At 35.1% G+C, this 144179-nt stretch overlaps 2 protein-coding genes across 4 annotated transcripts; both read left to right on the forward strand.

Moving 5' to 3' along the window:
• Nucleotides 1–11806: 11806 nt before the first annotated feature.
• Nucleotides 11807–76685, forward strand: LOC111043490 (inosine-5'-monophosphate dehydrogenase). The gene is made up of 12 exons (XM_022328451.2): nt 11807–12107; nt 12276–12374; nt 12882–12930; nt 18281–18382; nt 20130–20258; nt 20803–20958; nt 21584–21871; nt 53987–54077; nt 56020–56259; nt 57580–57736; nt 64968–65111; nt 75287–76685. Exons 2-12 carry the CDS (start codon nt 12277–12279, stop codon nt 75390–75392), a joined length of 1560 nt encoding a protein of 519 aa, XP_022184143.1. The 5' UTR covers nt 11807–12107; nt 12276; the 3' UTR covers nt 75393–76685.
• Nucleotides 76686–83348: 6663 nt separating this feature from the next.
• On the forward strand, nt 83349–135823 carry LOC111043491 (alpha-tocopherol transfer protein-like). 3 transcript variants are annotated; one of them, XM_022328452.2, is made up of 7 exons: nt 83349–83506; nt 101114–101257; nt 116633–116792; nt 122084–122351; nt 124349–124459; nt 125310–125412; nt 135397–135821. In XM_022328452.2, the coding sequence occupies exons 2-7, from the start codon at nt 101119–101121 to the stop codon at nt 135546–135548; spliced, it is 933 nt and encodes a 310-aa protein (XP_022184144.1). In that variant the 5' UTR covers nt 83349–83506; nt 101114–101118; the 3' UTR covers nt 135549–135821. The 3 variants fall into 3 exon arrangements, with proteins under 3 accessions (XP_022184144.1, XP_022184146.1, XP_022184145.1); XM_022328454.2 differs by lacking the exon at nt 83349–83506 and adding an exon at nt 99712–99856 and having other exon boundaries at nt 135397–135823; XM_022328453.2 differs by lacking the exon at nt 83349–83506 and adding an exon at nt 99713–99872 and having other exon boundaries at nt 135397–135823.
• Nucleotides 135824–144179: the final 8356 nt, after the last annotated feature.

Below are 144179 nucleotides of genomic sequence, written 5' to 3' on the forward strand. Positions count from 1 at the left end.
AGTCAACCCTAATGAGATAGTAGAATTGAGTGAAGAAGTAGGTAGGGAGTTGTCTTCACTGAAAGTCAACTATCATGAAAGTAATATTGCTACATTGAAGGTTAGGAAAACTATAAACAAAGTGAATGATTACATGAGACAGGTTTCTGTGGAGGTTAGGAACAATGTAAACAAAATGAATGTTGCTTTGAGTCAAGTTGATGAGTTCAACTTTCAACTGAGAATTGAAAAGGTGTATGCAATGCATTCTCAAGTGAACATGACTAACTTTTGTAAGCAAAATGGCTTTGTTGGAACAAATGAACTCATGAATAAAATCATGTTCTTGAAGAAAACAAAGCACAAAGTTACCATTGATGTGTTAGTATTCAAAGGTTGTTTCAAGTTGCTTATTTACAAGATGATGACTGTGAATCACATGATGAAAGGGTATTCCCCAGCACACAATGATTAGGAATCCTGTGTTATGCCGGGATTCAGAATAGCATAATCGCTACGCAATGTATGGTAAGAGTCCATAATTGTGTCTTTTTTCTTTCCTGTAGCCTATTTTTCTTGGCTCTTAATCTTTTCAAATTTCGATTCTTTCCTGTCTTTGTGTAATGTTCAGTAAATTTCTTCTATGATGCATATCCTAACCAATCTTGTCCATAGTCATTTAAATTTGTATTCTTCTGAAATAATATTAAAAGTTAAAATAGTAGCTTATTTTCCTAATCTTTAAATTGTTGATAAAACTTAACTTTTCTAAAATCTATCCATTGTAGTGTAAATAATTGTTTGCTTGTGGTATATTTTTTCATCATGTATTACTTATTTTAATCATGTCTATTTTTTTTCAGGTATTATATTAGGTATTTAGGTTTTTCAGAGCAAATTTTGTCCCATGTTCTCATCTTTCATTGCATATCGTGCCATAAGCCATATGTAATTAGGTTATAGTTTTCTTCTGGGCTTTTAACCCATTTTGCATTTTATTTTTTTTGCTGTCCAATACTTTGGATTTTTGGTAGACAAGTAGGTGTGATTCTTTTAGAGGTGTGGGCGTGAACCACATATGGCTGGACTCGATTATCTGACCTACTTGTTTGCGATATAAAAACCTTAAGACTGCAACATCAAATGTTTGTAAAAAACTTTTGCATACTTTTGTTTTTGTGGTCCGATACTAGAGTCTGCTATCACATTGCCTTACAGACATCTAGGAACTATCCACCCAGTCACAATAGTCAACATTTTTTTTTCCTTCACCAGTTGTTTTTGTGGGAGTGATAGCTCACAATTATAACAAATTAGAGTCATACTTGGAATTTACAAAATTCCATAGTAGTATATTTTTTTAAATATACTTCCTCATGAAAGTTCAGTACTGACATGTAGGATAGGCTCTAATTAATCTTTCTCTTCTTTGTATTATTTAGGAAATTTATTTACCCAGTTTTCTTTTCCTCTTGTTTGTATTTTTTTAGGGAACTTATTTACCCATTATTCATCTTGATCATCTTTGTACTGTAATCTTGAAATGTTTGTATTTATTATACAGTCTTCAAATTATAAAATTATTTAAAAATAAATGGTTCAATTAAGAACATGCTGAAATCTTTTCTTATGTATAAATTCTTTTGTTATAATAAATAAACTTCAAAATTTGAAAGTATTAATGAATTGTGTAGCCATATATATGTGATGTATTAATGAAAGTTAACTTGAATAATAATGTTTTCTTTGAATAAAAACGTTGTGTTATATTATCAATTGAAATGAGTTGAAGGTTAAAATTTTTCTAAAGTTTTTGTAATTGATATCTTTTTCAAAATTTTAAAACTGTTTGTTCTATAAATTTTGATATGATTGATTATCGTTTGAAATGGATGCTGGAGTGTATGTAGAATTTTTAGTGGGGTTTGTTGATTAGAATTTTGCTGGTATGTGATTGTTTTTTGAGATGGAAACCCATTATTGCCTAAAGAAGGAATAACAGAGGTTATGACTTAGAGAGGCAGTAATGAGATAATATTTTTTGTGTTGATTAATAATGTTGATTGCCATAGATGCAAAATAATGATTAATAATGTTGATTGCCATAGATGCAGATTAATTATGAATATTGATTGCCTTTGAAGCAAAATATTATTGATGTTTTGAATGATTTCTTGTTTAATGATTGATAGTAAAGTTTTGTCATGAAATGTAGTTTGTGTTTAGAACATTGAAAAGTCAAAATAAACTATAGTATCCAACAAACGATGATTAATAATATTGAGTAATTTGCTTTTTATAAAATATTTGAACAGTGAATAAATGAAAATGAAATTATTTTTTTTATATTGAAATTTATAATTGATATCTTCATATTTCAAAATTTATGTATTGCTGACTGTATAATAAGATGTTAACAGATTTCATTTTATATTGATTATATACTTAGAAATAATTTTCATGTGTATTAGATTGTATTGATAGCCTAATCAAAATTTTCTTTTTAGTTTATAAGCATTTTAAGATAACAGGTACAGCACAGACATCAACATTGAAATAATTATCATGTGAATCTCGGAATCGGCAACAAGTGAACGCCATGAAGAGTGTTAAGAACATTTGGGTGATTTTCGAACTAGTGTGACTCAACTACGCCAAAATCTACGCTGATGCCTACACTAATAACTACACCAATGTCAACGCCAATATCAACGCCAATATCTATACTAATATCTACACCAATAACTACGTCAATATCTATGCTGATGCCTACACTAATAACTACGCCAATGTCAACACCAATATCAACACCGATAACTACGCCAAAATCTATGCCAATGCCTGTGCTGATGCCAACGCCAAAATCTACGCCGATGCCTGTGCTGATGCCAACGCCAATATCTACGCCAATGCCTGCGTCGATGCCAATGCCAATAGCTATGCCAATGCCTGCGCCAATGCCTGCGCCAATGTCAATGCCTGCGCCAATGCTGATGCCAATGCCAATAGCTATGCCAATGCCTGCGCCAATGCTGATGCCAACGCCAAAATCTACGCCGATGCCTGTGCTGATGCCAACGCCAATATCTACGCCGATGCCTGCGCCAATGCCAATGCCTGCGCCGATGCCAATGCATGCGCCAATGCTGATGCCAATGCCTGCGCCAATGCTGATGCCAATGCCAAAATCTACGCCAATGCCTGCGCCAATGCCAATGCCTGCGCCAATGCTGATGCCAATGCCAAAATCTACGCCAATGCCTGCGCCAATGCCAATGCCTGCGCCAATGCTGATGCCAATGCCAATATCAATGCCGATGCCAATGCCGACACCAAAGCATATGCCAATAACAATGCCAACGCTTATTGCTGACTTTGTATCTCAAACTTCAACACTACTACATTGCCTGGAGGTAATTGCCATCCATGTTCACATTCGCAACTTTGAATTCAGAATAACAGTCACAGTATCATGAAAGAATTGATTCAAAAAATCCTCTCCTAAATTATTCCTGTATGCAGAACTCTAAACCTTGAACAGCTGAAAATATCAAATAACCAAACCTTACCTAAATTAATCCTCACCTAAATTAATCCTGTATGCAGCGTCTATCTCTTTTCCAAAAAACGAATTACATTGTCATTTCAAGCCTGAAATGTACATTGTATAATTACAAATATGATACAAAATTTACGTGACTCTGTATCGAGTTTGGAATGCAGCCGTCTACTACAAGCATGAAGCAATGCTAACTGAGATGTCACCTGTATCGAGTTTGGTATGCAGCCGTCTACTACAAGCATGAGGCAATGCTAACTGAGATGTCACCTGTATTGAGTTTGATATGCATCAGTCGACTACAAGTATCAGCCCAACACTATGTGCATCCAGATCAGCCCAACACTACGAGTATTCGGATCAGCCCAACACTAACATTATCACATTGGAGTCACACTTAACTGAAAATCATACTGAGTGCCTTAACGGACTGTTTTCCAAAATGTGCATCAATAAAATCAACCGCGTCAATAGTGAAAGAAATGAACATTTTTTGATTTATTGAAATTTTATGTGAAAATTAAATGTAACAATTCATCAATTCATTTAAAAAAAAAAAAAAAATAATAATAATAATAAATTTTTATTCAACATACTAAATTTCTTTTATGCAATAAAAATTGAATTTTTCTATCTATTAAATTTATTTGCAATTTCAAAAAACTATTCTTTACATATTAAATTTCTGTTGAGATATTTTCCTTTAAATTATAAAGCTAAATCAAAAGTAATTTTGATACTTTGAAATATTGTTTGGAAACATATAACAAATGTTATTGATGAATTTTTATAATAATTTTCAATTATAGTTGACATGTAATGTTTTTATAGAAAAAATTGTTACTGTTCTCAAATTTAATTTCAACAATTTTCAAACAGTAAAATTTTTTTAATGTCAAGAGGGGGGTATTTGTAATATTACATTTTTTCTCACATTGGAATCGAATCTTCAATTCGAGATCTATGAAACTTTATAGTAAATATCAGAGTCATCGATATACAGACAAACTTTTTGACTGAGAATTTTTTATCGTAAATGATTGTTGCATTGTTCCATGGTGTCACCGAGGCTGGGTTGATAGAACTAATATATAAATAGTTTATTTAAATGGAGATGATATATAAAAATTTAAAATAACAGTTTCAAAATAAAGTTTTATTGAGAACAAATATAAAATGTGAATTCTAAACTTGTAATTTATAATTTTTTGGTGACGTGTCCGTAACGTTGAGGTGTCTAGAAGCTTTGCTCTCTTCCTGGTAGAGGTTTTTTCCTGTGCTTTCTTCTCTCTACTCTAGAAAAATGGCTGGCTGTGTGCGTTGTAATTTTGTGCTCTTTAAATAATTTTCGTTTAAGTGAATTTATTAATGTTTTAAATTGAGTTTTGAACAGTTTATAGTGTTCTATTTTGTCCGTATATTGTTCATTGTGTATACAAGCCAATAGCCACTGTTTTTCAACTATAAACTGGATAAGTACTTAGTTCGTAGTTACTTTAGATGCTTAGGCTTGTAAGATATTGTTCTTTGTGTATTTATGTAGTATATTGCCAAAATTCATCTGAAGATTATAAGTTCATTTACTCTGAAAATTGGATTTCTCATTCATAGGCGATAGATCCATTCATAGTTTATCAAGAATCTATTACATTGGAGCCGACAACTATCCTTAGGTTAATAGGTGTGAAATGCTATCCAGCCGATTTAGGAAGAATTGGTAGCACGGCACAGCGTTGATAAATAAATGAAACAAACTTCATGCTCTTCTACACTACAAGCTGACGGTAAACGTGAAAATACATCAGCATGAGGAATCAAAACTCCTTTCTTATGTACAATTTGATAATTATATGCTGATAAAATAACAGCCCATCTCATCAGTCTGGATGAAGCCATTACTGGAATTTTCTTATTTTCTCCAAATAGAGTTTTCAATGGTAAGTGATCGCTACAAATAGTAAATTTCCTACCCCACAAATATTTATGAAACTTTTTCACTCCAAAAATAATAGCAAGCGCTTCCTTATCCAACTGTGAATAATTTCTTTGTGGCTGGCGATAATGTCGCCGATTCAAAAGAAATCGGACGCTCCTCCCCATCAATAATTTGACTCGAAACAGCACCAACGCCAAACGAACTGGAATCTACAGATAACACTAATTCTTTACTTAGATCGTAAATCGTGAGAAGTGAAGCTTCTGACAATGCAGTTTTACACTTTGAAAATGCAACCATACAGTCTGAATTCCAAAACCATGGTTCATCTTTGCGCATTAACTTATGAAATGGTTCTAAGATATCAGGACACATATGTACAAAATTACTATAATAATTGAACATGGAAACAAAAGCTTTCAACTGTGTTAAATTCTCAGGTTGCGGCATTGCCAAAATCTTTTCAATCTTAGAAGTAGACGGTACTCTACCGTTAGCTGACAATTCAAAACCTAAAAATACTAAAGATTTGACAAAAAACTCAGACTTTTGAATATTTAACTTGACATTGTATTCTTCAAGGCGACTCAGTACCTTGTTCAAAGTTTCTTTACACGAATCAAGATCTTTACCCCCTATCAAAATATCATCCAAATAGGGAGAAACGTTATCGATTCCCACTAAAATTGATTCAATTACAGACTGAACTATTGCGCAAGCAGACGACAATCCAAACATAAACGATTGAAGCGATACAGACCCTTTATTGTATTTACAACTAATAAATCTCTGCTGATTCATAAACTTCTAACTATAAATAAGCTTCAGTTAAATCCAAACGACAAAATACACTACAACCGGTAAAATTATTGAAAATATCATCAGAAACCGGCATTGGATGTTGATCTACTTTTAAATATGTATTGAGTGTTACCTTAAAATCAGTGCACATACGGATTTTTCCATTCGGTTTAGGGACTATTACCATGGGACTGGCCCAATCAGATGTTTTCACCTTATTAATTATTCCCTTTGACTCCAATCTATCCAATTCATTACCAATTTCGTCCTGCAGTGCATATGGTACAGTGTATGATCTGTGAAAAATAGGCTGGACGTTGTCGTCCTTCAAATTCAGACTAACCTTAAATTTCGATATGGGTTTTTCATTATCTTTGTTTGAAAACACTCTTGGATATGACTTGGCTAGCGTTTCCACAGTTTCATTTTTTGCAATAGACAAACAAAAATTATCATTTTCATTAGACTTTACAATGCAAACGTTGCCAAGCATACAGCCACACTCAAAAATATTGTAACAAGGAGCCTAGATGTGTTAAATGTGCAGGTAAACACCAAACAAAGGAATGTTCGAAACCCAACGATGCTCTACCAAAATGTATTCATTGCGGTGAAGCACATCCAGCCAGCTATCGAGGTTGCACTGTTGCAATCGAATTGCAAAAAATCAGGAACTCTACTAAAACAAAACCTATTGCAGATTCAGGAAAGAAAATCATTCAAAATATCCCACCAAAAATCACGGAAAATACAGAAGCTCACAATCTAAACAATGGTAGTGCAGTTAAGAAATTGACTTTCGCCCAGATTGTCTCAAAAGAAAATAGATCGAAATTGGAAGAGCCAAAAAGTGAAGTAGAAGAAGGCACCAATAATATTTTGCAGCTAATCTTGGCAAAACTGTATAGACAAGAGCAAATAATCACCTCACTACAATCTAAATTTCAGCAGTTAGAACATAGTAGACTACTGAAATTCAAATGATTCATTCACTAGAAATAATGGAGTGGAACGCGAATGGATTGTTACAACGGCAACAGGAGTTAGAAGCAGTTCTAGACATAGAAAAAATAGATATATGTCTTATATCTGAAACTCACTTTACAAATCAATCGTTTATCAAATTCAAAGGCTTCAAGATCTATCATGCTTTACATCCCAGAAATGTCGCGATGGGTGGGAGTGCCATCATTATCAGAGACAATCTACAACATCATGAAGAAGTGAAACATGAAAGTGATAGAATTCAATTGATAGGTGTAGCAGTTCAAGCAGTAAATTATAACTTTGTTGTTGCAGCTATTTACTGTCCTCCCAGATATTCCATCAGAAGAGAGGAGTATTCGACATTGCTTGATATGTTAGGAGAAAAATTCATTCTTGGTGGTGATTTCAATGCAAAGCACGTGCATTGGGGATCGCGCTTAACAACTCACAAGGGAAGACAGCTCTTCGAAGCAATGAAAGAGATGAGGTGCGAAGCTTTTTCAACTGGTAAACCAACTACTGGCCCACCGATACGAGGAAAATCCCAGATCTCATAGATTTCTTCCTGACAAAAAATATATCAGTTAATTATTTGCATTTAGAGGATAGTTTCGACCTTAATTCCGACCACTCACCCATCATTATGACTCTGAGTGATTCAATTCTACGAAAGGAAAATACTTGTCCAGCGTTAGCCAATAGCCGCACTGATTGGGATGGCTTCCAACAGATGCTGGAGGAAAGAATAGAATTGAACTCACCATTAAGGAACGAAGAACATATTGATCGGGAGTTGGAGAAGTTTGTGACTGATATCCAACAGGCAGCATGGTGTAATACCCCACAAATCAGAAGAAGAACCACTGGAAATAATTACCCTGCGGAAATCAGAGAATTGATTGTTGAAAAACGAAGAGCTAGAAGGAGATGGCAGCAATCACGTTCTCCCCAAGACAAAAGAGTTTTGAACAATTTAACTCAAGAACTAAGGAGAGAGATTCAATGTATCAAGGAAGAATCAATTAATAGTTACTTGAGAAACTTGACAGCAGAATGCAGCACATGGACTACTCACTCTGGAAGGCAGCTAAAAAATAAAATGAACCATTCAACAATCTCCTCCTCTCAGAAAGCAGGACAGACAATGGGCAAGGAGTAGTGATGAAAAGGCACAGACATTTGCGGATCATCTTGTAAATGTTTTCCAGCCAATCAACTCAGGTGAAGACGAAAACTTTTGAAGCGGATGAGAATATCTTACAGCCGAATCAAGAAATAATGCGTGTCACAGTAGAAGAAGTGAAAAGAGAAATAAGAAATCTGAATAACAAAACATCCCCTGGATTTGACATGATAACCGGCTCAGTCCTCAAACACCTACCAAGGAAAGCAATAGTGAAATTAACAAACATTTTGAATGCTTCTTTCAGACTAAGATTCGTACCAGGAATATGGAAAGTAGCAGAGGTTATAATGCCACTGAAGCCAGGTAAAGAGCCACATGAAGTATCATCATATAGGCCAATATCATTGTTACCGGTCCTATCCAAGTTGTTTGGAAGGATTTTACTTAGTAGGCTAAAACCAATAATTGAGAGACAGCACATAATTCCAAATCACCAATTTGGCTTCAGAGTAAAACACTCAACAATAGATCAAGTGCATTGGATTATAAATGTAATAGAGAAGTGCTTAGAAGAGAAAAAAGTTTGTTCAGCAGCTTTCCTTAATATACGGCAAGCTTTTGATAAAGTATGGCATGAAGGTCTCATTTTCAAGCTCAAAAAAGTGCTACCAAAGCAATATACAGATATATTACAATCCTATCTCACTGACAGATACTTTAGGGTCAGGCATGAAAGTTCATATTCTGATTTGAACGAAATTAAAGCAGGAGTTCCTCAAGGCAGTGTTCTGGGACCAGTTCTTTACCTACTCTATACCAGCGATATTCCCAGCCTTGATGAGAATACTACAGCAACATTTGCAGACGACACAGCCATATTATCAGTAGACAGTAATATTCATATTGCAACAGAGAAACTACAGAGATCCATCAACAAAATTCAAGATTGGACTAGAAAGTGGAGAATGAAATTGAATGAAACAAAGTCGATTCACATCAATTTTACCAATAAGAAAGACCTGCCCATACCAATAACTATCAACAACCAAGTTGTACCATATGCTAATGATGCCAAGTATCTAGGTATGACCTTGGACGCAAAGCTTTGCTGGAAGGCCCATGTCAAGACGAAGAGAGAAGAGCTTGGAATCAAATATAAGAAGCTGTATTGGCTGATTGGAAGAAACTCCGTCCTTTCAATCCGAAACATAAAGTACTTCTGTACAAACATATATTAAAGCCAGTATGGACGTATGGTATACAACTTTGGGGGTGTACCAAAGACAGCAACATCAATGTCATTCAACGTTTTCAAAACAAAGTGCTAAGGAACATTGTGGATGCTCCTTGGTATGTCAGGAACAGCAATCTTCATAGAGAGCTTCACGTCGATCTGGTGTCCACCGTGATCCAGAGGCATGCGGAGAGGCACGAGGGGCGACTGCACCAACATGACAACGTCGAGGCGATCCAGCTGCTAGACAATGGAGGGTTGGTGCGGAGGCTCAAAAGGAGGAAACCGTTTGAACTAGTGTAGTGCTTGTTCAAGTAGTGTCCAGTGAAAGAGCAGAGCAGTGATTGAGTGAATCTAGCTTCTATAGTGCAGTCAATAAGTGTACATATTAATTAAACAATAGCAGTAAGAGTTTCTAATGAGAAATTCACTGTTCAATTTTCCAAGTAGTAATTTAGGATAAAAAAAATTAGCTCATTAGTCTTTAGACTATATGGCTATAGTATTGACCAATAGAAAAAAAATTTCAAGTTTGTATAAAAATAAAAATCCAATCTCAGTTATAAAAGCAAATTTTCGAATAAAATTATGGAAAAAAAATTTCTTGATTAAATTGATTATTTAATCAAGGAAATGATGATTATTATCATATCAAATTTAATGGGATGAATTGAGTAACAGCTGTGTATACTCAGTGGCAAATGGAGAGACTTGGCAAAGTTTTTCTCCTATCTTTCCTCACTGCCATTATAACGTGGACCTCACTATAGGCCTGTCTGGAATTTTAAATGGCCATGTTTTTATCCATCGGTTAGTGTTTGCAGTGAACCATTGGATTGGAATTCACAGTGAAGTTAACCACACTACTACTTATCAAGTTCTATAAATACAGTACCTTGCTACTTATAGAACCAAGGTGTTTATAAACCTTGCTACTTCTTGACCATCTTCGAAGAAGTGAAAAACTATTCATTTTGAAATCGAGCAATTTATTTTAATAGCAGGGATCTTTTTGTGACTGGGTTCCGCCTGGCATTAACGATATTCATAACGATAACAATCATTCTTCCTTTCTTGTTCTCGTCACAAACCACTGTCTGTCTTAGACAGCACCGTATCGCGCATGCGTTAGCAACGGGTTTTTCCCGTTCCATTCAGTCAGTTCTTTGAATGTAACGTTCTTTGTGATGATGGTTACCGAGCACTGTAACTGGAGCCAATCGTCATTCTATTTGATGAAGATATTATTATCCAATGATGATTTATCATCAAATTCAATATAATAATCAATATATTATAAATTTATTTAATAAAAGAAAGAGTACTTTTGAAAAATATAATTAATAAAATATAACAGTTGTTATTTAACTGATGTTGAACAACACTATAACCAAGTCAGCATAATTATTGTCATTTCAAAACAAAAACCGAACCCTCAACCTCCCCTTCTACATTTAAAACATCAATAAACATAACTATTTGAAAACCCTCTAATCCCTTCCAGCATATTGCAATATTTCAAAGCAAAATTCTAAGCTATCTTTCCACCTTTGAAATATCAAAAAGCATCATTCTACCTGGACCCTAGCTCTTTCTAGCATATTGCAATTTTAAAGCAAATACCTAACCTAACCTTATGGAACATTATTAGATATAATACAAAAAAAAACTAACCCCTAACCCCTTCACATTTAATAATTTAGATTTCAAAGCAAAATCCTAACCCCCTAACCTATCCTTTCACATTTGAAACATCAAAAAACATAACTCTAACTACACCCTAGCCCCATCTAGCATATTGCAATTTCAAAGCAAAACCCTAACCTATCCTAATAACACATTATTAAATATAACCTAAATAAAACCTAACCTCTAACCCTTTCACATTTAATACTTTAGATCTATTCGTCATCTTTAGAACCAAACATGAACATGTGGTTCATTTCATGAACATGTTCATAAACATGTGGTTCATTTCATGAACATGTTCACAAACATGTGGTTCAAAGCAAAATCCTAACCCCCTAACCTATCCTTTTACCTTTGATACATCAAAAAACATAACTCTACCTAGACCCTAGCCCCTTCTAGCATATTGCAGTTTTAAAGCAAAAACCTAACCTATCCTAATAAAACATTATTAAGTATAACCTAAATAAAACCTAACCCCTAACTCTTTCACATTTGTTGAACTATAGACAAGGATAGCAACACCATTGCAAATCGAACACTACCATTATAACGTGACCTCACTATAGATACTCAAAGAATACTTTTAAATAACTATGTTATAACTGTGACTGTTGCTGGCCGTTACTCTGTTTCTGAGACAAAGAGAAGTTGCTGTTCTAGTCCAGTTTTCAGTCTTTAGTCTGTGTCTGTGATCTGTGTAGTTTGTATTTTCGTTTTGTAATGGGAGGCATTTTTGTTTCTTGATTTTCCACGTGTGTTTATGTACAGGCTTCATTAACAACAGGCTTATTACGTAAGTTATTCTCAAAATCAATCCTTCCACCTCACAGTTCTCTGTAAGTTCACGAATAAGGGTCGTGAAAATTTTTGCTTCAGAATAATTTGATTCACTCTTGATAAGAGTACGGTAATAATTGTTGAGAATTCTTAAAACTAACCTCTTAACGTTTCATTGTTTTAGAATGGCAGATCATTTTATTAGTGCTGGTGTGGCTTACGTTCCTGAAGATGGACTCAGCGGAGCAAGTCTTTTTGGAAACGGCGATGGATTAACGTACAAGTAAGTTATTAGTTACGAATAATTTAGGCTACATGTTTCACTCATAGGTCATAAGGTTTCATCTCTTCCTGCCTCTCTCTCACCACTATACCTTTAATTCTTTTGTATCTCAATTTATGAGGACAGTATTCAGTATTCCAATTGGTCGATTATGTTGAAAGCGATATTTTTATCATAGCCGCTTTAAGTCTAGGCCTATACATCTCTCATTACATTTTCAATTGCAATCATGAGATACCGTACATACTTACCGAATTCAAAGAGAAAATAATGTGTCTGGTGGGTGAAGAAAGCATTTACTGCTTTGAAAAAGTGCTGTGCCGATTATATGGATCCTGAAATATCAGTAATTATTTATTAGTTAGGCCTAAGTCATTGTAGTCAAAGACATAGGCTAAGCTTCAACACTTGAACGCTTGAATCATTGATCAATGCTATTTAATTTTAGGCCTAGGCTATAGTTTTGTTGTATTAAATAACTTAGTAATTTATTCTGTTCATTTCCAGTGACTTCATCATTTTGCCTGGATTCATTGATTTCACTGCCGATGAAGTGGTGAGTATAATGTTATTTTAAGCATTCATTAGTCTATAGTGATGGCATTATTATAATGGCAGTGTTTGATTAGCAATGGTATTTCTATCCTTGTCTATCATTCAACAAAGAGGATAGCGTTATCTCTTTCTCGCTTTGCTTTGTTGCCGGATCGTCTTTTAACAATGTAGAATTAATCAATTATCAAAATATTTCATCTTAATTATGAAAATTCATTATCAAATTATTGAAAAATAAAATTTCTTGCTTAATTAAATATAATTGATTATTTTTAACGAGAATGAACAGTTAAGTTACTATTACATCGATAAACCTGTATTAGCTACTGTACCGTCTATAGAAGGCATTGACAAGACAGACGATCGGCAACGTTGTTCTCCTATCTTTCTCCACTGCCATTATAACGTGGACCTTATAACGTTAGGCCATGATTGAGTTTTCATTTCAATCCAACACTTGATTTCCATAAAGTTAAAAACATAATTTGAAAAAATAATATTTTTCAAAGTGAAGCGGAGACCCATATGGGGTGTTTCTTATAGTGTAATAGTTGGAGGTATTTATATAACCAATACCCCACCCCTGTCATTGTTGTAACGGGTGGGAGGCCAGGGACTTTGTTAGCACCCTATTTTGTAACAAAAAAAGATGAAGAAAAAGAATTGCTTTTAAAATTTCTTCTTAACTATAAACTTGTTCAAATTATTTGAATCCACGGTTGGGAGCTTTGGATGGATTCGTTCATGCAAATGCCAAGATCTTCACTATTAACAATACCTGTTTTAGCAACTAAGTAACTTATCACGAGCCAGGAACGTAAAATAAAAGATTTTGTAGAAATGCTACTGATATTAATTTATTAGTTGAATTATACAATTATCTTTGAAATTCTGTTACATCGAATTATAATATTCACTGTAATCAATCCGGTTATTTATTCAATTACTTGTTTCAATATTACAACATTAAAAAATTTAATTTCAAATAATATTTCTCAAATTACTAATTTATCGCAATTATTCATAATTGATATTTAGTCAAGAATTTGCTAACTCAGTATACAATAAATTTAGGGCCTCGGTCAATTTATGTGGTCAATCTATTTGAGCTTAATAAAATAATTTTGGCACTCACCATTAAATTGAAAATTTAACAAATAAATCGGCACTTACAATCACTCACGCTTACATTTTCAACTATGGTACAATATTTCAGACTACATGCTTTTAATTTATACAAAATAAAATAATAAGGAGATTTTTCATCTAATTAGGCCGAAGCCTAAATTAGAGACCGAGACTTGTTCTGCGACTACTCACTTCTTCTCGCGGTGACGACTCGATTAGAACTGCCGCTCTTCCACTCAAATTTTCCGATTTGCAAGAAAACACGTGGAGCACCCGGCCTAATAATTTCAGGTTAAAACGTCGTGGGGTCACACAGTTAAAATACATTTCTAAATACGTTTGCATTAATTTCATTACGAAATTCAAGCCAGTACTATGGAAATTCTAGAAGACTACGATAATTTGGATGGATAAGGAGCAAGTTAGCAAATCTTTTATGGCAACACAAAATTTAGGTGCTTACTTTGTGCATGAATAAATTATTCAATTATCAAGAACAAGGTTAACGTGAGTTCATATTGGAAAAATTTAGTCCAATTTTGATCAGTTCAACAACCTGAAAGAAAGGCACAAAAAAACTACAATACAAACCTCTCAATATTCCCCATATTATAATAGTGAGGTCCACGTTATAATGGCAGTGAAGAAAGATAGGAGAAAAACGTTGCCAAGTCTCTCCATTTTGCCACTGACTGTACACAGTTGTTATTCAATTCATCCCATTAAATTTAATCTAATAATAATTATAATTTCCTTGATAAAATAATTAATTTAATGTCAAATTAATCAAAGAAATATATTTTTTCATAATTTGATTCAAAAATTTGCTTTCATAACTGAGATAAGATTTTTATTTTTTATACAAACCTGAAATGGCGGCTAATTTAAAAAGCTGTGACACAACAATCTGAATTTCAAAACAACAGAAATTGAGTTATTTGGTGGATATTCTACTCCAATTTCTTTTAAAAATAATAGAAAAATAGAAATCCTGTTCAAAAATAAGTAATTTCAATGGATTAATTCTCAAATAACTTTTCAATATTATTTATACCGGTAGGAGTAGGTCTAACCTATACGGGTAGTCTAACTGAATCATGGATGAAGTCTAGGATGGTTAGTTATCAACTTTTAAAATTCCATTTCAGGTATTTCAATTTGTGTTTCTCATACGGTAATGTTTAAAAATTATTTCATTGTTTTAAAAATACATTTATACATTCATACAATTATACGACTTGTGTACTCAAGTATTTTGATAGAATGAAAAAAATGGCGGCTGAGAATTTTTGGTCAGTTTTGTACAGTCACTGTCAAAAGTGAATATAAAATATTCTGGCAAATAGACAACATTGCAAAGCGAGAGAGAGATAGTGCTGTCTGTTTTGTTGTATGATAGAAAAGGACAGCCACAGTATTGTCAATCGTACACTGCCATTATAATGTGGACCTCACTATAGCTGCGTTATAACACAGGTAGGTAGGTATAGCTGGGGTATTCAATATAGAAGTAAATTCTCCGCTACTATCAAATCCAATCTGATACCCGGCTTCATATCTTTATTCAAAAATCAAGAATTTTATTAGCTGTAAAACTTGACAAAAATCAATAACCGTCATCAACAATTGAATATTTTAAAACAGCTAACTTATAGTGTCGTATAGTGTCGTACCGTTGTAGAAACACTACAACATTATCCATTCAAACATGGAGTAATCGTATACTGATTCATGTATGCTACTTCTATGGTTAACGCAGATAAAGTAACTTCACGCATTTCTATTTGGATATAACTTTAATGTTAATCATTGAAAATTTCCTGATGAATTATATGACACAAAGAACCTTCATGAAAGTGCCTTTCCAGATCAGTTCATAACTTATATTTATAATTTATTCATTAACAAAATTATGAAGTAGGCTACTATTTTTATTTAAAACTTTAAAACATTTCAACAAGTAGTTTCGGCCTACTTTGGCCATTTCCAAGTTTAAATGCAAAAATAAACAAGATGATACTAGATAATATATGTACATAGGCTTATTTTCATATGATTTATCTATTTATTATGTATTATTTTTTTGGTTGTAATGATCTAATTTTAATCATATTTACTTTTAATTTTATCAAAAATAGGATGATTATTCAAGTCGAATTATATTTATTAAATTATTCCTATTTAATTTTGCAGTTTCATAGATATAAAATTCTTCTTTTATATTCAATTTATTACTTTTGCTAACAAATCTTAATATTTTCATATTAGAATTTAGATCGATATAATTATGATTAGTTTCAATTAAATGTTCGGCAAACGCCGATTTTTGAGTAGTATTTTTTATTTATTTTAAAGCCTGAATATGTTCGACTTGAATAATCTTATTTTTGATAGAATTAAAAGTAGATATGATTAAAATTAGATCATTTCAACCAAAAAAATGAATAAGAAGTAAATAAATAATATGAAAATAAGTATAGAGGCCCTATGAACATATTATCTAGTATCATCTTGTTTATTTTTGCAATTAAACTTGAAAATTGCCAAAGTAGGCCGAAACTAGTTGTTGAAATGTTTTAAAGTTTTAAATTTTTTTAATTAAAAAGGGCAATCCATGTTTTTATATTGTTCTTATTGATTTTAATAAAGTAGCCCATACAAGTGAAGTGATTTTATATATTCATATATATATATATATATATAATATATATATATATATATATATTATATATATATATATATATATATCACAATAATTATTAAATGGCAAACTAACTAGGTAGGCTTGTTGACCTTGCTACCATCGTGAGAAGATATAAACCAGTCCGCAGAATAGTAAGGATTCTTCTCCTTCATTACATAACTGTACATTGATTGGTTATGTAATTCTTGGCTGCACCTAGTTATGTAATCCTCTCCCTAATTCTCGCATTAAAGAAGAGTATCAATACTTCCAATAATATCAATATCAAGTATCCGAACAATATATATTGCACTGAAGAATTTATTAAATTTAAATCTGATACAGTTATTTTCAACTAGCTTTCCTATTTTAGCTATCACTACTCGAAAATTTTTTCAAGATCCAATTCTCTGTTTCAATTTTAGAGTCTCACGAAATGACATACTATTTATGATATGATCTTAATCTATGAACTGGTTATTTCCAGTTTAACAAACACCATTATTCTTCTAGGACGCCCTTCTCGTGGTTTGAAAATAAAAAAAGTGATGAATATACTAAGTAGGCTTATGCATAAAAATAAATCCAGCAAATACTTATGGTGTTATATTTTCAATACTTGGCAGTTACATCTAGCTTCAATTTTTATTTGATTGATAATGAAGTATTTGAGTGTATATATTATTGTAGGATTTCACTTCATTTAATGAAGTGACTACTAGACGAACATTTACTTATTTTTTCAGAGCACCAGAATCTAATGAGGTTTTGTTTGCTACTTGTGTCCAGAATATTTTTATGCTTTGCTGATTGAATTGAAACAATGATGTCATTAATTTGAATTGAAAAAGGTTGGAATTATGGGACTATGAGGAATTGAGGATTTCATTCAAGGTTTCAAAATAAATTCAACGAAGTAAAAATTGTTTTGTTCATGTCCGTATAACCCATTCTGGAAATAAACAATTCAAAACAAGATTAAAATTAAATCAAATACTATGGAGGAGATCAAGTTGTAATATTCATATGTAATTTTCTCTACTTATTTTATTTTTATCTATTTAGTGCGGTTAATTGTTTTATTGTAAATAAAACTTTGAATTGATTAGTATTGTTTTCTTATTCTTGTATTGTGGTTGAAACAGCCTTAAAATTAGATACATATGTGTCCAGTTTGGAGTGCTACAGTCCTCTTGCATTTATTTTGAACAGTGTTATTGAAAAATAACTAAGATTCTAATTACTTATAAGCTTTACCAAAATGCGTGTATGTATTTTTTTGCAAGCATATTTTTAACACCTGTGCTTGTTCTGATTTTTTTCTCTTTTATAATTACTTTTTTTGAGTACTGTACTCAATATTTTTGACGTGTCATATACTACCAAGCTTTGCTTGATTTTTGTAGTGTTATATGACGAAAATAAACAAAACTAAAACCTTACAGTACAAATTCTTGAATGTTTAAAAAACATGGAATCCTTCTTTGCCAGATCTTCAATTGTTTAATTTCATGACTAACTTATAGAATAATGTTTGCAGGACTTGACATCGGCATTGACCAGAAAGATTTCTCTACAAACTCCTTTGGTTTCTAGTCCCATGGATACAGTCACCGAATCCAACATGGCTATTGCAATGGCGGTAAGTGTTTAACAGAAACTGTTGAACATTTCAATTGTAATTAAATATCTTGTCAACTACAGCCCAACTTTCTGATGAGAATGTTTTTAATTAATTTTGGAAATTTAATATTTCATGTTTTTTCATCACTTTTCTTCTATTACAAAATTATAGTGCTTTTAACTTTTCTCCTACAACTTTTCTTGAACACACAAAAAGCGTGTACATCATGTTTACATGAATATCATACATGATTTAACAACTGATTTTTGAGGATCCATCGAGAATCTAAGGCGTAATTATGTATTTTGTCATGTGTCATTTCTTGAACAAAACGTATATTCTGTTTAGCAAAAAGCATTGTTCAGTTGTATTGGTGCAGTGGATTTTATTGAAGAAACCTAAGATTTTAAATTGATGAAATATTCCAGATTTAATAAATTAATCAATACATACTAATATCCTGAATTATCTTCATGTAAGCATTTCTTTGGGTAAGAACAGATTGGGTACGGTCAGGTTGATATGCAGATTTCAGCTCGCCTTCGAACTTCTATATATCTATATAGATATTAATCTACTTTGTTGAACTATTCAAGGACTGAACATTTTGTAAGGTGAAGAACTACAAGTCTTAAACTTTTTCGGACTATGTATGACCTTATCTAAATTTGGGAGAGGAATAGTACAAGGTTACCTCATTTCCCCTCACCCTATATGAATAAGTAAAGAAAATAGTTTATCTATATCAATGCTCCAAATATTATTATAATTGCAAAAATGTTTAGTGGCATCGATATTCAATCCGACTTACTCGTACTGTCCAAACATCTATGCTCTGAATTGAATAATGTGTTATTAGTGCACTAAACGCTATCATTTAGTGCATTAAAAACGTAAAAAGTATATTCTGCTTTTTTCAACAAGATACAGTAGTGATAAACTCCAACAATATGTTAGTATATTATGTTATACGATAATTATATGTTAGACGATGTTAGTATCCTACTAAAAACAACAGTCAGTGCGATGCAGAAGAAGAGAGCAAAGCAACAATTATTAAATTGAGAATAGCCATCTGCTAACATTTTAATTTCGAATAAAGATAAAACAAAAGAAATACATTTCCGGACAACAAAAGCAGGTAGCTTGAAAGTCAATGACCAAAATATAGAATCGGTAAATGAGATAAGAGTGCTAGGAGTGGTGATTGATTCTAGCCTCACATGGAGACCTCATCTGGAATGCCTAAAAACAATCTTAACTCTGCAATTTTTGTTCTGAGAAACCTAAAAGCTACCTTGGATTCGACTGCTCTTAGAAGTGTTTATTTCTCTCTGTTCCACTCACTCCTATTCTACGGAATTGTTTTCTGGGGGAAATTGTAGTGGTGTGGTGGAGGTGTTCAGATTACAGAAGTGAGCCGTGAGGGAAATCAATTCGAACAAGTTGTCGGCCCTTCTCCAGAGATCTTGAAGTTCTTCCACTCCCAAGCATATTAGGAAGTAAATTTAGAATTCAATTGAGAGGGAAGCTGCTGGCAATTGGTGCATATTCAGTCGAGGAGTTCAATGAATATTACAAACCTCAAGATGGAGGTTTATGAGGATAGCACACATTTTCTTGTAGTATAAATTTTACAAATCCATACACTTTTGTAGGAGGTCAGTGGTTGAAATGAAATGAATAAATAAATCTGACAAGTATTCTGTTGAACTTTTTGTGTAATGTTTTGATTTTTTTTACTAATTGAGATGAATTTATCCAGCTTTGCGGAGGGATTGGTATCATCCATCATAATTGCACTCCAGCTTACCAGGCAAATGAAGTACACAAAGTGAAGAAATACAAGCATGGATTCATCAGAGACCCGGTTGTCATTAGTCCCGATAACACAGTATGTATATATATATATATATATTCACCTCTTTTCTGTATAGAGCTACTTTTATAGAAATAGAAAGAAAAATAAAAATCTCAGTACCCTTTTTGAAATATTCAATCACAACATGGTGACTTGGAAATGGCATCAATGTCCGAAACATGTTGTGATTAAATATTTCAAAAAGGGTACCGTACTAAGATTTTTATTTTTCTTTCTATTTATGTAGGCCTATATTCACTTATATTACTCATTCATTCTTCGAGTGCAGGTGCATTTTCTAAATGTTTGGCAATATGCCATTACATAATTCAATAACAATGTAATACACTTCAAAAGATATTAATTTAGGCTACATTATTGTTTTAAGGTATCAAAATTATAAAATTAATTTGCTTATGAGTTTACTCATGAAAAGGCTCTCTGCAATAATAATTGATAATAATCACTACATGGCGACTCGATTTTGAATGGGGTGACCCAAGGTTAATAGATAGAACGATCACTCTTATGGCACATGGAATTTGTCACAATCATTAATGTTTGTATCCTTTTCCAGCTATTGGATGTATTTAATCTAAAGAAAGAGCACGGTTTCTGTGGATTTCCTGTTACACATAATGGCAAACTAGGAGGTCGTTTGGTTGGAATTGTCACATCTCGAGACATTGATTTTCTAGAGGATAAGCAGGATAAGAATGTAAAATTGGACACTGTAAGTTGTTTTCCGCCATGCTATTACTCAATTACTAATATATTTTCTTCAGTGTATCACTTATCAGTAGGCCTACATCAATATAATCATGTATCTAGATGAAGGCTGATTTAAAGGTCGTTCAACTCAAACTTCAAAGCTTAATATTGAACTAACTCATAACAAAATTTATATAAAAGTTTAATAAAGTTGAGTATACAGGTGTTTTTGAACTCCCTATCAATATTCTAGGTCATTGTTCCTGGGTACGAAACATATCTAAATATAATTTCAAAATGTCCGAAAGTCCTTAATTACTCACTCAGCTGCCATTTTATTTTCACTAACCATTTTTTCTAAAAATAATGTCTGAGCATACGGAAGTGAAACCTTGCACAAACATTAATTATGCTAAGACAACTTGACAAAACTAAATTTTTAAAATTCATAAAACCTTATGGCGGCCGGTTAAATGTATTTCTTATATAACATAAAAACCGTTTATTTAAAAAAAACTTACAAGAATACCTTTTTTAGTAAATTTTATTACAAATCAATTGACAATTATTTCCTATGCCTTATGATTTATTACGCATTAATTCATCAATGACATACAATGTTTCTGACTCTACTAATTTTGTTCCAGATTATGACCAAAGTAGAAGATATTGTTTCAGCAAATTTGGGAGTAACATTGGAGGAAGCCAACAGTATTTTAGAAAAGTCGAAAAAGGGAAAACTACCCATTATTAATGACGATGGAGAATTGGTGGCATTGATTGCTCGCACCGATTTAAAAAAGTCTAGAAACTATCCAAATGCTTCCAAAGATGAAAATAAACAGTTGCTTGTTGGAGCTGCGATTGGAACACGAGCTGATGATAAAGAAAGGCTCAAACTCCTTGCTGCCGCTGGAGTCGATGTCGTTGTTTTGGTAAATATTATAGTGCAATTCTCCTCTAATATATTTTTCAAATTCCGTTCAAAATTCAATATTTCACAATGATCAATAATTAATCTTAGTTATAAAGTCTGGATACCCCCTTCTAACATAATATAATCAAACTAAACAACTACGATTGCTGTTCGTGACTAAGTTAGGTGGTTGGAAATCACTGTAAAGCCAGTTGCAGACACATTGATTTTTTGACGTACGATATTTTGCGTTCCTTATGAATTCAACGAGATTGAATGGAACTTGGAAAACACATGATGTGTTCAGATACACATCAAATGTTTGCCAAGTTATGCTCAATCTAATAGAATTTAAAGGACGGCAAAAAATCGATGTGTGTGTAATTAGACTAACTATTCATAATGGCGTCAACCCGAATTGCTGGAGTAGAATAAAATCATAGAGGAAGCTTATGCAAGTAGATTTCTCATGAGATAAAAGAATTAGTTCAAACCAGTCGTCCACGTAGCTCTGTTATTTCAAGTCATGGAGCGCTAGATTCTTGCCGTATAACACTAAAGGGGAAATTCAAGCGGTTCCACAGATAGCGCTGACAGAGGTTGAAAATTCTGTCTCTAAGACTGTGCAAAGTCTAAAAATAAACTTTCTACTGGTGATATTTTTCGATTTGCATATTATCAAGCTATCAAAGTGAACAAGTTTTTTCAGGAAACGAATTTTTCCGATCATTACTTTTTGAGATATGAGCGCCTAAAGTTTAAATTTTTGGGACAGAAGATTTCAAATTCGGTAAGAGATAAATCCATGAGATTCAGAGGATAAATTCTTCATGGTATTGTTGATAAATTATAACAACATTTTTCTAAAAAATATCAATTTTTGAGAAAGTTATTAAATTTACAAAAAATGAGTAAAAATAACAACTGAAAGTTTTTTTGTCATTTTTAGTAAATTGAATACTTTCTCGAAAATTTATATTTTCAGAAAATGTTTGTTTTATTCAATTAAACAATACCATGAAGAATTTATCCTCTGAATCTCGTGGATTTATCTCTTACCGAATTTGAAATGTTCTGTCCCAAAAAAAATAAACTTTAAGCGCTCATATCCCAAAAAGTAATGATCGGAAAAATGTTTTCCTGAGAAAACCTTTTCATTTTGATAGCTTGATGATATACTAATCGAAAAAATTTGAAAAATATCACCAGTAGAAAGTTTATTTTTAGCCTTTGCACAGCCTTAACATGGCGACAAACGTTCAATTTCTGTATTCTTATTCTATGATAGCTAAATTGCTAAATTCATAATGCTGATTGACACCTTGGAAAAGCACACGTATTGTGTATTGGAAAAATGTTGGTTCCTACTTATTAAGCCAGTGTTATTCATCTAAGGGCCGTTTGCACAGTATAGATTGCTAAACTCCATTAAGTTAATCGAGTTTAAGTTAATCGGAAAGTTTAAACTAGAATCGGTCTTCTCAGTGCATTTACTAATCTAGTTTAAGTTAAACTAGTTTAGCGTTAAGTTGGTAATGGAATTGCAACGTTTATAATATCAAGATGGCTGAATTCTACAGTTTTCAATTGTTTTCAATTTCAATTGTGATGGAAGAGAAGAAACGTTCTAAGAATTTCTCAAATGATGAGATACAATTATTATTAAATTTAGTTAGTGCTAAAAAAAATATTTTAGAATCTAAGAAAAGTGATGTTGTAACACATAAAGAGAAAATGATGGCATGGAAGGAAGTAGAAAACGATTTTAACAATTTGAGTGGAGAAGTGTTTCGTGATGTAAAAATATTGAAAGTATGAAAACATTAAAGGTTTCAAAAAAGAAGTTTTCTGAAGAAAGAGGAACTGGCAGTGGAACAAGTAAGCCTTCAACAATAACAAATACGGACATACAAATCAAAGATATTCTGGGTGATCATCAGATTGAGGGATTGCCGTCAGAGTTTGATTCTGATTGTACAGAAATTTTACAGAACAACATAGAAGAGACAAGAAATATTGATTTTGCCCAAAATGGGTATGAACAAGTCCTGGATCTACCTGCTATAATAATCGAACAAGAATGCAGTAATACAAATTTTGATTCGGATTTCCAAGGTAATTACACAAATAATTGAAATTGAAATTGAAATTTATTCACAACACTGACATATTTTACAAATATTTTTACAATGCAATCATTATAAAGAAACAGTATCATGATGGAAAAAAGTAAAGAACTTCAGTAGCTTAACAGCTGTGATTGAAGTTCTACACTATTGTTATTGTACATTATAATATGAACGAGACAGTCACTTGATTTTGGTAACTAAAATAAAAAAAGAAGTCTTTTTGCAATTTCACACAAACAGAATTAGTGCAATAGTAAAAAACAAAAAAGAAATAATAATAAAACCTGAAAAAACAAATAAAATATAATTTCCTGAAGTACCCAAACATCTATACAATAAATATTTAACATAAAAAGAATAAATAAAAAAATGAATAAATAAATAAACCTCTGTCACCAGTCAAATTTTTAACAATTGAGTCTGAAACCAGTCAAATTGAGCATCAGTAAAGTAACAAATAAAGGCAAAAGTTAAATTTAGTACAAAATTGTTTAAAATACTACAAGGAAATACTGAGGGAGAAATACTATTAATTCAATAAAACCGGTTTACGCGGGAAAAAAATGAAGAAAGTCTAAGTAAAATCAAAAACATAGACAAGCGTCTTGAAAAGATGGGAAAAAAGAGCAACGAGAAATGTATGATATTCTAAATAAAGGATTAGTTGGCCTCTAGAATATTTCCTCCTCAATGTCAATCCCACATATCCACTCCTCAATTTCATTCCTGAGCTTTCTGCTACCACTCATATTTTCTATGAATTTAGTCGGGATTAAATTTATCAGCCTCTTAGAGACGTAAGAAAATTGTCTTCTACTCACATTTAAGTCCATTCTATTTTGCTGAAATATGTCTCTAGTAGGGCGTAAGTTCAAGTTGGAACCTGTTACACGCTTATTAAATTTATGTTTATTGTTTTTTATGTAAAATATTAGGTTTTTATATAGAGCTGTCGTACGGTTAACACTTTAAAATCATTGAATAGATCACAGGTGGGATAACGTCTGGGCTTGCCTAGCATAGTTTTAATTATATATTTTTGAATTATAAATAGCTTTTTGAAATGTGTATCCAAAGCCCCACCCCAAGCCCGTATACCATATTGTATAACCGATTGTGCATATGAGAAGTAAATTAATTTTGTAATTTCCAAGTTATTCAGTTGTCTAATTTGATAAAATTTATATATTAGGTATTTAAGTATTAAGCACATATTATTTATATGAGTGTCCCACCTGTGATGAGGATCTATTAGAATCCCTAGATATTTTACTTGCTCTTTTTTATGGATCTCTGGACAAGGACAAAAGTCTTTAAGACTCTGATTATTACAGTCAATTCTGTGTATTTTAATGCTTTCCAATGCCTGAGGTTGTGTTGCGGCAGTAGGTGAAAAAGTCATAAAGACGCTTTTGTCAGTATTTAAAGTTAACAGGTGTTCATTAATCCACGATTTTGCTACCTTCAGACCACTCTCTGCCACTTGTTTTACCTCTTCCCAAGAATGGCCAGTAAAAGTTAACGCGGTATCATCAGCAAATGATATAATATTACAATGATCAATATCCAGTTTGAGCAGGTCATTTATATAGATCTGAAATAGAATCGGAGAAAGAACTGTTCCCTGTGGCAAGCCATATTCTGTGAGTTTTTTATTACTAGTAACGTTATTTAGAGTTAGCAGTTGATGACGATCCGATAGGTAGCTGTTGAACAATGTAAGTGGTGAGCCTCTAATTCCTAGGTGTTTCATCTTTTTATTTATCTCAGATAAATATCTAGAAAATATTTATCTATCTCAGATTATTTATCAAGCTTATTGGGCGATAGTTTGTTGGATTTGTTGAATCACCTGACTTATGAAGAGGCACTACTTTGGCCACTTTAAATTGTTTTGGAAAATGACCTATGAGAAAACATTTATTTATGATAATTCTAAGAGGATTCAAGATGTGAGTAGCCACTCTTTTCAGGCATACTGGACTCAAATTATCAACTCCAGGAGAAGAATTACTTTTCAGAGACATTATTGTGTCCAATATTTCATTATTATCCGTCTCAGTCAAATAAAAGGAATTATGTAGAGGGATTATCGAATCAATATGAGTTCGTGCCCTAGGATTTTCATTCATTATTTTATCTGCATACAATTGACCTACATTCGAAAAATGATGGTTTAAAACTTCTGCGTCTATGCTGGGTATTTTTTAACTTTTTTAGCATTTAACAGGACATTAATACATTCCCATGTTTTTTTAGAGTTTCCTCTACATTGACGCAATTTATTATTGTAGTAGTCATATTTTTTTTTCTTAGGAGGTTATTCAAAAGGTTTCTATAATTTGCGTATTGAGATTTAAGAACAGAGTTTAAAGGTTGTTTTTTCAGTGTTCGATGCATTGTATCGCGCTTTCTTATTGATTTAATGAGTCCGGTCGTTATGCAGGGCTTGAGTGGTTTGAGTCTATTTGCTACTGTTTTCATCTGAGTCGCCCTATCTATCTCTTTGATTAATGTATTGACAAAGATATCAACCGCATCATCGACATTTGATTCAAGCTGTGAGTATAAGTCAGTCCAGTTATAATTCTTAAGATTCCTTATTAATTCAATGAAATTTATAGATTTTTTTAAATGTACACTTGGATTTGTTTCTTTTCTATTCTCGTCAAGACAGAGATTAATGCATGTTAAGTAGTGGTCGGTAATACTTGTTTTCATTATCGACCCGATAATGTATTTATGATTAAAAGATGTTTTTTTTGTAGAAAATATGATCAATGCAAGAATTGGATCCGTTTGACTCACGAGTGGGTTTGTTGATAAAAGATTTGAATCCATTCGATAAAAGAATATCGAAATACTCACTTACAGTGTTCGTGTTTTGGTTTATATCAAGATTTATATCACCTGTAATTATTACATTAATTATTATATTCTGGCAATTTATATGATTCAAAAAAGCAATACGATCCCTGATGCTATCTAGGAAAATCTGCAAGTTTGAAGAGGGAGATCGGTAAATAGCAACAATAGTGAAACTTATATTTGTATCGGACATTATTATACTCAATATTAAAGAATTTGACTCAAGTATATCGAAAATTATGGTCTCTACTTGAAGAATATTTTTAGTAAAAATGCAAATCCTATCACATCTATTTAGTTTACCTGGTGCATTATGAATTGTATAACCACTCAAATTATAGTTCGGGGCACTATTTACAATCCAGGTCTCACTGAGAGCAATTATATCAAAGTTCGTCTCATAGTTTTGCAGAATATAAGCTAGGTCGTCAAAATTCCTATTCATACTCCTTATATTCATGTGACAAATGTTTAAAAAATCTTACATGCTTCATCTGTATGATTCTGTGGATTAAAAGTAAAGATATCATCCACCTCAATAGTGTTGTAGGACTCACTTGCTATTTCATCTTCGAAACTATTTATCAGATCATTCATCATAGTAATAATGGAAAGAAAAGTTTAAATAATAGAATGAATATTTAATGCTCAAAGTAGACCCAAGACACTCTCTTCTAGTGTAATATAAAAGAACATTTGGGATGACCAAGAGACTGAAAATTGAACAATTTTTAACACAATGACAAAATATAAACATGAGAGGATGAAGATTGATTACAAGGAAACGAATCATCGTATAAGTAGATTTCAAAAACGTTGGCAGTGACAGTAGGCCTACTGCAAAATCGGATTTCAAAAAGGATAATATAAAGGTAGTCATTAGTATTTCCTGGTTGAAAGGCACTACTATAGAACAAGAAAGTCACAATTTTTCAAGATCACTCAACGAAGAAATTTTCACACATGGTTTGCCCTGCTCTTTCCTCATGAAGATCCTCCCCTTGTCCACCCATAGATAAGTGTAGTTCTTACTCTTCTTTGCGTCCCTGGCAGCAGCGTATATCTTTCTCCTTCCTGGACTGAGACTCTCATTGATGTAGACCGGAGCCGGGGGTTTCTGTTGGAAACCGAGGTCCTGAGTAGACAAGTTCCGCTTAATCTTCCTTTTTCCTATTACTGCAAATTTGTCCTCTCTTCTGACAAACTTCACAATAATTCCTGCGGGACGTTTCTCGTCTCTCTGCTTCCCCAGTCAATGACACACATCAATCCTATCTCGCGAGATATTAACGTCGAGCGCGGAACACACCTTTCGAACCGTCTCATATACATCCTCGTTTGCAGCCTCAGGTACCCCATGAATCTCTAACGAGTTGGACCGTGAATACTGCTCTACATCCTCGAGCCTTACCTCGAGAAAACGAACTTCTCGTTTGAGTTTAGCGTTTTCCCTTTTCAAATCCTCAATCAATCTGAGACACTCATTTAGTTTTATTGTCTGATTTGTAATAGTGCTTGTTTGGTCATCTATTTTACTGTTAAGTCCTTCTCCATCCGATCCCTATCCCGCTTTGCCTCGTCTAGCATAAAGATTATCTGCGATAGGGTAGGGTTGCCGTCTTCAGCTGCAGACACGGCTTTCATGCTCTGTCTCCTCAACTTGGAGCATGGAGGACATCTCCATTATAAATCACCTTCGGCAATGATAAAATCCACATCCGCCTTCGTCATGTTGACACAATTTGGATGGCAACGTTTTTTGCAATCATTGCAAGCAATAAATAAATAAATAAATATAATTTTATTGCCGCTCAACATTACAATAGTTATGGACAACGTCAGAAATTATTGTTTAGCAAACATAGTCAACCTATATTATAACATGGAGGGTTAATGTAAGAAACACCAGTCAAAATAACATACACGTAAAATATTACATAGAAGAAATAACATGAATACTAGAAACAATAGTATAAAATAGTTCATCTTAAAGAATAATTTGTTGAAATTCGAAAAACTCTTTCACATTATAAAAAGGATTTCTAATTAACCAGCTATGTAGCCTATTTCTGAATAATTGAAATGGAGCTTCTATCCACTCATGAGGTAATTTATTAAACATTCTCATTCCAACAACTTCATAGCTATCCTGAGATTTAGTCAGCCTACAGAAAGGTATTTCTATATTTCCGTTACTCCTAGTGTTGTGGGAATGTATATTTCTCCTTAGCAGATTATTAGGCAAGTTATTTTTCGTATATAGGAGACAAGTAAAAATATACAGGTTTATTACTGTCAGTATACCTATTTGAGCGAATAACGGTTTACAATGAGCCAATCTTTCAGAATTTGTGATTATTCTTATAACTTTTTTTTGAATTATCAATATATCTTGAACATGTGGACTATTCCCCCAGAGTAAAAGCCCATACGCGATTATACTCTGGAAAAAAGCAAAGTATGCTGATCTGACATAAGACGTGGGGACACAGCCTATCAAATTTCTCAGCAAGTATACCACTCTGGATAATTTGGAAGTAATATATTTAATGTGAGGCTCCCATGAAAGTTTGCTGTCAATAAAAACACCTAGAAATTTGACATTACCCAAACGGCTCTCCATAGGTAAACTCTTCAAGCTAAAAATATTTTCTTGAGTTTTATCCTCATTGAGTGAAAAACCATTGGCTCTGAACCACTTTGAAGCCTTAGACAAACTGTTCTTAGCTTCATTCTGGAGGATTTCGAAATTTGAGCTAACATTAATAAAAGTTGTATCATCCGCATAAATTATAGTATCAGCATTGTTTGTACAGAGTGGCAGATCATTAATCATCAATATGAACAATAATGGTCCCAAGACCGATCCCTGCGGAACCCCACTTTTTATCTCATTCACTTGAGATTTTTCCTTTCCTATGCAAACAATTTGTTTTCGGTCACTGAGGAAAGAGGCGAAAATGTTATTGAATTTGCTACCAACAATGCCATAATGAACCAGTTTACTCAGAAGCACATCGCGATCCACGCAATCAAATCCTTTACTGAGATCGCAAAATGTGGCCAGAGCATATTTTTTATCCTCATAAGCCCTGAGCACCTTTTTAATCATGGAGTCAATAGCATTGATGGTAGACTTGCTCTTTCTAAATCCAAATTGTACATCTGACAGTATGTCATGTTTACTCAAGTAATCACACAATTGAAGATGGATGATAGTTTCTAAAACTTTTGATAGGATCGGTGTGAGAGATATTGGGCGGTAACTTGATGGACACTCTTTCTCACCCTTCTTATAGATGGGCACCACTCTAGATAGTTTTAGCATTTCTGGAAATACCCCTTCTATTAAACATTTATTAATACAATAGGTAAGAGGAATTATTATACAATTTATAATTTTTTTGAGCATATTACTTGAAAAGTCATAAATATCTATGCTATCGGAAGATTTCAAACTTTTAACGATATTCAAAACAAGCTCCGGTGTTACTTCAGTGAAAGAAAACTTATCCCTTAGTGTTTCATTCCTACTATGCAAAGTTATAAGCTCTATTGCCGTTTCAGAAGGTCTTACAATACTGTCACAGATCTCATTCACAGATTGAACACAAAAATTATTGAAAACATCTGGAGATATTTTCACAGGCTCCTTCTGTTTGCTTTTTGCAACTGAATTAATCACATTCCAAGCTTTTTTGCATTTATTATTGGAAGATTGGATACTAGAAACGTTATACTCTTTCTTAGCCTCATTTAAAGCAACCCTATAATTTCTCCTGGCTGTAAAGTACCTTGATTTCATCTCATCTGTTTTACACAGTCTATACATTCCTGAATGAAGTTCCAATTCATTTTTCATATTCGATAGATGAGGAGTGTACCAGGCTTTTTTCTTATTATATTTCTTGCAATTGTATGTATTGGGATTAATCTTGAACTTATGCTTAGGAATATAAGTTTCAAATATATTCAAGAATGTATTGAAAAATTTATTGAAAACTACATTTGCTGTTTGATGTGTATTATCAATGAGCAGCCTTTCCCAATTGAAGTTATTGAGTGCATTTACGAAATTCTGAAATTTATTCTGCGTTATCGGTCTCGTGATGACCACCTTAGGCCCTTTGTTATTTTGATTTGATAACTCCGAACATGACCCATTAATCTTCAACCAAACCGAATCATGATCAGAAAATGCAAAAGGTGTCACATCAGAACAAATTACATCTCTATTTAAATTCGTAAATATATTATCCAGACAGGCAGTCTCTCTTGTGGGCTTACAGTTTGTAAAAATATAGTTGAATTGTCTCAATAGATTTTTAAACTCCTTCACACTGCGAATATCTTTTGTTACATCAAAAGCCGCATTGATGTCGCCACCCATTACTATACCAAATCTCTTCCACTGAGGATTGAGAAAGAAGTGGAACAAATCCTCCAATTTTTCTAAGAAGATTTGAGGATCACCATTGGGTGATCTGTAAAGAGCTACGACAACAATTTTCAAATCTTTGAAATAAACACCCGTTGCTTCAAAATGTATCTCACTGCACAAAAATGCTAAATCTAATTTAATACTAGTGGCAGTCAATGCTCTCTTAGTATAGATTGCTACTCCACCATGGATATGTTGCTCCCTATTGAAACTATTTACAAGCTGAAAGTCATCTAATACATTAAAAGGAATTTCGTCATTGCTGCACCAGTGCTCACTCAAGCACAGCAAATCAAACAAGTTATCATTAGCAAATTCATTCAGAACAACATGTTTTCCAACAATACCCTGAATATTAAGATAGCCCACTTTGAATGCTGAGGTTTGCCTAATAATAGTATGGCAATGATTAATCCCATTCATAGGCTCACTAACATAATTATCAAGAGGTCGATCATTAAATGCAGGCTGACTATCAACATAATCATTCTTAACACATTCAGAACTACGCTTACGTTTCGTCAATTCTCCAATGCATGACTGGTAATCTACTGACAAATTTCTAAAAAAAAGTCCGTATGATACTCAACAGGAATTGGTTGAGATGAATTTTCGTTCTTACAAGCTATTTTTTGAACAAATTCTAAGATTTTATCACAAACATATTTTTTTCCCAAGGAATTAAGATGTAGACCATTGGAAGTGTGAAATCTTCTTCCTACGTTCGTGATATTTACAAAGGAGACATTTCTAAAATGTTTACATAAATTATAGGTCTCTCTGTTAGCATACTCTATTTCTTTATTTATAGCGGACCAGTCTGGTAAGTCATATCTGTGAGGTACCGAGAAAACTATCACATTACGCGCACGACGGTTCTGTAGATCTCGTAGTTTATCGCGAAGAGAAGAGTTGAATTGCTTCCTTTCATTACAGGCGATATCGTTCGTACCGGCTAAGAACACAAGTACATCGTCGTCGTCCAGTTGACTGCTCTCTTCTGCTACATCCTTGAAGCGAGCTCCAGGTTTAACCATACTGGAGAACGTATGGCTATCGTCATTGAAGCTCTTGTAGATATCCCTTCCTTGGCTGTCTGCATACAGTCTGATCTTCATTGGCCGTTTTTTAGAAGCTCTAGGATTTGCAGATGTAGGCCTATTTGACTGTGGTGAAGTTGCTGACTCTCTATCCTTGAAAAGAGATATTTGATTTGACATTTCCCGAACACTCTGTTGAAGAGATCTGTTAATTTCCTCAGCACTGCAAAGCTGTTTACGGTGGTTTGAGATGTCTTCTTGAAGATCAAGTATTTCCTTTTGAAGCCTTTCATTATTCATCGTAAAAAATTCAATGGCTTTTTTGTGCATAATCGATAAAGTGTTAATAGTTGAAGAGTCGTCAAATTCGGTTTGAGTATGTTTTTCCATGAAACAATCTAACTGCTTCGATTTACTTTTGTCTGAATCTATATTTTGGGAGTTTTTACTTCGTTTTAAATTCACTATTTCCATTCTCAAAGTTTTGATCTCGTTTTCTGCTATTTCCTCACATTGTAATGAATTTTCAAAATCCATTTTACGGTTAGTTTTTTCTGTCTCCAATGACTTTATCAGCAACAGATTTTCTTCATACATATTATTGAGACCTAACTTCAAGTCATTATTCACTTTGATAGCAGCATCGAATTTATTTAATAGTGATGTGACTTCAGGAACTAAATCGATTATGGCATCACTTGAGTACTTATTGCTGATAACGGAAAGGATGCCATGAAAATTAACCGCTATTTCAGCTACTTCTAGGTTGATTAAATCATTCTTAATATTATCTAGAAGATGCTGTGCATTTTCAGTAGCCTCTCCTTGTTTACTTCTTGTTCTCGTCATCCTTATCCCTCAAAAGAATAGAAAAGAAAAAGTTATAGGAAAGAGACAGAAAGGTTTTAGAAAATGCCTAGAGAGCTGTCATGGCAGGAAAAGGGAAGCTCCTGCAGTGAGGAAAAGTGGGTTTAAAGAAGGAATTGGACAGGAATTGACATCAATATGATGACAGAAATTACTTCTCCGTTAGCGTAAGTCTTTCAAAAACATAACATACGAAAAATTATTTGAAATTGAGCGCTCTCTAACTGGCTTTGATCGGTGGGTGCGAGCAGAATAACAAGCCTATAGTACGGAATGCGTAGGTCAGTTTCACTTTTAGCATGCGATAACCAGTACAACAGCAACCCTTGTCTACGCTCAATTTTCAAGGTTGAATCATGGAAATGACTGTTCTTGATTGGTTGCTATAGCAACGAAAAGACGCGCACTATAAGAGCTGTCAAAAACAGGTGTGTAACAGCTGACACGGATTCCCGCCGAAATAGTTCTAGGTTATTCGACAATCGGCACCGGCACAACAGTTCCAATTCTGATGTCTATAAATATGTTATCAATATCAATAGCAAGCGATAAGCGTGAATCGACAAACTACAGTCAAAAATCCAAGAAGAAACAACTAACCAAATCTTAGGTTATGGTCAAATATGAATAAGAACTGAGAGTTAGCGGAGTTATTTCACATTGCACAAAGAATTCAGTCGAATCAAATAGTAAAACATCACTATTGTTATGCAATATCACTGAATATCACTTGAAACTATTTATGTAAACTATTCAAAAACTATTAAAATACAGAGCTACACTTACAATGAATTGCCAGAACCAGCGCATGCGCTGTCAGAGTGTATAATATTGGAGAATATTGCTCCTTGTCGCTGTTATCGGAGCCTGACACACCGTGCATACCGACTTATCACCCATACTTTAAAGCTCTCAACTCAAAAAAACAACAGGATTTTTTTGGTCTATCCCTTTCTTCGAATAAATCGCAATAACAATGAAAAACACGAAAGAGGATGGTAAGGAAAAATAGATTTGCGTCAAGAGGGCTATCGTGACGACTTGTGAAAAGGAAGCCCCTGAAATGAAGAAAAAAGAAAGGTGCAAAATTTTGTGCTCAGAAAAACTCGCGTTACCAATATACAAGTAGCAGTTATTGTAGAAGCAAGCCTGCTGTATTTCGTAGAGTTGCAGATAGTGTAATCAAATCACAAGATAGTCACAGCACTACTGTCTCGCTCGGCTGCCCGAGAACGACTAAATAATAATATGACTGTTGATTGGGGGGACATAAAAAATTTGAAGAAGAAAGTGACGGCACCTCTTCAAGTGAAAAAAGCTACGGGAAAAAATGTTACAAGAGAAGACACTAACTCTTGACAGGGCAGTAGATATTTGTAGAGCCAGTCAGATAACTACAGCAAGAATGAAGAATTTGATGAAAACAGATGATAACAGACTAAGAGAAGTTGATAAGATTCAAGTCAAAGGTAGGCCTAACCAAGAACGACGTTTGATAACAGATTGTAACTTCTATGGTAATACTCATAACGTGAAACAGTGTCCCGCATATGGAAAAAATTGCTCAATGTGTGGGAAGTTGAACCATTTTGCCAAAAAATGCAAATCAAAACAGCCAGGATCTGGATATCGGCGACAGCTAGTGGGGCAGGTGGCGGCAGAAGTTCAACAAAGTAACAACAGTGGACAAGTTGGAGGCATCAATAAGGATTCGTATAATATTTGCCATTGCCTGTTTGTGGGGAATATTTTTCACAGTGGAGGAGGTGAGGAATGGACAGAAAAAGTGTACATTGATGAGAAGAAAAATAGGTATTTAAACTTTAAACTTGATACAGGAGCGGCTGAGTCTTGTATACCAAAAACATTGTTTAAAAATTGAACAAGCTTTTAATATCAAGTAAGACAAAACTTTCTGGTTATAACAATACTTCAATCGAGGCGATTGGTAAGTGTTTCTTGAATTGTATACATAAAAAAAAGACTTAGAATATATATATATATGCATTTAGAATGATGAGCAATGTACTGGATAAGAGAGAGATTAGAATGGCATACTTTGCATATGTCCAGTCCCTTTTGGAGTTTGGTATAGTTGCATGGGGTGGTGCTTGCAAGACGGTACTTCAGCCACTCTTTATTGTCCAGAAAGCCATTTTGAAAGTAGCTCTAAAAAAAAATCCTCGTTTCTCAACTAACATTCTCTTTGAGGAGAGTGAGGTCCTGACTGTAAGACAGCTCTTCATTAAAAACATTTTAATACATTTATTCTCCAACATGAACATTCTTGGGCCCATTACACATATGCATCAAACGCGGTATGCTGTTAACACTGGTATTACAGCTATACCCCTCCAGAGATCCCTTACACAAACAAATTCCTTCTATATTTCACATGTTCTGTACCGTAACTTGGCTCGTCACTTCCCACACCACATAGTATTTCAGGACGTCTCAAAATCCTTATTTAAATTGAAATTGAAGAAATTTTTAATACAGCTGGGAGTGGACAATTCAGAAAACATCATCACAACAAATTATACCTACCTTAATTGATAAATTCGCTGGTGGTGACAACCTGACTACTGTTCTTGGAATCTGTATGCATCATTACAATAATTAACCTTTTTATTATTTTTTTGAGCTATCCAATAATCCTCTGTACGTAATAATAATATTAAATAGGATTCTGATTGCAGCAAAATTAGTGTTTCCTTTCTTTCTAACAAACTTATAATATGCAACTCTGGTTTGCGCACAGGCATTTTTTGCCCATGCAGACCATTTTCTAAAGATTTACTTGGCTTACTGTATTCATGAGGTTGATTTTATTCTTTGTTGTTGTTTTATATTGATAATGAGTACATAAGATTATTACTTTGTATGTAAAGTGCATTTTTTTGAAATAAATATCTTTTGTCTGTCTGTCTGTCTGTAGTACTAAGGTTAATGCTAAAAGAGCTGTACTGGAATTTCAGGTGGTTAATGAGTCAGCTCCACCAGTACTAGGTCTCAAAGAGATACAAACTTGGAATTTGCTCAAGAAAGTCTCAGTTATCAGTAATAATGTAATTGAAAAATATTATCATTTGTTTGAAGGGTTAGGCTGTATTAAGGTTGAACCTTATAAACTTAGAACCAACCCTGAGGTGCCTCCTTCAGTTTGTATCAATAGAAGAATACCTATGCATTTAAAAGAGTATGTAAAGTTAGAACTAGATAGATTGGTAAGGTTAGGAGTAATTAAAGAAGATGATGAACCAACAGTCTGGGTCAACCCAATAGTGTGTGCTAGAAAGCCAGATGGCAAAATCAGACTATGTTTAGATCCACAACAACTTAATAAAGCTATACTTAGAGAACATTACATTCTACCAACCTTTGAGGAAATTTCAGCAAAATTGAAGGATGCAAAATATTTTAGTGTGATAGATGCCAGTCAGGGGTTTTATAAAATACCCTTGGAAGAAGATTCATCAAAATTGACTACTTTTCAAACGGAATAGGAGAGGTATCGTTTTCTTAGATTACCTTTTGGTATTTCATGCAGCCCAGAAATTTTTCATAAAGTATACAGTAAAATATTTGAAAATGTTGAGGGTACTTGTTTATTTATTGATGATTTGATTGTATGGGGTTCAAATAAAACAGAGCATGATGATAGACTAGAAAAAGTTCTCAAACTGGCTGATACTAAAATGAACATACGATTCAATAAGGATAAGTGTTATCACGTAAACCCTGAGTACCTTCAGAGGTAGGTGATTGATACCCAGTTGTTGCTCCTGGATGACTTAGCTCAGAAAGGAGGCTTAGCTCAGAAAGGAGGCATGTCGAAGTTCCTCTTCTTCCTTATTTGTACCTTTGCTGGTGGGGACAGCACATCCTGGTGCTTCTGACGGCGTGAAGGTCGCTCTCTACCCTGATGACACCACTTCGAGGTAATTTTGTATTGGCCTTACGGCCTCGGTTCCGCTCCAGTATAGTAGGGAGAGGAAGGATAGATGGGAGGGATGGCAGCCAACGGGCCGCTGTGACCGGAGAGGATGGAGGGGAAAGGACGGCAGCCAATGGGCCGCTGTGCCCTGGGAGGATGGAAGGATAGGGACGGCAGCCAACGGGCCGCTGTGCCCTGGGAGGATGGAAGGATAGGGACGGCAGCCAACGGGCCGCTGTGCCCTGGGAAGATGGATGGATAGGGACAGCAGCCAACGGGCCGCTGTGCCCTGGGAGGATGGAAGGATAGGGACGGCAGCCAACGGGCCGCTGTGCCCTGGGAGGATGGAAGGATAGGGACGGCAGCCAACGTGCCGATGTGCCCTGGGAGAATGAAAGGATAGGGACGGCAGCCAATGGGCCGCTGTGCACTGGAGGATAGGTAGAAAGGGACGGCAGCCAACGGGCCGCTGTGCCCTGGGAGGATGAGAGGAGAGGGACGTATGGCAGCCAATGGGCCGCTGTATCAGGAGAGGAGGACAGGGACGTACAGCAGCCAACGGGCCGCTGCTCCAGGAAGGAGGACAGGGACGGACGGCAGCCAACGGGCCACTGTACCAGGACAGGAGGACAGGGACGGACGGCAGCCAACGGGCCGCTGTACAAGGAGCAGGAAGGTTGGGAGCAGAATGCTGTGGTCTGGGGCTCGTCCGGCGTTTAAATACTCCCCCAAAGTAGAGGGGATGAAGATGCGCCGCCACCAAAGGCGGTAAGAATCGTCTTGATGCGCGGAAGATGGTGCACCATCGGTACCCTCCTTATCTCTGCGGTCAGCTAGCTTTGCTGATAGCCAAGTGTCTTTCAATAATATTATTATTTTCTCTTCACAATTTTACTTTGTGACACCCCTCTCCTATTTGGGGGGGGGATTGGAACCCTCTATGGCACCAACCATTAAAAGATGTGAGCCATCTAGGCATCACCTTAATAGGTGTACACCTCTCAGGCATCACCTTGAGAGGTGTATGCCACTCACTATGAGCATCATCTATGCCTGGTCCACTAGCACATATTTACACTGTCCATCTGGTAATTGGACTTTTATATGTGGTCGACCTGCTCGTCTGCGCTTGCCTGGTGTTGTGTTGCGGTGGCACAGCACCAGATCCATATTTTTAGACGGGCCTGGTCTGGGATCCTGTGGGACTATCTCTTTGACAGTCTCTTTTTCTACCTCCATGTCAGTCAATGGTGGAATTGAATCTCTCCTTACCACCTTCCTGTTGGGCGTGGCGGGAGTGTTGTATTGTCTTCAGAGAATGATTTCCTACCTTTGGTTATCCTCTTTGTGTTGACCATGAGGCTAACATCTGACTTGCCATGAGATGGCATTCGTTCCATCCTAACTTCCACAACTTTCTCGGAGTTCGAAGTCTTTGCTCTGACAGTTGAAGCATAAATCGTGGCCTGTTGTTCAGTGTCGTTCATTCCATCACAGTGATCCATCACTATGTTGCCCCAGGATGCTTGCCTTGGAATATATGACAACTCCACCTTGCTATCAATCAAGGCATCAAGTTTCACTCCATTCAAACTAACCTGCATGAACATCCTCCTGTTGCGACTCTTGTTGTCCTGAGAATCGGAATCTACAGCTGATATTGTTGGGACTGCTGTTGTCTTAGTCCCCAATAAGAGAGATCTCGACATAATCAGCAGACTTGAAGGATTCAGTTGGGGAGGATCCCACTCCACCTCTCTCGTGAATGTGTGAATATTCACTTTGTTATCACACATGTGTTGTTTTGACGGCGTGAAGGTCACTCTCTACCCTGATGACACCACTTCCAGGTAATTTTTTATTGGCCTTACAGCCTCAATTCCACTCCAGTATAGTAGGGAGAGGAAGGATAGACGGGAGGGACGGCAGCCAATGGGCCGCTGTGCCCAGAGAGGATGGAGGGTAAGGGATGGCAGCCAACGGGCCACTGTGCCCTGGGAGGATGGAAGGATAGGGACGGCAGTCAACGGGCCGCTGTGCCCTGGGAGGATGGGTGGAAATGACGGCAGCCAATGGGCCACTGTGCCCTGGGAGGATGGAAGGATAGGGACGGCAGCCAACGGGCCACTGTGCCCTGGGAGAATGAAAGGCTGTGAAACCTCCTTGATGCCTCATGAGTGTCAGTACATCTTCGAGAAATTCGTCAAACGACTCACCTTCCTTTTGCTTCCTCGTCTGGATTAGATTCTCGAGGCCCTCCTCATAGGTAAGTGGATAGTAGCGTGATCTGAAATCTGTCACAAAATTGTCCCACAATTTCCACTGGTCATGACGATTACACATCCATAGGGTAGCTTTACATACTAGTAATTCAGGAAGGGCAACTAGTAGTTGGTTGCCAGTAAGCCCATAGGCTTGTTGTAGTTCGTCTAGCCTTTCTAGGAAGCTGGGAGCATCTGATTGGCCATCAAAAGACAGTCCCCAGCTTCTTACTTTGTCACATACCGCCCCTGGGTCCATGAGGGGGTTTGTGTGAATATTGGTTCTAACCTCAGTATGAGTACCCGTCACTGAGTGTTTAGTTTCCCCCACTGCTTCCGCTCATTATGCCGGGTCTTGGGCTGGGATAACGTGCTGCCATCTTCTTATGTTGTTCCACTAACAACCTTCTCAGCTCGGCATGTGTTCCAGATGACACTATGCCCCAATCTTGTAGAAGATTGAATGCTTCATCCTCTTTCAATCTATAGATCCAGGAAACTCTGGGGTTGGCTATCACCTCGGGGTTTATGTCCTCGACTGACTGACCCTCTATCAGCTCCTGGTGCTGAGCATCCAAATCAGCCTCGCCTTGTTCACTCATGATGATTCTTACTTCATTGCCTCATGCCCCAAGTGCGGGCGCCAATCTATCACGTACACCCTGAGTACCTTCAGAGGTAGGTGATTGATACCCAGGTGTTGCTCCTGGCCGACTTAGCTCAGACGTAATGTGGGCGGGGAAAGGAGGCAAGTCAAAGTTCCTCTTCTTCCTTCTTTGTACCTTAGCTGGTGGGGACAGCACATCCTGGTGCTTCTGATGGCGTGAAGGTCACTCTCTACCCTGATGACACCACTTCGAGGTAATTTTTTATTGGCCTTACGGCCTCGGTTCTGCTCCAGTATAGTAGGGAGAGGAAGGATAGACGGGAGGGACGGCAGCCAACGGGCCGCTGTGCCCAGAGAGGATGGAGGGTAAGGGACGGCAGCCAACAGGCCGCTGTGCCCTGGGAGGATGGAAGGATAGGGACGGCAGCCAACGGGCCGCTGTGCCCTGGGAGGATGGATGGATAAGTATGGCAGCCAACGGGCTGCTGTGCCCTGGGAGGATGGAAGGATAGGGATGGCAGCCAATGGGCCGCTGTGCCCTGGGAGAATGAAAGGATAGGGACAGCAGCCATTGGGCCGCTGTGCCCTGGGAGGATGAGAGGAGAGGGACGGATGGCAGCCAACGGGCCCCTGTTCCAGGAGAGGAGGACAGGGACGGACAGCAGCAAACGGGCGGCTGTACCAGGAGAAGAGGACAGGGACGGACGGCAGCCAACGGGCTGCTGTTCCAGGATAGGAGGACAGGGACGGACGGCAGCCAATGGGCCGCTGTACCAGGAGAGGAGGACAGGGACGGACAGCAGCCAATGGGCTGCTGTTCCAGGAGAGGAGGACAGGGATGGACGGCAGCCAACGGGCCGCTATACCAGGAGAGGAGGACAGGGACAGACGGCAGCCAACAGGCCGCTGTTCCAGGAAAGGAGGACAGGGACGGACGGCAGCCAACAGGCCACTGTACAAGGAGCAGGAAGTATGGGAGCGGAATGCTGTGGTCTGGGGCTCGTCCGGCATTTAAATACTCTCCCAAAGTAGAAGGGATGAAGATGCGCTGCCGCCAGAGGCGGTAAGAATCGTCTTGATGCGCGGAAGATGGTGCACCACAACCGGGAGCCCTATTGTTACTTTGCCTCCTAACGGCCTGCTCCACTTCCTCTAGAGTTGGACTTTCCACTTCAATTTCAGCAGTTTGGTACTTTGGTGCCCACTCCTCATTCACCTCGTAATCTCCACGAAGAATCTCTTCAAAGCACTCAGCCCATCTGTTCAGAACCTCACCTTCCTCTGTCAGAAGAGAGCCATTCTCACCCTTGCATATATTGATTCTTGGCTGGAATCCCTTACTCAACTTTCTTACTGCTTCGTAGAATTTTCTAACCTCATTTTGTCTTTTCAGCCTCTCTATTTTCTCCATATCCTTCTTCAGAAAATCCCTTTTCTTTCCTTTGATGAGTTTCTTTGCTTCTCTTTTGCTTTCTTTATACTTTTCATGGGCAAGTCTTGTTTTTCTTTGCATTGCAACCAGTCTGTCTTGATTTCTAATTTCCACTGCTTGTAGACATTCATCATCAAACCATTCAGCATTTTTGACCTTTTTCTTTTTTCCGATTACTTTTTCTGCCGCATCTTTGATTACATTACCCATTTCAGACCATGTCATATCTATATCCATATCCATTCTTTCATTGTTTTCAAAATGTCTCTTCAATTCTTGTTGGTATTCATTCCTTTTCCCTTCATCTTCCAGCTTTTCCAGGTCCCATTTCTCTCTTCTAGGTCCACTCTGATTCCCTACTAGCGATATCCTCTCCAGTATCATAGCTCTGACCATAAAGTGGTCCGACTCAGTGGGCTAAAGCTTGGGCCTCTCAGTGTTCTCACATCCAGTAGAGATGTAGTTTGCCTTTTAGACACCAGAATGTGGTCGATCTGGTTAGTATTTTGGGTTCCAGGCACTTTCCATGTTCCTTTATGTATTTCTTTGTGCTGGAACTTGGTACTTGCAATGAAAAGATCTTGTTCTGCTGCAAACTGTTGTCACCAAGTGAATTTTTGTGACGGATGGAGAGCCGTTGTCTAGTGTAAAATTTAGCGAATTTATTCTTTTTTAGAATAAGAATAGGCTCGACTGCCAGATATATTTTGTTGGACTTGTAGTTGTGTATATGCATCATCACCATCGCCGTCAACCCCTATAAATCATCAGCAACAGATTCATCATAACCAGAAATTTCCAGATCTTGTTTGCCATTCTGAGCGTTCTTGTATCTGGTATTGCATTAGCACATTAGCAGCACCCGTATCATCAAAACGATAAGCGGTTACCGAGTTGGGTCGGTATCGTTCTTCATGAAATTTCTGGAATAGAAAGATTGTTTACCGGCCTAATTTAGTACAGTAATTAGTAGCATTGTCATCATTAGCTGCACCCTTAACATCAGGAGCAACTGAGTCAAACCCTGTCACATGACCAGTGGCGTGATCGTCTTTTCAGACTCCCATTGGTTGGCCATCTCTTTTCCCCCGGCCTCCTAATTTTCAGCGACCCGGTGCTGCTTCAGGGAAACCTGGGAGAGAGTCAGTTGTTCGGTGGTTGAGCGTGAGATCGGGTCGCGAATCTCCTCTCCTTACGACGTTCCCGGTACTAGTTATTTCTAGGGGAATTATTCTATTTTGTGTTAATATAGAATATTGTAGGTCGAGTTCCGGACAACTCGAAGTTAGAACTTCCTTGTGGGATTTTCTTTCTTGTCGGCTATTTTTCCTAGATTCGTATCACTGGGGGTGAACAAGTTATCCTTGGTTTTGAAACCTGTAAGGGATCTCAAGTTTGTGCTACAAATAGTTGAGTGGGAAATTTAACTAGGCTCTTGTAGCGGATCATTTTTTTGAGTGCTTAATTTATAAGTCTCAACTCTGTCGCTTCACGACGTTTAAGTTTAGTGCGGGAATTTGTTCGCTATTCTCTGTATTTGGTTCTGCAGTGGTTCAGGTAACTGTATGTTGGGACTGGTCACTTGTGTGCATTTCCTCTTCTGTAATAAGGTAATCTCAATTTTAAAGGGTGAATTTTCCTTATTTAATTTTCATATCATTAAGTGGCCCTGTATTTTAACTTATTTAGCAAATTCAGACTCGCTGTAATTCCAAGTAGGAAAAGCCCAATCCTTTTCCTAGAGAACTCAGGTGCAGCTTGAGTTCGTCCTTGTCGAAGTCACCAGACTGCGACGTCCTTTCTCTTTCTCTTAATTCTCTCTATTCTAAAATCCTTCTAGCTCTCAGGTACAGCTTGAGGACTCCCTTGCCGAAGTTCCAAGACTGCGGCATCCTCTCTCTTTCTTCCTCTTAATTTTTCCTACCCTGTTTAGCACGAGATCTCAGTTCCAGACTAGAGATCGTTCCCGTCGCGGTCCTCAGACCAGCGAGAGGTGTAGGAAACCTTGTGTAGAGCAGGAGCTCAGTCACAGATTAGAGATCGTTCCAGTCGCGGTTCTCAGACCACGCTTAGGAGAATCCTTGTAAACCCTTTCCTATCCTCTCATAATAGTCGACATACTGACTATTAATTTAAAAGCGTTTCGGACGATTGAGAGTGATTCCCATACCCTTAAGGGCAGTCACAGATTGGCCCTTAATAACCGGCGCGCAGTCACCAGATTAGCGCGGAAATCCTGTTTAGCAGTTTCAGAATTGCTGAAAATCCTTTCGTAGCTGCAGGCTCGCGATTCAGAAATCCGACACCCGAAACCTCATCCTCTAAACTTTGATTATCATAAAATTGAAATAGATATACTATGTTTAGCTAGCAGGTTCAGCTTGCTGAGAACTATATCGCGATTCACAGATTGCGAGTTATTGAACAAACCCCCATTAGTTACAGGGAAGAACAATTCTATTAACAAATCTCCATTCCCCAGGCCCGATAAAATATTCTCTATACCTCAAACTCGATATACCATATCCTGTACCTTATACCGCTTACGCCTCTCCAATCACATTAATTTAATACCGGGTGCGCAGGTTCAGTCTGCACACCGACAGCTCGCAGTCACAAATTGCGAAAACCTTAACAAAATTCCATATCATTCCTTGTTGGACTCCACCCCGAATTCCTTCACCTACAACCTTTATTCCGGGCTTGCAGGTACAGCTTTGCTCGCCGTCAATTCGCAGTTGGTTCAGATTGCGTACTACCTTTACAAATATAATTATTTGTGGGGATCTGATATCCGAATCCGTACCCTTGGTAAAAGTTACCTCAATACTCCCTAACACCCAACCTGAATTCCAAGAGCCGAGGGCCGAATCGGCCAGCAACGGCACAGGCACACACTCTTCCCTTCAAGCTAATTACCTCCCGACAAAGACAGAGAGTAAAGAATCAGGATAGGGAGAGAAGTGTATGTCCGGTGTCTCCGCCTTCGAGACCGTTGGCCGGTTTGCTAGTTTTGGTCCGCCCCGGCTATTTGATTTTACCGGTACCACCCATATCTGGGAGGCATTCCCCTATCCGCCACCTGGGGAGGCGATTCTTAGGAATGATGACTTATATTTCAAAATTTGTTCCCAACTTGTCTCAACATACTAATCGGTTAAGAGAGTTGGTAAAAAAATGTACATTTTGTTTGGCGTGAATATCATCAGACTGATTTTGAAATGTTGAAGGAATTCATTAGTAGGCCACCAGTATTGCAATATTTTAATGCTAAAGATGATATTGTTTTGTCAGTTGACAGTTCTAAAGATGGGTTAGGTGCAGTAATTATGCAAAACAATTTGCCAGTTGCATATAGCAGTAAATCTTTGACTGGGGCTCAAATCAATTATGCTCAAATTGAAAAAGAGTGTCTTGCCATACTATTTGGCTGTGAAAGATTTTCACAGTACTTGTTTGGAAAGCTTATTATTGTAGAGTCTGATCATAAACCATTGGAGGCTATATTTAAGAAACCACTTGGTCAGTGTCCAGCAAGGTTACAGAAAATGAGAATTAAGTTAAAAATTTTTGATATTGAAGTTCGATATAAACCAGGTAAATAATTGTTTTTAGCAGATACATTGTCTAGAGCTAAGGTAAAGGAAAGTGAAGAAGAATTGGTGGAAACCTCAATTGAGGAGATTGAAGCACAAGTTAGATTAGTTTCTGTTAATTACAATACATAAAAGATGAGATTCAAAAGAACAGTGAGATGAAAAAACTAGTTAGTTATGTGTTACTAAGCTGGCCAAAAGAAAAAGCCAAAGTAGACCCAGAATGTAGGCCATATTTTTGTGTTAGAGAGGATCTTACTGTCATTGATGACTTGCTGTTCAAAGGTAATAGGCTACTTGTCCCTCCAGTTTTAAGAAAAGAGATGCTTCAAAGACTACATTACAGTCATATAGGTATGGAAAGGACAAAACTGAGAGCTAGAGATTCAGTATACTGGCCAGGTATAAGTAGTCAGATTGAACAAATGATTTCAGAATGTAGCATTTGTGTAGGAACTCAAAGAAAAAATAGTAAAGAATCTTCAATCAATAGGGAATTACCAAGTAGACCTTGGGAAATAGTATCGATTTTTGCTATACATGGTATTCCATGGGTATAGTGATAACGTTTCTCAATTTTCAAGTTCAAAATTCAAAGAGTTTGCGAAATTATGGAATTTTGAATCCAAAACATCAAGCCCTTTGTATGCTCAGTCAAATGGGCTTGTAGAACGACATGTTCAGACACTTAAACGGTTGCTAAGCAAGTCTAGGAGTGATGGGAAAGATACATATTTGGCTTTGTTAGAATACAGGAATAGTCCATTGGGACATAATGGAACCATCCCCAGCTCAGCTCTTATTCAGCAGAAAATTGAATGGTGTCCTGCCATTCACTGGTATTTCATTAGTTCCCAAAGTAGAGTTAGATTTTCAGAGTGCTTTGAAAACCAGACAGTACAAACAAAAACGTTACTATGATAAGGGGTCTAGGGATGAAAGTAAGTTAGGAATAGGGGACCATGTTTTGAGAAGGGTAACACAAGAGAGAGTGAGAGGGGGGTGATAGAAGGGTTAGCCAATAGACCGAGATCATATAATGTTAAGCTGCAGTCTGGTAACATAGTAGATAGAAACCGGCGACATTTGATGCCATTTAGGGTGCAAGAGCCAGTACAGAAGGAGAACATGAATGAATTACCCAATAAGGACATCAATGAATCAGATGGTCAGAATAGTGGAACTGGAGAAGGTAGGGAACAAGGGGAATATGATGGGGAGGCCAAGAAGAGAGGTCAGACCACCCTTATATTTGAAAGATTATGTAACCTAACTTGAAAGTGGGGCAGAAAATTTAGAATTTTATGTATTGAATATTCTATTATGTGTTATTTCTTCATATTAAGAGTATTTTCATGTTATGCTTATTATAAGTAAGTTACTTATACTTTAATGTAAGCTAATGGTGTAGTAGTTGTATTATGAAATAATAAAAAGGGGAGATGTGATGAGTTGATAGTTTATCATAATCGATAGTGGATAATTGAGAGTCGATCATATTTGTATGGGGTGCCAGTCAAGATGGCGGACTCAAACAAGTGTGGAATTGTGAATTTATGTGGCCAAAAAAATGGGCCAGATAAATTCTGAGGAATTTATGTGGAATTGCTTATGGTTTCTTTGTATTGATTTGAATAAATTGTGTTATTAAAGTGCATTATAATGAAACTACTGTTTTATTGCAAACATAACAAAGCAGAAGCAAATTGACATTGAGCTAAAACAAAAATTATTGTAAATATTTTCTTTTTTGAAAGATTGTATATTAATTTTGTTATAATATTAAATTTGTTTTAATTTGTCTCTTCCAATTCTTCTCTTGGAATCAGTGTTTATTCAATGTTATCCATAACAAAATATTTGAATTATGTCCATTATGAGAACGTACATGTATCAACTATTCATTGGAATTGTTTATAATGCTGTTCGCGACGGTTTTGGCGAAGTAGTTTTTTGTTTTGCCAACAGAGAGCAGAGGCTGCTCGGTTCGGTGAGTTTACAATAAAGTGATTATTAATTTTTATCTTCTTCTGACCATTTTGGTGCAGTTGCAATTGAGAAAGAATGGAAGGAGCATATCATCGTTTAGTGACAGTTCTTCTATAATATTGAGCATTTTGAATCAATTTAGGAACTCCTATTCGTTTTATTATAGGAAATTCGGCCTATTTATTTATTCGTGTAAATTTGTAAATAAATTGCATTTTCGTTCTACGTGAAAAGTTACTCACGTTTCGTATTAATTAGTGAAAAGTGAATGTTAGAACTCAATTTGAGTTTTGTTTTTATCAATAGTCAAGTCATAGTGTTATATATCCAGACAGTAAACTCCATCTTAGAACGGGAAAATAGTAAGGAACCAACTTTCGGATAAATCGGTTTGCATAAATTTACCTGTAGTTTCTTCCTCTCATCTAGGCTATCCTATCCGACTATTCACATTTTCACCTCAAATAAGGCAAAACAATTCTATTTACTACATATTTGGATTTGGTGAGTACCTTTTCTGACTTTCTATGTTCTATGTATGTAGTTATTCTGAATGGATATTTTTCAACTCAAAGATTTGATTTCGTTTTATACAGTCCACATAAGAGCATTTGAAGCTTGAATTTCGAGCTGCTTAAATCTAAAGAACCAGCCTTCAAGTATCATATGAACATTATTGTTTGAATGTTCACAGAAATATAAGTGGAAACTATGGTAGGCAGATAATAAAGGGATGAGTACCTACCTAGTTAATTAAAACAGTTTTTCATCGATAAATAATTCAAATCATAGGATAAAACTAATAAAAACATCATAGAAAAGTAAGAGAAAATTGAAATTTTATTTGTAGTTTTAAGACAATATTATCAAAGATCCTTCCAAATCTGTTGGTTTTTTGGCGGTTACCGTACCCAATCACACAATTAATGCAGATTTCTATTATCAATAAGACTTTGAAAGTACTGTATTACTTGGTTACGCCGAAAATTATTTAGATGTACTCTACGTATTGGTCACAGCTGTTGCTACAACGACACTCTCAACTCTGTCCAGCTTTAACGAACAGTTTTAAATGATATTCAGATTTGGTTGTTGAAATGATTATTAACATGTATATTTTATTTTATCTTGTTCATTTTGAAGGAGAGATCAAAGTGAAACATATTGCAAAAATGTTTCAGTCTTTCAAATTGTTCTACTCAAGTAGGCGACCATACTAACTTTAGTTGTGAGCGAATAATTTAATCTATGAAAACAACTTGAATTGGCTATCACTATCTGAAAGTATGATATCTTATTGCTTAGATCTATAAAAAAACTTCAAATTGGAAAATACCCACATTTATTTATTTTTTTCAGTGTATATTGTTTTGCTTCTAACTTAGTAAAGTCTTGTCTTGAAACTTGATACATCAATAGCGCACCTCTTGATAGATCTCATACTTTTTTTCCTTTCTTTTTTTTCTTTCTTAATCAAGGAGAGAACTTGTCTTTGCATTGATACTCTTTCCTTTCAATCTAAAGTCGAACTTACACATTAATGAAAACTTTTTAATCATCAACAAAGCTATCGGCCTCTTATAATTCTATTTATATTTTTTAGCAGCTTTCCGAAAGCGGATACATTCGAATTGATTTTTATGATTGAACAGAATCTAATTTTTGATTACCAGTTAGTAGAGTGCTTATACTGTGAAGATACAGGTAGTTTATCAGGCTAGACAGGAAGATAGATAGATAATACTCAATCGTTCAAAATTATCCACCAGAATATCCGGAGCTATAATCGCAATTTCGACGAATTCTTAGTATTGATTGAAGATCTCAAAGTAAAATTCAACTTCATTATTCTAACTGAAGCATGGCTTAATTACGATACGGATTTAATACACATCGATGGTTTCAATGTGTTTAGATCATTCAATAGTATCAATAATAATGATGGTATTGTTATCTACATTGATAGTGCCCTGTCTGTTACGTGTACTGAGCTGTGTCTGGGAGGGGTTGCCACCTGCCTGAATCTTGTTTTCGACTGGTTTGGTCTGCCTTGCAATCTCCTAGCTATTTATCGCAGTCCAAATTCTAATCAGTTGCTGTTCACAAATGCCTTGAATGATTTTTGTGGCAAGAACTTTGATAACGCTGGCCTTTCGGCAGTGATTGGCGACATTAACTGTGACATACTTAATCCAACCCCAAATATGCAATTAGATCGCTACATGGAGGTGATGTATGCAAACGGCTTAATTTCATGTATTGATAAAGTAACCCGGCCTGATAGTAATACTTGTATTGATCATATTTTTGCAAAAATACCCAACAGAACAAAATTATCATCTTTTATCTTAAAATCCGAAAAAACCGATCACTATCCTATCTGCTTAAACATAATTTATAATACCGGTAGTAGTAATTGTAATAATAATAACAATAACAATAGTAATCAATTTCATTCAAAAGTATGTTGGAGCAGAGTTAAACATTGTTTGCAATTTCAGTGCTGGGATGAAGTTTTAAATACAAATGATGTTGACAAAGCTACAGATTAATTTCTCAGTATCTTGAAAACAACTTTAGAGTCTAATTCAAGCAGTACCCCGATAACTTCAAAGAATAAAAAGATAAAACCATGGATTACGTCAGGATTAGTAATATCTATTAGAATGCGCGATAAACTTAGCAAAAACGTGCGGGCCCAACCTTTTAATCTCGATCTAAAACAAAGATATATTAGGTATAGGAACTCGCTTCACTCTTTAATAGAAAATGCTAAAAATAACTTTTATAAAAAGAAAATAGATTCCGCAGCTGGCGATCCAAGAAAATTCTGTAAAATCGTCAATGAGATTTCAGGGCGTCCAGTTGGCAAGGAGGTATTTCCAGTCAGGGCTTTTGGGCACAAAACTTGTGATTCGGCTGCCACAGCGCTCGAAACTTCAAGCGACTCTTTTAACGAATATTTCTCCTCTGTGGGAAAACAACTGACGGAGGCTCTGAACCCAGTAGGACCTGCCGAGATGGATGATGCTGATCATGCTACTCAGTCTGTATTCAACCTACAGCCGATCAGTCCAGAAGAACTTTATGGTGTTATAAACAGTATTAGGGGAAACTCATCACCCGGGCTAGATAGTATACCTACTAAAATGATTAAAAAACTTTAATGAATTACAACAACCCTTAATGCACATCATAAACCTGAGTATCAATACAGGAAAATTTCTAACATCATTAAAAACAGCAAAAATTATCCCTATCTACAAAGCAGGTCCAAAGTCAATAATAAGCAATTATAGGCCAATCTCTCTTCTTACAGTTGTTAGTAAAATAATAGAAAAATGTGTTAAAGTTCAGCTCACAAGATACCTTGTTAGGGAAAATATTATTGCAGACGAACAATATGGATTCATTACCAACAAAAGCACCTCAGATGCTTTGTTTGACCTAACCAAAGAGATAGCTACAAAATTAGGAAATAAGAAGAAGGTTTTGATTACATTTTTAGATATAGCAAAAGCTTTTGATGCGATTGATAGGACAAAGCTTTACAAAAAACTAGAAACAATAGGAGTGAGGAATAGAGAATTGGAGTGGTTCACTAGTTATCTAGGGAATCGCTCACAAATTGTATCAATCAATGGATCTCTTAGCAAACTATTAATGTGTTAAAGTTCAGCTCACAAGATACCTTGTTAGGGAAAATATTATTGCAGACGAACAATATGGATTCATTACCAACAAAAGTACCTCAGATGCTTTGTTTGACCTAACCAAAGAGATAGCTACAAAATTAGGAAATAAGAAGAAGGTTTTGATTACATTTTTAGATATAGCAAAAGCTTTTGATGCGATTGATAGGACAAAGCTTTACAAAAAACTAGAAACAATAGGAGTGAGGAATAGAGAATTGGAGTGGTTCACTAGTTATCTAGGGAATCGCTCACAAATTGTCCCAATCAATGGATCTCTTAGCAAACTATTACCAATAGAGTACGGAGTAGTCCAGGGCAGTACATTGGGCCCTCTATTGTTCTTGATTTATATTAATAATATAAGCAAATTGAAAATTAAAGGGAAACTGTTCTTGTTTGCGGATGATACGGCTGTGGTATCTGTGGGCTGCACCTTGCCAAAATTAGAAATTGGTTTGACCATAACTCTCTTACAGTTAATATTGAAAAAACCAAACATCTTCCATTTATTGGTCGACAAGATATTGACTGTGATCGCTATGTGTTAAGGATGCACACCTGTGACGATCCTCAGTCGGAGGCCTGCGGCTGTGGCATAATTGAACGGGTTGCTCATTATAAATATTTAGGAGTCATCCTGGATAGTAAATTAAGCTGGGTTCCTCATGTACAAGGGCTGAAGAACCGTTTGAGAAAATTAATCTATGCCTTCTTGGCTGGGCCAAGTGCTTACTGTGGATCGCTGCAGGACAGTGTACTTTGCGTATGTGCAGTCTTTGCTGCAGTATGGCATTCTGGCGTGGGGAGGTGCGTCATTGGCGGTCTTGAAGCCTCTGTCGGTCGCCCAGAGGTTGATAATTAAAACCATATTACAAAAAAACCAGCGTTTTCCCACCAATCTACTATTCAATATATTTCCAGTAATGAATGTTAGGCAGATTTTCATAAAAAACTTTAGTAATTTACATTTTCAATAATAAGGACACTTTTTTCAGAGAGATTCAACACAGTCATCTAACCAGAAACCAAACAATGTCACGTTTATTTAATCCTACTATTAGTATCAGTTTGCAAAGGTACAATTCATTTTACATTTCGCAATGGCTGTATAGAAACCTTCCTCCAGATATAGTTGAGGCTGGGGCGGGCCGAGTCACTGTAGTGTTAAAGCACAGAATTTCTGAATGGTTAATGTATGTTGGATGGCAGGATGCAGAGAATTTAATCAAATCATCTTATGTTTGAAATTCAAATTTTAATCTGTTTTTCTTACCAAATACATTTTGCAAAAAGCGATTCCGGCTGTTAATAATACTATTAACTATAACTAATAACTATTAATAATAATTATTAATAAATTATAAAAATAGGTATTATTACAAGCCGATTGTCTAATTTTCTTCCAATGGATCTATCTTTTCTTTCTTCTCAAATTCAAATTGATTTTTTTTATATAATTAATCCTAAAAAAATATTAAATATAATCTATTTTTATTTCATTTACCGTATGTATCTTATACTTATAGCCCAATATTTTTTATTGAACACAACTAATCTTAAGAACTGCTCCCACACACGGACGTATAGTCTATGTGGGCTCTAATATTCATTTTATAATTGTAATTGTGTTGTTAAAATTGTATGATACGTGAATAAAAAATAAATTGAATTGAATTGAGCTTCAGCCTTATTCCTGTAGCTAACACAGGAAACCTCCTTTTCCACACGCCATAGGCACGCTCAACGGGCTTTCTGGTTCTAGCTTGAGACTCTTGATATAGAACCTCTCCAGGAGTTTGAGGATTTGGAAGAGGTGTTAACAAATATCTCTTTACCGCATATCCACTGTCAGCAACAATAACACTGTTTCTAAGCTCGCCTCTTTCCAAACGTGCGTGTATATTCGAGTTGTGGAATATATGGGAGTCATGGGCCGATCCATGCCATCTACAAACAATATCTCTTATTTTCAAAGAAGCGTCACAGACGGTTTGAACATCCAAGGAGAAAAGGCCCTTTCTGTTGCGGAATGTTTCTGCATTATTACCACCAGAAGTTATTTTTTACATGGGTGCAGTCCAAGGCACCAATGCAATTAGGAAACTGCCTTTTTGAAAAAATCTCTTTTCAAAGAATTAAGTTCATTTTCAGTGCTATGAAGATGAATATACTTTGGAGCTAATCTTGCTATGGCCCTAGAAACTTTATTCACCACTCTGCTAACCGTACTCATATGTACTCCACTATGATCTCCCACGTTTATAAGAAAACTGCCAGAAGCTTAAAACCTCAGCGTTATAAAAAACATGTCTTCTGCTGAAAGAGCACAGTTCAAAGTTGTTTTATTCTCTATAGAGTCTTTTATCTGGTCCAATACTAGATTAGCAGTTTCTTTACTTATGCGAAAACGTTTGAAAAATTCTTCTTCATCCCAGAAATTGAAATGATTGGATCTTTGCCTAATATTAATCACTTTTCTCACTATCACAATTTCGTCGTAATCATCTTCGTCAATCTCATTGAAAACTTCTATTAATTCCTCTATAACTATTTTTACGTTCAACTAATAATATAATCTACCATAACCTAAAAAAACAATCACATAGCCTATATTGAAAGTAATGTGTAATCATATGTTTTCGAATCAAATCTTTTCAGATGTAAAGTTAATCCAAATTATTTGGATTAAACCTCCTGCTCTGGAGGTTTAAACTTTCCAAGAGTTTAAACTCAATACAGAGCTTAAACTGATACTGTGCAAACGGAATTTTAGTTTAAACCAAAAAAATCCAGATTTGGTTTAAGCTTTAGCTGTGCAAACGGCCCTTAGTGTTAGTTTCATTCGCATCAACGTATCTCTATGTAAATCGGCCTAGATGATGAAGTAGTGTTTGTGTGTGGATTGTGTATTTTTGCGTGAGTGATTGTGAATTTATTCTTCCGATATCAAGAATTTCCCATTTTTCTCTTACATAGTTTCATAAGATTTATTCTATTCTACACTTTCTAAATTATTATCTTCCTTTCAAGTTTTCAATTCCATTTCATAAAAAAATGAGAAAACCTTCTATGAAGTTGACATAAACTCTGTTAATCTATTCTAGTTTGTAGAGCTAAATTACTGTGAAATTATGAAAATGAATACTATACCGTCAAATTACTTTCTTTTATTCCAATTGAATTGTATATTTCGTTTTTTCTATTATGTTATATTCTTTTTAATGTCGAATTTAATTTAATTCTGTTTAATGTTCGAACTGTGTTATTTTTAGGATTCTTCTCAAGGAAATTCAATCTATCAAATAGAAATGATTAAACATATCAAGAGTACCTACCCGAATCTGCAAGTGATAGGTGGTAATGGTAAGTTATCCATTTCCATCAGTTCTCAGCTTTTATTCAAAAGCTCCTATAGGCATATATAGATATGTTCGAACTATAGATATCACAATATCAAGGGATTAAATGCAATTTTCCCATTCATGTAAATAACAATATATGCTAGATTAGATTTTAAGATTAATAGTAGTAATCAAATATATAGCTTATTTTTAAGTAAGTATTGATAAAAGAGTATCAGTATTTTATTGTGTTGTATCTACATAAATCGGAGAAGTTAGAAAATGTAATGTTCATCTTTGAAAAGTATATGTAATAATCCTTCTACTTCAAATTAAAAGTAACGGTTCTTATTTTTCTAATGACACATAAAAAAGGCTATGTATGATAAGAAAGTCTGGGAAGAAATAGAATGTCTAGCTTTCAAAAGCATGGATGACAGTCTCACCTGTAAGACTTAGCTCAGTGTCTCATCCAACAGGTGAACTCCCCACTTTTACACTCCAAGATGATCCGGTTTCCAGGACGCCAATTAAATAGAATGTACCATTGAACCTTTAGATTTAATAGCTTATCAAATTTAATGAATGTCACAGGAACCGGGCCTAAATAATTTAATCGATATTGCAGGACTCACGTAGAACGCTACTGCATATAATATAAAGAGAATGGAGCATGGTAAACGCTTTCTAAATGTTGAATGTTTAGCCGGCGGGCCAGGTTAGTTGAGTTGCACGATTCAGTCAGCGTTGCCTAGTCGTGGATACGTATCCCGCCAAAAGACATGCATGTTTGATCATTTAATCATAATCTCCATTATACCCACGCTCTGGCAAAAGCTTGTGGACACCATCCACGAAGAATCCATTCTTCACTGCTGGTTGAAAATTAGTTATTTTTAATTAGCAAGTCAGCTATGCTGAATATACGAGTTGTGTTTTTATGACTAGAAATTTTGCAGAATAAGTCAGAAATTTTCATATTGATGATTAAATTGAAGCTTTCATTTATTTTTTTCAACTATCAAAATTTGAAATTACCAGTTTATAAATTTTCGAGTGTAATTTGGACTTGCATTAATGAAAATAAAACATAACCTAACTGTAGAAATAAGGTTATTTGTAAAATATCATTGATACAAATTGGGGAGAAATACAGTTGCTGCCTCAGCGTGTTCTCTTCTTCCAGTAAATTAAGTATTTTTTAGTTTGTTACATTCTTTTTTTAGTGATTGTTGTATAAAATCTTGATAGCATTAAATATTTTATGAAGATGACGATACTAGAGTAATAGTGTAGAATCATTGGTAATAGAGTATTCACAAAATAATTATCAAAGAAAACATAGACTAAAGAAAACGTAGCACTCGAAACAATTTATTAATCTATGATTGTTTGTAAAAAATTCAATCGTTTTATTTCATGGATGTCTACCACATCACCTCCACAAGAGCACACAAAGTTGAACAAAAAATTTATGCGATACTTTTGGATTTTCCAGAAGTTTTGTGACGCAAACAGTCGTACGATTTCGACATTCTCGACACATATTTTGAACGCATCTGTGATCAGAGATATGATACCTTGGAGGCTCAAATTATGTATAGTTATTGTACTATGCAAGAAAAGTGATCGAGGAATACAAAGCCGTTAATATGTTGTGAAAATACAAAACTGAATGTGTTGATGGAATAAAAGTTGTGTGTGATTATATTTTTTTATTTACAATTTTCAATGGAAGCAACAAGTAAACCCCAAATGTGCCTCCTCAACTTGAACAAAAATTACAAATGCATTGCATACTCAAACTAAAAAAGTTTCTTAGTCTAAGAATAAAAATGCAATTCGATGATGAAGTCTATAACTGATGATAGGAATTCTATATAGGACTTGGAGTCGATAATAGGAAGTCTATAACTGATAATAGATTGAGTAAAACATGAAGTGAATGTGTGTTTGCTTTGTAGTTGTGACAGCGACACAAGCCAAGAGCCTGATAGACGCGGGAGCGGACGGACTGCGTGTGGGCATGGGAAGTGGGTCAATATGCATCACCCAGGAGGTGATGGCAGTGGGTCGACCCCAGGCCACAGCAGTCTACAAGGTGGCTGAGTATGCGCGCCGATTCAATGTGCCCTGTATAGCAGATGGCGGCATTCAGTCTGTTGGACATATCGTCAAAGCTCTCGCACTTGGTGCCTCAACAGGTTCGAACAATTCAATACACGTACAGTGTGGCCGAGGCGAATCTTGTTTTCTATTGGCTGATCGCTTTCACAACCACTCTGGGTCTTCATATGAAACTTTTCCCTATGCTGCTATAGCATTACAGCAAAATTTATTCTATTCATACATTTTTTAACTCGATATTATTATTATTATTTTTAACTGAAATATTCTCTATCAATTTCTCCTCTCAATCAAGTATTACTCTTGAATTAAATCAATGAATTTACTTTCCACAATACACAAAGTTGAAAGTGTTCTTCATAGTGAGGACTAAGGCTGGCCACTAACGGTAAAAAATGGATGATAGGATACACATGACGACATACATTGCTGCATCATCACAGGGAAAGGCTTCGAACAAAATTGTTTGAGGTTAGGTTTTTGTATCTCTCACTTTTTGTTGTTTATTTTTTCTTTGCTGCTCTATTTCAGGTTAAATTATTTTTCTATTATTATAATTTTCTTTTCCAGTGGTTTATTCATTGTTATTGGTTGTTTATTCTATGTTAGAAGCCTCTCACTGAAGATGAACATGTTTGTTTTACTGTTAGTGGCCAGCCTAAAACACAAACTACACGAGTGGACTAGACGTACGGAAATTGTCCGCTCGTTTACAGGATGCATGACCTCTTAAGGCGAACACTATATGAGCGCACTTTCTCGCTAGGCTAGAGAGTGTCAGTTTGGTGTGAGGGTGAGCATACCTGGCTAATTGGGAGGTACTGGGTTCTCGAGCTAGCAAATATTTTTTGGATATTAGGTCACGCATTCTGTAGACATGCGGAATTTGCGGAATAAATTCCGCGCGTATAGTTTCGGCTGAAATGATGATGGCACAAGAGTTTCTCCAATTTCTGCCTGAATCTTCGATTGCTCAGTGTATGTACGCAGCTACTGTAAAAGACTAATATTTTCATGATCTTTCAAAGACAGTTAGGCGTTTCATAGATAGTAAAACAAAATATACTCATCAACTGCTCCTACTTCCTCCTCAATTCATAATACCTTCACATTACACTATACAAACATTTTAATGAAATTCCAATTACATCATTCTTTTCTTTAAAATTTTGTAATTATGCCCTTGTACTTTCAAGCGAACTTCGTTCTCCTGTATTTTATTAATTTATCAGACGTAAAGTTCAATTTGAAAGAAACAAAAACCGGGCATTAGAAACTCGTCCTTTCAAGAAATGATTTTCATACTAGTCAATAAATAGTAGCAAGAAATAAAGGCTCTGTAGTTTTTGCTCAATATTTCGTTCTTTCATTAGTGTTTGATTTGTATTGTTTGACAGTAATGATGGGCTCAATGTTGGCGGGCACTTCAGAAGCTCCAGGAGACTACTTCTTCTCGGATGGTGTCAGGCTCAAGAAGTACAGAGGCATGGGAAGTCTAGACGCTATGAATAGGAAAGATGCTAAGGGATCTGCTATGGATAGATATTTTCATAAGTGAGTATAAGCATTTCCTACTCAAGTTTTTCTCCTTGAAAGTCGGTTTAACGAAATTCGAGTATGGTGACCATAACGTGGGAATTTAACCACTGGCTCTTATGGGAGTGGGAGTATTTATGCATTGTTGTGCTATTTTAAAATATCCGTTTGAATCACAGGTGAATTATATGTTCTTGTCATTCATTCAGTTGTTCTATGGAAGTGTATTGAAACAAATTATCATTTCCAACAACATTATGAACTATTCCAATAACATCAATAAATGAATAGCAAAATCGTATAAATAGTCATGAACGATAATTGAGTTCTTACTTGAAGGCCAAAATCGGTGTCCGTCTGTTTGTATGTTCTACATTATCTTTCGAAAGATTTGATCAATCAGCTACACATATTCTTAGAACCTTTTTACATATTAAGTTCGTCGACAACAAAATTTACCGACTCCTTCTTCCTTTCCCAGACAAAAATGGTAGGCTCTTAATATGGCGACAGCAGTTGAATGAAACGGTCGCTTCTTCTTATCGTTCCGTTACGGATGCAATGAGATTACATTGAATCAGATAGGAGCTTTATAAGAATAAGAATACTTTTATTCCATCAAAGTAATAACAATGCAATAGGAAACGTTAATAGAAATATAACAAATCTAGCGGGATTGAACATTAATGTCAGATTAGTAACATGGTATACTTTTCGGAGGTAGTAGACTGATAAGCAGATAGGCTGCAGTTCATAGCTGATAGGCTGATAAGAGTCCAATGAAGTATTATATGGATTAGAGAGAGTTTGCTTCCACCTAACACACTCATATGACCTATATATTTTCTTTTCTCATCCATTTTTTTATCGACTGCTCCAGTAGAATATTATATTTTATTGTCATTGTTGAATTAAACCTAATGTAGGCGTTTCTATCCTAGCTAATGTATCAAGAGCTATGTTGAGAAAGTGCTATGAGCATTCCTTCATTTTGTAGTGCCAAGTAGACTGTCAAACTATGGAAATGATAATGATTATTATCTGGACTATTATCACAACCGTTCGTTGTCAACAGAAATTACTGGTGTTTGATGTTAAAATTTTAAACATCGATGCACCTTCAGAAAATCAAATCACATTTTTTGTTTTGTATTGTTTTGTTTTTGTTTTGGTTGTTGTGGGTTAGGCTGTGTGGTTGGAGGCTTAGGCTGTTGGTGGTCCCGGGTGGGATATTTTCTTCCATCTCATTCAGCTTTCTCTCTGTTATTTTATCTTGAAAGCATTCACTTATTGCTCTTTGGATTAATTAATAAGTTTATTTTGTAAAATCATCTTCTCTTCCTTATTTGCTCAACTCCAACGCATTCTAAACATTTTTTATCGTTATTCAAATCAATATATTCGCTTACTGCTCTTTGGATTAATTAATTCTTCTCTATCATCAGCTCCTTTCTTTTCAGCTTCTTTTTCTCTTCCATTTTTATCTTGAGAGTTTTCGTGATTGCTCTTCAATTAATTATTTAGTTCTAAGTTTCCATTTTTCTATTGTTAAATCATCTTTTCATCCTCATTTGCTTACATTCAGAACTCTTTATCTAATTCTAAACATTTTTAATCGTTAATCAATTGGTTATATTACTTGCACTTATTTGTGTATCATTTGCATGATGCTTGATTAGGAATGTTTGTTGAGTTTAGGGGTGGGCTGTAATTGATTATTAGTTGCTATGGCTTCTAGGGAATTGAGCGTTTATTATCAAAATGTGAGAGGTTTAAGGACCAAAACTCATGTGTTATTACAATTTTTAATTGCTTCTGAGTATGACTTGATCTTGTTGACTGAAACATGGCTGAATTCTGGTTTTTCTGATAATGAGGTCTTCGATGAAAGATATGTCGTCTATCGCCGGGATCGCCCCGGAAGTGACTCATGTCGGGGAGGGGGAGTTCTGATAGCAGTTCGTAAGCAAATCCGTTCTGGAGAGTGTGTCAACATCAACTCATCTTTCGATTGTCGGAGTTTTGAGAGCTTGATGATTAAAATATTTGATAGGGATGGTCCTATATATGTTAATGTTGTTTACTTCCTCGACTCTGCCAATTCTGAAAGCTATGGAAAGTACTTTGACTGTATTGAAGGATATGTACACTTGATTGGAGATCGACTGCTTATTGCTGGTGACTTTAATTTGCCTGTAGTAACAGATTGTAATTATGATCTTCACAATGGTTCGGTAGCAGCTAAGATGTTAGGACATTTTCTAAATTTCTTTGACTTGAAGTCAATCAATGGAATAAAAAACTCTAACCTACGCACTCTAGATCTGGTTCTCTGTGGTTTACCCGTTATAAACGTTGAGCATGACTCTAATGCACTGGTACCAGAGGATATTGAGCACCATCCAGCCCTGAATATAAGTTTGATAACTGGAATTTCTGTGAAACGGCGATCGCCCATTAATGCTCCTCCTGTCTATGATTTCCATAGAGCAGATTATTTCGCACTGTATAATTTGCTCAGAGATTATAACTGGAATGATTTGTTCAGTATTGATGATGTTGATGAGGCCGTTGACTGGTTCTACAGTGTCATTTATGAGTGTTTTAATGCCACGATCGCCCTTAAAAGCATCTCAAGTGAGAGGTCTAAGTATCCGCCTTGTTTCACTCGCCAAATAATTGACTTGGTTAATAGGAAGAATAAATGTGCACGTAAACAGCGATCTTCAGTTCGTTACAAAGATGAATTTTTGAGTTGGTTTCTCATGCTTATTTCATTACGTCTGGTGTCCCCCAGGGTAGCAATCTGGGGCCCCTTTTGTTCTTGCTATTAATAAATGAGTTACCACTTCAGATACCCAACTCCAAGTGCTTGATATTCGCTGACGATATGAAGATCTACAAAGAGGTGAGAGGATTGGATGATTGCTATTCCTTGCAGGCTGATGTTGACAGAGTTGCATTGTGGTGCCATGTGAATAAGCTTGATATCAATGTAAAAAAATGTAAATGTATGACTTTCTCCAGAAAGGTTAATCCAGCTCGTTATCCCTACTCAATCAATGGTGTGTGCTTGGAGAGGGTAACAATGTGTAAGGATCTTGGTATTGTATTCAGTTGTACATTGTCCTTTTCAGCACATGTTGATCACATCATTGGCAGAGCGAATAGGCTATTGGGTTTTGTTCTGAGAAACTCTACTGGCTTCAATAATGTTGAGACTGTTGTAACTCTGTATCAGTCGCTAGTCAGAAGTGTCCTTGAGTACGGATCTATTGTCTGGAGTCCCTCTACTCACCAGGATACATTAAGAGTCCAACAAGTACACAATAAGCTTCTTCGCTTCTTATTTTATATGCAATTTAGAAGAGCTTGTTCCTTGGGTCTCCCTTCTGGACGTTTGAGATCCCTTTTCAATATGGACTCTTAAGGGCTAGACGTGACAGGTTTTCATTGATGTTTGTGGTGTCACTTTTGAAAAATTACAATAATTCACCCGCTCTCCTCTCTAGGATTGGTTTCCAGGTACCCACGTTCAATGTCAGAAGAGTTAGGACCTTTCATGTGCCAAGATCAAGGACCCTTCATAACTTCTGCTCTCCACTTAATAGAGTTCTGAGGCTATTCAATAGCGTTTGTGAAGGTGTTGATGTGCATGGCCCTGTTAGTGAGGTTAGAAGGCGCATTATTGAGGCTATTCATCATTGAATTTGAATTCAGTTTCTGAATTGATTCAATTAATATGATGTCCGTGATTCTTATTAGTTTTATAGAGTTAATCAAAAACCTGCAGTTTAAATCCCTTAACTTTTATACTTGAATATTTGTTGTTGTTAAAACTTTTTCTTTTTCCTTCTCTGCTTTCATCAATTTTCTTCCCACAGTGGCACATGTTTTCCCTTAACCTTTTTCTATGCTCAATTGTAGACCTACTCTTTTTATATCTTAGATAAGTTTAGATAAGTTAGATTAGTATTTATTCTGTATTTATTACTTATGCTTTCCTCATACTTATCAACTTTCTTATGTATTTGTGAATTGCATGTACTATATCTCTTATTTTTATTTATTTTAGTTACTCACTTTATTCGATTGTAAATGGTAGTGAAGACTGTTTTGGGCTTAATGCCTGTAGTCTTTTTTTTTTGTTCTGTAATAAATAAATAAATAACAAGTCGATAAACGTCATTAAAACTATTACAAAAAACAAAATAACGAACATTACAAAAAATTAAATAAGAAATTAATAGAAGCAGATCTAACACAAGAGAAATGACATAACAAACAAACTTTAGTCTAAAAATAATCTGAAACAGGCAGATGAAGGAACTTATAAAAAGAATAAATTGGATTCTTTAAAAGGAGATTCTCCAATCTTTTTCTGAATAGAATAATTGTTAGTTCCCTAACTGTAATAGGGAGGATATTGAAAAGTTTTGAAGATAATTGGCCAGGACTAGTCAAAATCTTACTCAATCTTGTAAAAGGCACGTCTATTCTCATCCTATTCCTTGTATTGTAGCTGTGAATGTCTTCTCTACAATGATGAGTGTCAATGTTCTTCCTTACATTCATAAGGAGAGGGTGGAAGCCACCATCCCATGAATAGTCATAATATTTTCATTTATGAATAGTGGCTTACAGTTCTCTAGATAAGCTGCTTCAGAGATGATACACAATGCCTTCTTTTGTAATTGTAGCACCCTTTGAACTTCTGGAGCACAACCCCACAAGATCAATCCATAAGTATAGACGCTCTGGAAGAATGCAAAGTAATACATTCTCAAATAGTGCTTAGGTACACAATCTTTCAAATTCCGAAGCAGGTAAAAATCACTCTTCTGAGCTTGGAATAAACATTTTCACATGTGGGGGATCCAAGTAAGTTTCTGATCAAGAGTGATACCTAGAAGCTTTGCATTCTTTGCTCTCTGTCACTAACCTGCCTCAGGCTATGCACCAACATTTGAGTCTTATTTGTGTTCAGGAAAAGGTGGTTTGTCCTGAACCAAGCTGCTGCCTTATCCTGATGTCTGAACATTTTCTGCTTGACAGCACTGAGATCATCATCAACAGCAACTATAGATGAATCATCAGCATGTATTTTTTTATCATCAGCACATTTATAATTGTGATTAACAGTAACACATAACCTAAAAGTGATTTGAACTTATATTGAGTGAATTTATATAATATTGTTCAGTTTTAACGTTATTGACGGTATTATAAATGAATTATTTATTTAGTAATTTCATGAACAAAAATGGGGAGTATGTCTTTGTGCGTGATTTTCCAATTGAGCGTAGTTAGAGCTGAAAAAGACAAAATTAATGCAAAAAGTGTGTCAATTTCTTTCACGGGAAGTGTGTCAACTTAACAGCAACAGAGATTGATTTGCTGAGTGATAAATCTTGGATGTGTGGGGCAGTGGATGGGGAGTTCCGTTTATCACGTGGTAGTGTATGCTAGACTCCGGTTCGAATAAATAATGATAGTGTGAAGAGTTCACTTCATTAAGGTTGGTGCTATTCACTTTACTGCTGCCCATTTGAATAAGATGTTAGCTGAGTCCAAAAAGGATATCATTGCTAGTCAAAAACAAAACTATGAATACCTTTTATGATTAGTGGGTGAGTGTAAAGATAAACTGACTAACCACAATGACATTTCAGGTAGACAGGATGAACTTGCAAAATTAAATTATCCATCAACTACGAAAAGAAAACGAACTTTTGAAAAATGAATTAGCAGAGCTTGATGCTCGTATCGAGGACTAAGAATCATCCAATATTCAAGGTTTAACACAATATTGAAGTTTTTGGCATTCCGGAGTGTCAGGGGGAAAATGCGGAGAATTTTATTTTGAATGTTTGTAAGGTTACAAACATACTGAAGGCGGAGCGTAGCGTGGCGTTCCAGAGCGGGGCGTGGCGTGGGGTGGTCAGAGCGTTCATGATACACACAAGAAGCGTCTGAGCGTCAAGTGTCAAGGGCCTAGAAAATGGCATTGTCCAAGTTTGCACGGACATTACTTTGTGAGAATAATTACTTAAAGTATTGGATATTAGCTAAGACTCAATGAGTTCAGCACGGGGAAAAAATATGAACGAAATTTTCCTCACAAAATCTACTAGATGGTGAGAGAATTGATGATTTTTTAAAAAATTTCATAGAAATATTAATGAAATTGATTAGAATAGCCTTAATTTTGATTTGAAAGTGCAATAAATAAATTTTATCTTTTGAATACTCAAATAATACACATTACAGGGGAATTTGGGCAAACATTAAATATACTAGTGTACTAGATGGTGGGAAAATGTAGTAGAACAAGTACATTATCATGTAAAGAGTAGACCAGACTGTCAGTCCCACTTTGATGCTCCGCTTGTAGACGCTCCAAAAAACAAACCAGCTTGTTCCAAAGTTTGACGCCACGCTCCGCTCCCCTCCGCTCTGTGAGTAGACGCTTCCAGTGTGTTGCATCTTATCACTTAATATGATATTGATCACGACGCTCCACAACACCTCGCTCCGCTCCGTTTTCAGTGTGTTTGTACCCTAAGGAGCTGGGAGTCAAAATCAGTGCTGACTCGATCAGCGTTGCTCATTGAGAAAAATTTCGTCTCTTGCATATAACTCAAAAACTAGGCTATGCTTCTTGGACGGACATGACTATTCTATACGATATTACTCACGATAAGCACATTTTTACAATGCATTGTTGGATAGTATAAGCCCTGAAAGAGCAAACAATTGGATGAAAACCTGTTATTTTAACAATTTCATAGTTTCAAGAGCGATTATCTCAAAATCTCACTCCTTCGTCTTTTTTATGAAATTTAGCTGAATTATCAATTGCATGCAATTGATAACTCAATACAACTTTTCTTGGCTTTCCGTCTCTTTCAATAGCCTGACAGAATATCAGAGTCATTTTGAGCGAGTTCTTCAGCCAGGGGCTCACTAGTTAATTATTCTGTTCTGATGAAACATTTTGATAATATTCATATTAAGTGCTTTTAACGTGTATCCGCCCTGTTTTTTTTTTCAAACGGTAATGTCGTGTTATGATTCATATAATATAGAAAGTTAATTTATTTGATATCTTTAGTTTGGGTTTGTAATTACTTGATGTAATAAATTCTTTGTAACAGACTGAATTTACTTATGTATTTTCCCATTCCATTTTTTCCATTCTAATAAGAATATTCTTGAAGATTTTTAATAATTAATCGATTGTTTCTAGTGAGGCTGATAAACTGAAAGTAGCTCAAGGTGTGAGCGGTTCGATTGTAGACAAAGGCTCGGTTCTGCGATTTCTGCCTTACCTTCAGTGTGGACTCCAGCATAGCTGTCAAGATATCGGCTCTCGTTGCTTATCAAATCTACGGTAAGTTATTTTAATCTAATAATACTCGTGATATTAGATTTCATTTTCAGAGTTTTAAAATTGTTTTATATGAAAAGCGGAAATAGTGGTAAGGAAAATCTTTATTAACGTATGATAAGCGTTAACCAGCTACTTTGTAGTACAAAAAAACTAAATAGGGAGATTTTTAGTAATTCATTCTTGTACTTAGGGCCTATTTACAACAAATTACCAATTGAATTAAAGCCTCGACCACGATAGGGAGCTACAGAGAGTTTTTGCGTGCGCTATCTAGACTGTTATGATGCGAGCGTCACATGAGCTGTTGCTTATGTCAGTCGTAACTCACCAAGACAATGGATCCATTAGAATGTTGATTTTCACTGAGAATCCCCTTATTTGAAAGACGGTTTTAGGTGGTAAAAGAAGGAGACGATGGGCAGCTCATCCAATTAATTCGAAACGATCGGTTTATGGTGAATTTCATTATAATTTATTTATATAATCAATTGAGAATGGAAATTTTTCGAATATACGCGAATGTCGATTACTTTATGTAATTTAAAATGTAATCATTATATTTTTTTTCATTTACATTTAATCATGTAATTACATTTTAATCGTGTAATCACATTACCACCACATCACATTTACCACCAACCGTGATCATTCCGAAAAATATATGAAGTTCAATAACACTGGCTTTACCGGCTGGTTTTTCCAGCTCGTACTCCCTCATCATCAATGACAAACCCAGCCTTGCCTCACTCTTGAACCTACCACCACCCAGCCACATTCCCCCCTCACTACCCAAACTTTTGCCCCAACAATCTACGCCATCTTCAATCCATCAAGAAAATATTGAAAATCCCACTGTCCTCAATCTATCCTCAAGAAACCTTTCAATCAGTCCTACAAATCAATCAGTCCTCAACAAGGGTCTCTCTTTTGTCCCAACTCCCAAACTCAATGCCATAAACTGTTCACTTCACCAGATATCTCAGATGGCAAGTATATTTCAGTGGCAACAACACTTCTGACCCTTCTTGCCCTGCCCCCTCGACTACTTCTGACCAAATCAACAAAAAGTTTGCCCCAAAGTCTAATTGTGAACCCAAGTCACTCCCAGCCAACCAACCTGTTGAAATCTTCTGCAATTTACTCCTCAACAAAATCAGCTCTAGAAAATTCATTGAATCCCTCACTTCAACCCCCAACCTCACGCCCCAAGAGTTCAAATCTATCAGAGACCTTCGCTCTGACCCCAGTTTTTTCATCGCCAAAGCTGACAAAAGCTCAACTGTAGTGTTACTGAACACCACAGATTACATCTATGAAGCCAACTGGCAACTCACCAAACCTGAACAGTATCAACTCCTGCCTTCTGAACCTACTCCATAAATCCAAAAGAAAGTCTTCAAATTTCTGATGCAATATGGTCCATCTGAAGGCCTCTCGGACTCGGCCATCAACATCATTTCAAATCACCAATCATCATTTCAAATCATCATTTCACATAACCCTTCAAATCTTCAAATCACCAATCACCCTGCAGAGTTTTGTCACACAATTTTGAAAAAATCACCCTCAGAGGAGGATTCATCAAAGCTGTTTGTTCCCGCTATAAGAACAATTGTGTCTTCCTTTTTGATTCCACCTTGCTTGAAAGACGATACAATGCCATCCAAAATAACAGCAATTGGTGTGCTAGCGGCAATAAACTCCCATCTCTGCTCAAGATGACAAAGTTCTACCCAAAACACAAAAAGGAGTCAAAATCTGAAATGAAGAATTATCGTCCAATATGTTTGGTATCCACATCCTCAAAAATATTAAAAAGATTGTCTTACACAGATTACTGATGTACTTGAACACCCAATCTCTGATAACCACCAGACAGCATGGCTTCCAAAAAGGGAAATCAACAACATCCGCAATCTTCAGCCTTATTGAACCCATTATTGATGAAATAGATAATGAAAAGTTTATATCAGCACTTCTACTGGATTACAGCAAAGCATTCGACTGCTTGGGACATGACATAATTGAGAAAAAACTAAAACTACTAGGAGTTAATGGAACAGCACACAAATGGTTAATGAGTTACCTGTCATGCAGAACACAACTGGTTGAGATCAAGGGCATAATTCATGGATTAACAAGGATACCAATCCAAACCACTACCTGTTGCAAGAGGAGTCCCACAAGGGTCAGTTCTTGGACCAGTTGTCTTCATTCTCTTTGTCAATGACTTCCCTGCACTCATAGAGGATCAAAACACAAAATGCATAATGTATGCCGATGATACAACACTTTTAGTCTCAAGCAACACGGCTGAGGGATTGAACACAAATGCTGCCAACTCTCTACAGAAAACACAAGAATACTGTAATGTCAACGATCTTTTTATGAATGCCTCAAAAACAATTGAAGTTAATTTCAGTAGAAGAGGGGTCCAATTAACAAACTAATGCAGCATAGATAAGGGCAAGGTTGAATTTTTGGGCATTACAATAGACAGGGGCCTATCATGGAACGCACATGTAAATTCAGTTTGCAAGAAAGTAGGCTCAGGAATCTATGTGTTGAGAAGAGTGAATTGTATTGCAACACTGGAAGTGACAAAAGCAGCATACCATGCCCTGGTAGAGTCCCACCTGAGATATGGGCTTATTGTGTGGGGGGGGGGATCATCTGCGGGCAATCTAAAGAGGGTATTGTGTGGGGGGCATCATTAGCGGGCAATCTAAAGCGGGTTCTCACACATCAGAAAAGGGCTATAAGAGTGCTGACAAGTCTCAAACAAAGAGAGACATGTCGAGATGCCTTCCGTCACCTGGGCATGATGACGGTGACCAACATCTACATCATGGAAGTCATCACCCATGCTAGCCGACTAAATCTCCAGAGAGGAACATATGTTCATAAACACGTCCCTCGGCAGGCAGACAACTATGTACTCCCAAGGCACAGGACTGCAATCTTCGAAGAGAAACCTTCATACGTGGGCAGAAAACTGTGGAATCACCTACCGGAGAAGATAAAGAGGCTGGATTGTGTGACATTGAAAAGAAGACTAAGTGAGTTTCTGAAAGGAAGGCCCATGTACGAACTATGTGAATTTCTTGAAACAGGAGACACAGACTGGCAATAAAAAAATATAATTGTAAATACAAACAATTCATATACATATATATATATATATATATATATATGTATATATAATATAATATGTATATATATATATACATTATATATATATATATATAATATAAATATAAACAGGATACACACGACACAGATAGATTAAAAACACTTAAAAACTTATATTTAAAAGAGAATTTTCGGGGAGCTGGGTCCCCTTTGTCAATCAACCAGAAAGTGAAGTGGTGAGATTTGAACATTCTAACGGTCGTGACCACAAAGACGTGGTCCTCCTTGTTACCATTGATGTGGCCTCCCTCTACACATCCATCCCCCATTCTGAAGGCTTAAAATCCCTTGAGCATTTCCTGTCCTCACGTCCCACACCCTCCACCCCTTCAACCACCTTCCTAGTAAACCTTGCAAAACTGATGCTCACAAGCAATGCCTTCAGGTTTGAAGATAAATTTTATCTTCAGACTCAAGGTACAGCCATGGGCACCAGGATGGCACCATCCTATGCAAACTTGTTCATGGGCCTCCTTTAACAGGATTTCCTTTCTAAACAAACCCTATCCCCCCTGATATGGCTCCGTTTCATTGACGACATATTCCTCATATGGCCTCATGGACATGATACCCTCTCCCACTTCCTCAATCAACTCAACTCCAACTACTCTGTCTTCTTTACCTGGAATATCTCTGAATCCTCCATCAACTTCCTAGATGTCAACGTAATCCTTTCCAACTCCAATGCCTTATCCAGCAATACTTTCACCAAATCCACCCACACTCAACAGTTCCTACACTTTGAGAGCTGCCATCCCTACCACATCAAAAGATCCTTCCCACTTTCCCTCTCAATCCGAGGCCAAAAAATTTGCAGTGATCCCCACCACCTTGACCAGTACCTCAAAAAACTCCACCAATCCCTCCTGAAATGTAACTATCCTGAAAGGTTGTTACAGAAACAAATCTCCTCCAAAACAGACACTAATCCAACCACAAAAAATTCCCAAATCCCACAAACTCCAAAGCTCAGCACTACCTACTTCCTTGGAATCGAAAACCTCAAGCCTGTCCTTAAAGATCTGTTTCATGTCGTCTCCTCCAATCCCTCTACCAAACACCTTTTCCAGCAACCACCCACCCTCATTTACAAGCAGCCTCCCAACCTCAAAAGAATTTTTAATAAAAACCAATCACTCACCTCTGATGAAATCCCAACTCCACCTGGTACCCTACCCTGCAAACGCCCCCGCTGTAAAACCTGCCCTATCACTGATCCTTCCATTTCCTTCACCAGTCCTATCACCAACTAAACCCATCAAATCCATCAATCCAGTAATTGCATCTCCAAAAATTGCATCTACCTTGTTTCCGGCAACTTCTGCCCTCCCTTCTACATAGGTGGATCCACCACTGCCTTATCCTCCAGATCAACAATCACAGGGCTTCCTTTAAAAATAATACTTATCTACCTATCCCCACCCATGGCTCTGAGCACAACAAAAACTTTGACCAATGCTTCAAAGTCAACGTCCTTGCCACTCTCCCTCCCACAGCCCCCTCCATAGATGCCAAGACAAAAGAATTGGCTTTTATTTGGGTTCTTGGAGCTGCTTCCAGTCCTAGTCTTAACAGACAGCAATAGTACAATAACTCTCAACTCTACACCAACTGTCCAATTAAATTGAAATATATTTCAACATATTTAAGAAATTTCTCAGCTATCAAATATATAATAAATTTTCAATAAAAATAAATTTAATTCCAATCCAATCCATTTTCTAATTTTATTCTACTTCATTTCGGATTTCTAATTTTAAATCTCCTCTTTTCTATCAATTCATAATCTACACCTTTCCTTATCCATAACCCACTCAAATTTGAAATCTCCCGCTTGAAATAACCCATCATGGCCCACCAACTGATCCCATAGTGCTCCTTCAATCAGCGCACCTCCGTTCGTATGTGCTCTATGGTCTGCACAACGCCTCTACTGCGTCTCTGTGGTCACGACCGTTGGAATGTTCAAATCTCACCACTTCACTTCCTGGTTGATTGACAAAGGGGACCCAGCTCCCCGAAAATTCTCGTTTAAATGTAAGTTTTTAAGTGTTTTTAATCTATCCGTGTCGTGTGTATCCTGTTTATATTTATATTATAAAACTTTAAAGTGTTTTCTGTTAAGTGCTATATATATATATATATATATATATATATATATATATATATATATATATATTTATATATTTATATATATATATATAGAAGACACTTTAAAGTTTGTAATATAATTATATCATTATAAGAGAAAGGACTTGGGAATGGTGGACAGTTGGTAGTAGGAAGTTTACACATGAATGAAGAGGAAAATCACTAGATCACTTGTTGCACATAACAGAAGACACTTTAAAGTTTGTAATATAAATTAAAACAGGGGACACAAGACAGAAATAGATTGAAAACACTCAAAAACTTACATTAGAAATGGGATAAATTTTCGGAAACTGAGTTTCCTTCCTCAACCGAGCAGACTGCAGTTTGAAATCAAACGGTCGAGTGACCACAGAGTATGCACAGAGAATCAATTGTAGCAGCAGAGACCACAGAGTACGCATGGAAGGTCAATAAGGGCAGTGGTGGTTTCACCTAAGTAGAAGGCAGGACAGAAGTTGCAGGAAAGGAGGTAGATGCAATTTTTGGAGATGCAATTAGTAGATTGATGGATTTGGTGGGTGTAGTTGGTGATAGGACTGGTAAAGGAGATGGAAGAATCAGTGATAGGACAGGTTTTACAGCGGGGGCGTTTGCAAGGTAGGGTACCAGATGGAGTTGGGATTTCATCAGAGGTGAGTGATTTGTTTTTACTGAGAATTTTCTTGAGGTTGGGAGGTTGCTTATAAATGAGGGTGGGTGGTTGCTGGAAAAGGTGTTTGGTAGAGGGATTGGAGGACATGACATGGAACAGATCTTTAAGGACAGGTTTGAGGTTTTCAATTCCAGGGAAGTAGGTAGTACAGAGCTTTGGAGTTTGTGGGATTTGGGAATTTTTTGTGGTTGGATTAGTGCCAGTTTTGGAGGAGATTTGTTTTTGTAACAACCTTTCAGGATAGTTACATTTCAGGAGGGATTGGTGGAGTTTTTTGAGGTACTGGCCAAGATGGTGGGATCACTGCAATTTTTTTGGCCTCGGATTGAGAAGGAACGTGGGAGGGATCTTTTGATGTGGTAGGGATGGCAACTCTCTAAGTGTAGGAACTGTTGAGTGTGGGTGGATTTGGTGAAAGTATTGGTGGATAAGGTATTGGAGTTGGAAAGGATTACATTGACATCTAGGAAGTTGATGGAGGATTCAGAAATATTCCAGGTGAAGGAGACAGAGCAGTTGGAGTTGAGTTGATTGAGGAACTGGGAGAGGGTATCATGTCCATGAGGCCATATGAGGAATATGTCGTCAATGAAACAGAGCCATTTCAGGGGGGATATGGTTTGTTTGTAAAGGAAATCTTGTTCAAGGAGGCCCATGAATAGGTTTGCATAGGATGGTGCCATCCTGGTGCTCATGGCTGTACCCTGGGTTTGAAGATGATATTTATCTACAAACCTGAAGGCATTGCTTGTGAGCACCAGTTTAGTGAGTGTGGGTAGTGAGGAAAGGAAATGCTCAAGGGATTTTAAACCTTCAGAAGGGGGATGGAAGTGTAGAGGGAGGCTACATCAATGGTAACGAGGAGGTGTTGTTGGTCAGTTGGAAGGGTTGTGTTTCTTAGGATATCTATGAAGTGGAAGGAGTCTCTAATATGACAGGGTAGGGAGGCAACAATGGGTTGGAGGTGGAAATCAACAAGGGCAGAGATTCGTTCAGTTGGGCTATTTATGCTTGAAACAATGGGACGACCAGGATTGCCTTCTTTATGGATTTTTGGAAGAAGATAAAAGTGTGGTGTGTTGGAAGTGTCTGGTGAAAGGATGTTGATGTCTGAGTCCGAGAGGCCTTCAGATGGACCGTATTGCATCAGAAATTTGAAGACTTTTTTTGGATTTGTGGAGTAGGGTCAGAAGGCAGGAGTTGATACTGTTCAGGGTTGGTGAGTTGCCGGTTGGCTTTATTGATGTAATCTGTGGTGTTCAGTAAGACTACATTTGAGCTTTTTTCAGCTTTGGTGTTGAAAATACTGGGGTCAGAGCGAAGGTCTTTGATGGATTTGAAATCTTGGGGTGTGAGGTTGGGAGTTGGAGTGAGGGATTCAATGATTTTTTAGAGCGGACTTTGTTCAGGAGTAAATGAAAATGAATGAAAATAAATCTAATTCAAGTTCAATTCTACAATTCCTTTCTCCAATTTTAGTCTAATTGTTTTTTGATTTCTTATTTTAAATCTTCTCTTTTCTATCAATTCATAAGCTACACCTTTCCTTATTCATAACCCACTCAAATCTTAAATATCCCGTTTGTAACCGCCCCCTAAATACCTCATAATGTCCCCTGAATCTGTACCCTTTTTCTCTCCATCCGTCTGCACCGCGTAATCTGTGGTCTCTGCTGCTACAATTGACTCTCCGTGCGTACTCTGTGGTCACGACCATTTGATTTCAAACTGTACCCACTCACTGCTCGGTTGAGGAAGGAAACTCAGTTTCCGAAAATCTCCGTTTCTAATGTAAGTTTCTAAGTGTTTTCAATCTGTATGTGTCTCCTGTTTTAATATATATATATATAATATATATATATATATATATATATATATATATATATATTATTCTTGACAACAATTGCTATTCTTGAAGAATATGTAATAAAGCATTTTGACTATAAACGATTCAAACTTCAAATCAGATAATGAATACCTATCCATCAGCTCTTCTCTCAAACCTCTCACATGGCTGTCTCCCCATAGCCAAACATTGCGAGAATTGTCAACTGGAACTTTGAAAGACGTATTCCCTTATGATCAATATTTTTGGCATTTTCCACATTGAAAACAGAACTTATCATGGAGCACATATATGAAGAAAACCCTTCAGCTCCAGCTTAGCTCTGTCGATATTGGTTTTCATATCGAATAGTAAGCGTCCATTTTTCCTCAACTCACACTGCAATTTAGAAATTCTATTGAGAAATTGTTTTTTCTTCCTGTATATCCCCTCATTCTGAACAACACGCCAGTCAGTATTTTGATAGATTTCGTTTAATTCAACGAGACTTTCATTCACCCTCTCCGTTTGAACTCCAAATTCCCATCAAGTTCCATGATCAACCTGTCATTCATGATAGACCGTTCTATCATGCCGCATTAATCTGTATCAATAAACGAGATTCCTCCTCCAACAGAATCTGATTCTTAATCGTTAGTGCTATCTGTCGGCAAAAGTTGTAACAATGAAGAGCTTCATAACAATGTTGGTCGATTTCAAGTTCGCATTCCAGATTTGATTAACTGATGAGAAATATTCGTTGGCTGGTATTTTGAATAACATGAAATATTTATAAATTTTTATAGCCTACTAATATTAAGTAGTTATGTAAAGTTTAGTATACATACAAATCTTTCATAATTTGATCAAATTTCTGGTTGAATTATTTAGTTGATTTATTTTTATCTGGTTGAGTATTCAGTTGGCTCAATTGCTCAACTCTATACTATATTCTTCCTTATCTGAGCTCCGACCTTCCAAGTTTTCAAAATAGAGTTGCTTCCCATATTATTTTAAATGAAGTTATTTTTACATCCTAGGGAGTTTTTCAGTTGTTTTAGAACCGAGGGTGAAAAAGTGCGCTCTACTATTATGTTCCAAGGAGTATGTACTTTAGACAGAAGGTAGAGGAAAAAGTCCATGGTCAAACAAATTAGGTACTGTTTTATTTCACATTTCTCTTATTTTAGTGTACTGCATACTTCTGATAATACTGTTATAAAATTACTATCGTAAGTACAGTAAGAACAAATTTGAATTAGAAAATGTGATATTAAAGTAATTGAAATGAAGCCCCCTGTGGGTTGGGGGAGCTCTGAGTCGAACATCGTACTCAAGAAGTTTTTGAAAACCACAATACACCCATAGTGCTCCTGCTTGTCGTAGGAGGCGACTAAAAGGGACGCTACGGGGGTGACTAATATGGAGATCTGCCCCATCAGGGCAGGTTCCTTAATCTGAAATGGGTGCTTCAGGAACACAGGAAATTCCGTTGCACTCTTATGTAGAGGCTATCAATATTAAGAAGGCTTTTACTGATCACGACATGACTGTATTATGTAAGTTGAATCACATCATCCCAACTGGAGAGGAAGGATGAGATTCTCAGACCACTGCTCAAAGAAGGACAACCATTCAGGCAAAACTTCTTGTGAGTGGTGAGGCTTTTGACCCTGCAGAGTTTCGGAGGAGCAAAAAGAAAAAAACCTAAGAGATCAGAGATGGGTGAAACTCCAGGCCCAAATGTGGGTCAAGAGGCTGAGTCGAGGGTGGCCGGGCGCCGGGCGCCCTAGAGGCAGTTTGGCGTCCCCTCCTTCAGCGGAAGGACCTACAAAAAGGCCAGAAGTGGAACTCACGTAGATCTCGAGTTTGTGGATGGATAGACCAAAACTCACCACTGCTCAAAGAAGGGCGGTCATTTAGACAAAACTTCTTGGGGGAGGTGAAGCTTTCGACACTGTAAAGTTTCGGAGTGGCAAAAAGAAAAAACCCAAGAGACCAGAGATGGGTGAAACTCCGGGCATAAATGTGGGTGAAGAGGCTGAGTCAATGGTAGCCAGGCGCCGTAGAGGCAACTTGACGACCCCTTCCTCAGCGGAAGGACCTTCAAATAAGGCCAGGAGTGGAACTCACATTGGTCACGAGGACCAATCAGTCTGAAGAGACTGCCAAGCATATCACACTGTATTGCGACAAGGAACCAGATGATGAATGGGATGTTAGCGTAGGGAAATTTCCTGGTTCTTGTAAAGGATACAGGTATTGGTTTGCCTAACTAACATACTAATCGGGAACACACCCGATCCTTGAACCGTCCCTTAAAAAATAATAATTGAAATGAAATGGTTTCAGGTCCATGATGTATTCAGGAGAATTGAAATTTGAAAGGAGAACTCATTCGGCTCAATCGGAAGGAGACGTCCACAGTCTGTTTTCGTATGAAAAAAGATTGTTTTAGGATCCAATCAACCATCTCCTATAATTCAACAGAAATTGTCAACTACAATCAATTCTTATTTCCAGTCCCAAAATCAGTCAGTGATTTCATAATGGACATTTTATTATTTCTCATTTGTAACTTACTTTTCCTCTTGTGTGAAGTAGAGCTTTACACAACTATTTGAGTAAGGCAATGAGAATTTAGAATTAATTGCATGAAGAATTATGGAAGAATCTTAGAATCCTCTGAATACTTAACTGGTTCAACCGATTATTATTTACCGTGAGATCACTAGAGGTTCATAACAGTAGTATCTCTGTTATCCAATATTCATTCAATTAATTACATTTAGTCGATTGATTCATTTCATTCAGAGCTAAATATATTTTTGTGATATTCTTGACAGCATTCAATGTAAATGATGAGAGCGATGATATTGATGAGAGTTTAATTTTTCTTTTTGATGATTTCGATTGAATAATAATTTTTTTTTACATTTATTCTTCGCCAGTCAAAGAAATCAAACGTAGATTCCTTTTATTGTTTCAGTTCAGTAAATATTTTTTTTGTGTTATTCTCATCAGCATTGAATTACTATGAGAGTGAAATGTAGTGTAATTCTCCTGATTGATATTTTAGATTTAATAATCATTTTTCGGTAGTCGAAAAATACTTACTTCCAGACTTACAATTCCTTTCATTGTTTTAATAGAAGAAATATTTATTTTGTGATATTCTACAGCATTCATTTATGCTGAGTGCTGTTTCATTATTTTTATTGAAGTTTGGAATAACTTATGCTTATATTAAATGTTTATTTTGCTGTCGAATTAGAAAACAATGAAATTACATAGTGGATTCACGATTCGTTTTCTTGTTTAAATTTCAAGATATTATATTTTTGTGGTATCTTCAAAAAAATTTAGTTATCGTAGTGTAATTTTCCTTTATTGCAATTAAAAATAACAAATTATTATTAAATGTTTATTTTGTTGTCGAATTGAAAAGCAATGAGATTGCATTTCAGATTTTTAATCGTTCCAATCCAAGATATTTTTTTTGTGATATTTTAAACAGAATCCAGTTATGATAGTGCATAATGTAGTGCCATTTTTCTTTATTGTAATTATGATTAACTTTCTTTTAGGATTCTTTTTAACGTTTATTTTGCTGTCGAATTAGAAAGCAAAAAGCAATGATATTACTTTCTAGGTTTACAATTCGTTTTATCGTTTTAATCCAAGATATTTTTTCATCAATGATATTGAAATGTACCATTCTTCGATTGAAATTTAAAATAAATCTATTGGTTTGGTCAATGTAGTAATGTGTTTATTTTATTAATTTTGGATCATATTTCGTAGGTTTAGACTGATTTTTCTTATTCAGTGATGTTAGTATTAAGTAATGACACTCACTCAGGGTCAAATCTACTCGTCTGCGCAGGTCAAATTCAATTCTTCTCCAGTCACTAGTCTCTGTATCAGCTTCTACAGTTACGACAAAACTAGACCTTGGAGAAGTGAGTCATAAAATTGGTTCCACAGCTTTAAATTTTCCAAATAATATAATATACACTTCAACAACCAAGTATACATTTTTTACCAAATTAGCTTACCAACTTTATTTGAAACTGAATGTTTCAACCAACTACACTACTACTACTACTACATACAACTACAACTACTGTGAGCATAAGAGAGAAATAATGACCGGCCTTCCGCTAAAGAGAAATATCAGTCAACCAATACTGGAAAAATTCTTTTCTGTGTTGGATATCCATTTTTTCCACAGTTAAATTTGAATTCAAAAACACTGGGATAAGCACACACTTATAGAACCACGTTGATCCGATCGTCACTGCTATAAGTAAATGTATATTCCACATAAAAATTGTTTTCAAATTATTCAATGTGAATTCTTTTCTTTTAAGAAGATAGTGGTTGTGATTTGGCTATTGTAGGCTGTATTAATACCTTCTAAATTTGAAAAATAACTATCAATATATTGTTACAATTTTGCAGTAAAACTTGTAGCTACTTTGAAAAGCCTATCTGGACCCTGTTCATGTTGTACAGTAGAGTTATGAATAAATATATATTATTTTTATTTGATTTAGACACTACTTGATGATGGCGTAATTGGCGGAAACCGGTCGTGTCTTCAAAAATCAATGGGTACTAGTGATGTTATTGGAAAAATAGATATTTGATTTTGGCGACGAACTGGGACGAAGGCTGTTGGCGTTGATTTTATGAAACTTGCTAATGCTGATTGTGCTCTGCATCCGCACATCTTCCAATCTGAAATGGAGCACTTTCTCTTTCATTAATTCATTTTCAACGGAAAAAGCGTTGTTGAAACGGGAGAGAGATTCGTCGAGAAGTGAGCACCGAAGCCTGTGGCTAGAGACAGACCAGGTGGTGCATGGATCTGTCTAAATAAATAATTATTAAAACCAGCACGCACATCGATTATGAAACACACTCGAAGGAAAACAACGGAACCACTGAAAATGAGTTTATTAGCTGCTCTGATTGACGCGCACGCGCTCTATGTCCATCTCGTCTGATGTTTCGGTCTGTTGCTCGAGCAGCTACACTAATTGCACTTACAGCACCACCACTCATTACCAGCTCCTCATCCGTTCCTAGTATAACTTGATATCGCTAGTATAACGTGCACCCTACCTCACCTCACAATCTGTAAGAAAAATATATTGTGTTTTATAAACATAAACACATATTGTGTTTTATTTAAAATATATTAGTTTTTGTAAACTAATGTTGATTCAATATTTTTTCTAGATAGTGCTAAAACCGCCATTACCGCCCTCAGCCTTAATTTTGATTTGATTTCTCATCCTCTAAATTCAACTATTCAAAAAAGCTAACCTAATGAATCTGCACAAATAGAAACGCGAACCTCCTAAATAGACGAAATAATAAGGATTTACTGACTATCATTAGTTTTACTCTGGTCAGGAAGAGCATCCGGCTGTAAAAAAAGCCCGCCACAACCAAGATTATGACGTCACTGACTGTCAGGAAGGAATGTCAACTCCATTTAAATATGGTATAAAGGCAAATTCAAAGAAGCAGAAGACGATTAGTTTTTGTCTTGCCCATGCAGACAATTTTCATATAAGTTGTTAAAGTATTCAGTATCTTTATCATGATGTTTTATGGTTGTTTTTCTTTGACACTGTGTTTGAGTACCTACCTACGGCTTTTCATTTTGTAATTTTAATTTTTGAAAATACCTAAATAATTTTCTATCCGTCTGAAAATTGTTTGATAAAGATGAGATTTTTACCTCTAGATATATCCACTAATTTTAGTCACAAAAATACATTGGAAATATAAGTAGAGAAAACGTAAGCAAATCAAAGCATTACTAAACAGGAAATGTAGGCTCGGGAGTAGTAGGCTATTCAAGATTGACCAACATTTGGAGTTTGAAAAATTGATTACTATATCTATCTATTACAATAAGCAAGAATTTATGTAATGTCAATCAACATATTTCATGTGCTTTCACTTTTATTTTAGTCTACCATACTGATTTTTATTTTCTGACCTTATACTCTCCAAGAGTCACGAGGAAAAAACCTAATAGGATAAAAATGTACTTCTATAAAGATTGTAAATTTGTATCTAGAAATAATAGAGGGAAGAAGCATGAAATATCCAATTTTCCAGCTTTCATATGCCAGTGAGAAGCGAAGAAATAGGCCCTAATGCGTTTCTGTACAACGTACGAAGTCGATCACCTGTGACATTGGTTAACCGATTGAATGTAAAATGAGGAAAATGGCATGTAACATTTGGCACAAATAACCTGTTTCTGCAGTTATTCGAAAGGTACCGTACTGTATTTTCATTTTCTAGTTGGTTGAATAATAAAGTGAGCCTACTTACTTCCAGTACATTGATTTGCAGATGAGGCTAATTAGTATTAATCATTGGTCCACTAATATTTAAACTTGGCGTTTGGCAATGATGGTCAAGGCAATTAATCCAAATAGATGATAATGTTCATGAGAGTAACTAGAAATAATGCAAAGTACTCCATTGCATTGATGACCGCTTACAGTTAACCAACATTAACCCCTAAACACTTCATTTATGAATTTCAAACAAGACAAGTCAGTGAGTACATAAGAATTTTACCAAATTATTACACTTAATAATTTAACTTACGTTTGAAAACTACTCTTTCACACTAAAAACCTTCATTTGAATATTCTTTTTAAATGTCTCTATTATCGTTACTTTTCAGAATTTATGGTATAGGCCTATAGTAAGGTAGCTTTTCTTTTTTTATCGAATTTCTTAACGATGTAGGCTAATCCGATGTAGTTTTCATTTAAATAAACTATGTTTGATATTCTAAAGTGATTCATTTCTTTATTTATACGATAATTTTTTCGGGGCTTACATCCTTATAAATTTGAATTTTGGGTCACACCACTCACTTGTTTCAGATACATTAGCCTATAACTGCATACAAAAATATACAAATACAGTATAAATTTTCATTATTTTGGTTAGGGCTAGTCATATTCATGAAGAAGTTAAAAAAAAATTAAAGTAAACTACTCTTTTTCAACTTTATTTTATCACTCACTAGCAGCTAACCCGTGCACCGCAAGAGTCTGTTTAAGCACAAATAGATTGAATTTAGACAAACTGATAACTTGACGTTGTCACCATGAGACGAAGAGGGAGACCAAGGAGTAGGTGGCTGCAGGATGTGGAGGGTGATCTGAATAGGATGAGGATTCGTGGATGGAGAAGGATGGCGAATGACCGTAACGAGTGGAGGCGTGTGACGGAGGACGCCAAGGCCCACACAGGGATGTAGTGCTAAGAAACGAAGAAGAAGATAACTTGACGTAGTGAAATGTTGAAGAACTGAAGATATAAACATCCACGGTAAATTATGAATTTATATGCGAAATTTCAAGTTATTCAGTTCAGTACTTCAGTCGTGATGATACGTCATTCGTGTATTTCCTAACCCGTGCATGTATAAGCCAATTCTTTTTTTTTAATCTTGAAGCCGCATTGGACTACATAAGCTCAACAAATTGAAAAATGTTGATAATAATTATTGCCATGAAGCTTCCCTATTCGTATTTTTCTCCAATAATCCTTCAATCTCTGCGACCTCCTACGATGCTCCTATCGAAAATCACCATCGCCCATCGTCGGCTAGGTTCCCACTATTGAAGCCTTGTAGTTTTCAGGTTCTGATAGTCTCCGGACTTAGCCTTGAGGTTTTCTATTGAAATTTGGAGCTCATTCATATCGTCTTCAATTTCTTTGATCTTTAGATTTTCTGTTTATAAAGAGATTTACTATTTGTTTGGAAATCCTGGAAGAATCAGTTCTCAAGAAATGTTAAAAGGAAAATGTTCTCTTTTTCCTCATCTGATCAACCAATGGTTCTGAGTTTCTATACGTATTACCTTTGAAATAGGTTTCCACAATCCATTGCAGAAACATCTCTTGTTCAAACATTTTCTGATGATTTTACGCTCCAGTTTCGAGATTTTATGCTCTGAATTTTTTCCTGAGACCTATTTACTTCATAATTTTTTATAGTTATGATTTTATTTTCCCTATAATATTATATATTATAGATTACGACATACTAATGCCATTTTCAAGTGAGTCACTTGAAGTGGCATTAATTGATTTTAAAGATTATGTCCTAAGGACTCCAGTTATGAAGTATAAGACAAGTCAGGTCAATAATTTTACATAATCAACAATAAGTTTGCATAATTCAACACTAAGTAAAACAAACCTAGTTCATTTCAAACATGAACTCTTGTACACTATAAAATACTCTATCAACTGAAAATTTTTTCAATTTTTTTTTAAGATCTTCAAATCATCATTAGGCCTACTTCGTGAGTCGTGAGTAATAAAATAAAGTTGAAAAAAGGGTACGTACTTTTGTTTTTTAATTTTTTTTATAGATATATACAAGAATGACAGTTCAAAGACCAAATTGTTTTCAAGGCAAATAGCTTATTTGATAATAAGACAAATAAAAAATAGGTTGTAAAGTATTATTCATTTAAAAAATAAATAATGTACGGTACCATAATATATTTTTACTCTTTCTATTCATCTTAGGACCGTTTGCACAGTATAACTTTAAGCTGAAGTTTGAACCAAATTTGGATTTTTTTCTCGTTTGAACTAAAATTCCGTTTGCACAGTATCAGTTTAAACTCTACGAAAGTTTAAACCTCCAAAGCAGGAGGTTCAAACCAAATAATTTGGATTAACTCTACATCCGTAAAGATTTGATGGCGAAACAGCTGATAGTAAATTATTTTTCGACAGTTCTTTTTAATGCTTCTGTAGATAATAATATTAAGGTGCGTACAGATATATACGCGCCGCGAACATGAGCAATTCACTTTTTATCAGCGATACCAAGCTTTTTATATCTGTATCTTACCGTTTCTGTAAAAATACAGATATAGTCAGCTGATTAAAAGTGAATTGCTCATGTTCACGGCGCGTATATCTGTACGCACCTTATAGGTTAGAGTGAATCATTATTTAAACGTAAAAAGAATTATTATGGAGGAATCGATAGAAGTTCTTGATGCAATTCGTAAAGATGACTGCGAAGAAATTTTGAAACTGAGAAAAATTGGGCAAAAAACGAATCATCTCAATTTCTGATTAAGACTTCTTAAACAGTTTGCTTGAGTAAAGCAACTGCCAATTTTTACTATTTGATTGAATGCACTTGATAGGAAATAAGACAATTTTTAACAGTGGTCTATCATCAGAAAACATGTTTTCAACTGAGAAATTTTGCTTTCGAGGTTTTTAATAAACGAGGAAGTCCGTAGTAGATTTAAGCGTAACAAAATCACTTTTTTATCTTACATTCTAAAATATATTTTTTGGTGCTAACTAAATATAAATTTGTATTTAATTATAATATTGAATTTCATAATTTTTTAAGGAATTTCTTGATTGCTTTTCTCTTTCATTAACGTACAGCTGTGGATCTTGAACGACGAAGTAGTTAGCTATATAACCTCAATGCCTATGGGTTGTAAACAAATTACAAATTTTCTGTAAAAATCTTTAAAATTCCCTTAAAATTTCAATTTCTTTGATTTAAAATTTCATAATCATTACAAATTTGGTGACAGAAATATTCATTGAATTCACGATATTGGTGATTAAATAAATATTTTTCCTGAGAATATTTCTGAGAGAACTTTTTTTAAATGTCTCAAAATAACTCAAACTGTTTCATAGCAATAGTGATAAATTGATACAAAAGTTCATTTGTTTGAATACTCTGCTTACACTATAGATGTTATAGTGTTTATGTTAAATACAAAAGTAGTAAAAAAGTGAATACCTACTCTATAAGGCTGAATGATGATTTATCGATTAGAGAAGTAGTTTTGGGTATAGAATATGTTGTTGTTACTGTATATTGTTGATGTTATTTGTTATTATTATTAGTAATTATTTTTATTTCAGATTCATGAACGGAAAATACATGAAAATATCACAGTAATATATGTTGAACCTAATGACAGACTACATTACACAAATCACATGTGTATTGAGTACAATCATTTATAGTTTAAAACCCCATATTCACTATAGCACATTACTGATGAAAAATGCTACGCTATTCAAACATAATTATCAGCCATAATTACTTTTGTCTCGAATAAGTTCAAATTTTCCATATATTATGATTTAGCGAGATGATTGTAAACTGTTTCACTAGTATTTCACTACTATTTGCGCCAGAGCACTACTTTCTCACTACCACTTCAACGAATGCTTTTTGAAGTAAATATTATATTTTAACAATTTGGAATACACGTATTAGCAATATATTTTTCTCATCACTCGTGAGTGTTGTTGGGGGGGGATTCGGTGCAATAGTATTTTGTATGAGTGGGAAGCTTTCAGCTTAGTATAGTTTGGTTAGTGGAGTGGTGACTTGGTGCTCACCGACTTGTGACTGTTGAGACCGACTTAAGCTGAGCTGAGCCAGCCGCCTTGTCAGTGCTCCCTGCGCAGCTAGCCATTCCACATCTCATCCAAGCCTTCATTAGCCGTAATCAGGTAAGCGCTATTCTCATCTTGCACGTGAAAGCAATCAATATGAATTGCAAAATACGTTTTAATATTCGTTATTAGTTAAGACACATTTCAAGAATTCAAATATTGCTGGACGATTAGAATCTCAGACAAGCGATAAAATTTATTGTAATTATCAGTTTCTATCGTATCATTTCAAATTCTCGTTTCTTGTCATTTATTATCTCAGAAATAAATAATGTCTTCAAGAGTTTCCCTTTTGACTCAAACCGTTGGTGTGAACCGTAATCTAATATAAGTGCAGCATTCATATTTCACTACAATAGTGTTATCGTGTTATCCTTATCATACCTGTAGTATGCTGTATAGTAGCCGGACGCGTTTCAAATGCACTGGGCTTTATTTTGAGCGTATTTTGATACTCAGAATCAAAATATTAAAAAAACATATATGTGTTGTAAAAGTGCATTTCGGTACTAACTTTTATTAATAAAAAATAATTATTTGGTTTGAATTCTTCTAATAAACTGATATCAGTACATTAATTTTTGATTCTTTGAAAAATTATTGTTAAACAAATAGATTCTGATGTTCCATCTTAATTAATCTTAGTCTCTATATCTCGGAGTTCTTTCAGCTGACCATCTTTATAGAAAATTCCCTTTTCAGCCTATTTCTTCTTTGGTTCACTCTCATTAATCACTTCTCGTAGCTCCTCTATTCTATGAGTCTTATGAATTTCACGTTTTTCATCACTAACCAATCTTTCTTTGATATCTTCTTCTGAATTCACATTTTGACTTCCTTTCCATCATGTGAAATGATCACTTCAACTACACACTCAACACTCTCATCAGTTCTATCTTTTGTTCTGCTACATAAATCTGTTCGAGCATTACAAGATCGAGAAACTTGTCACTAGCAATGCAGAATAGTTGAGAAAACTATCTGTTTCATTAACTGGGAAATTCGCGGCTTCAAGCATTTCATTATGATTCGTAATTTCCTCATTATCAGTACAGCCATATTCTTCTATTTCAGAAATATATACTTTATCGGGAGTTCCTTCCTTGTCGCAATTCATCTCATCATTGACAACTTCATATTGTTCTGATCGATCGATCTTCCACATCCTCCTCCTCAACTTCATTATTTTCTGAATTTTGAACCTTGCTTTCAAGTGTATTTACTTTTACATCCTTTTCATCTTTGGGTTCTTTAAAATCATCTTCCAAATTTTTTATTGTTTTCTCTTTCTAATCTCGACAAGGTTTATATGTTTGATCTGTCAAACCTCAGTTCAAGCCTCAAAATGCAAAGGCATATTATTACTACTACGGGTATGAACATAGGCTATTACTGCGGTGACACAGTCAGAGTCAGATCTATCAATTTTTGATGGACTGATGCATCAGTAGACCCACTCGTGATGCAACCTTTGACTGGCAGCAGAAGTGGGTACGGATTCTGTCAGAAACGTGAACTCTAGAACAATGTCATCACTCTTCATGTCAATACTCATGCATGATTCACTTGAGCATTATCTACCAAAAGAAACAATTGCTCTCTTCTAAAAAAATAGAAATTGTCTTATTATTATTTAATACTAATCTCTGAAAGATTTCCTATCATCGATTCTATTTATACCCATTATAGTCTGACAAATCTCATATTCATACAGAAAGAGTAATTTTATTCAGTTTGTCTGATCGCTTCTTTAAATGGAAATTAGTTTGAATACGTTGTTGCTAGAGAAGGCGGTACCGTATGTATGAAAGAATAAGAGTATAAGAGAATAGATAGACGAAATTATAGTCTCTGCGGTCTGGGTCGCGTCATTTCTCTTTTAAAATTTTAGGATAATATTACCACAGCCGCTAATAGCATTTCCATCAAGATAAATGCTGGCCTACTAAAGCACAACGCAAAATACATTCACTTCATGCATTGATAACACTATTGTGGAAAGGCCTGTAAGAGACATTATTTTCTTCTAGACTTTCGCCTACAGAATTCAACAGTTAATTAACCCATTGCCATTGCTGCAATCAGTAGGTACCAGATTTTATATTACTTGACCTGAGCCGGGAAGTTCGGATAATCAATAAGGCCGAACATTAATAAAATGACATTAAACATTATGTAAACGCAATTTACGAATGTAATTTGCACATTGATTGAAAAGTAAATGTACAAAAACTGAATAGAATGTTAAAATACATTATCTGGATCGTCGCAAGTGTAAGTTCCAAGATCATGAGTGCGAAACCCGTCTGATGGTTGTCTGATCACCTCATGCATGGGCGTGAGGGACTCAGGATGCTCGAGCCACCTCCCCCCCCCCTGAAATCTGAAATTTAATTCAGGAGATGGGAACCAAATAAACTTCAATCATGGATTCTTTGTATGAAAGAATATAACTCCGAAGGAGCTCTCAATCTCCAATTCTTAAAAAATCATAACCTAATTCAAAACTCGTCTACTTTCTTTCCAACGATTCATCTTGGCAAAAAAGCATTCTCTCCAAATTTGTTTCATAAACTGATTTATTGTTGGAAAATTGGAGATTTCACACTCAACACTAGAACTGGTTTAGAAGTAATAGAGAAATGCATTAAAATAATACATTGAATTAGAGAAAATTTAATTCTGTAGCCTACAACCCTACGATTAGCATTTATTCTTTCGATGGAGAGTTATTGGTTCTGAAAGAGAAGATAATTGAAATTACGCGAAAGATAGGCTACGCACAGAATCTACGGTTGCGTTTATCGTAAGCTTTTCGAGAAGGAATGAACAGAAAATGTTCAAACTGTTTCACAAATTTTCAGCTAGTGCCTGGTAATTTTGTTTCGAAAGGAATAAAAAATTACGCTCAAGATACACCGTACGCCAAAAATCAGTGATTTTCAGTATTTCTTAGTACGGTACCGGTATTATGAGAGCTAAAAGACAGAAAAGTTTGAATTTGATGCACCAGTTCAACTAAGGTGTACAAATTTGTGTTGAAGTAGTTACCTACTTCAAAATGGACGTATTTCTACGGTTTCCAGCTTATTTGAAAACAAATGAACAAATAACGTTTGAATTTATGCAAAATGTTTAGCTGGAATCTAAAAACTTTATGTAGAGATGGCTTCATATTCCTCCAGAGGTTTCTTTTAGGAATGATTGATTGAAAGTCTGAACAGATAATATATCTACAGCCTAAAACTCGATGTATAATAACGTCCTACAGTTTTAGTTCAAATGAAGGCTGTGCTAATTAAGAGGGTCTCTTTTCTTTAGTTTTTCATTGCATATCCAATGTTTGGGTATGAATGCTTAATTCTAAGTTCTGTACATCATCTGAAACTTCAAAGGACTAGACTGGACTACAATGGTTCTCATATCTTAATCATGTCTGTACATGAGGAATTATATTTTTATTCAATTTTATTAAAATATGAAAAAAATGAAGAATAAAAGATAATATTTGAGAATAGATCGTTATTAACAGGAATCAACAATAGATACAGGTCTATTACAACACGTAGGTATACCGGGAATTCTTGAATCACTGCTATTATACGTACTACGTCCTATCATTTTCACTCACTTTATAATGTGAATTTCACAATAAGTACCTAATTCTTTTGGTTTGATTATTGTATAATTTGACTGGAGTTGATATTTTTATTCGTTTTTGTATTAGAGAATTTATCAGTGGTCTGCAAAAAATACCGGGAATAATCAGCCTGGAAATAATATTAAAATATGTCTCCAAATATTTTCAAATTGAAAACTCTAATTTCAATAATGCCTGCTTCACAAGTCCCAGAATTATCCAAAATACTGCAATTTGATACATGCCATTAGAGTGAAACTGTCATTACACAATTAGGTCTATATACTGCATTAGCCTTTACGAGAAAATACGGTAACCTAGGCCTAGGTATTATACATTTACGAGATTTTCTCATACTATAGGCTAATAATTCTGCTTAAATCACTCATATTCGATCAGAATAGAAACATGGATTTCCACTTGCTTTAACTAAGTATGTGTTCAAATTCAATCCCATGTCATTTATTATTCTTCTCAGTTTCCAGCTAGATTGCCCATGCCCGTGTCTTAATAACGTAGTCGTATTAATCTGCTCTACGATTCTATTTATAATAGACATTATTTGTTTTCAGGAATGCTCGTCTTGCTGAACATTATATTTAAAAGGTTTATTGACATATTTCTGTGAATGATGCCCACATGAGCCAAGGCTTGTGCTTGGGTAGTAAGAGTGATGATGCCTATTGTCCAACCTATTGTCAGATATGAAAAAGTTTTAAAATCAATATTGTAGGGAATTATGTAAGCTTGAATTTCATATAGAATAGTTATGTCCGTAAAATGCATAGTTTTCGAGTGATATTCCAGAAACCTAAAAAATAGTACCTTTGAACCACCCCCACCCCTTCAGAGCAGGGGGTATGGGTGGGGTCTTTTGATATGTTTACCTCCTTACTACCCTGATCAGAACTACGAAGTCAAAAATTGTCTTCTAAACGTTTCCCTCTATAACCCTTCGTTGACTGGACTATACAGAGTATACAGGATGGGTGAAAAGTCCGAGAACGGCTTAATATCTCATACAAGAAGGTAATTTCCCGGAATTCTTGTATTTCTTGACTCTATCAGTGAGAATCACTCTTTCTCCTTATTATGTAATAAATCGACACCTTTGTACTGATATCATTTGAGGATCCGCCGATCACTGTTCCTGTATAATAAATCTTCAATTTCTTAATTTTTCTTGCCTCAATTTTTATTCATTTTTTTTAAATACGTAGGTGGTCATGCAATATATGATTTCGATAGGGAATTTCAAGAAAAAATGAATGGCGGAAACCAAATATCGATAAAATACTACTTTACTTTACTTTACTTTACTTTACTTTAAAAATCTGGTCCGCCATATTGAAATATTCATTTTTTTTTAAATACGTAGGTGGTCATGCGATATATGATTTCGATAGGGAATTTCAAGAAAAAATGAATGGCGGAAACCAAATATCGATAGAATACTACTTTACTATGACTTTAAAACTCTGGTCCGCCATCTTGGATCCGCCATTTTGAATGCTAGACTACTTTATTTTTTTGAATAGGAAGGTGGTCACGCGATACATGATTTTGATACGGAATTTCAAGAAAAAATGAATGGTGAAGACCGCACATCGATATCTCAAACCGTTCCGAAGATACTCACATTATTAATCAATACCACTCAGTATTTCATTTCTGATTTGCATGGTACTGATTGATAATGTGAATATCTTCTGAACGGTTTGAGATTTTGATGTGCGGTTTTCGCCATTCATTTTTTCTTGAAATTCTGTATCGAAATCATGTATCACATGACCACCTTTTTATTTAAAAAAATAAAGTAGCATTCAAAATGGCAGATCCAAGATGACGGACCAGAGTTTTAAAGTCATAGTAAAGTAGTACTTTCAATTAGAGTAACATCCCCAATCACACGCACCTTGGAATCACTTCTTTTTATGAGATACTAAGCCGTTCTCATACTTTTTTCTCTCCTTTCTGCTTTGAATAGTATTGATTAATAATGTGAATATCTTCTGAACGGTTTGAGATTTTGATGTGCGGTTTTCGCCATTCATTTTTTCTTGAAATTCTGTATCGAAATCATGTATCACATGACCACCTTTTTATTTAAAAAAATAAAGTAGCATTCAAAATGGCAGATCCAAGATGACGGACCAGAGTTTTAAAGTCATAGTAAAGTAGTACTTTCAATTAGAGTAACATCCCCAATCACACGCACCTTGGAATCACTTCTTTTTATGAGATACTAAGCCGTTCTCATACTTTTTTCTCTCCTTTCTGCTTTGAATAGTATTGATTAATAATGTGAATATCTTCTGAACGGTTTGAGATTTTGATGTGCGGTTTTCGACATTCATTTTTTCTTGAAATTCCCTATCGAAATCATGTATCACATGAGCACCTTTTTATTTAAAAAAATAAAGTAGCATTCAAAATGGCAGATCCAAGATGACGGACCAGAGTTTTAAAGTCATAGTAAAGTAGTACTTTCAATTAGAGTAACATCCCCAATCACACGCACCTTGGAATCACTTCTTTTTATGAGATACTAAGCCGTTCTCATACTTTTTTCTCTCCTTTCTGCTTTGAATAGTATTGATTAATAATGTGAATATCTTCTGAACGGTTTGAGATATCGATATGCGTTTTCCGACATTCATTTTTTCTTGAAATTCCCTATCGAAATCATGTATGGTATGACCACCTTCCTATTTAAAAAAGTGAAGTTGTATTCAATATGGCGGATCCAAGATGGCAGACCAGATTTTTAAAGTCATTGTAAAGTAGTTTTTTTAATTTGAGTAGGATCGCCAATCACACCCAACTTCAAATTATCTTTTTGTATGAGATATTAAGCCGTTCTCGGACTTTTCACCCACTCTGTATAAATATATGTCAAAATTATCTTCCTTCAAAATACTCAGTATTACATTCTCTGTCATCAGTTTATCCACATTGTAGTAGACTTGATACAAAAATTATTTTTCGAAGGTTCTACAGACGAGAAATTCAAAAGAGACCGTTTGGCCTTCTAATCTACAATGGATTCTGGTTTTCAGCTTTTTCTTTGAGAATAAAAAATTGAATTCGCCCTAGAAGTACCCTGAGATGCTGTAACTCATGCAAGCTAATTAATAGTAAAATCTATATTGTTGTATGTATACAATGTATAGATAACTCCTTAGTAGGCTATATTATAACACACAAATAAGTAAAGAGAGTCGAAGTTCATATTCAACCGAAATATATTTCCAATCAAATCGATTACGAAACACATGATTATGCATACAAGTTATGGTTGGTAAACTTAAGACGATGATAACAATCTTGCATTGCAAATTCTTCTCATGACAGGGCAGTTTGATTCTTAAATTATTATCACCTGCTCTCATTGTCATTACATGATTAGAGCAATCTTTTGTCAATTCCTAATTGCAACAGAAATATAATTTATCGATGATTTCTCACCTCTGTAGTGCAGTGATTACTCTTACAAATTCTCACTTCCAATTAAAAATCATGAAACGCAAAATATAGATGAAAATCTGTATAAAAGTATTAGGTCATAAAATGATGAGTCATCATCCTCAAGACTCAATTTATTATTTTATCCTCGCATTACTTTGGTCCTAAAATTCACATTTTCAATACAGTCAGAGAAGCCTAATTTATTCACTCATCTAAATCACCTATCCTTACGGTAATTGAGACTTCTTAATCAAAACTTAATATTCAGTGACTTTTCAATTTCAAGCTTATTCTACATAGTTGATACTACAACAATGATAAACATAGTTGATAATGGATCACCTGTATTCCTGTTAGTTACAAGCGAATTCAATCTATCCACCAAGCTTTCTTATAATTATGTAGACTGAAGAAATTCATAATGAACGGAAACGGATGGCATAGCTCAGACCTCCTTGAGTAGTGCAACTCAACTCAAGCCTGCAGTTACTGCGCATGTTAATCTTGGTTTTGAATCCCGTCAAGGGCTTGATTACCGTAGTTATTGTTCATCTCATATATCATCACACACGCCCGACCATAATGCTTGTGTGGGCATCACCCTGCAAAATGCAAACCAATCTTTATCAAGTAATTGTATGTATTGCAAGTAATTGATTGTATGGTATGAGATGTTCTGGTATTTCTCCAGAATAACGTCTTATTCTTTCATCATCAGGTATTTTTAATAGTGAGTTACCGTACGGTACTCTACTTATTCTTGATCTGTGAAATGAACTGAAAGATGGCCTTCTATTTCACCTCATCACTGCTCATGCTATCAAAAAAGCTTAATCATTGCATTGAGAAGTTACCCACCAAACTACTACTTACAAGGACATAAACAATAATTTACATTGCTTACCCAGTTGCAGTTTAAATTCCACGTAGACAGTACACTCACTCAAGATCTTTCATTTATCATTAACATTACATTACACGTGATTTCTAATTTGTTTCACGATCTATATCTTATATTATTGTCAACCGCATCAACCAAGTTCTAATTCATATTTCATGTTCAATAATTCTAGACTATCTTACATTATCTTCAGCATTGGTGGTGCTAATAATAATGCTTTTCCCAAGGGTGACATCTGTTTAAATATCTTAATAAATTCTTAGCCATTTGAAGCAACCATCTTTATTTACGTAGATAACAAACAAAACTTAGTAAACAACTTATTATATTATCAAACAGTTATCATGTGATTAAGTAACATCACATGATATACAAACATCTTCCCCTTTTACTTTCTCAAACATTTTCTTTTTCAACCTCTCCTTTGATTTCATCTTCTTCTTAAAAACCTCTCATTTCATCTTGATATTCTTCCGCTATTGGACTTCACCACATAGGACCGTGGGGCATCAGCTTCATTAATAACTACTCCAGGCTCCCATAATTTTGTTCTCCAATCTTGGATATGAATGGGCTGATTTTCTTTGAAATAAGAAACACGTTTCCGTGACTGCTTATCATATGTTTCTTTCTGTTGAAATTTATGGTTCTTCATTTGCACTGCTATTTCTTTCCGAGGAAGTTGATGAAGTTTCAAACTATCTTGAGGATAAGGGAACTTTGTTCTTATCATTCGACCAAACATTAACTGAGGGATAAAACGTATTTTTTTGAAACGTATTCTGATGTGTTTACTGGCCTTGGTTGTTTCCCCGACAAGTGCAAAATTCTATTAAAAAAGTACGCGCCACATGCAGGTTCAGCGAGACGTATATCAATGAAAATTCAAGACAAATTCAAAGAAAAACTTGATGATTTGATAACCATGAAAATTATATTTGAGAGCCCGTTGAATGGGTTTCAAATGTTGTGATAGTAGAGAAACCTGATGGATCCTTAAAAATTTGCATAGACCCTGTACATTTGAACAAGTACATTGTAAGAGAAAGAGTTACAATCCCAACAATACAGGATATTCATCCTCGTCTAGAAAATAAAGAGTACTACAGCGTTCTTGACATAAAAGATGGATTTTATCACATACTCCTTGATGAACAATCTGCTAAATATTGCAATTTTTGCACTATATTTGGAACTTATAGATTTTTACGTTCTCCTTTTGGCTTATGTAATTTACCAGAATTGTTTCACAAATGTGTTTCAAAGTATTTTGAAGATATTCCAGGAGTAGTGGTTTATTTCGATGATATTTGCATTGCTTCGAACAGCAAAGAAAAACATGACGAGACAGTGAAACAGGTCTTGGAACGAGCATCAAATTTAATTTCAAGAAATTTCAATATTGTGTACCTGAAGTGAAGTATTTAGGAATGCTGTTCAATAAAAAATCAGGAATGCTTCCTGATCCCGGAAAAATAAAGGTTATTGATGATCTCCCCGACCCAACAAATAAAGCTGAACTACAACGTCTGTTGGGGATGGTCAACTATTTGAGAATGTTCATTCCAAATTTGTCACAAATAGTGTCACCATTGAGAGAAATATTGAAGAAAGACGACCCTTGGTGTTGGACAGAGATTCATGTAAATGCAATAACATTAAAAAGGTTCTTACAAGTAACAAGGTCATTGCTCCCTTTGATTACAAGATTCCAGTTTTAATCCAATGTGTTGCATCACAAGACGCTTTAGGATGTTGTTTACTACAGAACAACAAGCCAATTTATTTCTCATCACGATCTATGAACTCTTCTGAATATGAATATGCCCAAATTGAGAAGGAACTCCTAGCTATTGTATTTGCTTGTGATAAATTTCACACCTATATCTACGGTCATGATGAATTGACTATACATACTGATCATATGCCATAAGTTTCAATAATGAAGAAACCATTAAACAACATATAGAATAACAGAATTCGTCGATTGAGACTAAAACTAATGCCTTACCGCTTTAGCCTCCAGTACTTACCTGGGAAAAACATGTATATTGCTGATTATTCGTCAAGGTGCGGTGTATGAACTAAAGAAAAAGTTGATTTGAGCATGGCGGATATGGTTCATTGTGTTACTGAGCTTACGCTTGAATGAATTTTTAACAGAAACACAGAATGATGATGTTCTTCGGAAAGTTATAGATTATTGTGAAAATGGCTGGCTTAATTATATTGCTGATGGAGGAGAACTAAGGCATTTTTTCAAAATAAGAAATAAAATACTATTTAGCAAGGGTCTATTGTATTATAATTCAAGAATTATTATACCCAAGAATTTAAGAGATTTTATTTTGAAGAGGCTCCATGAAACGCACTTAGGAGAAACAAAAATGAATAGCATTGACTCAAAATTTTATTATTGGCCAGGAATAAGAGCAAACATAAAAAATCTGGCTGAATCCTGCTCGCTTTGCCAAAAATATAGAAGGTCCAATGTAAGAAGTCCAATGCTTTCTCATGAAATACCCGATTTTCCATTTTTAAAAATTGGAGTGGATATAGCTGAAGTAAAAGGAATAGCTTATCTCATAGATGTGGATTATTATTCAAGGTGGCTTGAAATAACAAAAATGAATAGTAAGACAAGTTCGGCTGTTAAATCTATTTTATCCCAGTCATTGGTATACGTCTCGCTGAACTGGCATGTGGCATTGCGTCCTTCTTTAATCGAATTTTGCACTTGTCGGGGAAACAACCAAGGCCAGTAAACACATCAGAATACGTTTAAAAAAAATACGTTCTATCCTTCACATTGTTGTTACTACTTTGCTTCTGAACTTCATCAACTCTTTTCACCAGATTCAACTGAATACAAGCTTCAAGGCCTAGAATCGGTACTGTTCTCTCTTTGACCACAACAAAGTTTACCAAATCAAATTTTTTTCTGATTCCACTTGAGCAGTGAACTGACCCAAAGGTGAAATTTTAAATCATCCGTATGCTTTTAATCGAACACTACTCTTTTTCAACCTACTCAATAACACACTGTCTTTCACAATTTCATATGGCAATATATTCACTTCTGCTCCTGTATTTAATTTGAAGTTTACTGGTTTATGTTCTATTAATAATGTTTTGAACCAAGCCTTTTCATTGACAGTGTTAACTAGATATACTGAATCAATAAACTCGTGAGCTTCTTCTATTGCTGTTGAATTTTCCACAACATTATGTAATGGTTGAGGTAGCCTTTGCTCACTCACTCTGAAATTATTTCTTCCAGCTCTATTCAGGCACATTTTGCTAAAATGATTCATCTTACCACATTTATTACAGCTTTTACCAGACGCTGGGCAGCTCCTACCTTCTACATGCTGCATTCCGCAATAGCCGCATACAATCTTTTGATATGAGTTTGTCTTCCTTTTATCATACTTGGAAACTGGGTGCACTTCCTTTCGAGACTTTTCTTCATTTATTGACTTCTCATGTTTTTCACCTATTTCAACACTGCGACAATAATCAATTATTTTCTCCAACGAGGCGTTGTCTCGCAACACACGTTGTTGCATTTCTTTTGACCTTAACCCCAATGCAATCATAGCTTTCAATAACTTATTCTCTTGCTCTCCAAATTCGCATCTTGTCACTAGCCCCTTGAAAGTTGCATAGAATGAATTAAATGATTGACCTTCCTCTTGTTTGCAAGCTATGAAATTGTATACATTCATGATCTCATTATTTTTTGGTAAACAATAGCTCTCTAATATTTTTAATATTGATTCTACCGTTTCTGGCTCATATACATCTTGTAACGATTCATATAAAATCAAAGCTTCATTGCCTAACAAGTTTTTCAATCTTGCAACTTGAATTTGATTGGATTTTTTATTTGTCTCAGTCGCTATAAAATAGTTTACAATATTTTTCCTGAATAATTCGAAATTTTGTGAGACATTTTCCCCGTTGCATAGTAACGGTTCTGGCTTGTTGAAATCCATGTACGTCTTTTAAGAAAAAAAATACGATAATTACCCAATTTTATTACTCACTCAATCCTGTCGTTATCATTCTCCTTTTCTGTTCAATTCCTTGACTTCGCCATGTTTAAATATCTTAATAAATTCTTAGCCATTTGAAGCAACCATCTTCATTTACGTAGATAACAAACTAAACTTAGTAAACAACTTATTATATTATCAAACAGTTATCATGTGATTAAGTAACATCACATGATATACAAACAACATCCACATAATTTACAGGCTTATGAGTGAGTTGTAAGAAGGAAGCTAGATGATACTGAGAGATGAGTGGACTCAAGGTGGGTTCCGAACCACTGGAAAGTAAGCTAATATTTTGCGGAGTTGTTTCCTACTTCAGCTCTAGGTGGGTTAGGATTTATCAGTTAAAAAAAGAATAAATATTTACGGTGGAGTTGATTCCTCGAGTGATCACCCATCCAAAAGGGGTAGCAAGGGCAAGTATCAACTTTTCTGAGCCATGAAATACCAGCGCAACCATGGAGGCAACTGCTTCCTAATTCCCACGCTGTTTCCTAAGGTACCATTTTCTCAATCGAAATAAACGTTCTTTTTAACGTAAATATCGATTAGGGTTTTTAGATTATTCAGAAATAATTAGAGATGCTTTAAAATGAGTACAGGAAGAGCTTGGATCCTGTGCACTAGGTTAGCAACATTTCCAATACCTCCTAAATTCGTTAACTGTTTGCAACGAAATCAAATAGGCAATCCCCTACCAGAGACAATTGGTTTTGGTTACATTGTCATCAGTTTGAAGGAAACCAACCGTATGTTTGATGTTGAAACTTATTTTTTAGAACAATTTTGGATCGCAAACATCTCGCTGGTATAATTTTCAATCAATCATTTTAAACATCTCATTTCATACTAAAAATTAATATTCTCATAGATTACAGGCATTTTTAAAAGCTCTGTTCCTATAGCCATCAGTCAGTTGTGATAAGTCAAGAGACATTATGGGCCTCCTACTTCCGTGCAGACTGCACGCTTTCTGGGTGCGGAACCCACTCAAAGTTGTATACGTTCAATGAAGAATATTATGGCTTCAAGCCTTAGAAAAAGTTTCATATGGATGAGAAAACCCAAACCAATCATTATAATCCATCTTCTGATAGTAGTATTTGACAAAAAAAAAAACTTCCACTATTACATCTAATCGCACAATATCCTCAATTCATAATAACAACAACCTTCTATATTTCATGCTGAGTAATTGATCACGATCTATAGCTCAAAGAGTGATTCTGACAAGCTATATCAACACGTTCTGCCACAGATGATGATGGATTATACGTTTGTTTGGACTCACAAAGTATCTTCCAAAGTGCATGCTCACACCAATTATTGGCTTCAGTCAATCACTTTCAGCAATCTTTTCAATTCGGATAAGACACGTCTGAGTTTCATTATGCAATCGGACGACTATTAGCTGCTCAAAACTAAGCACCTGGCTAAGCATATGGCACACTTTACAAGTGAACACTTTCCGCCAGTACAAATTGATTGTCAAAGACATCGTTTTGATGGTGCGTCGCAGCAACTACTGCTCTAGTATCTAGAATCTAATTCTAGAGTATGAATTCACCAATTCTTTATCATGAATTTCGACGGGATCGTAGTGACGCTTGATTATTTTGATCATGTTGATTGAAGTCTGAAAGTGAATATTGGCCCATTAACTTTTTATACTACATTAGATTCCAGTTCCAAAAGTAGACCATTGAACTGGTTTCCTGCCTCCTACTTTGATGTTGGGTGGGGCGGGGGGCTTTGAGTGTTACTCACTCATTGAATCTTGTTAGGTCAGGACAAACGAAAGTGACTCAATCATTTTAAACATCTCATTTCATACTTAATTGATATTCACACGGATTACAGGTATCTTCAAGAGCTCTGTTCTTATAGCCATCTGTCCGTTTCTATGATCTATTTCAATAAGGCTTGATAGTAGACTGTTTGAAAAATAACAATAATGGTCCGATAAACATACACGTAGCTTACGTATCCTCCTATGCCATAAATGGGTGGTGCCAGTATTTTGACGAACTCCATGAGGAGAATGTTGGGAACAAAAATTCAAGTTGAATGACTATCTTCTATAAAAAAAACAGCACTGTCAAGAAGACAAAGACGAGAAATCATTCATTGTTATTATCAGCATTTCCCTTCATAGGACGAATTAATCATCTATGGGCTTAATGATACTTCATTTGAAGTGTACAGGCACACAAAAAGTTTTAAGAAATAGTAGTTTCAAAACAATTGATTTTAACCATTAGATGATTGTCGATATGAGGAAACCATAATATTTTCAACTAAGGAATAATATTCCCTGATATTGGAAGACTTTTGCAAGCATATTTTTGCCAAGCAAAAGTGGTCACCACTGAGACTCTAAGTTCAATTCACATGCAATTTTCCTCATAACAATAAGGTTTAGCGTTCCTATAATTCAGGTTTTTGACAGAGCATTTAGGACTACAGTGGCAAATTAATTACGGTTCTAAATTAATAAGGCGTTGGCAAATTTGATCAAAGCAAGCGGCTCGTATTGTAAATGGGTTTCCACCAGTTGTCTCCATTAATAAAAACTATTATTATTATCATTATAGATGTACAGATTCAGTCCCGTTCATTCGCAATTTTTTAATTATTTGATTCATACAAAAAATTATATCTTAGTTAATCTATTGCTAACATGTTTCATCTTAGAACGATACGGTATTAAATTTTCATTCTCATTAATTGGCTTCGTTATAGCCAAGCATAGCTGACAAGCATTGGCACGCTAACAACGAGCTTTATTATCACCTCCTAGCAGGTTATTATTAATTTATTATTGGGTGAACATCATAACAGAATTCAATTGATCAAGAATTCTTCTAAGGCACATACAAGCAATTTGAAATACTTTTCGATTGTGTATATAAATATTTCATATCTCAAATAAATAGAAATTTATCCTTTGGAAAAGAATCTGAAATTCAAAAAGCGATTTCGAGTTCTATCTGTTAATTGGACATCTTGTGTGTAGTTCAAGCCAAATTTGAGGAGAAACCTTACTCTCAATCCTTAATTTGAAAACAATTTATTCTAAAAGTAAGAAAGGAATTTCTAGTTTTAGCTGTTAACTATTTGTGGAGAAACGTTGGTTCTAATCGAGAGAAGGAATCGGATTGCATGAGTCAAATTATTGTTGAGCATGGTCGAGTGATGAAAAATGAAAGTGATGCTGGCTGGCTGAGGCTAGTAAGTGGTAGAGCTTTCTTTTTACCGAGCATTATGTAATGCGTTCTGCGTTCACTGTTACGTGTGAAGCCGTCCTTATGGCCTACTTAATTCCTTCCTCCATTGGACACTTCGCCACTTGGCTTTCTACATCTACATTGTGGCCATAGCCTCCTCTTCTTTCGTTACTTGTAACCAGTACTTATGTAAAGTCCGTCGTCTCGCTCTCTCTCTTTCTCTCTCTCACACACACATCAATCTATTTGCCATTAGAGGCTACGGTGACGCTTGGCTGAATTCAATTTCTTTGAATTTTCCAGCCGGTCACTTACACTAATTATTGCAGTAATTTGAGCTGTATAGTGTATACATGTACTGCAGGTCTATTCGAGGAAGCGACACGCATCCAAGAATTTTAATTGTCATCTATTAAGCTGACCCCAAATAGCAGCGTAGCCTACTATAGAACGTTCAACAATTGATATTCTCCAATTCGAATTTTTCCGATGCCGTTGAAACACAAGCTCCAAGTTTGACATATTTCTATTTCAGGGGTGCCCACAGGGGGACTTGGAATTACGTCCTTGAAATTCTTGGAGGTCAGAAATGTTTAAAATGACACATTTTAGGGTTTCTAATTTATGGGGGGCGGGGGGTTGAAGCAAGCTTTATTCATTTTTTTTATCTGTGGTGAGGGGTCCTGGCTAAATTATTTCTTCGGACTCAATTTTCAGCTGAGTTTTTTGAATGAATTGTTTAATATTTGAAATGACAATTCGTATTCAAGAAGTAGGCAGTCTTGTTAAGTAGAAATACTAGTTGAAGCAGCAGCTATAGGCTATCAGCTGTTCAAAAATCCCACTTTGTCTTTGGAGTTCCATGATTCCCGGTATGAGTGAGAGAAAGGTGTTGAATGGGAAAGGGGGAAGTAACTTAGCCTCCTCTCTCCCCCAAACTACAGGAGTAGGTAACAGAAACAGTCAGTCTGGCCCAATTATCCGCGACAACTGCATCTATGCTCTGGAATCTGTTCTGTTAGTGATTCGCTGTTCGAGTGTCCGTATAAAGTTTTTCATCATTATTTGTGATATTATTCCAATTTTCTTTTGGAATAATAGCAATACTTGGTACTTCTTCTACTTGGTAAACGTCTATAGCTTATGTATAATATACCTGATGATTTCATAGGGATACTAAAAAGTTTTTTATTGATGATTTTTATACTAAAAGATTCTTCTTTCGGTTTTTTCTTTGAGAAACAAAACTGTTGGATTCGGCCAGTTATGCCATTCGCATGTGTCAAATTTAATTTTTAGAGGAATTGAAAAAATACGATGAACTTACAATTTTTTTATCATCTAGATAATTTTTATTTTTCAAATTTATAAATTATTCCAAATGTTGGATTATGAATTGCAGCATGTGTGATGTTCAGCATATTATATGACAATTTATGGCATATATTCATTCAATTTCGAGTGTGAATATTATTTGGGATTCTTATTTGTGATAAATGTTTCACTACCATGTCAAATAAAGTCTAAAATTGACATATCATATGTCCTATATTATCTAATAAAGTATTTCAATAGGGCTACTTGAATAATAGTTAAATTATTATAGAAATAACTAGTACCCTTTTTAAACTTTCTTGCATAAACTCTACTAGTTTCAGCACACATGCCATTTTCAAGTGTTATATTATTATGTTTGTGTACTGTAGTTATGATTTGAATTTAGGAGGTGTTCAGCGAATACTGAGGGATTTTGTTCGGTTCTATTTTTGGATTAAAAAAAATCAGAAAGAAAAGCACTAGTTAATTTAATAAAATAATATAAATTCTATACTTCTTCTCCGTATTTTATTCGAGTTTACTGTGATAGCTGAATCTTGTAAATAGGTAAATAGAATTTTCTTGTCGTTCGACATTACAGTAGTTATAGACAACATCAGAAATCGTAGATTAAAACTTGGGCATACCATAAATAAGTGACACAAAAGAAAACACTAGTCAATAAATAGCAAATAAATCAGAAAATAAATTACCTAATAGTACCTATTTAAGTAGAATATTACATAAACAAACGTGAGCTTGAATACTAGAACAATCAAAGTAAAATATTCATTCTCTATAGAATCACATTTTGAAATTGTAAAATTTATTTTACAGTATAATTCGGATTTTCAATTAATCAACTGTGAAGTCTATTTCTGAACATTTGAAGTGGAGTTTTAATCCACTTTTATGGCAATTGATTTACCATTTTTCAATCCAACAACATCATGGCTCCTGTCTACACAAAGTCTATGTATTTCTTCATACATTAATTAATGTTCAATCACATTTTGATACATTATCATAAACATTTTTCAATTTTTTCAGGAATTATGACTTTGGTTCAACCAACGCCCGAGCAACAACTGCGGATACGCACAGAGCTCAATGAAAATGTGTCAACGAGAGATCAAGATCTGCAGCACATCAAAGAGTGGCTGAAGCGTCAACCCCATCTTCCACAATTCGATGGTCAGTCTTTGTCAGTTATTAACCTAATGCGTGCAATAGGGATTTTTATCCTTAACATGGAGTTTTTATTCTTAGCTTCCGATTATTTACTATCTGAAGTGAATAAAATAAAACTGATAAATAAAATGAAATGAAAAAATATAGAAAATATATGCAGTCAATCTCTATTGCAGTCAAATATTATTATTATTGTTGGCTTTTAATATATCTTCAATTTGCATGCAAATATTATAAGAATATGCAAAGTGGAAAAAATTGTAGAAAATAGGCGATTAGCTTATAATGATTGCCCACATATTGCAATACCTGCTATACAATATGATATATAAATAGTTTATTCTTATTTATGTATCTATCTGTCATGGACTGTATGCAATAGAATAACAGCTATTGTTATCAGATAAAGCATTCCAATAATTTAATTAGTCACAAAAATATGAAACATAGAATAACTTATTTTAGCAAAATTTATGCTATTGTGATTCAAATTCTATGACATTTTAACTATATGTTTTTAATAACTAGTTACAGTAACCTTGACTCAAAAAAGAAGTCATATAAAAATTAGCCTTATAAAACCTTCCATCTATTATCACAAACGTTTATTAGGCATTTTTTTACATTCAAAAACATAGGACAGGATTTTCGGTTTCTTTATTATTAAAGGTACTTGATTATCATAAACGTATTTCTGTGGTATGAGATTTCACACATTACAGGGCTACTTTCATTTGAATTCTTTGGGAAAAATTTACGTGAGTGACAGGATAATGGACGTGATGAGTGAGTCAACTAATATGGAAAAACATCATCAGACTCAATGCCCCTCAACTATCACACTAACTCTTTCTAAGGATAGATCCTCTCTATTCAATCGGTCCTACTCAGAATGAGAAACTTTGTTTTGTGCAGGATAGGAACAAGCAACGGGTCCGTTACAGTTAGAATCCAATGTAGTCTGATATTGGAAGAACAGATAATGGATTTTTAATCCCTAAATATCCAGGGGTTGAATAGGAAATCTCTATTGGATAATTTTGTCTCGGACTTGAAGAGATTCAGGGGCTCCTATCACATTCTTACATTTGACAGAGCTGTGTAAGGATTAGCTTATTCTCAATTTTATGATTGAATAAATAGATAGATTATAGTCGAATCCTTTAATTGAATACATTGGAATTGATATGAACTAGAATCGTGAATGAAAAATAACTGGAAAATTAATACTTGTTATAATAATAGTACTTTACATAACAAGTCCGGTAACGATAATTTACCGCATAAGTATGATTGTTTCTGCCCGAGACATAGTTGAGGGCAGAATTAACATACGAATGCGGTAAATACGTTACCGTACAAGTTATGTACAATATTTTTTGTCATACTTATCTGAGAAAGAATAATATTGCTGAGAAACAGAAACCATTACCTGCTGATGCTCGAGCAACTGCATTCTATAAACATGACCTAGCCTGTAGCGCTTAGTTCATAACAGACAGACCCTTCGAGCTCAAATAAAATAATGAAGGCCTGAATTATAAGATTTCAGATGAGTTCTTATAACTTGAAACTCCTTAAATGAGTTCTTTAATTTATTTGAGCTAGTATATTAATTACTCAGATGTTATTAGGACTCAGTAGACTATAACTTGAATGTGAAAAGAACATATGATCTCTTTACAGTATAGTATGCTGTAATGAAAATCACATGTTTTCTTGTTCTGCAAACAGCTGTTTACCGGCTTGATTTAATGCATGGGAAACAGCTGCGATTGAGTAAGTATGACAAAAATGATTTTGTTGCTAGGGTAAATAGTACAAATGTTTCTGTAGAGATATGACACACATCCTGAGGGGTTTTATTTTCTGCTCAATTCTGTAGAACAGAGCACATTATAGACTGTTTCTGGTTGGATTATAAATAATCCCAAAAGTGGACTGTATAAAAATTTAGGGGGTTTAAATATTCAAATGGGATCAAGTTTACTTATGCACAACAATGAACAAAAGAAAGGACTTGCCATATTTTTCGCCAGTACCTATAATATTGTATGCTAATTTGTGTATTGGGGATATAGGAATATGGAAAGAACAGTTATTAGAGAAATAGGAACTAAAGGAAGGTTCAATACATACAAATTAATAAAAATGATTGGTTATGAACACAACCATTGAACAAGCTTCCTGATTCAATTACGATATCACTTTAAGAGAAAATTACAAAACTTCTGACAAACAGCAAATAATAAACTTATGTGAGCTTCAACAATCTGCTCCAAACTCCAAAGTTATAAGAATTAAGCAAATTAAAAGGAACGCACAATGATCTTTCCTCAACATTCGATTCATTCCTACAATGACCAGCCACAAGCAACAATTTCTTTTTGAAACATTGTCGATGTCGGACTGCGCAGACTCCTTTTAGCTTATGGTATAACTTGACAGAGGCGTTAGTATCGCTTTTTCCGCAAACTGAGCGACATTAAAAAATTACGACAATCCATTCCCCCCACCCTGAGGAGATGTGGTTGTCCTCAGAGATGCAAAAAATAAGACAATGATAAAATTTTTACAAATAGAACTATATGACATTGAGGGCGACTAACACCAAACTATAGATCACATTAGACCTCCTAATAAGATGGATAGCGCCAAAAAAAATCACACATAACCACATGTGCAGAAAAGATAAAACCAAATAACAAAACGACGATGTGAACTGAAATAGGAGAAAAATAGGATAGATGGTTGTTTTCTTCACTCCAGCGGGGGCTATCACTAGAGACTTGTATTAGAAAAAGCCCACGGAATTGACAGGATATCAAGGTAGGAAGTGAAATCATTGGTGAGGTAGGATATATCTCAAGACACCGACAAAGAAGGAAAAAAAAGAAAAAACTGACAAAACAAAAGAACAACTACAAACAAAAGAGAAATATACAGTTATTGAGGGCGACAGATTGATGTCAACCTACTGATTGGGGAGTGGATACAACTTGGACACAGATCGTCTCAATTGACCAGTAGACAACCGCACTGTAGCCACCACTCTAACTACTCCATCTGATTCTGGGAAAACTTCCTCTACTACACCAATGGGCCACCGCAAAGGGGGCAAGTTGGGTTGGTCTACTACTTCAACTGTACTAGTAGTAAGAGGTATTGAGTCTTTATACCACTTCCTTCTAGTTTGCAATTCATGCAAGTATTCTTGCTTCCATTGTCTCCAAAAGGATTGAACCATTTGATTAATCAATTCATAGCAAGTCAAACGATTTACTGGCTGATTTTCCACATCATACATGGGTAAATATTTTAAGGGTGTCAAAGTCAAGAAATGCGCTGGTGTCAACGCTTGTGGGTCGCTAGGATCCACACTTAATGGATGCAACGGCCTTGAATTGAGAACAGCTTCAATTTGAACTGATACTGTATTTAATTCTTCATAGGTCAAGAGTTGCTTGCCTATGACACAAAAAAGATAGGACTTGACCGATTTAACGTTGGCTTCCCAAAGTCCCGAAATTGGGGCTGCCAGCCAGCAGAAATTTCCACTCTATATGATAGTCAGCCAACTGGGATGAGAGTGTTTCCTGGAAAGCGGCAGAGGTCAATTCAATGTGTACCACCTTTGTAGCCATACAAATGAACAAGCAAATTTAGGCCTTAAAAATGAATGGATTTCTACGTCTCGCCATTGTGATGAGTATAGGACCAGCATAATCCACTCCGCATTCTTCAAAAGGTTTACACTGGATATTAATCCGACATGCTGGTAGGTCTCCTATTTTAGGGATAGAATTTTTGGGTTGACAACGAAAGCAACTGTTGCATTTACGTACAGTCTGATGCTGACAAACAGTCTCAAGTGCGGCCAATATCCAAAATGACAGCAATAGGTGAGAACCTGCATGACAATTACTAACATGATATTGGTCGATCAACAACAAGACAGACTTACTAGTTTTTGGGAGAATAATAGGATGACAAAAATCAAATTCCATATGGGCATTATTCAAACAACCACCAACATGGATTATCTCCTTCTCTACAAATGGAGATAATAATTGTTGAAAAAGATTGGGACAAATTTTCCCTTTTTCCAATAGAGTAAATTCTGAAGAAAAATGGATTTTCTTCCAAATTTTATTCACACGTCCAAATTTTATTCTCCTGGTTGAGGTAACAGTTTCAATACCATCAAAATTACTATCATAATATTCAACATGTGATGATAACTGGATCAACGATCAATCAAATTATAAATTACATTGTCAGGAGGCATTTTGAGCTGAGCAACGGCTACAGGGCAATGATGTTTTAATTCAGGTGGGTTTTCTATGACCTCAAGGTCAGACCTTATGGGCCACTGACTTTCACTCATGGACAACCAGGTGGGTCCTGTCCACCACAATTCATGATCAAAAAGAGCTTGTGGAGTTAATAAGCCCCGGGACAAACTATCAGCCGGATTTTCGGCCCCAGCTACATGCATCCAACGATCCACTGAACAATCTTGAATCTTAAAAACATGGTTAGCAACAAACGTCTGCCACCTAGATGGAGAAGCACCAATCCAGTGTAGGACTACCATGGAGTCGGAAAAAGCCAACACTTGATTGATCTCACAACACTCTCGAATAATGGAAATGGTTGAGTTAAGGAGGTCACACAAAAGTACTGCTGCACATAGTTCCAGACGAGGGATGCTGACAGTCTGAGATGGTGCCACCTTTGATTTGCCACATAGCAATGAAATTTGATGAGGACACTCACCATTTTGAGTTCTCAAATAGAAGACAGCTCCATACCCTACCTCTGAGGCATCACAGAAACCAATTAGGGTGATTGCAGAATCAGGAGACAATCCAACATATCTAGGGATCGACAAATCAGATAGAAGCGCAAATTCTTTCTCACAATTTTCCCACAAGATCCGAATTTCAATAGGAGCCACATCATCCCATTCCAACTTCAAACTCCATAATCGCTTAATTAGGCATTTCAAAAACAATATTATAGGAGCAAGGAGACCAAGAGGATCGAATATTCTCGCTACCATTGAAAGTATATTACATTTAGTAGCCTCTTTCTGCTCTTGATGTACAATAAACCGAAAAATATCAGCACTAGGTTGCCACTCAAGACCCAAAACAGCCAATAAGTTACCAGTTTCAAAGTCATTTCCCAATGAGGATTTTTCATCATCAGAAAATTGAGTAAATAATTCGGGTGAATTTGACATCCATTTTGTCAATTTAAAACCACCCTCTCCAAATAATCTTTGGATTGACTATAAAGCTGACTAGCTTCTTGTATTCAATAATCTCTTTTTAGCCATAAAAAACGAGTCACCAAGACAATCTGGTGAATTTACAAATGGTAAAGCAACAACAAAACGACCAGAGTCCAAACGGCAAACTGAGGATTTAAACTGGTCTTCACAATCAATTTCTTTTGGAGTGGGCAAACTCCCCAATTTGGGACACTCCTCAAGTTCCCAGAACCGACGGATCAAACTATCCAATGGTGCACAGGCTAGTAGACAATAATTGTCTTCAGAATTAGAATTAGAAATTTTTGAAAGTGCGGCTCGACCCATCAGAATAGCTCCCAAGACGCTAGGTACAATTTTAACTGAACCTACCTCTTCTTCAAATTTACTAGGTCTCAACAAGGTAGGTATTATTTCAGCTCCCAGTATACCATCAACATTAGCAGCTATGTGGAATTTATCATCAGCCAGTTTCAATTTTTTCAAGTGAGATAATTGAGAAATATCCACTTTATTTGAGGGCAATTTATCGATAATACAATCAACAACTATTGACTGAACTGAAAACGATTTATTTTGTTCAGTCCTTGATGAAAACTTAGATGCTGTTTGACCACGCACAACAGTTGTACCATCCCCAAAGCCAGTAACTGAAGCTTGCAAACGACTAACAGGCAAACACAAACGACGACAAACTGAAGTTGTTATAAAATGATGCTGACTTCCAGTGTCAAGAAGAAAACGCAAATTACACTGCTTACCTCTATGAACGACAGTGACTAAAGCAGTGGACAATAAAACAGTAGATTCCTTGGGTTGATTATTACCATTCATCATGCTGGAACAACAGCTAAGGATCGGTTCTTCAGTATTTCCAGTTGTATCACTTGCTTCAGATTTATTTTTTCTAAAATCAAAATGTAAAAGTGAGTTGTGTGGTTTATTACATTGATTGCAATTTAATGAGCTACGACATTCACTCACAGCATGATTTTTCAACAAACATCTAAAACAATAGGATTTAGCCTTCACAAAACTGAATCACTCCCACAGCGATAATTTCAGGAACGATCGACAATCAGTCAACTTATGCGGTCCTGAATTGTATTTCAAACAACGGTCATTTGATTTTTGATTTTTATCAAATGATTGAACTGTAAAAGTCTTAGAATTGGACGAATTTTTCACAGTTTTTCCACTATCAAAATTAGGTTTATCAGATGACAACGACCTCAACTGTCTTCCTACAAAATGTACAAAATCCTTATAATCAGGCAAATCCTTATCACGATAGGCTGATTCAAATGCTCTCCTTGATGTAGCATCCAATAGACTAAGACCTTGATACAAAAATATTAGGTCAGTCAAATCATCACCATGTAATCTTTTTAAAGCAGTAACAGAATTACAAAATCGATCAAGGATAGAAGTTAGGCCTGACTTAGATTCAAACTTGAGAGCCTTGAAATGAAATATTTCATTCAAATAGGCATTTATTTGTGACCTGGGATCATTGTACCGTGCTATCAAAGCCTCCCATATGATTTTATAATTCTAAACAACCGGGGTCAAGTTTTGACAGATATTTTTGGCTTCACCGCTTAGTTTAGAAACTAAGTACTGAACTTTATGTTGGTCAGAAAGTGTTGAATTTTCATGCACCAAACTCTTAAACAATTCATAAAAAGATGACCATTATGATTGCTGTCCAGAAAAACTAGGCAACTCAATCTTGGGTAACATATTACTATGTTGACTGCTAGACATTGTCAGTTCTGCTTTAGCACGATCTAATTCTTTTTTATTAAGATTTTCCAATGCTAAATTAATAACAGCTACCAACTTTAAATATGAATAATTGATCTTAATGTCATAATCTGGGTTCAACTAAACTTCTAATTCAATAACAGTACTTTCAACCTGGGAGTACTGTTCAACAGTGGCTGGAATCAAACTAGCCAATGCTCTAAATTGTTTGGAAATTTTTGTATCAGACAAATTTTTTATTAAGTCATGAGCTCTCTGAATTCTTTGGAATAATTGTTCTAGTTTAGCTCTGTTAATGTGTAAGGACTTTTCAACTTTCTCTTTGTCAGTCATTTCAAAAGAGATACACTACAACACACTTTACAAAAAATATTTCCCAAAGTGATTTCAATAAATTCGATTGAGACATAAACTAGCACAAATGCTGATAGAACAGCTATCTTGAAATGAAGATTAGCCTATAAGTTATCTTCAATTGAAACAAACAACAATATGTTGATTGATGAACAAACTTGTCTGACTTGCACCAATGAAACGTAACTTGTTATAGGCATAACTTACAATTTTGTTAGGTTTGCCATCTAACAAAATTAATAAAAAAATTTAATTGTAGGTCAATCTGGCCCGGAAGACCAAAGATGTTTCTGGTTGGATTATAAATAATCCCAAAAGTAGACTGTATAAAATTGAGGGGGTTTAAATATTCAAATGGAATCAAGTTTACTTATGCACAACAATGAACAAAAGAAAGGACTTACCATATTTTTCGCCAGTACCTATAATATTGTATGATTATTTGTGTATTGGGGATATATGAATATGGGAAGAACAGTTATTAGAGAAATAGGAATTAAAGAAAGGTTCAATACATACAAATTAATAAAAATGATTGGTTATGAACACAACCATTGAACAAGCTTCCTGATTCAATTACGATATCACTTTAAGAGAAAATTACAAAACTTCTGACAAACAGCAAATAATAAACTTATGTGAGCTTCAACAATCTGCTCCAAACTCCAAAGTTATAAGAATTAAGCAAATTAAAAGGAACGCACAATGATCTTTCCTCAACATTCGATTCATTCCTACAATGACCAGCCACAAGCAACAATTTCTTTTTGAAACATTGTCGATGTCGGACTGCGCAGACTCCTTTTAGCTTATGGTATAACTTGACAGAGGCGTTAGTATCGCTTTTTCCGCAAACTGAGCGACATTAAAAAATTACGACAATCCATTCCCCCCACCCTGAGGAGATGTGGTTGTCCTCAGAGATGCAAAAAATAAGACAATGATAAAATTTTTACAAATAGAACTATATGACATTGAGGGCGACTAACACCAAACTATAGATCACATTAGACCTCCTAATAAGATGGATAGCGCCAAAAAAAATCACACATAACCACATGTGCAGAAAAGATAAAACCAAATAACAAAACGACGATGTGAACTGAAATAGGAGAAAAATAGGATAGATGGTTGTTTTCTTCACTCCAGCGGGGGCTATCACTAGAGACTTGTATTAGAAAAAGCCCACGGAATTGACAGGATATCAAGGTAGGAAGTGAAATCATTGGTGAGGTAGGATATATCTCAAGACACCGACAAAGAAGGAAAAAAAAGAAAAAACTGACAAAACAAAAGAACAACTACAAACAAAAGAGAAATATACAGTTATTGAGGGCGACAGATTGATGTCAACCTACTGATTGGGGAGTGGATACAACTTGGACACAGATCGTCTCAATTGACCAGTAGACAACCGCACTGTAGCCACCACTCTAACTACTCCATCTGATTCTGGGAAAACTTCCTCTACTACACCAATGGGCCACCGCAAAGGGGGCAAGTTGGGTTGGTCTACTACTTCAACTGTACTAGTAGTAAGAGGTATTGAGTCTTTATACCACTTCCTTCTAGTTTGCAATTCATGCAAGTATTCTTGCTTCCATTGTCTCCAAAAGGATTGAACCATTTGATTAATCAATTCATAGCAAGTCAAACGATTTACTGGCTGATTTTCCACATCATACATGGGTAAATATTTTAAGGGTGTCAAAGTCAAGAAATGCGCTGGTGTCAACGCTTGTGGGTCGCTAGGATCCACACTTAATGGATGCAACGGCCTTGAATTGAGAACAGCTTCAATTTGAACTGATACTGTATTTAATTCTTCATAGGTCAAGAGTTGCTTGCCTATGACACAAAAAAGATAGGACTTGACCGATTTAACGTTGGCTTCCCAAAGTCCCGAAATTGGGGCTGCCAGCCAGCAGAAATTTCCACTCTATATGATAGTCAGCCAACTGGGATGAGAGTGTTTCCTGGAAAGCGGCAGAGCTCAATAACTGGGCCAACTGTTTCAACTGTTCACTAGCTCCAACAAAATTTGTACCACAGTCTGAATGTGTAACACGACAGGAACCACGTCTTGATAGGAAACGTCTGAATGCAGCAAGGAACTGGTTGGTTGAAAGTTCAGAGGTCAATTCAATGTGTACCACCTTTGTAGCCATACAAATGAACAAGCAAATTTAGGCCTTAAAAATGAATGGATTTCTACGTCTCGCCATTGTGATGAGTATAGGACCAGCATAATCCACTCCGCATTCTTCAAAAGGTTTACACTGGATATTAATCCGACATGCTGGTAGGTCTCCTATTTTAGGGATAGAATTTTTGGGTTGACAACGAAAGCAACTGTTGCATTTACGTACAGTCTGATGCTGACAAACAGTCTCAAGTGCGGCCAATATCCAAAATGACAGCAATAGGTGAGAACCTGCATGACAATTACTAACATGATATTGGTCGATCAACAACAAGACAGACTTACTAGTTTTTGGGAGAATAATAGGATGACAAAAATCAAATTCCATATGGGCATTATTCAAACAACCACCAACATGGATTATCTCCTTCTCTACAAATGGAGATAATAATTGTTGAAAAAGATTGGGACAAATTTTCCCTTTTTCCAATAGAGTAAATTCTGAAGAAAAATGGATTTTCTTCCAAATTTTATTCACACGTCCAAATTTTATTCTCCTGGTTGAGGTAACAGTTTCAATACCATCAAAATTACTATCATAATATTCAACATGTGATGATAACTGGATCAACGATCAATCAAATTATAAATTACATTGTCAGGAGGCATTTTGAGCTGAGCAACGGCTACAGGGCAATGATGTTTTAATTCAGGTGGGTTTTCTATGACCTCAAGGTCAGACCTTATGGGCCACTGACTTTCACTCATGGACAACCAGGTGGGTCCTGTCCACCACAATTCATGATCAAAAAGAGCTTGTGGAGTTAATAAGCCCCGGGACAAACTATCAGCCGGATTTTCGGCCCCAGCTACATGCATCCAACGATCCACTGAACAATCTTGAATCTTAAAAACATGGTTAGCAACAAACGTCTGCCACCTAGATGGAGAAGCACCAATCCAGTGTAGGACTACCATGGAGTCGGAAAAAGCCAACACTTGATTGATCTCACAACACTCTCGAATAATGGAAATGGTTGAGTTAAGGAGGTCACACAAAAGTACTGCTGCACATAGTTCCAGACGAGGGATGCTGACAGTCTGAGATGGTGCCACCTTTGATTTGCCACATAGCAATGAAATTTGATGAGGACACTCACCATTTTGAGTTCTCAAATAGAAGACAGCTCCATACCCTACCTCTGAGGCATCACAGAAACCAATTAGGGTGATTGCAGAATCAGGAGACAATCCAACATATCTAGGGATCGACAAATCAGATAGAAGCGCAAATTCTTTCTCACAATTTTCCCACAAGATCCGAATTTCAATAGGAGCCACATCATCCCATTCCAACTTCAAACTCCATAATCGCTTAATTAGGCATTTCAAAAACAATATTATAGGAGCAAGGAGACCAAGAGGATCGAATATTCTCGCTACCATTGAAAGTATATTACATTTAGTAGCCTCTTTCTGCTCTTGATGTACAATAAACCGAAAAATATCAGCACTAGGTTGCCACTCAAGACCCAAAACAGCCAATAAGTTACCAGTTTCAAAGTCATTTCCCAATGAGGATTTTTCATCATGAGATAATTGAGAAATATCCACTTTATTTGAGGGCAATTTATCGATAATACAATCAACAACTATTGACTGAACTGAAAACGATTTATTTTGTTCAGTCCTTGATGAAAACTTAGATGCTGTTTGACCACGCACAACAGTTGTACCATCCCCAAAGCCAGTAACTGAAGCTTGCAAACGACTAACAGGCAAACACAAACGACGACAAACTGAAGTTGTTATAAAATGATGCTGACTTCCAGTGTCAAGAAGAAAACGCAAATTACACTGCTTACCTCTATGAACGACAGTGACTAAAGCAGTGGACAATAAAACAGTAGATTCCTTGGGTTGATTATTACCATTCATCATGCTGGAACAACAGCTAAGGATCGGTTCTTCAGTATTTCCAGTTGTATCACTTGCTTCAGATTTATTTTTTCTAAAATCAAAATGTAAAAGTGAGTTGTGTGGTTTATTACATTGATTGCAATTTAATGAGCTACGACATTCACTCACAGCATGATTTTTCAACAAACATCTAAAACAATAGGATTTAGCCTTCACAAAACTGAATCACTCCCACAGCGATAATTTCAGGAACGATCGACAATCAGTCAACTTATGCGGTCCTGAATTGTATTTCAAACAACGGTCATTTGATTTTTGATTTTTATCAAATGATTGAACTGTAAAAGTCTTAGAATTGGACGAATTTTTCACAGTTTTTCCACTATCAAAATTAGGTTTATCAGATGACAACGACCTCAACTGTCTTCCTACAAAATGTACAAAATCCTTATAATCAGGCAAATCCTTATCACGATAGGCTGATTCAAATGCTCTCCTTGATGTAGCATCCAATAGACTAAGACCTTGATACAAAAATATTAGGTCAGTCAAATCATCACCATGTAATCTTTTTAAAGCAGTAACAGAATTACAAAATCGATCAAGGATAGAAGTTAGGCCTGACTTAGATTCAAACTTGAGAGCCTTGAAATGAAATATTTCATTCAAATAGGCATTTATTTGTGACCTGGGATCATTGTACCGTGCTATCAAAGCCTCCCATATGATTTTATAATTCTAAACAACCGGGGTCAAGTTTTGACAGATATTTTTGGCTTCACCGCTTAGTTTAGAAACTAAGTACTGAACTTTATGTTGGTCAGAAAGTGTTGAATTTTCATGCACCAAACTCTTAAACAATTCATAAAAAGATGACCATTATGATTGCTGTCCAGAAAAACTAGGCAACTCAATCTTGGGTAACATATTACTATGTTGACTGCTAGACATTGTCAGTTCTGCTTTAGCACGATCTAATTCTTTTTTATTAAGATTTTCCAATGCTAAATTAATAACAGCTACCAACTTTAAATATGAATAATTGATCTTAATGTCATAATCTGGGTTCAACTAAACTTCTAATTCAATAACAGTACTTTCAACCTGGGAGTACTGTTCAACAGTGGCTGGAATCAAACTAGCCAATGCTCTAAATTGTTTGGAAATTTTTGTATCAGACAAATTTTTTATTAAGTCATGAGCTCTCTGAATTCTTTGGAATAATTGTTCTAGTTTAGCTCTGTTAATGTGTAAGGACTTTTCAACTTTCTCTTTGTCAGTCATTTCAAAAGAGATACACTACAACACACTTTACAAAAAATATTTCCCAAAGTGATTTCAATAAATTCGATTGAGACATAAACTAGCACAAATGCTGATAGAACAGCTATCTTGAAATGAAGATTAGCCTATAAGTTATCTTCAATTGAAACAAACAACAATATGTTGATTGATGAACAAACTTGTCTGACTTGCACCAATGAAACGTAACTTGTTATAGGCATAACTTACAATTTTGTTAGGTTTGCCATCTAACAAAATTAATAAAAAAATTTAATTGTAGGTCAATCTGGCCCGGAAGACCAAAGATGTTTCTGGTTGGATTATAAATAATCCCAAAAGTAGACTGTATAAAATTGAGGGGGTTTAAATATTCAAATGGAATCAAGTTTACTTATGCACAACAATGAACAAAAGAAAGGACTTACCATATTTTTCGCCAGTACCTATAATATTGTATGATTATTTGTGTATTGGGGATATATGAATATGGGAAGAACAGTTATTAGAGAAATAGGAATTAAAGAAAGGTTCAATACATACAAATTAATAAAAATGATTGGTTATGAACACAACCATTGAACAAGCTTCCTGATTCAATTACGATATCACTTTAAGAGAAAATTACAAAACTTCTGACAAACAGCAATTAATAAACTAATGTGAGCTTCAACAATCTGCTCCAAACTCCAAAGTTATAAGAGTCAAGCAAATTAAAAGGAATGCACAACGATCTTTCCTGAACATTCGATTCATTCCAACGACCAGCCACAAGCAAAAATTTCTTTTTGAATAATTGTCGATGTCGGACTGCACAGACTCCTTTTAGCTTATGGTATAACTCGACAGAGGCATTAGTATCGCTTTTTCCGCAAACTGAGCGACATTAAAAAATTACGACAATCCATAGACAAAGTGCTGCTATTTTTGTAGCAAACACATTGAATCAAGAGCTTTGAACACAGATGATTATACTTCTGAGTTCAATCTTGAAGCAACAGCTGTCATTGTAGACAAATTACAAATGTTTGTATTTATCATTCTCCAGGCTACAATCCATGTATATTTTTAAGTGCTCTTGAGGGTCTACTCACTTTTTTGTCCAAATGGGAATCTTCATTATATTAAAGCTTAATATGTAATATAGTAGCTGGAGGTTGATTTCAATGCTGACTTAGGTGTTACAAACAGAATGAAAAAGACTAAGAAATTGTCATTCTTTTCAATATGAATAATTACCACAATATCAACTTCTCAACTATACAAAAAGTGTTACAAAGAGCTTTGGAGTCTCTCAACCTTCTTCATCAGTAAACCTGCTATATTGTTTGAATTTCTAGCCAACCATAGGTGACAATGTTGCCTTATAATTTTCTTGTAAATTTTCACTTGGATAAAGGAAAATGTAGAGGATTTTTGTTCACAGACCATGATAGATTGGTGGTTAGCTTGATAACTCAAAAAATATCAAAAACAGCTCTGAAATTGGAGAACAAATCAAATTCATTTTAAAAACTTGTTTTATCCGAGAAAAAGCTTTCATATCTGATCGATGAGTTCATTGACTGGACTATGTTTGAGAAACATAACTTTTGTAATGCCCAATGTTCAGTAATTTTTTTGTAAACCTGACAAATATTCTAAATTATTTTTTTATCCGCAAACCTTGCAATCTCAGCAGTTATGATGAAATAAAGTCAGATAAAAAGTGGTAGGCTATACTCTAAAATTTGGCTAAGACTGAGGCAAAATTATGTCTCTTGGTTCCTCATAAAAATGTACAGGTGGAGATGTAGTAAAAAACCAATTACAGTATCATTATAAAAAAAGAGTATGCAAGAAAAGTTTTAGCTGCTAAGGATGCTTACAATAGTTCATTGATTGACTGTAGTACAAATAAATGTAAGACTGTTTGGTCTCCGATTAAGAAAAGTTGTAACCTGTCAAGAGGGATTGATGCAATTATTTCTCCGAATTCTTTTAATAATACAATGCAAATGTATTGTGTGGAATCTGTGGAGTTAAGAGAAGTGTAATAAAGCCAACTGTTTCCGTTACAGATTGTTTTCAAATAGTGAATATTAGAGGTACTTTCAAGTGCATAGATAAGTGAATTATTGTAGATGAAGTTTTAAAGACTGCAAAACATTTAAGCAACTGTGCAGTAATGATTATCATAATATGTCAAATAAAGTTATGATGAGGATAATTCTATCTATTGTAAAGCCTCTTACTAAATGTATTAAAATAATACTTCAGGAAGGTGTAGTTTTCCTGATGAGCTCAAAATCTCAAAGGTTTGCACTATATTAAAAAAAGGATAAAAAAATGAACCAGAAAGCCATCGTCCAGTATCTTTAGAACCTGTACTGTCTATGATAATTGAGATTATTATATGTTAACAGGTTAAAGAATTTTTTAGAGAGAATAGCTTATTGTCTGATGCCCAATGGGGATTTAGAAAAGGTAGAACAACAGTGGATGCTTGTATTTTGTATGTGAGGCCTATGATTATGCAGGCCTTTGAAAGTAGGCCTATGAATTGTTTACTGATTATTTAGTGGCTGATATGTGACATTAATTTATAGTTGATAGTGGGCCTATTTGAACTGTGAAGAATGTTTTTATTGCGCAGATGACGGTCGAATCATGACATTCCTCCGTGGCTGCAAGTTCTCGTTAGAGAAGACGAAGCGCAAACTGGATATGTATTTCACTATGAGGACTGCCTGTCCTGAGTTCTTCAGTGACCGCGACCCCACACGATTCGAGTTGCAAGAAGTCATGCGAATTGCGTAAGTCCCAAAAACACATCACATTAATTTAAAAATATTTCATATCGCTAAATCATCATAAATATACCGAGTTATTATTTTTTCCCCCACCTACTGTCTAAAGTACTTTACTCCCTGAAACCTAATACTAAAAAGTGTCACTTTTTCGTTCTCGGTAGTAAAAAACCGAAAAACTCCCTAGGGAGTAAAAGTGACTCCATTTAAATAACATGGGGAGCATCTCTATTTTGAAACTTACATTGTAATAGGTTAGAAGGTCTAAGGTCAGATGAGAAAGCATAATAGAGGTGTCTGTCATTGAGTCAACTGAATTCAATACCACAACCAGAAATTTGATTAACTCATGAAATATATGTTTGTATGATAATTATTATATTCTTAATATTAGTATTCAAATCTGAACTGCGTGATCTGGAGTCAGTCATTTTTGGTAGCTGCTCAGCTGATATAATTGTTACAACTTTTGCCGATAGATAGCGCAATCGGCAGTGCCAATCAGACGACCGGTTTTTAGGTTTTAGATTTAGGTTATGTTGTTAGGAATCATTGTCACCAATACGTAAGTTATTAGAATGATTTTATTTGCAGTTTCTATCAAAAAATGTAGATGGAGGAAAAATGTTGTGTACATCACGAGCGAAAAAAACTTTTTTGCCATACTTGGATGTAATGAGCTGGTTTACGTGCATCATATGGAGGCCGAAAGTGATTGTTCTCCAACCAGGCCGGTAAAACTTTATGGCCCTAGGGCTGTAAAATGACCTTGAATAACAGCTGATCGTGTCCGAACTCACAAATCATAGAGAGATAATCTCATAACGACTGTAATAATCTATATAATTATGTATCATGAATTGCGGTATTATGTCTATAATATATTTCATAAATGACTGTTTCATAATTTAATATCTATAAATAGCCTCAACATATATAATGTTGGCTGCATTGTCCATTGTCAGAAAGGTACGTATCGCTAGTATTTAAAAGTGAAGAAATGAATTTGAAATCAAAGTACAATAATTGTATCAATATTTAAAATTAATAATAATCATTAAAAATTATTGTTTCTTTTTATTATCGAATTCCACTTCTTAATGCAATACAATCAACAATAATAATAAGAAAATACAGCAGAGTTCTGAAGTTTAAGGTAAGCCTACTGGTGAAACTCATCCTTGACTGAAAATTCCTAGTAATTTTTCCGAAATTCATTATTAAAACTGTTAGATAATATATTTCTTCAATATTAAACCATATAAAGAAAACATTAGGCCCACTGAAGATTGAATCTTCGAATGTTTTCTCTATGATTTAACTATTTTCTGAGCAATATTTTATTGTGAAAATGCCGGCAAACCGGCTTCAAATTTGCTGCTATACACTATATTAATATAGTAGTAGCCTAGATACGTTACCTGACTTAATTCAGAGTGAAAATTTTATTGTGAGACAGATAATATAATTATTTTAGTAATATAAGTCATGAGCCAAAGTCTGTTGTATGCTTTTTAGGAGTGAAGTAAACTTTAGAAGTCTAGTTCACAGTACAGTATTACGTGTCTGCTTAGTCTTATGAGTCAGGCCCCTATGTTAAACAATACGCAATGGCCGAGAGCATAAAGGCATAATACATCAGTACATCAGTAATACATCATAATTTGGTGATTAACATGATGAAGGTTCGAATCTCGGTCAATGACATTTTTTTTGTCGATGAATTTCGACTTTTATTAGCTATTTTTTATATTAGTTACCGTACTTACTTTTTTTTTAAATTTCAATCAATTTTTTAGATATATTTTGAGTAATTTGAGACAAAACTGTGAAACATGCAATTATATTAATTTTTTTTCATCACATTATTTCAAAATAGTAATGAAAATTCTATTCATCCATAAATTTATCCATGAGATATTGCACCGGGCGCAAAGCGCTTTTATCTGGTAAATGGATTTCATCCGATAAATGGATGAATTATTATTCATTTTGGAAGTATTATTTATAATACTGTATTATAAGGCCAGATTGCACAAAAGTCTGTTAAATATTTGAGATTAAATGTCATGAGAAACAATCAGAATAGACTGTAAATACAAACAATTTGAATGTACATTTGACCTCTCAGAAAAAAGTAGTAGAATCTGCTAGAGGATTCATGTTCTCAAACAATCATAACTGCACATTCGACTTCTATTTAAATAATAAAGAATAAAATAATAGAGATTTGTTGTATAAAAAGTATAATGATTGTATAATTTATTTCACATGAAAAACAAAGAATTAACTGTCAATAATGCTTATTTTTTATAATTTAATATGTATTTATGTATCTAGTATAATTAAATAGGTATTTAAACTATCAATAAATGATCATTTCTATAACTTGATATGAATTATTTTGTAGTTTTGATACCGAACAATAGAATACAATGATACTATCATAACCTCATTAACATTGTATGATTTATAGTAGCGTAGTGGCGTATAGTAGTGGCGAAAAATAGCGTTCGCAACATGGGCAAAAATGTTTTTCTGGCTCTTGAACGCTTCAAGTTCTCGACTTTGTCTCGAACTTGAAAACCGCGATCTCGAGCCGGAAAACGTACATTTTCGACCCCAGGTGCGAAATATACTATTTCTCCCTCAGGAAAATTGCTTCAAACTTTTTCCCACAGGGAGAAAAAGTCGTACTTTTCACTCTAGATATACAAATAACTATTTCGCAATCCATTCTATCCTTAAAAAAAGTACCGAGGACTTAGACTCTTCATCTAAAGAGATTAAAGCATAAAATACGACCAAGGGAAGAGAAAAATTATTTTCCGTCATTTTTTTTTAATATTAATATTCAATTATTTCCCGTTACCAATAATAAGGAAAGTGATAAAAGTTGCATGGTGAAATTTAATAGAATATCACTTCGTAATATTATTTTAGAAGTCATAATTATTTCTTCAATGAATCGATCAATACAATATAGAAAGAGTAAACTCGTTATTAGATGGTGGAATTTTTTTAATTATGGTAATTACATTCGAAATTGATCACATATCACTAAAAAGAAACAAGAAGATAAAGTAATAGACAGCAAAAACTTATTTTATTCATGAAATGAGGTGAACTCATTCATAAACCAACATACTTATTACCAACCTCTAATTAATTATACAAAATTAAAACAAATAATTTGGAAGCAAGACAAATTTCGAAATTTTAAGAAAATTTAATTTTTTTTTTAGATATCTTATTTCCATTAAGAAATTTTTTTTTTCTAAGTGACAAGAAATCTAAAAAGATTCATCAATCAAACAAAAAAGTTCAACTGAGTTCAACTTGAGTAGCAGTGGCGGATCCAGGATATGCCAAAGGGGTGGGCTAGGCTTTTGGGGGGGGGTGGAAGCACCGGGGGTATGGAATACCCCCCAGCAAGGTGGGGAGTCCGGGAATTGTGGAAATTTAAGTGTAAAATGACACATTTTTAGGCCGTTTTTAACTCTTTATTGACCAGAGTTTAGAGGCAAGAAACTATGGTTTGACTTAAGAATATTGACTAAAAATAAAAGGATTCTGAAGCCATTAGAATGTTTTTGCATCAACATATCATATCTGACCCTTTGACCATAAGAATTTGAACGTTGAAAGCTATAAGCCTACCTTTCTATTTCATGTATGGAAATACTTTTAGTACTGATATTAATTTTTTGCAAATCATTAAGTTTTAAAAATAAACCTGTGTGTACATTTTTAGTTATTCTACCTTATAATAAGTTTCTATAATGCATTACTTATTATTCCTTATTATAAAAGGCCCCCTGTGGGTTGGGGAAGCTTTGAGTCGAACATTGTACTCATGAATGTGTTGAAAACCAGAATTCACCCACAGTATCCCTGCTTGACGTAGGAAGCGACTAAAGGTAGGCGCACACAGATCGTCATCGGACGGACGGCACGTATCGGACGATTAGATCTGATACATTGTTTCCAATTGGAGTACGCATACTCATATGATGTGGATAGGTATGCGCACTCTAATTGAAAACAATGCATCGAATCTGATCTTCTGATGCGTGCCGTCCGTCTGATGACGATATGTGTGCGCCTACCTTTAAAGGGACCCCAAGACAACTCCAAAAGTTGCCTTGCCTTCAAACCCACGGAATCTGCCCCATCAGGGCAGTTTCGGAGGGGCAAAAAGAAAAACCCAAGAGACCAGAGATGGGTGAAACTCCAGGCACAAATGTAGGTCAAGAGGCTGATTTGACGGTGACCGGGCGCTCTAGAAGCAGTTTGGTGTCCCCTCTCAGTGGAAGGACCTACAAAAAGGCTAGGGGTGGAACTCACGTGGGTCACGAGTTTGTGGGTGGAGAGACCAAACCTCACCACTGCTCAAAGAAGGGCGGCCACTCAGGCAAAACTTATTGGGAGAGGTGAGGCTTTTGACCCTGTGAAGTTTCGGAGGGGCAAAAAGAAAAAAACCCAAGAGACCAGAGATGACTGAAACTCTAGGCACAATTTCGGTTCAAGAGGCTGAGGCAAGGGTGGCCAGGCGCCCTAGAGGCAACTTGGCCACCCCTCCCTCAGCGGAAAGACCTTCAAAGAAGGCCAGGAGTGGAACTCACGTAGGTCACGAGGACTAATCAGTCTGAAGAGACTGACAAGCATATCACACTGGATTGCGACAAGCAACCAGGTGATGATGAATGGGATTTTAGCATAGGGAAAAACTCATGATTCTTGTAAAGGACACAGGTATTGGTTTGCCAAACTAACATACTACTTGGGAACACAATAACCTTCGGTTGACGTATGGGGTTCTTTGGATCCTTGAATCCGTCCCTTCAAGAACAATAAACAATATAATTATAAAAGGTCTAAAGCAGAAGTATTGTATAAGTTTTAGCTGGTTTACTCTTATCCTGAATTTAAAGGGTAACAGTTCAAAACAAAGAAATAAGTTGAATATTTCTAAGGGCAGTAAAAATGTAACAAAACGTATTCAAAAGAAACTAATGCAACAACCTTTTTTAACAGTACAATACTATGAATAAGTTATGGGATGGCCCAATTTGACAAACTCATTCGTCTTGGTTTTGACTGACTAAAATAATGTAAGAGTTTATCTACATCGATTTCCCTTTCCTTGTGAATATGAGCCAGTGCAATCCCATTACCCATTTTATCCAGTGTAAATTGGATACCCAAGGGGGGGGGGGCTATAGCCCCCCCTAGCCCCTCTTTTGATCCGCCACTGTTGAGTAGCAAACCTGAACAGTGGAATTGAATGATTTCAGGCAAATTCCACCACTGCCAGGACTGACGCCATCAGGACGCCGTGTGGTGATGATGCGAGGCGTGGATGCGGTGAACGTGGTGCCCAATGTGGCGGATGGCATGAAGGTGGTCTTGATGATCGGTGACATCCGCCTCAAGGAGGAGTTGGTGGGGGTGGCAGGGGACATCTATATCCTTGATGCAGCCATCGCCACTCCAGCGCATTTCGCCACCCACTTCTCAAAGTTTACTCCGGCGCTCATCAAAAAGTTCCTCATTTGCGTCCAGGTCTGTCCAGCTTCTCTCTCATCATAACAATTTTTTTTTTTTATTGCGGATGATGCCCACATGAGATTTTTACTTTTGCGTGGGTAATGGGAAGTGCGAGGGTGAGCTATGAGATGATCAAACGTCCATCCCTAATCGATGGGACTCGGCGGGATTCGAACCCGCGACCAGGTAGCACTAGCAGACTGGCGGGTGCAACGCCTTAGTCAACTCGGCTACCTGGCCGGCAAATTCTATTTCAATTTTCATTGCTCAAGTATAACAGAACAGTTTTTACATCTATACTATTATAATTATTCAGCAGTAAAATAAAATAGACAGAGGGTTTGTTTAATTTGACAAAAATAAAAAAAACTACCACCTAATGTCTATTGACAATGATCATGATGATTGTGGTTCGACGATGGAGTTGAATAAAATAGAAAAGTAAACAGTGATACTTTCAAAAAAATGCAAGAAGCCGTTGGACGTGAGGAACCGAGGACGTGAAGAGAGACAATCAATCACATATATGCATACCGTAATTTTAGACCATACATAAAGTCTATGCATTTAAGTAATATTGAATATCTATATAAGATATTACAAGAGAAGAACTGGCTTATACATGTATGGGATAGCAAATTCACGTATGACGCATCACTACTGAACTGATCAACTTGAAATTTTGCATGAAGATTCTTAATTTACTGAAGATGGTTATAGGCCTACTTTCAGATCTCCAAGATTGCAGTGCCAATTTTTATTCTCATTTCTATGTATCTATCTTCTATAATATTATAAAGGAAGGTATTGTACATGTAGGGGATGAGAAATACACGATTGTCGCATTATCACTTATGAACTAACCTGCAATTTCGCATGAAGATTCTGAATTTACCGAGGATGGATAAAGGCTTATTTTTGTTAAACAAATAATTCGAATTTAATAATTAAAACAAATATATCCTATTTGTCATTCAAAGTTTATGCGCAACCAAACAGAGCTTTCTCCAGGTGAATTCGTGGCATGCGTGATTCATGAATGAAAGGTTGCGGGTTCGAGGCCAATCTACCGTAATTTTTTCGCTGAGAATTTTCAACTCTGATGAAGGCCATCGAAGTAATTTTGACAACATAATTAATAGCCATTCTATTTTTTTATGTTTCCTGCAATTAAAGAGATTGTATTTCACAATACATTAATTTTCCCCGGTGCAAAACATGGGTTACCTGCTAGTCACTATTGATTATTGAATAGAGATTGAATAAATCAGAGAGTACACAATGAGTAGGACGTCACAAGGTACTCATAGAAAATATGGAGATGAGGAAACATATCGTTTATAGCTCTTTCATTTTGAAACTATTTTTTACTCATAAAGAAACTACCTTGTAATATTTTTATGCTAGGGATCATGAAAATACACCATAATATGGTGACTGTTTATCATTATATCGTGATAAATATAGACATAATGATAAACAGTCACACTTGCTACGAATCCAATTGATTCAATAATCAATTATAAACTTGAATTTATATTATTATTCGAACTGTTTATTAGAAACTGGAGATGGAGAGTTTTATAATAAGTTTTTCAAGATTGAAGCATTTATGACACGTGTGATACGTAATCCCATAATAATTGTGATTTAGCCTATATATTTACAATGAATGAATTAATCAATTTTAATTATTGTTGGGATTAGTTTTTTGGCGGTTATACCACATATAAGCCAACTATTTTGCTTCACTGCCATACTATTTGGTTTATCTATGGCTATACCCACATAATAATGTTCTTTGTGCATTTAAACATTATGATTAATTATTTTCTGCTTCTTTTGTACAGTATAATTGAATTATTGTTGTTATTTTCTCCTGTATGAAATGAGTGTAATCATGTCCAACCATTCATACTGCATTCATACATACTGATCAGTACTACAACAGATAATACACATTGATCATTGACACAATTTTGATTTTGCAATGTTTTATTTTCAATTGGCAGGAGGCTTATCCAGTAAAGCTGAAAGAAGTGCATGTAGTGAATGTGTCTCCAATGGTTGATACAATAATAAACTTTGTGAAACCATTCTTGAAAGAGAAAATTCGAAATAGGGTGAGTTTGTAACAAAAATAGATAAAACAGCTTACAAAGATTTCTTATGTATGGTATAACAAGAGATTTTCTAAAATTAGTACTTCAATTAAGATTAATTGAAAATATAAATACTGTTGAGATTTGTTGGATTAGCTTTCATAGATTGACTTATCCAATGCATGAAGCCTTCGTATTCTCCAAGTAGCATGTAGTGAAATTCACGTAATAAAGACAGTGGAAATAATAGGGAGGCATTGTGGCCACCTTTTCTTTTCCACTCCTCCTTCTATTGTAGATGACTGTGATTCAAGTTATCCCGGTAAATCAGATCTGATATTAATGTTGATTCTTGTTGATGATGATCAATTCTATCTCAAATATAATTTATTCGTCAAGAGAATATATTTTTTCATGATTTGAAAATACATTTTCATAATTGGGACAAAATAACTGTGAAGTTTATCATTAATTCAATCATACAAGGCATTCAAGCAATTTTAATATGTTTTTATTGAAGAGTTATGTCGAGGGCTGTAGTGATATTATGCTTAGTAATAATTGTATTGAATAGTTTTTTCTTTTCATACTCTAAAGCTTGAAGTCATTGAAAAATACAAGTAAAGTAGCTTTGTTCTAACAAGTTTAAATTCACAAAACAAGCAGCGAGGTTCACCCTGCACAGGGTCTGTCTATTACTATAATAATAAAATTACCATTACCGTTTTAGGTACTTAGTATTGATTCACATTTTACTTCTACTAAAATAATACTCGTCAGGAATTGAAGTAACAGAATATTACTATTAAAAAAAATAGTTTCTTTGAATTGGACATGTTTGAATGTTTTGTATGAATTGTACTGACTACAGATCCATGTTCACAATGAGCTGGAGTCTCTATATGAATATGTACCAAAGGACATTCTTCCTGAGGAGTACGGTGGCTTCGCCGGACCCATCAATGACATCAACAGTAAGTTTCCTTCAACATACCTGTAAATCTACTAAATTGTCACTTATGTTTTTAGATACAAAGGAATAAATTGTAACCTATTTATTTCAATTCCTTGAATTGAAAGAACAAATTGTAATCTTTCACTATTGTTTGATTTACTTTAAAGTAAAGATGATTTTCTCTTCTATTGAACTCCGAACGGGGCATCACAGCGGGTGAGGAGCACGAAAATTTGTTATTTGTTATATTTGTTATATTTCTATTTTAAGTATAAAGTTGAATAATATCAAATTTTTACGAATCAAGAGCTCAATCACCAAGATTAAGGAGGCGATTTACTATCCGATTCCTTGTCCAAATTGAGGCCCAACATTCAATGTTGGATTCGGCGTAGGACCGTGAATCCGTTGATGTTAGGTCGAATTTTGGATGCCTAGCCGGACGAGTTGGATCAACTGGTGGTCCAACACATCCGACATACCAAAGTCAGCAGCCTAGTCAGTCGAGTTTGAACGTGAGTAGTGATGTTGGACTAAGTTCCGGTTGCACAAAGGCCGGTTAAATTTTAGTAGTGATTAATTCCGCAAGAACCAATCAGAGAAGCTGTCTTTTCAAAAAAGCCTTCTCTTGGGGCATCACAGCGGGTGAGGATGTGAAAGATCGTGAAATTAATCACGGTTAAAATTTAACCGGCTTTTTTGCAACCGGGCCTAAATTGTTGACAACCAGTCTGAGCGTGAGTGATGAAAGAGCCAACGGGAACGCGGAATTGGCTAACTGGAATTTGGCTAACTGTGGTTGTGGAAGTGACTGGCTAGGAACTCACTGATTCTGTCGCCAACAGAATTGGCTAACTCTGGAACCCGCTGATTCTGGCCAGAGAATTGTGAAGAATTGGAATCGGCTAACTTTGGAAGTCGCTAACTCGCAACTCACTGATTATGACGTCATCGTTTTCACCTTTCTCCTTTCGTCATCGGCTCCTCATCATCCTCATCCACCTCCACCAACCCCTCTACAGCCACAAGCTCCTCCTCCTACTCCTACTCCTCCTACTCCTTCTTCTCCTCCTCCTCCTCCTCCTCCTCCTCCTTCTCCTCCTTGTCATCATCATCATCCTCCGGCCAAATTATCATCTCTTTATATAATATTCTAGAGGGTATTGAATATATTGCCATGATTGAATTCTTATTATTGCTGGGGTTCCTGTTCTATTATATGAGTCTATTCATTCTATTATTATTGTTTTGTCATGATAACAAATTATTTTGATTTTATAACTTTGACATAGCTTTGTAATAATGATAATAACATTGTTGTTATTATTAGTACAAATGTTATTATATTATTATTATGACATTTAAAACAATAATAATAGAATTAATATTGTATAATATTACATTAATAGAATTAAATATGATAACATTGTTGTTATTATTATATATTCGTTTTAACTCTGTTCTGTAACTATTATTCAGATATTTTTAATTCAATTACATTTATTGAATGAGCGTTAGCGAGTTGACTTAAGCCGCGTTTAGACCGAAGTTATTGACAAAATTTTAACCTAATCTCTATACAGAGTGTCCACTGAATCAGGCTCAGGAAATTCCCGTACATTCCCCGTATATATCACGTTTTCCCGGTTTTCCTTTCTGGTTGAAACACATGTTTATTGGAAAAATATAATATTCTCAAATAACAATTTCAAAAGTGCAAAAGTATGTTATTCATCAAAATGTAGCACCATTATACGATTATAACTATGTATTTTGAATAATACAAAAAGGCAATTTAGAAGAAAAATCGAAACTCCCTAATCTACCCTTTACCCTTTAAAACATTATAGTCCAGTCACTACCGGTATATACAATGGTGTTTGCAATAATTATATATTTTAGTTTGATTTTTCAATAAATCGTTTGGATACATTAGAGAAGTCTAGAGTCTAGAACCAATTTTTCATGCAAAATTTTCAATATCCTCTAATTGTCACAATTTAAATGTACAATTATTCAAAATCCCTCTGGGCGTAATTTTGTGCTCTTCAACCTGAGACCGGAGAGCGTACAAAATCACGCCCAAAAGGATTTTGGATTATACATTTGAATTGTAGCAATCAGAAGATATTGTTGATTGAAAACTAAAATTCATTGAAATTGATTATTTTGTTGAAATTTTACTCGTTTTTGTGACTCAGAACACATTACATATAGATTGATCCATCACATAGTATATTTTCTACTATTTGATTCTGTACATATCTTGGAATGTATTCGTAACAACTGGTTGAATCAGACTGACTCAGAACAAACCTTTCACATACCAGATTCTGCTTACCATGATAGTATCCTCACTGCAAGCTTTTCTCACTTGAAAACGTTTCATTACTCAGAAGCGAATAGTGTTATCAAATTAGCACCTGCACTCGACAGAAAAGTTCTCTTCCCAAGTTCCCTTGAAAGGCAAAATGTCAAGCTATGTGTTAAGATATTTGATGAGAAAAATGTAGCAGCTTTAAAAGAATGCAACATTCAAAATGAAAATTTTGAAACCTATGGAGAAAATCCATGCTAATTGTGAGCTCATAGAGCATCAAATTCTCTTCAATTTGATGTATAATTCCACACTTTTACGCATTTCCCTACGACTTTTGCAGCAGCTTTATCTAGTGTTGAATATGAAATTTCCAGTTTTGCAACAATTGACCAATTGACAAAGGAATTTTGAAGGATTGTTTTGAACACAATTTTTGACTTTGCAGCGTTGTTGATACTAGTTAGGAGTAGAACATATCTGAAGTCCCCATCCCTACCCCATTTTTTGAAGTGATGAGGGTGATTTAAATGTTGCATTCTTTAGCTTTTTGCTTCCACGCTTATATCTTTGCAACAATGCGTTCAACCAAGATAACTGCTCTAAATTAAGTTTGATAAATTCTCTACAATTCCTGTTGAGTGGAGTTTTGTGATATTTCCAACAGTTTTCGAGAAATCCGGTCTTGAAAGTGTGTAATTGTTGGAATAACAGGTTTACATCAAATTTTTGATTTTTTTTTATTCAAAGTATGGAAGATATAGAAAAAGTCATGGAATGAATATTGTAGGAAATTATGTAAGCTTCAATGTTTTATTGTACAGTCATGTCCGTAAGATGTATAGTTTTCGAGTTATATGCAAGAAACCAAAAAATTGTACTTTTGAACCACCACCACCACCACCCCCTCAGCACAGTGGGTAGAGATGGGGACTTTCGATATATTCACCACCTTACTACCCTAAAGAGATCCGCGGGGTCAAAAATTGTCTTCCTAACTTTTTCTTCTATAAACTTTTTTGAGCATTCATTGTCTGGACTAGTACCCGCAATGCAAAAACGCATTCTGCGATGTGTTTATATTTTCATCAATAAATTGTAAATCTCTATGATATTTTTTTATTCAATTTTTTCAGCCTCTTCCTCATTTAAGACATTAATTCAAGTCACTGATAGACTATACCAACTCATACAGGAATATCCTGGTATTTTGATTCTTTAATTGAATTTCATTTTCATCTAATTTATGTTTGGTTACTATTACGATATTCGGTTTTAATTCCTACAATGTGATTATTAGGGAGTCTATTCTTGACTCCAAGTGCTGGATGTTTTGATGGAAGATTACTACATAATATTTTGTCAACCTGCTTCTTGCCTCAATAGTATCATTTTCCCTACTTCTATATTTATGTTTTTTAGTTCCCACCGCCTCTACGGGAGGGTTCCTCAATTCACTGTTAATCTTAAAAAAATATTATCATTAAGAGGGATTTCTTGGACTGTTTCATAGTTTTCTGGCTTATTTGTAAGAGTCTTATTAATTTCACTTGCAGAATTTCCACTTTCCATTCGTGTTAATGACTTTAATAAACTGTAATAGCCTTATACTCTTAATATAAATAAAACTGAATATTTATCATTTAGTTTCAAGTATATATATATATATATATATATATATATATATATATATATATATATATATATATATATATATATATTTAGCGTATCAAGTATATAGATGTCAAGAATTATCCTCGTCTACTGTATTTGAGAAAAATTTATTTTTTCAATACATTTTTTCCTCACCACAAGACTCTTGACTTTTCAACTTGCCTCTTCTATGAATATTGTCTGTTTTACTGTTGAATATTGCTGTGAGAAGACTGTCAATTGGAAATTTATACAATTTATAATTTAGAAATACAATTAGAAATCTATTTTTATGAAAACTAAATATTGGTGCTATTAAATAATGTTTATACCTGATATATTTAAACACTTGAAATAAATCTAATGAATTCAGGCAGTGACAATATCAACCTGTGCATATTTCAATAAATCTGGTGTGGCGCACTTACACAACTTTCCTTGCCGTTATGAAAATTGATCACCTGACGCTAGTGTTCCCGCGCATCTCAAGTCTACTTATAAACAAAGATCTGAGCCAGCTGGTGACAACACAATAACGTTGGAGACATACGAGGTCTGCTATCTCTTCATAGTGAATCATTTAATAGAATCAACAGTTACCAACAGTTTGCAATTGAAATAATAAAATTTTCTCGAATTTCGTGCTTATTTTCAATTTTAGGTGAAAATGTTACTGAACATTAATTGTAGAGATTTTTATGCTTAATCTTTTCCACTCAAAATTTTTTGTTTAAATTTCATCTGAAGCCTGATAATTGGGAATATAAAATCGAACTTTGCATAGATGGGGCGGAGCTCCTGAAATTTTTACAGATATAAGACTTTTGGCAGTTGATAGAGCTTATCAATGACTATTTCAGGTATAAATTTGATCAAAATCGTTGGAGCCGTTTTTGAGAAAATCTCGAAAACCCTGTTTTTGACAACATTTTCGCCATTTTAGCCACCATCTTGAAATTGTTCGTGTCGGATACTTATAGTGTAAGAACCTTAAGTTCCAAATTTCAAGTCATTCGGTTGATTGGGAGATGAGATATCGTGTACACAGACGCGCGCACACACACACACACACACACACACACACACACACACACACACACACACACACACACACACACACACACCAATACCCAAAAACCACTTTTTTGCACTCAGGGGACCTTGAAACGTATAGAAATTTACAAATTGGGATACCTTTATTTTTTTTGGAAAGCAATAACGTACTTTCCTTACCTATGGTAATAGGACAAGGAAAATAAAAAGTACAAAAGCAACAAATGCCAAATAGAATTAGAATTTGAAATAGAACTAGAAATCTATTTTCTGAAAAGCAAATATATTTTTACAAATATATTGTTAGTAGACCTATATATTTTTATATATTTAACGATTTTTAAATAAACTTGATATCTTGTGCTTAAGTCCCCCCGGGCTTAAGAACTTGCTAATTTTAGGATATTGACAAGAGATAAGCTTCGTGCTTCGTTTCATTGCAAACATTGGTTCACTCAAAACGATATTGTCCTTTTAATGTAAATATTGCATAGTTTGACCCTTGAATATTCCATTCCAAAAAGTTAATAGCCTACATTGAAAATTATATCTTCCTCTAAGTGCAAGAAAACTGTCTAGAGCTTCAGATACAATCATTCTTCCCTCGAATAACGTTGTGTTAATCACTATTTACTTGCTAAAGACAATTCTGTTTAAATCAATGTTAATTCAGTAATGTAATAATAGAGTAATTTTATCCAATTAGCCTCATGTTGTATTATTTCTAATTTCATCTGTGTGTTGTGTAGGCTACCTATTGTGTAATCACATAGTCGGCTATCTTTGAAGAACATTCACATATCAAATGTGGAATAATAATTTGCCTTTATTATTGTATTTTCTATTAAAAAACCTTATCTTGTGTTGTGTGATTACATATTATCATTGGAGTACATGTAGGTATCAAATGTGGAGTACTACTTATTTGCCTTATTATCATTATTATTTTACTTTCCAGTGTACAACGTTAAATTGTATTTATGAATAATTTAACAATACGATTTCTACAAGAAAAATAAGCTTCTCACACTTTTCATAGCTACGTGGTAATGACTTGTTTATTATTTTCATGTTTCCTATTGTCACATAGAAAGTAATTATTCTCGTATTTGTTGAGTTAACTAAAGATACCATGGTTGAAATATGAAAACTAGTTTCTATTCCAATGAACAGGTAGTTGTCAGGGCAGCAAGACTTCTTAGGCCTATGTTTTGGGCTATGAATACAGCGATCACATAATATAATAATACAATTTGTACTATGTGGTTGCTGTATGAATAGGCCTTTGACCTATTCAATAGGAAATCTAATTATAAATCACAAGATATTTTATGATTACTCCAAATTGAACAAACGCATTTTCCCAGTTGCACAAGAGCCTGTTGAATTTTAATCATGATCAAATGCCAAAAGAAGCAATTAGGGAAGTCTTTTTTGAAAAGAATGCTTCTCTTCACATAGCATTCAATCTTGGTTAAAGTTTGACAGGCTTTTGTGCAACCGACCCTGTCCTGGATGGCACACTACCTGCTGGCTGTTGTTTCTCCATCTCTTTCTATTCAATACCATTTCCTATCTTCTTCCTTGTCTCTCAGTTTCATGGCAACTACTTCTTCGAAACAATGACTTTTGTATAATTCATGAGAGAAGAGTTGAAATAAATTCAGAATTATCTAACGTTTTATTGGATAATTCTATCGAAAGAAAAGGTTTCAACCAAAAATGAATTATAAACCAGAGAAACATTTTCAGAGATGCCGGGGGCGAAGCCCCCTGCCGAGTGCAAAGTGCGAGTTATAAATACTAGGCACAGGATCATTCCTTAGAACTGAATCTTAGATATCGAAGAAGGGTGGTGGCTTTAAACAGGTACAAAATTATATGACTGATTATGTATAGTAATTGTTAGAGATCTTTAGGGTATAGTTTTCAAAAACACAGTAAAAATATCTTTAAGGATGAAGGTTTATATAAAGTTGCCGATTTTTGGAATTGAAATCAACTTCCTAGATTATAATTATAAGAAGGTAAATTTTGATATAACTCTTTGATATAACTTTTGATTAGACTAATCATCATACTATATAACCTTTTTCTATTGTCTGAAGCTTATAAATTATGTAACTTTAAAATTGTTGTGACGTTGGCCATTCATTTTAAAATGTTTCATGTCAATAAATGAATTTTTAATTATATTAAGTTCAGCATGTAAAATAAAGAAATCCGCATCTTTTCATCCTCCAATTGACTTTTGTCAACAGAGGTGGTCAAGTCTTATCAAATTGGAAAGAGAAAATTCTCTTTAATTTGATGGATTATTTAACCATTTTATGATTTCCATCAATTGTTATAGCAGCTTCAGTGTTGAGTGTCAATACAGCAACAAGTGTCAACTTGTCGGTACTTCACCTTTAGCACATGGTTTAGGGATGAGGATTTTCAATATGTTCAGCTCCTAACTAGCCTTAATGTATCTGCAGAATCAAAAATTGTGTTCCAGATATTGTGTTCAAATTACATTGATAAATGATCAATTATTGCTGTATTGAGAATGTTGAAATAATACATCAAATTGAAGAGAATTGAATCCTCTACAACCCAACGTTCAGTACTTATTTTCTCAATGTATTTTTGTTGAGTCATAAGCTCTGAAAGTGCAAAAAGTTGTAAGAAAAACTGTATTTTCAAAGATTTCACACTTTTAAAAGCGAATATCTAAAAAATTAAAGGAGATATCACAAAACTCCACTGTACATAACTTGTAGGAAATTTATCTAGCTTAAATTTTGTTCAGTTAATCATGTCGCTGAAATGCATTATTCTCAAGATACATGCGTGTAAGCCAGGAATGAAAGAACCAAACTTTCAAACCACCCTCATCCCTTAAGCACAAGGGGTAGGGATGAGGTCTTTTGATATATTTACCTTCTAAGTAGTCAAAACAAAGCTGCGAAGTCAAAAATTGTGTTCCAAACATTCCCTCCAAATTTCCCTGTCAATTGATCTATTGTTGTTGAACTGGAGTTTTTACACTCAACACTATAATGGCTCCAACAATCGTGGGGAGATGCGTAAAATAATGAAAAGATTCATGAGATTGAAGAGAATAAGGTGCTCTATAGGCTCATGATTGGCACAGATTTTTTCATTCAATCGTGGAAAAGTTATAAGTCCAAAAAGATGAAAAAATCTGAGCCGGAAGGGTTTCCTTAAAAATGTGACTCCTTCAAGAGCTCATATCTAGAAAACTATGAGATATATGGAAGAATGTTAAGGATGAAACTTGTAGGCTAATTCGTAAGCTTTAATTTTGTATTCGACAAAAATTTCCGAAAGACGAATTTGTTCAAGATATATGCAAAAAACCAGAATATGGAACTTTTAAATACTCTTCAAATATCTGTGGTGCAGGAGAAACTAGGTATTTTACACTTTTACTCCTCCCCCCACCCACTTAACACGGGGGGGTAGGAGTGAGGACTTTTGTAATGTTTACCTACTTACTATCCTTAAAAGTGTTGTGGGGTCAAAAATTGTGTTCCAAACGTTTCCTTCTATAATCTTTCGTTGACTGGACTAGTATTGAATTACACAAATGTGTTATAGTTTGCATCGTCTGGTGTTTTATGAGGTAACGAGTTTTTTTTTGTGGGGGGAGTAGGCAGGGAATCGACCTTCACTAGATTAGTTTGTATTTTTGAATGCTGAAAACTCTGTTATATACAGATCATTTTCAAACAAATTTCCCCTTATGATTGCATAGGCTACATTCACTTTTCAGGTGTTGGATTGCATAAATGCATAGTGGAAAGTTCTATTCTTGTAGCAATTCATTTTCGGAAAATTAGGCCATACTAAAAATTCTACTGTGAACGGATATGGGTATACTAGATACTCTTATGAGAGACTACATTGAATCCATAATCCATCTTGACTGAGACTCTGAGTCAATAATGTTATATGACAATATTATATTTATTTGTTTGTTTTTTTTTTTCATTTTATAACAAAGTTATATAATTTTTTGTAACTTTTGTGATATAAAATTGTTTTATAACAGTTAAATAGTATAAATGAGGCTTAATCAAAACACTAATTCTTCAAAATTGATAGTATTTTTTCTTTTCTGCCTCCTTTCAATCCTGATTCCTGAGGTATGGAAGTATGGCAGCATTTCAAACTATTATTGGGTGATTGAAAATGTTATATTCATTATTTAAGTTTCATCCAATTCAAATACTTGGTTCAACAATCATATAATCAAGTTGAACAACTCTTAACGGGAGAAAATAATGGTTTTCGGCATAATATTATGCCTGTTATTTCAATAACCATCAAAGTTACTAACCTCTTACTAGTTTTATTGGATTTATCAGCAAATTTTACATAAGATCCAATCATTTATATACCGAAATAAGCTACCAAAAAATATACATGCTTAGTGTGCCGCAATCTGTTATCCGTCCCAGTGTGAAAGAGTGAACAGGACCGAGTGCAAGGGAATGAGTAGCAGACGAAGCAGACGATGACGTGATAATCAGTGGATTCTCAGTTAGCCAGTTCCAGACTTAGCCATTTCTGTCGACTGCTGTTGAAAAGAGGGAGAGTCAGTGAATTCTCAGTCAACGAATTCCGGTCGATGCAGAAACAGCCACTTCCACAGTTTGTCAATTCCGATCAGCGCAGTTAAGTTTAATACGGCAGATTTAACATTGAGTCAGCGAGTTCCGAGTTAGCCAATTCTAGCGACCCGAGCCAACTACTGGTCTTAATACCGATCCAACATTGTTAACATTGTTGGACTACCAGTCGAATAGTGAATTCCCCGCTTTAGCGTTACACGAGAACATGATAAAAAATCGAAACAATTATAGCTCATGTTTTTTCGTTCATAATTCGTATACGGTACAGCAGCTTATTACGCTAATTGGATCAGAAAGTTCTTGTTCAAATAATTTGCTGATTTGTAATATTTTTCAGAGCAATGGATGGAGAAGCTGATTAGCTACAAAGAATGGTTCAAGAACCAAGAGACCGTCAAAGCTGATGAATCTAAGAGACCTGGAAAGCCCAAAACTCATGATGACCTTTTTGGAATGGAGGGATCTTTCAAACAGTTATCGATTGATTAAACTAATTGTTACTATATACATACCAAAAACAAATCATCGAGTGATTGATTATTATAAATAGTTAAGCATTATTAATTCCATTTTCATGTGATTATTATTTAGGCTATAATTATTTCTTTTTCCTCATTGATAATCAAAATTATTATTTCGAGTTGCAGATGTAATGTTTTTGTTTGTTTTAATGATTTTACTGTATCTCTTTTTACAATATCACTCCATCAATACTAATGTGATACACTATTCTACTGAAAATAAATATTGATTCACAGTAGGTCTTTTGATTCATTTTTCAATTATACCAACTGTATGAATCTATCTGGTAAGAGCCATATTATAGAGACAGAATACATAGAAAACCCACTGCCGTCTATTTCTAACTGTTTAGAAATGTATATTATATTTTCAATTATTTTGTACTTGATAATATTAGAAATCTCCAAATCCTCTAAGTTCATCAATGTGATACTTAGAAAAGCCTTGTGGATATTAAGATAAGATAATCTTTTTATTCAACACAGTACAATTTATAATATACAGTTGAATAACGTCAGGTCTTAATAAGTAACAATAATAAATACACAATAAAAATCACACATGGGTGACTAGAGTAGGCCTACCTACAAACTATGCTACCTTCTATCACTAAAATCCTTCACACTGTAGTAGGCTTGTGGAACCAAGAATTTATACACTTTACTCTTAAAAATTTTTATATCAGACAAGGACTGCAGCTCGGTAGGTAAGTCGTTGAACAATTCAACAATTCAACTCCAATATAAGCGGGCATTTTCTCGTACAGCTGCAGTCGGTGTTATATCAAAGACAGTTTATTCCTCCCTCTGGTGTTATAAGTGTGGATATCAGCAATTATATTCAGATCTGATGTGATGGTGAGTGAAAATTAACAGTTTGAATATATAAATTGATGGTAGCGTAAGTATATTTAAGTCAACAAAAGCCTGTTTACAAAAATCATTGGACTTCAGCCCCGCCAAGTAGCGGATTGCTCTTTTTTGTAGTCTGAATATTTTTAAAAAGTGTAACTCTGCAGTGCTTCCCCACAACTCTATGCCATAAGCCACATGTGAATACAACAGTGAAAAATATACCATTCTTGAAACTGACAATGGAACAAGTCTCACAATGTTTCTGATAACAAATAAGCCTGTACTGACCTTGTCGATAATAAAATTTACATGCTCATCCCATGCAAGTTTTGAATCAAACTTTAAATCAAGTAATTTTACATAGTCTGTATTGCTAATAACATCGTCCCCTATGTACAACTGAGGTTCAAAAGCGTTATGTCTTCGGCTGAAGTCAATGAGACTACACTTCTTTGAGTTAACTGTGAGGGAAAGTGAGTTGAAAAATTGAACGACTCTATTGCATATCAAGTTACAATTAATCTCCATCTTATTCAAGTTTTTATGTGAAAAAATCAAAGATGTGTCATTTGCATATAAGGTAAGTTTATTAAGAGGAACAAGTGAACAGATGTCATCTATGTACAGTATAAAGAGAAGTGGTCCCAGAATAGATCCCTGTGGTACCCCTGATGATATTCTGATTAGTTTGAAGCTGTTTGTCCGTCACTACCATGAATTGAAACATACTGATACCGATCAGAAAGGTAAGATCTTATTAAATCATGCACTTTTCCTCTTAAACCAAGCCTAGTTAATTTTTCCAAAAGCAACTCATGATCTACACACTCGAAACCTTTAGAGAGGTCGAGCATTACTCTAGAAGTGCAGTTGCCACCTTCGATATATTTTATTATACCTTCAAAAACTTCGATGAGGGCTGTACCAGTTGACCTGTTCTTTACAAATCCATGCTGGTTTGGTGAAATTAGATTATGTTCAGAGAGACAAGTCACCAGTCTAATAAGAATCACCGTTTCAAAAATCTTTGAAAAAGCTGTCAATAACGAAATAGGTCTATAATTGTTAATGTCATGTTTGCTGCCCTCTTTGAAAAGTGGAAGTACCTTGGCAATCTTCGAGATTTTGGGAAATACCCCGCTCTCGAACATGGAGTTGATAACGCAAACAAGCGGCTGGGCAATCGCCTCACAACAGATCTTTAATACCTTCAACGAGATGTCATCATGTCCTGTGCTACTTTTTGGCTTGAAGTTATTGATTATGCATGAGATTTTCTCTTCATTTGAAGGCGTTAGAATAAAGTGATCAGGCGGCAAAATATGGGAGCTAGGAACGCTATCAGGAGTACTATTAGATAAGTGTGGTGTTTTTTCATTTTCTTATCAATTCTTTGAGCAGTAGTCGCAAAGAAGCTATTGAATTCAGCTGCAATTTCCTCTTGGTTAGTCATAAGTACGTTCTCAATATCAAGCGCTAAAGATTCAATTTTCTTTCCAGTACATTTACCTCTAAATTGATTAATTACATTCCAACTTGTTCTAGATTTATTTGATGAATTTTTTATCATATCTCCATAGTAACGTTTTTTATCTTCAGTTACTAACTGATCGTAATACATTTTTGTGTTTTTTATGAGGGATAAATTAAAATTTGTAAGCAAGATGTGGAACGGCGGGAGAAGCCTCCACACCACATATGTAAGGGGGAAAAAACTATGATAACAAAAAAAGAACAGAATAACTAGAACTTTAATTAATGAATCTTTAACATATATACATTTGAACAAAACAAGATTAATTTGATTATGAAACAATATTTGATATGAATTAATGGGGAAAACACTCGCTTGCTGCTAATGAGGATTCAATGTTTGTGGCTATGAAAATTTAAGAACAAATGATTCAGTAGTCACCTACCTTTTTGAAATAGCTTCCCACTTTGGCATCCACTGGTATTTCGCGACTTTAGTATTTAAAAAAAAAGAACAAATATTAACTGAACCAATGAATAGGCTCAGAACCCGTCTCCCTTAACAATACAATTATTTTTATACTGCCCGATCTGTGACAGAATAATTGAACTATTAAACGAACCGAAATCTAGCCTTTTTCACTGGATCAGCCGGACTTGACTTTCAGTCCTATCGAACGAGCTCACACACTGACAACCAAAAGTAAAATTTTGGGTATTAAATATAACTCAGTCAATGCCAAACATGAAACCATTTCAAGTACATATTTTTATCTGTCGCACAAGCGGCACGTTTGTTATTAAAAACAGAAGAGAAGCTACATTAATTTTGACAACAAATGAAATAAACAATCTTTCTGTCGATGACAAAAATTGTTTAAAGACAAAAACACTGTTCATTAAACTTTAACAATTTAAAACTCTAAAATCCTGATCAATATGAGATAAATATATGATTCATATATATGTCCCATATGACCAGGTGACACATCACCCATCCCGCGGAAAGACTCGTCCCTGAGTCTGTAGTCAAGAGGGGAACAAAAAAATAATAAATAATAATTAAACAAAATAATATACTCCGGAAACAAACGTGTGCCTGATTGACTTGATAATGCTACTATACATTGAAATCAAACATTTACATAGAAAGGTAGGTTACTCAAACTAAATTACAAAGATGAAATCCAACAACCACATTGGAAAGTAATCTGCTCAAACTGATTTACAAACATTCAAATCAAATTCAAATTGAAACTATGCTGTACAAACAATAGTTCTCCAAATTAATAAATTTTCAACAAATACAATTCAAATTTTAGGGGGTCTGGAATGAAGATAGGTTAAAGTAGTTCTCAAAGATGTAGATGATATTTAGATGTCCTGAGCGATGAACTAGCAGTCGTCCTTGTATGTGAAGTCCTCCCGTATTTGTCTGATGTTAGATGTCCTCCTGTATTCGTCCGATTTTTGAATGTCCGCTGTTCGTCGATGATCATTATAGTTGCTTCAACTCCTTCAGACCTCCAGACACAGGTACAATATTGAACCATGTACTAAAGATAAGATGACGATCGTAAGGCATCCATATTTCTGGTTGAAATCGAGCCGTCTCTCAACTGTCAATCAATCAATCAACTGTCGAAGAAATCTCTCGCAGCTCAGCTCGCAAGTAGTAGCATGTGTGTGTCCAACCAGGAATATTCAACGGTAGTTGAGTAGTCACTGGATATTAATTCATCCAACTGTCATCCAATCGAGCCGCCAAAATAATGAAATCTCCCAGCATCGAAATTCATCTGTTATGATTTCCACAGAAGATGAAGTTTGTTCTTCGTTATACGGAAGCTCTGATTAGCGCCTGGTGTCCTCTCCGTTGTTGAGTAGTGTACAGCATACTACGTGATGAAAATTCAGGCCCTGCTTGTGTTAACAGCCAAACGTCTCTGCTTGCATAATATCCTCCAGATCTTCAGGAAAATCGATCTCGTAGAGAGTAGTGACAATTCACAAGTCGCCTTGCACTGAAGCTGAAGTCATCTCAAAGAAGCCCGTGAAGTCCGCGAAATCCCACGAAGTCCTTGAGGTGAAGTCCACATACTCCCGCAAAGTCCGAAGTCGAGAAGATGTAATATGAGAACTACTACTTATAGGAATATGAATGAGTATAAGAAATTTCAAATCTAATTCGAGGAAAATTTTTAGGAAAGGATAATCCCTTTACAATTATAATAAATTCTACTGTATAAAAAAACAACTTTCAAAATCAAACTACTAAACTTTCCATTATGCAATCATAAAACTCTACAGCTAACTTTAAACAACAGAACTCAAATTCAAGAAAATAACTTCAAAGGTGAAAAATCAAATTGAATTTAAATAAGAATGTGAAAAAAACACAACCACAGTTTCATTAAACAAAAAAAATCAATAAAAAATTTATGAGAAATAAGTATTTCAGCTCAAAAATGATAAAATAAGCCAAATAACGACCATAATATTTAACAAATTTCGAATTCGATAAAATGACTTGAAAAAAATCAATAAAGATCAAGTTCAATAATACATGAATTAAGTAGAAAACTATTTGACAAGTTTCTGTACATACTATGAAATTCGACCATTATTAACATTAACAATAATATTCAAAACAATAATTGAATAAAAGGTAATTTATTTCTGATTGAAATCATAACAAAATAAATAATTGATTGACTGGACGTGATTAGTTTCATGTTATTTACTTTGAATAAAAGAAACCTATAATAAAAGACCACATTAATTAATATTATAATTCATAAACTCTGGAGTCATGTCTGAAATCAAAACAAAACGTTAGTTAACAAGTCAAATTACAGTAGTAAACGAGACAAATAATCTAATTGCTGACATTGACCTCAACTCGCAATAATTCAACATGCCTGACCTTCAATAGGAGCATATATGAAGTTAAAAGAAGTCTTCAACTATTATATCAAAACTGGTTAACAACCTCTTAGGCTTCAAATTGCAATAATAAAATATCCTAGAACCAAGCGTGGTAAAAATATTAAGATTTATATAATTAATTTCCATCTCCAAAACCTAATTGCAGCCTTTTCAACCATAATATATTATAACATTACTAATAAAAAATGTTGGAAAAGTAAACAATAAAACTCGTACTCCAAATCTCAAGTATGTACACTTAATAATTATTTATAGTAAAATTAAACTCAATAACGAAATATAATGTATCATATCCAAAAATCCTATATCAAAACTCAAACCCTTAATCCCAAAATTGAAAAGTTCATTTTTAGTAAAAATATCAAAATTATCCATTGCTCAAATGCAATCTCATATTAAAATGAATCAAGAACTAATATATGAAAATATTATCACTAGGACTATTACTAACAAATACCAAGAAAAGCCAAAATTTTCTTCCATTATTAGATAATGAATATTACACTGATCAGTGTTGATAATTGAATGACAATATTATAAATTAGCTAAAGGCCTCATTCTACGAGCAATACTGTCTCATGCAATACTTTCGCTGAGTCTGCACTGTTGTTCGATTTTCAACCTTCTCCAACGGAATTGTTTTAATAAATATCTCATCGCTATTAACGCTTAACTGGAACACGCTTTCCAAACTATTCAAAATTATGTCATCATATTTCTCTGCCGAACTCCCATTAACAATAATTCCATCAGTTTGAATTTTATTATTCTTCGTATCTTTTAGAAAATTACAATAATTCAAATCTGACTCTGTATTTTCACCTTCACTGTTTACACAAATCGCTGATTCACATTTTTTCTGTAATCGGTTCAATATACTATTTTCATGGCCTGGTTCTTGTTTATCGATAATTGATTCATTCATCTTGTTAACAAAATATTTACTATAACATTTAATATTTTCCAATTCTGAACACGAGTCCGTAATTTTTCGTTCAACACCATTTGCTGATCCACATTTCTGGCTATAATTCATTTTAATATCTCCAAGATCAATCTCGTGTTTATGGAAGATTGAATATTTCTTATCATCCGTATTAGAATATTTTCTTCTATCATATATTCCATTGTGCCTAACACCTTCCAAAGTAGAACCTGATTCAGTGACTATACAATTTCCTAATTCATGCCTTGAAATATCATCATTTGATTGACTGCCGTCTAAAACATTTTCATCAATATGCCTAGTACTAAACTCCTGTGTACCTACTATCAGTAAAATATGCTTTCTTACGTCTAGCATTTTTCGAAAACTTTCTGCCATCAAAAGAACACACTCTAATATCATAGCCTTCTTTTTCACAAATTCTATGCATCCTTTTATAAACCCGATAAGCATAATTAACTTTGTAAAAACAATTCCACGTAAAATGATTATGTTTACCACAAACTTTACATTTCTTACGTCTTCTTTTTCTATTAGTCCTATTATTCACGAGACTAACATTCTGATGCATCTTGACTCCTCTAGATTCACAATCATTACGCATACCAGAGTTCACACAATTTTCAATCGGCCTGTTATCAATCGTAAAAGAGAAATCCAAATCACTTTCCAATAAATCTGATAACTCTTCCTTAATCATTTCCATATCTTTATCCTCTTTGTAAATTATATCTTCCTCATTCAAATCACAATCATTACAAATAAGAACTTCATCCAACCCATTTTCAATCTCGAAGTTACTAACATGACAATATACATCCACTTCATTTGAAACATAATAATTACAAGAATCAAAATCATCAGAGATAATAGCATTTTCTAAACAATTCTCAATTTCAAACTCATTTCCGATTTCCAATAGTTCTGCAAATTCTGGTTCCATATTATCATTAATTACTTGCACCTGTCCAAATTTCCACTCATTCAAATACTGACATGATAATTCATATTTCTCAACATTTTTAAACAATTCTACAATTGTACTATTTGATAACATTATAATTCTTTCAAATATATTTGAAGACAAACCTCTTAAAATTATCCTGATAATCCGAGATTCATGCATATTCGAATCTACTTTTCTGCATAGAGATAAGACTCGTGCTACAAAATCTCTACCATCTTCTTCAAATTCCATGCTACAAGTATCTAATTCATTTTCTAGTTTCCACAATTTGAGAGATCAATAGAAATTAACAAATTTTTCTTTCACTGGCATATATTCATATTTGTTCTGTTGAGTCAAATCGTTCTCAATAACATCAAAATATTTCTCATCACTTCCTTTCAAACAAATCCGCAAGTATAATAAATTATCTTTTTCATCCCAACCGTTCGCTAAGGCAACCTTTTCAAAATAGTTGAAAAAATCATCAATATCAAATTCTTCATCTTTTCATCAAAAAATTTCGGTAATAGTAACGGTCTAAGTTTTTCCATTGTTAATCTGTTCCAATCCAATTCTATTCGATAATAAATAATAAATTCCCAATTAATCTGGTTTCAATAATCATAAATTCTCCATATCTCAAATATCTCTTCAATAATAATAAATTTATCCTATTCAATCATATCTTAATAATCATTCATTTCTCATCTCATCATAAATATCTAATTCTTTCTAATAAGAATTGATAATAAATCTTGCAATCGTACAAAATCTTCAATTGTCATAGCTTTTACAATTCAAAATCTCCAAATCAATAATCGTAAATTTTCCAATATCGTGAATCTCAAAATCTTTTCAATTATAATTATTATTCTCCATCCGTTCGTTAAAATCCGTTATTAGTAATCCATTATTGTTCTACAGTATTCCAATTCATTAAATCCTCGAAATTCATCCTACAAACTGTTTCTACAGCCCCGTACGGTTTAAACTCAACTATTTCACCCATAATTTCACTGAAATAAAAACATATATTTAATAATGAAAAATGCAACCACAAAAATTGAATCTTCAATGAGGTAACCGGAAAAGTCCAAATTCAAAAGCTGGATTAAAAACCCTTGAGCCTCCACCAAATATGTAAGCAAGATGTGGAACGGCGGGGAAGCCTCCACACCAAATATGTAGGCTAAGGGGGAAAAAAACTATGATAACAAAAAAAGAACAGAATAACTAGAACTTTAATTAATGAATCTTTAACATATATACATTTGAACAAAACAAGATTAATTTGATTATGAAACAATATTTGATATGAATTAATGGGGAAAACACTCGCTTGCTGCTAATGAGGATTCAATGTTTGTGGCTATGAAAATTTAAGAACAAATGATTCAGTAGTCACCTACCTTTTTACTTTCCTTGCC

Source organism: Nilaparvata lugens, chromosome X, assembly GCF_014356525.2.
Source record: "Nilaparvata lugens isolate BPH chromosome X, ASM1435652v1, whole genome shotgun sequence".
Classification (NCBI taxonomy): Eukaryota; Metazoa; Arthropoda; class Insecta; order Hemiptera; family Delphacidae; genus Nilaparvata; species Nilaparvata lugens.

Coding starts and splice junctions, on each gene's coding strand:
- LOC111043490 (XM_022328451.2), top strand. CDS start 12,277: ATGGCAGATCATTTTATTAGTGCTGGTGTGGCTTACGTTCCTGAAGAT. Junction 21,872..53,986: donor GAGTCGATGTCGTTGTTTTG/GTAAATATTATA, acceptor TGTTATTTTTAG/GATTCTTCTCAAGGAAATTC. Junction 54,078..56,019: donor GCAAGTGATAGGTGGTAATG/GTAAGTTATCCA, acceptor TTTGCTTTGTAG/TTGTGACAGCGACACAAGCC.
- LOC111043491 (XM_022328452.2), top strand. CDS start 101,119: ATGACTTTGGTTCAACCAACGCCCGAGCAACAACTGCGGATACGCACA. Junction 116,793..122,083: donor CAAGAAGTCATGCGAATTGC/GTAAGTCCCAAA, acceptor GAATGATTTCAG/GCAAATTCCACCACTGCCAG. Junction 122,352..124,348: donor AGTTCCTCATTTGCGTCCAG/GTCTGTCCAGCT, acceptor TTCAATTGGCAG/GAGGCTTATCCAGTAAAGCT.